Source organism: Primulina tabacum, chromosome 8, assembly GCF_025594145.1.
Source record: "Primulina tabacum isolate GXHZ01 chromosome 8, ASM2559414v2, whole genome shotgun sequence".
Classification (NCBI taxonomy): Eukaryota; Viridiplantae; Streptophyta; class Magnoliopsida; order Lamiales; family Gesneriaceae; genus Primulina; species Primulina tabacum.
This window is the reverse complement of record NC_134557.1, coordinates 35,198,659-35,307,882: the sequence shown is the minus strand read 5'-3', so window position 1 is coordinate 35,307,882 and position 109,224 is coordinate 35,198,659. Positions and strand designations below refer to the sequence as shown.

Below are 109,224 nucleotides of genomic sequence, written 5' to 3'. Positions count from 1 at the left end.
TGAAATTTTTAAAGAAAAATATTTTTAACAGGTTTGGGACACAAAGAGCAATCATTAGTGATGGTGGCACCGATTTTTGCAATAAACTATTTGAAAAACTCTTGAGCAAATACGGTGTCACACACAAGATCTCTACCCCATATCACCCCCAAACGAGTGGTCAAGTGGAAGTGTCGAACCGAGAGATAAAGCGAATTTTGAAGAAAGTTGTAGGTGTCAGTCGGAAAAACTGGTCAGTGAGATTAGATGATGCGCTTTGGGCATATAGGACTACTTTTAAAACACCTATAGGCACTACACCATATAGGTTGTTGTTTGGTAAAGCATGTCATTTACCTGTAGAGTTGGAGCATTGAGCATACTGGGCCACAAAAGCATTGAACTTTAATTTTACTGACGCAGGTGAACGACGTCTGCTGCAACTGGATCATTTAGAGGAATTCTGGAACCTGGCATATGATCTTGCACTGTCATACAAGGAGAAGACGAAGAAGGCCCATGACAAGCGGATCATCGAGAGGGAATTCAAGGAAGGTGACAATGTTCTACTCTACAACTCCCGGTTGCGACTGTTTCCTGGAAAATTGAAGTCACGATGGTCTGGACCATTCGTGATTTCTAAAGTATACCCGTCGGGAGCCGTGGAACTGCACAATGGGAAGGATGGGACATTCACGGTCAATGCACAGCGAGTGAAGCACTACATGGGTGGCATAATTGAGCCACAACTTGGAATCACCCGGTTCCAAGACAATTCAAACTGAGACCGGCCGACAGTCTAGCTCTCGATTGTAAATTGAGAACTACTTTTCTTTCCCTTCTCTTGCATTTAATTTAATTTTTTCTTTCTTGTCAGTATGTTTTATTTTCTTTTGTTTTTTTATATAAAAAAACGAAAATTTCAGAGAGCTCGGCGCTCGAGCGGTAATTATATTACCGCTCGAGCGCGAATACTTGCCCCAAAAAAAAAAAAAAAATTTTCCCGAGAACTCGGCGCTCGAGCCGTATTTATTTTAATACCGCTCGAGCGCGCCTGCAGATAAAGGCGCGGAATCTCTTTCCCCTTTTCCATTCTGCGAAAATTTCTTCTCCAAATCCCTAACTCTACCTCCTCTCATCCCCTTTTCGATTTTCTTGTGCAGGAGCTTCAATCCCTATTCAAATCCTCGGCAAGGTGGAACAATCTTCTCAGGGAAACAAGAATCTTCATCACTCCGGTCATCTTCCCCGGTTCATACACCATCTCCGTCACCACTATGGCACCAAAGAAATTGAAAGGTACCTCCGGTTCTTCTTCTTCCTCCTCGTTTGATAGAACCCGCTTTGTGAATGCGGCGGCTAGAGATAGATATGATCCTGCTAAAATACACAAAAACCCCATTGCCGAAAGGGGATTTCGTCGTCTATTCGAGGATAGACACTTGGACACTCTTGGGGATTTGGAGAAACGAGGATGGGTTAAATTTGGCGAGCAACCTAAGGCGGCAGTGGTGTCTGTAGTTAGGGAATTTTATGCGAATGCCGATGAACGAACAGATGGTAGGGCATTTGTTAGAGGAAAGCTTGTGTCGTTCGATTCATTCACGATTAACGCCCTATTAGAAACGGCCGACATTGACGACTCCGAATTCGAGGCATTAGTTGCTGATCCTAATTACTCGATGATCATTGAGACTCCGTGCCTTCCTGGGGCAACCAGGAAACCATTAGGGGGACCCCCGAGCTGCTTCGATGAAAAATATTTGCGAGCCGACATTGCCTTGTGGTATCTATTTTTGGCCAGAAGAATGATACCAGTGTCCCACAAGAGTGAAGTGCAGAAAGAACGGGCAGTGGTACTTTTTGCGTTATCTCAGGACTACGCCATTAACGTGGGCAAGCTATTATACTCTCAAATTATGATGAGCATACATAACAGCCACAGCGGCCTATTTTTCCCTAACATCATATCCGAATTGTGTGCCCAGGCGGGAGTTATTTTCCGGGACGATGAGGAGTGGCTACAACCCATGAAGCCTATTTATGTGGACGACTGGCGGCGGAAAAGGGCGAAACGACAGATAGACTTCCCCAATCAGGAGGAGGAAGTAGGAGGTTCAAGCGCCGCCGCCCCTCAACGCCCACAGCCCCGCAGGCGCACCCAGAATGACAAAATTGACAAGACCATTGCCTTCATGGCTCATCAGGAGCAGGTCAACGCCAATGTCGCGACCCATCTTGCCCACCTCGACTCCATGATGCGTACTATGCTCCTCCACGGGGGCGTATCTCCAGGGGCCATACCACCACTTCCGCCGTTTGTTCCTCCCTACCAGTTTCAGTATGACTACCTTCCGCAAGGGGATGCCACCGGAGTGCCACCACCGGAACACGATGAGGATGAGCTCTGATCAGGGGAGTTTACTGTTTCCCCTTTCTTTTCTTTTCTTTTCTTTTTTCTACTGTATTATTTTTATTTTCGGATTATTGTTCGTTCGGTCATTTATTTTGCATTTGTTGTTGTGTTTGCATTCATGTTTGCATTTGTGTTCTTCGTCTTTTGTGCAATGGGGACATTGCACAGCTTTAGTATGAGGGGGTCGTTTTTCGTATTTGTTGTCTTGCGTATTTGTCTTGCATGAGTGTCAGTTGATGGTGAAATTAGACAATTGGTAGCCAGTGATGATTTTGGGCTAAATGAACTGCATGTTGCTTAGTTTTATCACTCGTTATGAATCCCCCGGTATATTGAATTTTGTTTATGCACACATAGTGAATTTTAATAGTGGTGTCGATGATAGTTAAGTTCAAAATAATCTGTGAGGGGAACTGGAGAAACATTAGATGCGAGTGAAACTTGAATGAATACCTGTTGAAATGAGTGACTAACCAGTAGCATAAACTCAAGTAGAAAATCAAACGTATTCCTCAAATATCATTCACCCCAATCGTGCATAGGACCTAAAAAAAAATCCATCCCTAGGCCAGATAAATAAAAATACCCTATATCCAAAGCCTAGGGAGTACGCATGAGAAAACTATGCACCAAAAAAAATGAAATAATAAAGGGGATGTAAGGTGAGGGGGAGCCAAAAAGGGATGAAATCCTATCCCAAGGCTAAAAAGATGGAGATGTAACGCGTTAAGGAATGTCAGAGAAAATTTCTGACAAGTGCATAGTGAAAATGATCTACGTACTCCACATCTTTCTAAACCACTTGAGCACGTTGGCTATTGACTCCCTACATTTTGTTGTTCAACTATGAAACTCTACCACTGTATGTATTTACTGGTTGGTCCCAAATAGAAACAGGACTCAGAAAAGAGAAACTTGCGTTGACTGGTTGATTCGGCGACCCACATGATTTGCGAATAAAATTGTCTGAAACACAAGCTAGAAAAATCCAATGCATACACGACCACACCTTTTGGAAAAATACAATTTTGTTGTGATGTTCTGAAAGGGGTAGTAATGTATGTTGTGATTTGACTAAGTGGATGTGGTTCACAAACCCGCTGAGGTAGGAGATGACAGTTTTCTATTTCACCATCAGTTTAGTTACTTTAATACTCTCCCTTTTCTGTTTGTTTCATGTTTTAATTGTAGTCTGTAACCTATTTTGCTTGAGGGCAAGCAAAAGGTTAGTATGAGGGGGTTGATAGGTGTGGTTTTTACGTGTTTTATTGCATTAGTTTGTGTGTGTTTGCATTGTGCATGTGTACATTTCGTTCACATTTTGTTCGTTTTAGAGTAAGCATATGCATTTGATCATTTCTCACTTGTGCGTGACGAATTTGCAGGAAAAATGGCCGGAAAACTAAAATCGGAGACAAGTGCCAAGCTAAGAAGATAATGTGCAGAAGAGGAGGCGCTCGGGCGGTGAAATTGTACCGCATGGGCGCGAGAGAAATCACGCAAAGAGCTAAGTCCAGAGAGGTCGGCGCTCGAGCGGTAGTTTTCTACCGCTCGGGCGCGAGAAGTGATCCAAGAAGAGAAAAGTTACAGAAGATGTGGCGCTCGAGCGGTAATTCTTTACCGCCCGAGCGCGAGAAGCCGCATTCCCCAAGTGCTTTACAGAGAGTGTGGCGTCGCGCGGTAATATTCTACCACCCGAGCGCCACTTATTTTTGGGAAGATTTCTTGTCCGATTCCCTACCTTGTTTTGGAGGAGAGGATGATATGGAAAGGGGAGGAGGACGTTTTTGAGGAGATGGAGACATAATTTCAGAGCCGCCACAAGCTTTGGAGATTCTTTGCGCCAGAAGTTGAAGATTTGAAGATTTTCGGGCGTCGTCTTTGCGATTTTCGTCACGCCTAGTATTTCTGATCTAGTTTCTATTCTTTAAACTTTGTTTGGTTTAGTTTTAATATGAACTCGAGTAGCTAAACTTTTAATATTTGTTGGGATTTAAGGGGATCCTATCCCGAACTTTGATCTAATTAATTTATATTTCGATTGTTGCGTTATTCTTGATTATACTACTGTTTTATCGTGTTGTTAGAGCGTAGCTAACTTTAACAACGTTTTTATATTGCGAGTGAGTTCGAGAGAATAACTTGTGATAGGAACGAGTAGTATAATCCGTGGATCTACAATTTACATAGACATATGAAATTGGATACGCGCCGATAGTCATAGTCCTAAGGGTCGAAAACTAGGGGATTTCACAAATCGACATGCAATTCACTCTTGATAAATAATTAAAGACATTTAATTACTTCATTGAGTAGAATTAGTTTGGCATAAGCTCGAGAGAGTGTGTTCAATTGAATAGGAAATCCTGTCGGAAGTATATAATCAATATCGAACGAATTAATTTATTAACGAGGGATAGGTGAACCGAAATTCCCAACAAATTCATTTCTCATTGAATTTTACTCAACCATTTTAGACATTATATTTCATTACTTGATTTTGAATAATTTTATTTGCATGTTTATTTGCTTAGAGTAGTAATAAAACAACCAATCAATTTTCCTTGCTAAAGATTTAATAACTGAAAATAATAATTGTCAAACACAGTCTTCAGTGGAACGATACTCGTACTTCGGTACATTATACTATTATTTGACATCGTGCACTTGCGATAAATTTTGAGCATACAAAACCATATTTTAATTGAGGATTCCACAGTGCAAGTTTTGCTTGATCAGAATACAACACCAAATACGATGGACAAATTAATAGAACTCATTTTATTATTATTTTACTACTATTTTTTATTTTAGTGATGCAGATGATGACACTTTCGACATATAGTGATACAGCTGACAAAAAACACAAGTATATCCAATTTTGTCTATAATGACAAAAGAAATTCTAGATTGCCTTGTTTCAACGATTGCAGTGGAGCAAGCTTTTAGTATAAGAGGAAATACATTAGATGATAGACGCTCTAGCTTAAGGCCAGAAAATTTGAAAGTCCAATTATTGAGATCAAATTAAAGTTTAGAAGGGTGAATAAACTTGTGGCACCCCAAATCTCACCACGTAATCATACAACATGTGACGTCATATGCATAAAAAATTTCTTTTCAACGACGTAATAATATAATGCATATACGATAAAATAGTGCAATCATCACACTATCTACATCAGTGCAACAGAAACAGTATAATAAATACATACACACAACTCAAATAAGACAATAAACTATACTGTCTCTATCTACTATCAACTACAGGACTGTTTGACTAGACACATCTAGTCCTTCACCTCTATCATGTCTCACGGCATAATCCTGTAACCTGTCCAACAGAAACAGCCCCCAAAAGGTGAGCATACACAACAATCATCATCGTAATACATAACAGTTATATTAACAACAACATAAGATATAACTGAAATGATAACATAAATACTCCATTTGCCGTTTCTGGACAATCAGCCATCAACAACATCACACTGCAACAATAATATCGACGATACGTCGCACCCCAACTCTGGAGACAGCAATATCGTCGAATGAACAACAACATCGACGATACGTCGCACCCCAACACCGGTGACAGCAATATCGTCGAATGAATAACATCAACGATACGTCGCACCCCAACTCCAGCGACAACAATATCGTTGAACGAACAACATTAACGTGATCTCCCAACAACGACATCCAACAACATCAACAATAATAAACAACAACATATATAATATCAAATCACCCAGTTCCAGTGATTTATCATCGTTTAACGCAATAATATTCATCAATACTAAATAATAACAACATGTGCTCGTACGTCAACACATACCTGATAATCGAGTATATATAAAATCTGGCTATTTCTTTAATCCCGAAGCGTGTGATGTATCTAAATAATACAACAACAATATCAGATTAGGCATGCCTATCGGTTCCACCGGACCAGTTCCTACCGGTTCTGGGTCCGGTGAGTTTGGAACCGGTCCGAACCGGCTATGAACCGGTTCCAAACCGGTTCCGGTTCCAAGTTGAAATACTTGGAACCAATCCAAACCAAAACCGGTTCGGCTTCTAATAAACTGGTTTTGGTTCGGGTCAAACCGGTTCCGAACTCTAATTTATTATATTTTACTATATAATTAAAATTAGTAAAATGTACAATTTTTTATTTAGTATTTTGATTGCAAATAATTGTGATTACATAAAAAAATTTTAACAGAATAACTTAAACATTTATTTTTACAATTGAACATCTAAAATTCATTACGATTTATTAAAATATATTTTGAATATTCTTGATCTTTGTCGGAACTTGAGCTTTGGAATTCGTCGATCGCGCCAGAGGTCCTATTTTTTTTCTGCTGCAAACCAATCTTGTAGGCACGTTAGCATGGAAAGTGTTTCTGGCTTTAAATTAGTTCTTTGGTCACTAATGATCCTTCCACATACTGAAAATGCTGATTCGTAAGCAACACTTGAACTTTGAATGGGTATGAAATCTCTTGCAATTGCAGATAACACTGGATAAAGTTTAGAATTTACTTTCCACCAATCAAGAACATCGAAATTATCCGTAGTCTCAATATATTGACTTAGATAAATTTGGATCTTATTGTAATTGGTTGTTGTCACCGATTTTCCTTTGAACTTTTGTCGTTTCAAACTTTGAAAGAAGTTCAGTGCTCCACTTTTGCTCTTATATGTCGGCATCTCCTCCGGCTGCGCACTCGGTTCATCACATTGTTCACTAGCATACAAATCAAACAATTCTTGGAGAAAATGCATGTTTGATTTCTTTTGGTCGTCAACATTCTTCGCAAGAAATTTAGCATAATATTCAAAAAACACGTCTAATCCTCCTTGATTTTGAGTAGGATCAAGTAATGTTTCTAAACCATGCACAATTGGGATAGTTTCCCAATATTTTAAAAATTTGTTTTCCATATTTGAAACAAAATCATGCATAACAGAATCATCGCGATATTCAATAAATTTATAAAACATATTGAAAAGCAAAGGTAGAAACATGGTTGAAGTAGGGTAGTTAATGCCAGAAAATTTTTCGGTTGCTTCTTTAAAAATTTCTAACAAAGAAACATATTTACTCAAAATATTCCAATCATCGTCAGTTAGCATTAAAGATTGTGTTGTAATATTATTATAATATGGAGTAACTAAATCTTGAAAACGTAATAAAGTATGAAGCAAGTGATATAAAAAATTCCATATAGTTTCAATAGGAAGAGGAAATTTTTTAAATTTAATTCCGATTGATTCGACTAGTGTTTTTCAAGTCACGTACATATCTTCTTTCACGTAATAATTTTCCACATAATTTGAATTTTTCTATTACAGTGGACATTTGCTCATCGCAGGCACATTTAACACATAAATTGATAATATGACACACACATCTAACATGAAGCAAATTACCTTCTAAAATTGGTTTTAGTGAATCTTTAAGATATTTAATTGCAAGAGTATTGGCACTCGCATTATCTAACGTTATCGACATTATTTTATTTTGTATGCCATAAATCTTAACAACATTTAAAACATATCTAGCTATAGTGTATGCGTTGTGAAACGATTCTAAATGATCTAGTGCTAAAATTCTTTTTTGCATTGTCCAAGTTTCGTCAATCCAATGACATGTAACAAAAAGATATGATTCATATTTTAAATTAGTCCAAATATCAGTTGTCAAATTAACTCTACAAGAAATATTTGAAAGATGCGATTTTAGTGTTTCTTTATATTCTTTGTAAATATCAAAACAATATTTCTTAAGTGTGTGCCTAGAAATATTGTGAAAACCAGGTTGAATAGTACTAGTAAATTCAACAAAACCTTCTTGTTCAGCTATTATAAAAGGTTGACAACATTTGGTAACAAACTTTACGATGGCTTTCCGAGAAATTTCTTTTGTAATTGTAAAAGCTTTACCACTAAAAGGATTAATTTGTGTTGTATTGGTTCCCTACCGAATGGTTGTAGCGTATCAGGGTCAAGTTTATATACCTTAACTAAATGTTTTTTCAAAGTATCCGGTACCACCGGAACCACCACCCGTTTTGTAAGAATATCTCGTTTTGCAAATTTTACAAACGGCAAAAGAGTTATTCGTACCTTGTTGTTCAATATCAAAGTGATCTCAAACTTTGCTTCGCTTTGCACGGGCTGTCGTCGTGCTCGTTGACATTGTGTTGCTTGCTCGAGTAGACGATGGCGTCCCTATATCTTTGTTGGGGAGTTCCATGGCTTCTTCATCCTCGTGGCCAGGTTCGACTTCATCAAAGTCGGGGATGTAGCCAAAATGTTCACCAAAGTCGGGAGCGTATTCGCCACCACCACGACGGTTTGAAGATGACGCCATTGAAATTCGAATTATTTATTTGAGTAAATTGCGAAATAATAAATAAATAACAATAAAAATAATACGGATTATAGATAAAATTATAACATAATTATTGAATATATTTGGAGAAATGATAGCAAAGAAATATATTGATTGTAGGGAAATGAGAAGTTGAGAGAAAATTGATATGTGAAATATAAAAAATGACTTGTATTTATAGATGATTTTGAGGGTTAAAAAAATTGCAGTTTGGCCCCCAATTTTGAAAAAAAAAATTGGCACATCATATCATAAAAAAAATTGGCACATCATAAAAAAATTGCAGTTGCAGCCTTTAGGCCAATGGTTGCATTTGCAACCGTTGGCCCAAAGGTCTTTTTTTATTTTTTATTTTTTAAAAATTCGGTTACCAACCGGAACCGGAACAGGTTGAACCGGTTCAGAAAATTCTGAACCGGTTCAACCCACAAATTAACGGATTGTACATGGTTTCGGGTCTTGTTCTCACATACCGGATCCGGTTCCGGCCCGAACCGGTCCGTTAAGCATGCCTATATCATATCATTATCGCCGTATCAACACAATCATAACAGTCTCAATATACAACATCAAATAGCCCAACAACAATTAATTCAACAAAATATAAAACTCGATTATAAATTCGTATTGTTCAACAATTTAATATTCTGGTATATTTAATTCACAATACTACCATCAAATACACCCTAATTAATTAACTTCAAATAATAGGTTATTTTACACCATTCGTCAAATTACGAAAACTTTATATCAACGTGTAGCCTATACTTCGTAGACTCCGAATATATAATTAGAATTAATAACAACTGACAAACAACTCTCCAATCTCAATCCAACGATTAAAAATCCCTAATTATAATAAATTAGGAATAATTCAAAATAAAACCACTATAATCTTCTCTACTTCGTTAAAATCATACACTATTCAACAATCTTCAATTTCATTATGATTTAACAATTTATCAGATTTATTTCAGAAATCGACGAATTTCAAAAATCACCAAAACTATTAAATTTATACCTCAAATCGAAGACCTCGTGTCAACGATCCCAGAACTTTAATCGGTTCGTCGATTGGATAAACCGATAAGTCGCAATATCGAAAAGAAATTTTAAAAATGTATATCCTTTTCCTTCTCCTCTCTGCGAGCTTCTCTATTGCCTTTCGTCACTTGAGTTCGGTGGAATTGAATGGATTCCACCGACTCAACTCATTTTCTTTTTTTATTTTTTTAATATTATATTATATTATAAATAATATAATATAATATAATATATAATATTTAACACACCGGTATATCTCTTTGGACCAGTCAAACGATCAAATTTTTCAAAACTCAAAACATGGAACTTCTACATCTTTGAATTTTCTACGTTATATCCAAATTTCAAATCATTTGGACTTCATATAACCAAAATATGTCATATTTCATTCTTTAAAAATCATTAATTATTTAGTAATCTCACATTACTAAATCAACAACTTGTAATATTTACTTCATGACATTATATTTCTACCCCCCTTAAATGAATTTCGACTCCGAAATTAATCAACAACAGTAATAACATACATAAGTAAAGATACGTCATACCATCAGAATAAGTAGGGGTAGAGCTCCCTCATATGCCGCTCTGTTTCCTAAGTGGCCTCTTCGACACCTCTATGCCCCCACTGAACCTTCACCATCGGTATAAGCTTACTATGAAACATCCGATCAGATCGATCCAAAATACAAACCGGTATCTCAACATAAGACATATCAGGATCTAACTGAACCTCAGAAATATCCAACACATGTGGAGGATCCGGCTCATACTTCCGCAACATCGACACATGAAACACATCATAAATACCAGATAAAGATGGAGGTAGAGCCAATCGATAAGCCAAAGTGCCTATCCACTGCAATATCTCATACGGGCCAACATATCTTGGTGCCAACTTTCCTTTCATACCAAATCGTATTGTGCCACGGAAAGGATAAACTTTCAAAAATACTCGATCGCCATGCTGAAACTCTAAGGGTATTCGTCTTTTTTTGGCATAGGCGGCCTGTCTATCTTGAGCTGCTTTCAATCGTTGCTGCATCAACTTTACTTTATCTTCCATCTTATGAATCATATCAGGACCGGTAACTGCAGATTGATCAACATCATCCCAGTATAACAGAGATCTACAACGTCTCCCATACAATGCCTCAAATGGAGCCATCTGAATACTACTCTGATAACTATTGTTATACACAAACTCCACTAATGGAATAGATGACTGCCAAACAGATTTAAAATCCAGAACATAAGCACGCAACATATCCTCTAGCGTCTGAATAGTACGCTCAGTCTGACCATCTCTCTGTGGATGATAAGTCGTACTCAATCTCAACTCTGTCCCCATCGCAGTCTGCAATCCTTCCCAAAAATGAGAAGTAAATCGAGGATCTCTATCAGAAATAATAGACACTGGAATCCCATGCAACCGTACAATCTCTCGTATATACAACTGTGCCATCGTCAAGTACGTACTACTCATACTATAGGGTATAAAATGTGCAACTTTCGTCAATTGATCAACAATCACCCATATAGCATCAATAGTTCCAGTGCTTCTTGGCAAATGAGTCACAAAATCCATCGATATGTGCTCCCATTTCCAAGTCGGTACTTCTAAACTCCTCAATTCACCTCCTGACCTTCTCCTCTCAGCTTTGATTTGTTGACAATTGAGACATCGACGTACAAAATCAATCACATCACGTTTCATTCCCTTCCACCAAAACTAAGAGCGTAGATCCTTATACATCCTCTTGCCACCAGGGTGGATAGAATATCGACTACAATGTGCACGCCGCAACAGGCCTTGGCGCAACTCAGGTATATCAGGAACTACCCATCTATCATTCATCCTCAAACTGCCATCATCAGCCACTCTAAAACGAGTATCTTGTTTCTGAGAAACTAACTCCTTCCATCGCCGAACTCTCTCATATGTCATCTGTGCATCACGAATACAACCATATATATCAGGTTCAGCTAATAAGGTAGATACCTGGATAGGAGTCGTCGAGATATCAAAATCATGTCCCAAGGAACAACAAGACATCATCATAGCTGATAAATGACTCACATCCTCTGCAGTACAGCTCACTTTACGACTCAATTCATCAGTTGTAAGATTAGTTCGACCAGGATGATATTCAATCTCACAGTCATAATCCTTTAACAGATCTAACCACCGTCTCTGTCTCATATTCAACTCTGTCCGTGTAAACAAAAATCTCAAACTCTTATGATCCGTATAAATCGTAAACGAGGTACCATAAAAATAATGTCGCCATATCTTCAAAGCAAAAATAATGGCTGCCAACTCCAAGTCATGCACATGGTACCTTGTTTCGTGTGGTTTCAGCTGTCTCGAGGCATATGCCACAACATGTCGATCCTACATCAAAACACATCCTAAACCATGTAATGATGCGTCAGTATAAACAACAAACTTCTCGTTTTCTGTAGGAATTGATAGCACCGGTGCAGTCGTCAGTCGGTGCTTCAACTCATGAAAACTCATCTCACATGCTTCAGACCACTGAAATCGCACACCTTTCTGAGTCAACTGTGTCAAAGGTCTAGCAATCTTTGAAAATCCCTCGATAAATCGACGATAATAACCTGCTAAACCCAAGAAACTACGAATCTCTGGTACAGATGTAGGTGCAGACCACTGTAACACGGCTTCGACCTTCGTTGGATCAACAAAAATCTCATCTCTCGATATAACATGACCCAAAAAGACCACTCGATCCAACAAAAACTCACACTTACTGAGTTTGGCATACAACTGTCTATCTCGCAGTACCTGTAATACTGAACGTAAATGACATGCATGCTCAGCCTCATTCCTGGAATATATCAATATATCATCAATAAACACAATAAAAAACCGATCGAGATAAGGCTGAAATACCCTATTCATCAAACTCATAAACACAGCTGGAGCATTCGTCAACCCAAACGGCATAACCAAAAACTCATAATGTCAATATCTGGTCCTGAATGCTGTCTTCTGAATAATCCTCCTCTCTAACTCGTATTTGATGATATCCTGACCTCAAATCAATCTTCGAATACACAGAGGTTCCCTGCAAGTGATCAAACAAATCATCAATATGAGAGAGGGGATATTTATTCTTAATCGTTACCTTATTCAGCTGTCGATAATCAATACAAAGCCGCATCGTTCCATCTTTCTTTCTCACAAATAAGACTGGTGCACCCCAAGGTGATACACTAGGGCTAATGTATCCCTTGTCCAGCAAGTCCTGCAACTGGGCTTTCAACTCTCTCAACTCTGCTGGTGCAATTCTGTAAGGAGTACGAGAAATAGGGGAAGTACCTGGCATTAACTCAATCCCAAACTCTACCTCACGGGCTGGTGGGAAGCCTGGAATCTCCCCAGGAAATACATCGGACAAACTCAGCAACTACATGTATCTCCTCTATTCCCACCTCCTTCTTCTTTTCTGTCACATCTACATCATAAATAAGATAACCCTCATGTCCATGCTCCAATAACCGAGACATCCGGATACAGATACCAACGGAACACGGGGACGAGAACCCTTTCATATAATGTCCAACGCTCTTTCTCATCTGTATAAAAATATACTACCTGCTGATAATAATCAATAGTCGCACAATATCTCCTTAGCATATTAATTCCCACGATACAATCAAAATCAGTCATCTCCAAAATAATCATATCATATCTCAGCTCGTAGCCCTCATAAGAAATAATACATCTGATATCATAGATACAACTGATATATCAACTCCAGAGAGTGTCGAAACAGAAAGAGGCATAGACAATGGAGACGCGCGCATATGATGCTCAACCACAAACCTCTTCGATATAAAAGTATGTGAGGCACCAGTATCAATAAGAATATAAGCAAGATAATAACATAAATAACACTTACCCGCTATCATCTCCTCTCGTGCCTCCTCTGCCTGCTCTCGTGTCAAAGCATACACCTGTGCCTGAGGCGGACCAGCTCCTTGCATACGTGGCTGTCCTCCAGAAGGTCCTGGTGTAAACTGCTGAGACTGTCGTCCTCCTCTCCATGAGGATCTACCTCTATCACTCCTGGACTCTTGTTGTCCCTCACGACTAGGACACTTCCTCGCTATATGGCCCACACCACCACACTCAAAATAGGTGATCTCGATCTGTGTACACTCTCTCATCAGATGAGATCCCCCACAACGAAAACATCTCACTGCTCTGGACTCCCCTCTCTGTCCCTGAACAGACTGAGAACTGCCCCCACGACTCTCAACACGTCGTGAATCAAATCGACGCTTCCCAGATGATGCTGAAGAAGAAGATGAACCCTTCTGATATTTAAAAGACTGTCCATGTGGTCGCAATGACTCTCTAGTTGGCTCTGATAATCGTCCCTGAGCCCCATACTCCTGCATAACTAACTCAGTCATCTCAGCCCTCGTCACTGCATCCTCAAATGATACCGGGTTGTTTGACTGCACACGATCAAATAACTCTAACTTCAACCATCTCAAGAAATGCCTCATCTTAGCATGAACATTTGTAGCAACATGTGGCACATATTTCAACAATGCAGAATATCGAGTCTCATACTCAGCAACAAACATACTGCCCTGTCTCAAATCCTCGAATTATCTCTCTTTCTTCTGTCTGGCTGCTATAGAAAAATATTTATCAAGAAAACGAGATCAGAACACATCCCATTCAACAGTACGGCCATGTGCTCTCAATTCGGCCTCAGTCGTCTACCACCACAATAGTACATTCCTCGAAAGCTGAAATGTAGCCAATCATAACCAAGCAGACCTAGCACACGGGGCGGTCACAAATATCTGCTATATCCTCTCAATCCACTCCTCTGCTCGCTCACCAGTCTCAGAACTATCAAATATCGGTGGAAGATAACTGCTGAAGTGTGCCAAAGTCAACTCACCAGGCAACAAAGGATGATCTGCAGGTGCCTGTCCCATAGGAGGAGGTGGCAATGGATTCATCTGTCCAAACCCACTGTCAACCTCGTCTGTTTCCTCGTGTGGATGTACCTGTTCTCTAGCTGCCATCACTGAAATCACATTGTTAATCATAATATTTAACAATTACAATCCAGTAATCATCATCACACCTTTCGCACGAAAGCACACACAACTAAAGAACAATCAAACATACCAAGAAGTCATCAAAAACAAATCACATGCACAGACACACGCAGATAATATCGCCATCCAACTCCCTCATCACAAACCCAACTCCTAACCATCCCAGACATCTAACATATGCTCTGCTACCACCAAATGTGGCGCCCCAAACCTCGCCACGTAATCATACAACATGTGACGTCATATGCATAAAAATTTTCTTTTCAACGACGTAATAATATAATGCATATACGACAAAATAGTGCAATCATCACACTATCTACATTAGTGCAACAGAAACAGTATAATAAATACATACACACAACTCAAATAAGACAATAAACTATACTGTCTCTATCTACTATCAACTACATGACTATTTGACTAGACACATCTAGTCCTTCACCCCTATCATGTCTCACGGCATAATCCTGTAACCTGTCCAACAGAAACAGCCCCCAAAATGGGAGCATACACAACAATCATAATCGTAATACATAACAGTTATATTAACAACAACATAAGATATAACTGAAATGATAACATAAATACCCCATTTGCCGTTTCTGGACAATCAGCCATCAACAACATCACACTGCAACAATAATATCGACGATACGTCGCACCCCAACACCGGCGACAGCAATATCGTCGAACGAATAACAACATCGACGATACGTCTCACCCCAACACCGGCGACAGCAATATCGTTGAACGAATAACATCAACGATACGTCGCACCCCAACTCCGGTGAATCGTTGAACGAACAACATTAACGTGATCTCCCAACAACGACATCCAACAACATCAACAATAATAAACAACAACAGATATAATATCAAATCACCCAATTCCAGTGATTTATCATCGTTTAACGCAATAGTATTCATCAATACTAAATAATAACAACATATGCTCGTACGTCAACACGTACCTGATAATCGAGTATATATAAAATCTTGCTATTTCTTTAATCCCGAAGCGTGCGATGTATCTAAATAATTCAACAACAATATCAGATCATTGTCACCGTATCAACACAATCATAACAGTCTCAATATACAACAACAAATAGCCCAACAACAATTAATTTGACAAAATATAAAACTCGATTATAAATTCGTATTGTTCAACAATTTAATATTCTGGTGTATTTAATTCACAATACTACCATCAAATACACCCTAATTAATTAACTTCAAATAATAGGTTATTTTACAACATTAGTCAAATTACGAAAACTTTATATCAACGTGTAGCCTATACTTCATAGACTCCGAATATATAATCAGAATTAATAACAACTGACAAACAACTCTCCAATCTCAATCCAAAGATTAAAAATCCCTAATTATAATAAATTAGGAATAATTCAAAATAACACCACTATAATATTCTCTACTTCGTTAAAATCATACACTATTCAACAATCTTAAATTTCAGTATGATTTAACAATTTATCAGCTTTATTTCAGAAATCGACGAATTTCAAAAATACCAAAACTATTAAATTTATACCTCAAATCGAAGACCTCGTGTCAACGATCCCAGAACTGAAATCGGTTCGTCGATTGGATAAACCGATAAGTCGCAATATCGAAAAGAAAATTTAAAAATGTATATTCTTTTCCTTCTCCTCTCTGCGAGCTTCTCTGTTGCCTTTCGTCACTTGAATTCGGTGGAATTGAATGAATTCCACCGACTCAACTCATTTTCTTTTTTCTTAATGTAATATAATATATAATATTTAACATTTTAACACCGGTATATCTCTTTGGACCACTCAAATGACCAAATTTTCCAAAACTCAAAACATGGAACTTCTACATTTTTGAGTTTTCTACGTTATATCCAAATTTCAAATCATTTGGACTTCAAATGACCAAAATATGTCATATTTCATTCTTTAAAAATCATTAATTATTTAGTAATATCACATTACTAAATCAACAACTTGTAATATTTACTTCAGGTATTAGAAAACTCTATTTAAATTTTTTTACTTTAAATCCTTATTAACAGTTTTCAGGCTGTCAAGAAGTATTTTTGAACGACTAAACTTGATGGACCACTAAAAAATGTAAGTTCGGAAACGATTCAACGTGACTAGTGATGAACTATATTTGACAGTTTAACAAAAAACGACTTGAAAAAAAAATTTGCAATAATATTAATTGCGTAATGAAATAACACAAGTATTTTTATTGATGTTCGGAGAAAAAACTCATGCATCACCTCTTCTTCCACTTATAAAGGTTTCCACTAAAAGACTTTGATTTTACAATGTCTTGTAACAATCCACTTCAATTAGGATTTATCACTTCCTAACTGAACTCTTAGTGATCACTTTACAACTCTAGATATTTAAGAACCAGTGGTTCACCAGACAATAAATACAAAACTCAATGGTCTGGCTTGACGGTTTGAGTTGGATAGATATCACAAAATGATCATTGGATGATCTGATGTATTCTGATAAACGTATATTAAGTGAATAATAAATTTTTGATCAATTAGAAGTGCACAAAAATCTTGTGATAATGCGGATTGTAAATTGCCTGAATTCCAGGGGATTCTTTGAGTTTGCATCAAGATATTTATAGTTTGGAGGCTTCAATGGTCGAATATGCTTTTCCAATTATTACTTGTACTAATTCTCGACAAACCGGACTTGTCTTTATCAGCATTGTACACTGTAATAAATGCCACTAAATGTCCTCTTTGCTTTATCTTCTTCTATATCTTAGCTTCTAAAAAGTAGTTTGATTTAAGTCACTTTGAGCAACAATCTCACATCTGGAGTTGATAATATTTTGTTGATGAAACTGGTAGTCTCTGAGAGGTTGGAAATAACGTATCTTCATTGATTTGCACAATTCTGATCGGTGGTGGGAGAAAAACGAATTGTATTTAATACAGAGAAGTGACACCCTAACTCTAGCATGCACGTGATGTCACTTAACCATGACAACCTCTTTAATAACATATTGAGAATCATAATGATTCATAAAGGGTAATAGAAATAACTTATATCAAGTATAAGAACATGGGGATGACCGGACATTAATTACAATTCTCCCTCCTTAAAAATTTCACCCCAACATTTGGCTAAATAAATAAATAAATAATGATATCATCGGCGTTATCCAGGTTTCATTTTCCTAGATGGAACTTTATACTGAATTATTTACCACATGACCTTAACAATGTGAATAACCTTATTGTTAAACTTTTATGGTCTAGTATCATGACATAAGCTTTTAAATCCTTAATCGTTAATAGGAAACATATTTTTATGATTACCTCTTAAATTCATAGTATCCACATCCGAATGATATTATTGCGTATTCTGATAAAATTTATCAATCTTACTACCATTAATTGATTAACTCTACATGTAGAAGTTTGGAATACACTCAATGCTATTATTCTCCAATAATTTTAAATCATTAATCAACTTCAACACAAAATATAGTTCCACTGATTCTATTGTAAGTGCAATAACAATGCATCTCAAAATCTGAAATAACTCATTCCTATGATAAATTTTTACCTTCCCCTCAAGTCGTGAGTCTAGGGCTCTAACATATAAAATTTTAATTATTGATTTTCTCTTTCAATCATATGTTTTCTTAAAGATCATGTTAAAATTCTAAAATCTAGAATTGGGATGTCCATACTTTCATAACTATAGTAATCTTCAAACTATAATTCTTTTCTATCTTTCAAATGATAATTTCATTGGTGACTTTATGCTATTAGGACTTTTGTTTTCTTATATAACCAGTACCACCACATAGCTGTTATACATGAACATTTTAAAATGATTTCATAGTTCATGACTTAGTCTTTGAAAAACTTAAAAATATCAATTAAAGATTTATCATTTTAACTAACTTTCATAACAGGAAACTTACAGACTGTGTGGAGAAACTTATCGAGTAATTTTACAGTATGTAAGTGAGCACTTATCTTGAATACCTGGTTCTATGATTACAGAAGAGTTGGGGTTAGTCTCTTCCTTGGTCATGGTGAAAATATGACCATAAACTTTCCCAAATGCTCTGGGATATTCTTTGGCTAAATGTTATGTGCCCTTGCATCTAAAACACCTATTGCAACCTCTCAAACATTCCCACGGGTGTGATTTGCCACACTTGGTATACCGTAGTCTTGCTGCTCCAGTCAATGATACATGTGCTCTTGGGTGTTGTTTTCGTTCAAATCTCTTATCATATTGTTCGTCATTTACCTTCACTTTTTGTGGGGATAGGTTACAACATTCATTCACCACTCATGACGAACTATCCTCTTTCTCATTTACTTTTCGCTTAGGAAGCATGGTCGTACAAGATCTTATTAAAAAAAACACTTTCAAAACATATATATACATTTAAACAATTATTTCATGTCATGAGGAAAATGCAGGAACATACATACCAGGTTTGCCGAAACCTGATGGAGTAGTATGCCTTTTACTGGTCTCGTAGGAATGTTGCCTAGGCACTACCACTTAACGTGCCCTAACTCTATCATCCACATGATGTCATTTAATTGTGGCAACCTCTTTAATAACATATTAAGAATCATAATGAATCATAATAAGGATAATAAAAATTCCACATATCGAATATATGAACATAGGGACAACCGACATTACAAGAGCGGTCAGAATATAGATGATCTGCACTTGGTGATGAATAAAGTATTGGGTGATATCAAATATTTTAGGTGTCAAGGAGTTAGCAATATTAACGCCCAAACAAGAGAGTGATAACAATGAATGCTTATGAAGAGTATGAGTCTCAACGTGAGGGGGATAACAAGGGTGATAATTATAAGACTCCAGAGTAGGAGGACCATGTTGAGGGATATGAAGCAGGTTGTAGGTGAAGAGCCAGTGACTAGGCGTATCATGAGTGCCCAAGTCAAAGAGGAGGAAGACTAATCAAAGGGAGAACTTGTTCTATACTAAGTATTTTGCGAATGAAAAGGTTTGCAATTTATTATAGATGGAGGGAGTTGTATTAATGTGCCTAGTAGTGAGATGGTGGAGAATTTGGTTTACCTACATTGAAACAACCTCAACCATATATGCCACACTTGTTGAATGATTTTGCGGAGGTGAAAGAAAATAATTTTTTTTTCGTTTTTGATTGGGAAGTACGTGGAAGAGGTGTTTTGTGTGATGTCGTGACGATGCGTGCTTGCCATATTTTGTTGGGAAGACATTGAGCAATATGATAGAATAGTGACACATGATTGTTTCAAGTATAAGTACTCGTTTGTTCTATAGAAAGAGCCTATTGTATTACTTAATTTGTCCCCAAAGTATATATTGGAGGAACAATTAAAGAAAAGAAAAAGAGATGAGACCAAAAAATAGAGCGAACAAAAAAGTGAGATGACCTTCGAAAAAAGAGAGATGGTCGAATGAATAAGTTATCGAAAGAGTGAGATGATCGTAGAATAGAAAAAAAAGGTAAAATAAAGAGGCCAAAGAAAAAACATATATGACCCAAAAGAGCGAGTTGAAACAACTTTTGCATACATATGACCCATTTGTGTTAATTCTTTATGAGGAGGTTCTCCTAAACATAAGTGATATAGTCGGATCCCTATCGAGCATGATTGTTTCACTTTTGCAGGAATTTGATGATGTATTTCTGGAAGAGTTACCACAAAGACTACCTACCTTTTAGAGGGGTTTAATACAAAATTGATTTGGTGCCCGAGATTGCGTTGCCGAACCAACCAGCATATAAGAGCAACCAAGAGGAGTCTAGAAAATTTCAACGATAGGTAAATGAGCTTTTAGATAGATGGTATGTGCATGAGTCCATATCACCTTGTGTTGTACCTGTTTTATTAGTTACTAAGAAGGATGGATCATGAGGTATGTGCGTTGATTGCATATCTATCGATAACATAAGCATCAAGTATATGTATCTCATATCTAGGCTAGATGATATGTTAGATGAATTACATGTCTCAAGCATTTTAACAAAAGTGATCTTAAGAGTGCTTATCATCAAATTAGCATTTTTAAAACTAAGTAAGAGTTGTATGAGTGAATGATCATGCATTTTGGCTTAATTAATGCTCCTAACATCTTTATGAGATTGATGAACCATGTTTGCATGCACATATCGGAAAATTTGTTGTGGTAAACTTTGATGATATCCTAGTGTATATCAAAATCTCTGATGAATATGTTGAACATCTGAAACTTGTACTAATAACACTTAGGCCATAAACATTTTTATGTTAATTTAAAGAAGTATGATTTTGGTACAAGTAAACTTGTTTTCCTTAGTTTTGTTGTGAGTTCAAAAGGTATATAAGTTGATAAGTGCTATTCGAGATTAACCAACGCCTACTGTTATTGGTCAAGTTTGAAGCTTTCATTGTCTTGCAAGCTTCTACAAGAGGTTTGTAAAAGATTTTAGCATTCTAGTGGCACCAATGATGGTGGTGATAAAGAAGAATGCCCCATTCTATTGGGGCAAGGAGCAAGAGAAGTCATTTAATAGTATTAAGAAAAAATTTATTAATACTCATTTACTTGTTTTTTCTGACTTTAATAATACCTTTGAAATTGAACATGATGTTTCATGTATAGGTATCCTCTTGATGCAAGAAAGACCACCTGTGATGTACTTTAGTGAGAATCTCAATGGAGCAGCATTGAACTACCCAACATATGACAATGAATTGTATGTGTTGGTAAGGGCTCTTGAGACATGACAACACTACTTTAGGCCTGATGAATTTTGATTCATACGGATCATGAATCTCAAAAGCACATTAAGGGACAACGGGAACAAGAAGCATGTCAAGTGGGTGATGTTCGTAGACATTCTCATACTTGATCAAATATAAATTAGGTGACTGACGCATTATCATGAAGGTACGTACTATTATTCACCTTAGAAACAAAAATCTCGAGGTTTAAGCATGCGAAGGAATTATATGTGACCGATTAGGACTTTAAGAATATATTTGAAACATGTATGCATGATCCACATGATAAATTCTATTTGCATAATGGTTTCTTGTTTAGAGAGGATAGATTGTGCATTCCTAGATCATCAATTCGCGAATTACTTGTTAGGGAGGCACATGCGGGAGGCTTAATGAGACACTTTGGTGTGACTAAGACGTTGAATGCTTTGCATAAACATTTTTATTGATCACATATAAAGCGTGATGTTGAGTGTGTGTGTGAAAAGTACATAACTTATAGACAAGCTAAATCTAGGGGACAACCATATGGACTGTATACTTCACTTCTCGTTCCTAATGAACTTGGGTTGACATTTCTATGGACTTTGTTTTGATATGCTAGAACTAAGATGGAAATGGACTCTATATTTGTTATTGTGGATAAGTTTTCTAATACGACTCATTTTATTGCTTGTTATAAAACCAACAAAGCGGCTAACATCGCATATTTGTTTTTTAGAGAATTCGTTAGGTTGTATGGTTTGCCTAAGACGATTGTGTTTGATCGTGATGTCAAGTTTTTGAGTTATTTCTGGAAAAATTTGTGGGCTGAACTTGACACAAAATTGTTGTTTTCTACCACTTATTATCCTCAAACGGATAGACAAACTGAAGTTGTTAATATGACTTTAGGAACTCTATTGCATGCTATCCTAAAAAAATTTAAAAAATTGGGAAGAATGTTTGTCATTTGTTGAATTTGCTTATAATAGTTACATGCATTCTACTTCAAATTCTTTGTCGTTTGAGATTGTTTATGGTTTTAATCTGTTAACTCCTTTGGATTTAATGTTTTTGCCAATGAGTGAAAGGTTAAACATGGATAATAAGAAAAATGCGAAGTTTGTTCATTGCTTGCATGAGAATGTCAATGCAAATATTGATAAGAAGGACTTGAAATAAACCAAGAAAGTTAATAAGGGGGAAAAAGTGATTTTCGAACCAAGAGATGGGTGTGGTTTTATTTGAGGAAGGAAAGATTTTCAGAGAAGCGACGTTCAAAACTCTTACCAAGGGATGATGGTCCATTCCAAGTGCTAGAGAAGACCAACGACAATGCATACTGATTGGACTTTAAGGTGAGTATAATATAAGTTCAACTTTTAATGTTAATACTCTCTCGTTGTTTGATGTAGGAGATGATCAAGGTTTGAGGACAAATCATTTTCAAGAAGGCGAGGATGATGCGATCATGAAAGATCAAGCTCAAAAAAGAGTATGAGATCCGCGAGAGTTGCTGGAAAGACCTATAATGAGAGGACGAAGCAAGAAGTTTAAAGAAACACTTCAAAGACTCATGGTGATCTACCAAGAAGGGCCTACAAACATGATGTCAAGGTTAGAAGGGTTTGGGGAGCATGGAAACAAAGTTGGAGATTATTGCAATATCATTCAAGTACTAAAGGATCAAGAGTATAGTAGTAACCATGCACACACTCATTCTGAGCATGCACCTGCGAGCGCAACGCACAAAGGTGACACTAGGGCAGTACAGGGCAGGCACCAGCGTGCCTCCTGCCATACAACATGAAAAATCACAGTAGCCCACGTGCACACGCGCGAATCCGGTGAGCACCCACACACATTGACATGCAGAAAAAGATTTATTTCCAATATTATAGTCCAAATTATTTAGGGAACATTAAGATTGTTATCTTTTGGTTTTGTAAACATATATGGACGAAGTTTTGATATTATCATACAAATTATTGGAGTTTATTCGTGTTTTGTTGAGTTTCTATCTCAAAACAAAAAACATTTTGTTTTTGTTTTTAAAAAATCAAAATTATCAAAGATTCAATTTTTGTAGCGTTTATCAATTGTTTTCACACAGATTGTCAAAGACAAGTTATTTGAAACTTCGCCTGATATTCAATTTATAAAGATAAATTATAGCTTGAAATATCAAAAACATAAATTTATTTGAAATAAAATTGATGACATGGTCGATGTCTCCAACTTTATTCTATAATGATGTATATAGAAGTTTTGATGAATTTGAAATTCGGATTCCAACTTATTGCTAGTTGTGGCCGATAGCCTTTTGTGATAAAGTGGTCATATTAAACCACTAGTTAAATAAATAATTATGGGCATTGTTATTGGCATCATAGAGTGTTTTTTAGCGTATTTGAGAACACATTTGCCACTAGGATCTAGTAGGACTCTTTTCTTCGTATTGCTCCATCAATTCCAATAAGCAGAGCCAAGGAGCGGGTGAGTGCGATAATTCTCCCTCAATTTTTAAATTTCATTGACTAGAAGTTTAAAAATAATTTTTTTTTCACTTTCTCTCGTAATATTTTCTCCTGGCCCCCTAAAATTTTTGAATTTTTTTTTTGCCCTCAAGCTCCTTTTAACTGGCTCCATCTCTGATTCTAACATATATTGACCGATAGGCGAGCGAAAGCACGAGTCATCCGAGCTATTATCCCTCCAACCACATCCTAAATGCTTTTACATGCTGCAACACATAACACCTGCAATCGATTCTCATTAACTTTACATTTTTACCCCGCTCTCCTCCAAAAATTATCATTTACTGCTATAATATTTAAAATTTTCACTACAAAGAAAAATAAGAAAAGATAATATCGCATCATCAATTGTTTGTAAAGAGACTTAAATATCACCTCAGACAAACAAGAATCGATATCTTTCTACGTACATTTGAAATACTTACATTTTGTCAATTTTCTGCAAAAATAAGGCAAACTCAGAACTACACTAATCTTAACTAAGCAAACCATGTTGTACCCCGAAACATTTCATGTTAGAGTGTCTCTCATAGGTTTTGGTCTAGTCTCGTACAACGTCTGTCTTTATTATCGATGAAGTAAATGGCATAAGGTCACCTTAATATTATGTTATAAAAATAAATAAAAATCTTTTAAATTTTTTATTATTTTATTTATTTAAAAAACCTTAAGCGCCTAAAATCTCCTCTCCATGCCTCGTTTTCCCCGTTAATTAATTTCTCCACCCTCTTCCATTACCCATTTATCTCGTCTTCCCTGCGTAATCGGGAATTCCAACCGCATCGTTTTCGATCTACCCAGTCGGCTCAAGCTATCCATCTTGCGTTCCTCGAGGTACGATGCGGTTTTCAATGTTTTCGATCTGTTTTTTTTTTCGTGGAATATCTGAATTTTGCTCTTCATTTTTCGCTAATCTGCTTAATTCATATGTCTGACCGTTGATTTGGTGCGGGTATGGCTATTTTATTATTTTTGTTGTTTTATTTTTAAAATTTCTCGAACTAAAAAGCTTTCCCTCGTTGAGGGATAATATGTATTTTTTTTATTTTTTATTTTACTTTGAAGCAAGATAATATGTATTTTTCGTTCTCTAGATGTTGTACATAAAATCAAGATATTTCATATTGAGGTAATGCCCGATTTTATCTTCCCCGATCTCATCTTAATCCACTGAACTCAGTTTGACTGTCGTTTTGTTTTCTTGATTTATTAACCTAGCATGTTCTGCCTATTTCAAAATTTTTTGGTGTTTATTTATGAGGGTTCGGAAGAACTTGCTTTTTTATTGCAATAATTGACCTGTAAATGGATTCCATGTTGGTATCTCTTTCTGGTTTTATAACTTGGCTTTTTTTATGTAATTTGTGTGGATTTAATGGTGAATACGATAATAAGTTATATGCATTGATTGTCTTGCTAAAACGCTGTGTACATTAATAGCCCAGTTCCCCCCTCGCATTTTTTTCTTTTTCATTTTGTTGTATTTTTGTAGTTGGTTAAGCTTTATATTACTGATTTACTTGCTTGATTTTTATCTTTTGTGTTGGATTTTTTTTTATCTGAATAAACGAATGCAATTGGAGTTTGGATTATCGAGGTTCAAGTTCGTGAAAAATTATTGTTTGTGGGATTAATTTTTTAATTTAGTGATTTTGGATAGGGTTATTGCTGCATACTGCCGAGGTTGAGTGCAGCAATTGGTGATAAATGAAGCAAATGTGTGCGGCTTGTTGATGTGATTTATGAGCCAAAAGCATTTATTCTGTTTTCTTCCTCGCTAAACTGATGGATGTTATTATTTCTTTTATTTTTTTGATTACTTATCTATGGCACCAAGATTATGTAGAAATATTTTTTTTAATCATGAACATCCATTTCATTGAGAATTCAACAGATCATTAGTTACAGGATGTTGTAAAATCTTAGAAATAGCATCCAAAAAGACTAAATTACATCCCATATTAAGGCATCTACGGGCGAGATCATGTACGGCAAAGTTTGCATTCCTTGGACAATGATGTAAAGTAGCTTGTGGTGCACTATGGCAGCTTCTTCGAATGGTCTCTGCAATAGAATCGTCATCCAAGAACAGAGTTTTCTGACTCGTGTGAATGACAGAGAGAGCGGCTGTTTTCAAAATCCAATTTGGCCAGCCAGATTTGATAGCCTTTTCCACTCCCGCCTTTACCGCAATAAATTCCGCCACATGAGGTGAAAAGAAGCCTTTGAAACATCTTCCTTCTGTAAAAATAACACGACCAAGAGAGTCTCTCCCCACTAAGCAAACACCAAAATGATTCATTGATTCACTTGCCTCTGCGTCAACATTCACTTTAAGAACTCTGCTTGGAGGTGGTTTCCAAAAAGTGGACGGGGCTGGGTGCTGATTAGAATTCACTGGATCTTGAGGAAGAAGATGGTATTTTTCTCCCACTCTATCAGTGTGCGCAACCATATCACCACTCGACTCCTGGACACCTTTGAAAACCAACCTATTTTGTCCATTCCAAAAGCTCCAGTTAACGAGAACAAATTTGCGAAGTTCATCGAACTTCCCATAATCAACAATGTGGCTGAATAAGTTTGCAAAATGGCCACCTTGAAAATTCATGAGAACAGGCCACATTGAAGTCATCTTTCATACCTTCCTGGCTCGCTTGCATTACCAGAAAATGTGGGAAATATTTTCTGTATGTGAGAAACACCAAGGGAACTATGGGTCCACATTTATACCATGCCCAATCAGATTAGCTTGAGTAGGCAGCACATTAAAAATGACTCTCTAAAGATGGATCTTGAGTCTTGGCCTTGTTGGGAATCCGCAATTTCAATAACTTCTGAGGCCCATTAGATAGTCCACAAACTCGTCCGCTACTGCCAGATTGATCACTTTCTCGTGCAAGAAAGTATCCAGGTTTTATAGTGTATTCCCCTTGGAAGTGTAATGCCAAATAAGTTAGTCATTTCTGTCTCGAAAAGCAACTGCAATTTTCTAACTTCTGCTACATCCGCTTCCCATATTGAATGTTCCGCTATATCCCAATTCCAATCCCCAAAATTATTCATTAGATCACTAACCATGAGATTGGCCTGATTTGGAGTAAGAACCATGATTGGTTTGAAAAGCTTTGATCTTGTCAACCATGGATCTTTAAATACAATTACATTCGAACCATTAAATATCCTCTATCGAATCCCTTTAGCCTACAAATCTCGTCCCCACATTATATGCCAAACATAGAAGGATTTTGTCCAATCTTCGTATTCAAAAAATTATGTAGTGGGATGTATTTTGCCTTATAGATCCTAGCTGCTAAAGAATCTGGATTTGTAAGAATGTGCCAGGCTTGTTTGGCTAACAAAGATTGATTAAATGATATAAAATCACGAAGTCCCATCCCACCCTGTAATTTAGGACAACAATGCAATTCCCATCTCTGCAATGAAGTCTTCTCTCCTCTCCACGTGCCCCACATCAATGGTTAACTATCATGCTCCGTAGTCGATGGCAAAGAACAATAGGGAGTCTGAATAAGCTCATGCTGTATGCGGGAATAGCTTGAGCTACAGCTTTGATAAGGATTTAACGGCCTCCAATCAAGAACATCTGACTCTTCCAGCCCTTTAATTAACGTCCTACTCTTTCCTTTACTCAATAAAAATTTCTTTGTAACTACTGCCTGTAAATGCGGGGAGCCGCAAGTAAGCTTCACACGACACATTGCGATGCATACCCAATATAGAGAATGCCAGATTCTGCCAATCTGTTGTTGTGTTGGGGCTAAATGTTATTCTGGATTTATTTAAATTTATTAATTGGCCTGAGACAGCTTCATAACTTTGGAGAATTTCGCAAAGAGTTTCACACGCTTGATCAAAATGCCCGAATAGTAGACTATCATCAGCAAAGAAAAAGTGTGTTACTGATGGGACATTTCTGTGGCAACTAATATCTCTCAATTCCCTCATATTAACTCGGTTTTTAATGAGTGATGAGAAACCTTGGGCACATAGTAAGAACAGATATGGAGACAACGGACAACCCCGTCTGAGCCCCCTTGTTGGTCTGAAAAGAGGGAATGAATGCTCGTTAATTAGAATTGAGAAGCTTGTAACATAAAATCCAGAATGCGATCAATCCATTGATTAGAGAAGCCGAGTCTCGACGTAATAGCGGCTAAAAAATCCCATTCCACCAGGTCATAGGCTTTGTTCATGTCTAGTTTACCTGCCACGAGTCCCTTGCAGCCACAAGTTTTCCTCTTCAGTGTGTTAACATTCAAAGGCCACCATCATATTGTCAATGATGAGTCGGCCTGGGATAAATGCACTTTGCTCTAAATCAGTAAGATCTTGAAGGCGAGGCTTGAGTCTGTTAGCTGCAACCATTTTTACCCCCACATTGCATAGACTTATAGGCCGATAATCTGTAGTAGATCGAGGGTTTTTAACTTTTGAGATAAGGACCAAGTATTGTTCAAACCTCCAATAGACATCTCTCTTAAGAGTCTTCAAGCAAATTGAAGAGATTTGTCACCCATCATTGACCAATTTTCCTGATAGAATCCAGCATGGAAGCCATCCGAAACTTGCGCTTTCCATGGGGCCATCCCAAATAATGCACTACAGACCTCATCAGAAGTAAAAGGTGCATCCGGCTGGGTCCGCATAGAGTCCGAAAGTCGCACTTCCAGTCCAGAAAGTGCCCGTTCAATCACATCAAAAGAGGGACTGGAAGTGGTAAAAATGCTTGTGAAATGCTGCATACATGTTGCACTCACCTCCTGAGCATTAGTGATCCTCTCATTATTAACTGACATTATCCCTTTAATAAAAAATTTCCGTCAGCTGGTTGGAGCTTTGTGGTGGAAAAATTTCGTGTTTTTGCAAGCAAGTCAATCAGCTCAGGAGCGCTGCTTCCAATTAAGACGATCGAGTTGTGTTTCCATACTTTGGAGGTCCAGCATATTTTCTTAGGTAACTGGTATTCAATCCGAATGGGAAATACGGGCCTGGGTAGTCCGAATTCTCTTGGGTAAGTGACTAAAAGTGTTTTGTCCCCATGTTTTCAAATGTTATACATACACTGCCAATTTATTCATCAAGTCTTTTGATGTATGTGATGGAGATGAAGCAATAGAGGACCATCTTTCCACCAAATTTTGTTTGGAGTTACTGTCAGAACGAAAAGGTTCGAATTTGAAGTAGCGGATGGGAGTGTGTTCTGAGAAAATAGTTTGTGTTGCAGGATGGAGTTCAAGTTGCATCGTTCGATGATCTGAGTCATCATAATCCATATGGGTCACTCAAGCGTCACAGAACAATTTTTCCAGGCTGATGTTACTAGAAAACAATCCAAGTGATCCTGGATCTTATGGGAAGGATGCTTTTTGTTTGTTCATGTGAAAGGTGGACCTTCATAGCCTAAATCCATCAGGCTGCATTGATCAGTTACCTCCCCGAATGAGGTCATGGATGAGTACCCTCGGTCAAACCCACCTGATTTTTCCTAAAAATGGGCGATCTCATTAAAATTTCCTCCTATAATCCAAGGTAATGAATACATGGAATGAAGTCTCCAAAGCAATTCCATGAGAGATGTCTAACTTCGAGTAGAATGGCCATAAAACCCTGTAAAGTGCCATGTACCCCCATGTTAGTCAGTAATAACGGTATCAATATGATCCGGACCGTAACTTCGCAAGACATAGAAATGTTTTTAAGTATTTGTTGCTTATTTTCTATAATGGAGATTCCACATACATGTAGGTATGTTCCATTATTTGTTTGATTTCCAAAATTTGGCGTATGGAAGTGATATAAGGTGACAAATTTGTCTGCTTGGAGAAAGTCCTTTCTTTTGGCTTATTTCTCAACTACAATATAAATATAAATTATGGATATGATTTTTTTTTTGGCGCAGTGTCGTTTAGTACTTCTTGTTTTGCACATATGAAGTTAATTTAATTGTCAAGTTTGGTTTCTCTATAAGTTTGACGTCTTTTAATGTCTATAGTTTGTACCCATCCTTTTCTAACTTCCCACCCACGTCATTGTATCCTATGCGCTGGGATAATATATCTCCCTCTTGCATCCCCAAATGTCGCATCAGTTTTGCTTTTGTTGTAAGTATTGCTATTTCGTGTATTTTGTTGTTTATTATTAGTATTTGCCAAATTGCTTGATTCAAGATTGGGTATTACTTTAACGTAGTATCACCTTGAGTTTTGAAGCGCTGTATATTTGCTTAACTGGTTATATATCTATCAAGCATACCATTTTTTGCTCCAATAACATACAAGTTCTTTTTCTTCCAAATAATTAATTTTACGATTATTATTTGGATTTAAAAAAATTTAATCCTTATTTTTGGTTTCATGATTAAATTCTTTCGGGTTTGGTGTTTTTAACACCTTAGAATTTCAAATATGGGTTCTTAAAAATTTTAATCCTTCATTTTTTAGGTTTCTCCCAAATTATCAACCTTACTTAATTGGTTTCGGTATATTCACCAGTGGGATTATATTTTTATCTCCAAAAGTTATATGAATATGCGCGCACTGCAGTTGTAAACTTGGAACTTTTGAATTAATCATTGCTTAGTCATTTAAGTGAATTCAGTAATAACCAATTCATACTATCGCATCTATTCTACTCCATTCATTTACATTGAAAAGTCTTTGTTTTACCAGTACTGAGATTAATTGTCGTTGGTCTTCGAAATATTCAAACCATTGTTGCTTGCGGATAAGGACCAGCTCGAATCTGGATGTGCTATTTTCATGCACAATAAGGTATTCTTTGTTGTTTGGCTGTATAAATTAGAATTTTGAACTATGGATTTGGAAAAGCAGAGGTTAGTTGGAATTGTTATCAGGTTTGTGCTTGAATTGCGATAACTTGAGTTTTGGGTAGAAGTTTTGAGTGCTGAGATTTTGGTGGCCTACATCTCAAAGTAAGGAGTAAATATCTATAATATTTAACAAGGTGAAAGAGGAGGAAGCGGGGTTGAAACTTTCATGACAATTTACTTTTGCTGAATGGAATACTCAATACCAATAGGGGGATATTTTGGGTTCCTTCCTCCTATCAGCGAGAAGGTGTTTGTTCAAATGAACTTAGTTGATATGTGTTTCGTCCATTTCCATTAACATGCTCTTTTTTTTTTACGATTGTAGGTAGGTGTAAGCTAGCAGTATTGCCTAAGTTTACCAGCTATCAAGTATCTTTTTTTTCAATCAATGGAATATCTTCATTATAGTTGATTTTACATTCATCATTTGGTTGCATAGTGCAATAGGATGTCTGGTTTACAGCTCCTTGCTTTATATTGATTTGATTATCGTCTTCATGGTAAATGTTTCAACCAAATTCTATGATGGGTTTTCTTATCTGAATTTCCATCCTACGGCTTAACTATTCGAGGTCCAAAAATTGCACAAGTTAAGCTTGGGTCCTTTTTTTCTCCAACCTGGGAAATATCATGATGCGTGATGAGTTGGGTTTTTTCAGCCTTCCTAAAGACGATGTAGCAATTAAAAACACATAAAAATCAGTTTCAAGATGGGCAATGTCTATATCTTGGTCCATTTGTGATTGCTAACTGGGTTAGTATTTTGGATAACGGTTATTGGAACATAGATTCAAGTTCAACAAAACTTAATATAATTTAATTATACATAAATTAAATGAAACTTGATAAAAGTTAGCATAAAATATATTTCAATTGTCCTTTCTTTACTTCGTCGAACGTGTTATTTCAATTTTTATATTCCATGAGTTGGGATTTGAGAAAATATTCGATTGGATTTGTAATTTGGGCACAACTAAGGCAAATGAAGAACAATAGTTCGCAACAAGCGTTGCCAATCCTCCAATCGAGCAGTCTAGCCAACCCTTGCTTGCGTGCCTTGATGAAGTAAGGCTTGAGAGCCCTCTTGATTAATAGTGTAGATCCCTTTCAGTTGATTAACGATCAATTGAGAATCTCTATAGACTGTAGGAAGAGTAGATTGATTAGCGGGAATTGGAGATTGCTCGTTCGCTAAAGTCATGTCTGAGTGCCCGTTTTACCAGTTCCCCAATCCTCACTCCTAGTGTCCCCTCCACTCCCCTCCCCACCTCTTATCTTTTTTTGGCTTCACATTTGTAGTTGGTTAAACTTTGTATTACTAATTTAGTAATTTACTTGCTTGACTTTTCCTTTTTCTACTTTGTTTTTTTTTGGCAGTACATAATTTTTTATCTGCTTTAGCGAACACAATTAGAATTTGGATAATTGAGGTTCAATTCAATCGTGAAATATTTGTGTTTGCAAGGTTAATTTTGGAATTTAGTGATGTCTGATAGTGTTATTCCTGCATAGTGTGAAGGTTGAATGCAATATCAGTGATGGATGAAGTAAATGTGCTTGGATAATTGACATGATTAATGAGACAAAAACATTTCTTCTCTTTTTCTTGGAGGCTCTACTGGTCAACGTCAATATTTCTTTTATATTTTTGGTTCTTTGATTACTTGGCACAAATATCACGTGGATATCTTTTTAATTATTTTGTTGTGGTATTATTTTCGTAGTGGAGTTTTATTAACCAAGCAGAGATGTTCCCTATATTGATTTGATTTTCTCAACTCTATATTTATGGGTCTGAAATTTTTATTCCGATTGGGGCAGTATTCTTCGTTATTTAAGTGGTATTGCACATAACAAGCAAATTTAATTTTAATGTTTGCTTTCACTATGAGTTTGATGTCCTTTAATAATCAATTGTCTATAGTTTGTAATTTATATTGCATGTTTTGGTGCCTAGACGATGTAAGAAATAGGTTTCCTGTATCAGATTTGTATCTGATAGTAAAATAGTATTAAAAGTTTACATTTTGTCTAGGATAAAAAAATATTTTGTTAAGCATATGCCCCATTTATTTGTAGAGCATAACAAAATCAAACAGTTAAAAAATAAAAATATGTTGCATACATAAAATAATTAACATTTATGTATCACGTGCCACATACAACGCATGTGCAAGGATGAATAGTTATATATTAAGTATGTTAATGTTACTTTCAATTTAATGTAATTTAATTTTGTCAATTATTAAATACAAAACAAAACATAAGTAATTGAGAGGGAGAAGTTTTTGTTGACACACAGTGGGACTCAGTAATGTCAGACGAGGAAGAAACGGAATCCCAGCTCAGTGACGACCAGAAAATTGAGATAGCTAAATGGTTTCTCCTCAATTCTCCCGCCGGAGAAATCCAATACGTAGCCAAGGGTATGCTTATGTATATACATCCAACATTTGGAATTTCTGCTTTATTTTATTATCATGTTGAATGTGCAGATATTCAGGCAGTTTTGAAGAACGAGAGATTGTATAGTAAGGCGGCGGCGGAGGCGTTTCCACTGTACAACAAAGCTCACATGATCTGCCTCGAATTTCCAGACAGAAGCGGTGAGGTAAAGTGAATGCTGTCACAACTTTCTTCTCGTTAATTTCTATGAACTTGAGTTAATTTTGAAGAATTGCTGCGGTAATTAAGGTGTGGTGAATGAGTTGATTTCGTTTGCTGAACTTAGATGTTCTTGTTTTGCATGCTGGCGGAATAACTTTTTTTGCTCGAAGTAGAATCAATCAAATGTGTTTTATATGTTACAATGCGCTTATAGAAGGTGATATTAAATGTGTGAATTGGGTTCAGTAAATTTATGTGGTTTCGTAGAGCATTGAGGACTATTTCTGTAAAATTCCATCCACCATAGTGGTGGTGAAGATTTCGTATTGGTTATGAATAAAGCGGATTATTAATGTAGGTCACTTCAGTAAGATGGTGCTTGCAGTATTTCGGATGGTTTATAGTATCATTGCATGGAAATAGATAGGAATCGGGACATGGGCTTTCAATAATGATGGCATTGTCATATATATAAATAAATAATGGTGGAAAGTAGTGGTATAAGTTTTTTTATGAACGAATTGCTCCTCTCCATCTTGTTTTGGGGGTGTTTCAATATTCTGGAAGGAGTTACCTGTCCAGAACAAGCTTCTCAAGAATTTATACAGATGTTAAGAGTTATTGTAGCTTCCTAACAGAGTATGACAGTAGTTTTATACTGTGAAACGTGTCAATTGTGCTTGAAATATATTGAATTTGTTATGGTGCAATTTCGATGCGGTCAGCAAATGTTATTTCTTTAATCTCGGTTGCCTTCTCTTTAATGTTTGTAGGTACTTCTGACATCATTTAGCGAGATTGACGAAAATGAATATCTTGATCCTAGGACTGCTGAGGTTGCAATAGTTGATCACGTGAAACAGGTGAGTTGGGTTTTCGTTACTAATTTCTTATCACTTGCAGAATTTTTATTATTTTGGATTTTTTACCAAGCTTTTAAATGTTCTCTTTTTGTTATAGACTGTTAGATCAGGCATTCAGCCTCTTTAGCATCATGGATATGAAACTAATTTTTGGCATGGAGGGGTTTTGCTTTATCTATCGTTATAGGATTTGAAGTTGAACTCCAGTTTTTAACCTTTGTGACAAAAAAGTAAATAAGTAATGAAAAAACTACATATTTCCTAACTAAATGATTTGCACTTTGGTTCAACTAGGTTGATGAGTTGTTATATGTTGATGTTTTGACATACTGGGGTGTTGGGTATAAATCTTCTTGCATTATGGGGTGATGACATCTTGAGCTATGAGTCTGGAGGAAGAAAGATGCATCTGAAAATACCCCTATGGAGCAGGAATGATTGGGATGTTGAAATATCTTGTATCCTGAAAAATTGATAGCAATAGCCTTTGCCAGTTATTAGTAGGCTTGCTAACCATCATAGACTTGGTTTAAACTAATCTCCATTGTGAAATAAATCAAACTTAAATGCATGTTACTTAATAGAAATCTAGGGCATTTAAATATGCTGACTGTTCCGAAATATTTTAATGATATAACTTATGTTGATTCAGGTTTGTGAAGATACACGACCTGCAAATGATAAAGAGCTTCCTTCGCCATATATTGAGGAATATCGGTAATGCTTTAGAATTCAGTGTTAAAATTGCTTATCTACTGCAGATAGCAAAATTTTGCAAATGAAGGTTACTATGTCTGAATTGAAAATGAAATGTAATTCCTGAATGTACATATATTTAGTTTTCGGGTTGGATAGTTGGAAGGCTGATCTAGTAAGTAAAGCACTGTGAGTTGGCTGGTCAATTTTTTTTGAAAAGATACCCACAGACTTAGGCTGTCACTTTTGTTTGGTCCAGAGGTATGGCCACAACAAACCAGCACACAGATCTTTCCATCCTGAAATCTACAAGTGTTAAAGCTTCTGTTGGTTAATAACAATTGAATCTAAACACATTGAAAAAAATCATTTATATGACATGTTTGTTCAAGATTAAAGTGCAGTAAGAATGTTATGGTTGGTGTAGCACTCTTACCCGAGCAACTACTTAACATACTAATAAGTATGCAAAATTTAAACTTGATAACAACAATTTAACAGCGAAAACCAAATACTTAAACTTCTTACAACCCAAACGAAAACTAAATAGTAATATCAGTCTTCAACGTTAATACAACTATATCGAAATATAATCCTGCACAAGAATACGAGAAACCAAATAAAACCTCCACCGGATCACCATCGAAAACCCAACTTCTCTAGCCACTCCCCTGGTTGTCCAAACCGTCCAACCTAAGACCTGTGCCGTGGAATGGGGTGCCCAAGATGAAAACAACGACGTGTGCGACAATCACCCGATACGAGAATGTTCGAGTATACAAACTGACAAACTGAGTGTGTAGTATCTGATCTACCCTAGTCATGTTTTGGCTCTTACACTCATCATCAAGACGTGGACCTACAATGTCCAAGGTCATCCGTGGGTCCGAGCTCTCGATGCCCAACCGTCCACAATACAGAACAGAGTTGACCGGCCCCAATAAACAAGGTATGTCTCAAAAGATATTAGGTCCAACGTGATATGTAATGCATAGTATGCTAAAACAATAAAACATGTATCATGCAACAGATAAATATGCAGCATATAAGCATTGTTATGAAAGGCGAGCGCCTGGCTGCGCTAGGCGACAGGCGCAGCCAAAGGCACCTGTTGCGCCTGGGTTATGACCCTGGGGCAAGCCATTAAACAGGCGCGCGCCTGAGGTGCGCCTCGGCCCAGGCGCGCCGCGGCAGAAAGGCGCGCGCCTGTGCGCTTTTGTGTTATACGCTGCAATTAACTATATATAACTCAAGCCCATAAAATTTAAAGCCCAATAACAAATAAAAGCCCTTTTTAATGTTTTAAAAAAGCCCTACAATCTGATGTGCGTTATTTTTCTTACCGTTCTTTCAAATTCTTTCTGGACTGTGCAGCAGTGGCCTTTCTCTACGCTGAAACTCTCTACGTCTCTGTATCCTTAACGTAATTCTGTTCTTTTTGTGCCTACTGCCTTGTGGATTACAAAGTCTCTACGTCTGTATCCTTCACCTAATTCTGTTCTTTTTGTGCCTTCACCTATTTCTGTTCTTTTTGTGCCTTGGGGAGGATGAAGATGAATTTGATGATTTAGATTTTTGAAGTTTTTTGGTTAATATATTATGATGCACTTACGACTTACTAATGAATTTTAGATGATTGGAGTTTGTTTTTTTTGCTATGATTTATGGTATATTATCTACTAATGAATTTTTATTTATATTATTTTTTTATCTTTGTCAAAGTATTTAATTTAAATCGTATAAAATATTTTATATATGTTGAATTTTAAAATTTGTGTCATATGCACCTTACTTCGATAAAGCGTGCGCTTCGCCTCGCGCCTCAGGCCTCAAGACACCCTAGCGCGCCTTGCGCCCCAAATAACTATGCATATAAGGGTGTATACTATGCTTTGATATCTCAGTCAGTGCATCACGTATCTCACTAAAACAATCTGATAGAAAGTTTATTCGTCTGAACCTAGACAATACTAACATAATGAAATCACTATCAAGTCAGATCCTGAATTACCAAACATGCTTCAAAGTTCTTCTTAATGATCCTTAAATCACTATTTAAGGATTTAGGATTATACTTGCGTCCGTCATCAGCCCGTTGACGATGTCTCGATCTGCGTGTCTCGGTTCACCACCCCTTCTCGAGTCGACACTAGCTCCGAAGCTTCTCGACGCTAAAATACCCTAGAAACTGGTTAGAAAATCTAAGGTATATGGCTAGAACTCGAGAGAAGTAGTTGAGCTTCTATTTATAGGCTGCATCCAGACTAGTTCAGAAGATTCGAAATCAATCTTATCTATCGCGTGTTATATTCTCATTCGTCTAGTTGGATTTATCGGGATCATGTAATCTGAAGTAGATTGGTTGACCATTTTAAATTTGGTGGATTCCAACATGTTGATTCCGAATTATCAATTCGTTTAATTAACAAATCTTTAATCATATTTTAATTAGTACTTCATTCTAAAAAGGATTCGAATCATGTAAGTTGGTTTATTTCTTTTCCCAACCTTGGTTTCTTTTTCTGTTTGAAATAATTCTGCATCCTAGGAGTATATTTTCCGCTCATTTTGTTTCTCTTGCAATTGTTGAACTCTTTCTTGGTAGGTGTGCATTGGATGCAGAAATTAGCAAGTATGTTAGTGAAGCATACCCGAAAGGAGTTTGTTCTGTATATTGTACTGATGGCAAAGCTGTAGAAGAACAGGGCTTGGATTTTGAACTTGTTGTGGTAATTTCTGCAGCTAGACACAGCCCTCAGAATTTCTGGTATGCTTGAAGTCCGTCGAAAGTCCAGAAGCATTGTCTTATTTCTGTGGTTTTAGTTCATCATCATGTGTTTGATGTATGTGTTTTCAGAAGGAAACTTTAAAGAGTTATACTTGATATATATATCTTCTAATTAAACAATTTATACTTTGTTTCCGGTGTCATAATCGAAGCAGTATTTCAGTAGTAATATTTTAAAGTCTTTTGATTTTGAAAAGCTAAAATCATGCTTATCGAGAAGAAGTATGCATAAATGTAGCCGAGATATCGATGCTCATGATAATGCAGAAAAGATTAATCGGTTTAGACCTATAATGAAGAAGTTATGACAGAAGTGAAAGCAAACTGATCATATGTTATTTATCCGTAGAACAGAGAATGGATGGAATCTATTCTTGTTATGTATGCAAACAACATAGTGATCATATGTTATTTCTCTGAAGAACAGATAAAGGAAATAATCTATTCTTGTTGTGTATGCAAACAACATAGTGATTACGGGAGATCATGGAATGGGAATTAAGAGGCTAAAGAAAGTACTCCAAGCATAAGTCGAAGTCCAGATCTAAATGTCTTCAAACATTTCTGGGAATCGATAGTATGAGAAGTTTCAGATGAATTTAGATCGCACAAAGGAAGTGTAGTTGACAAGGAATGAGGAAGTTTGGTTGTAGTGTGCCAGTGATTGGAAATAAATTGAAAAATGAAAACATGGCTGGGAATTGGTATACATGTTACTCCAAGACCACATATGGTACGATCATTGTCAGTTAATTAATGCATGCTCCAATAAAAGATGTCAGGAAGTCGTACAAGTTGAGGGGTATCTTAGGGAATGTTCAGTAAGTGGCCTCTAGTTCGAAAGAACAGTAGGTGAGTTACTCGAGTATAGTGTTATATATGTGGATGCAGTTTGGATGCTAGAGCTGTGGAACAATTCTACAACCAGTTACTATCCAATGTCTGGAGAATGTGGTTACTTAAAGAAGAGAGAAACAATCTGTAGTTCCTGGAATCAGTGTTGAGATTGGATACTAAGGATAGCTCGAGGAGCATTGAAACTCATATGGCTGTAAATCTTGATGAAGACATATACAAAACTTGTACATCTCCTGTGAAATTGCTCAATGGCATCAAGTTTATCATTAGAATTGCAAGAAATTAAATTCAACATGATGCGATTAATAATCTATATTTCCTTGTATCATATCCCTGCCAAATCATGACTGTTGATGTTCTAACTTAGGCCTCACCAATCCTGGATTAGGTGGATTTTTGGACAAGTTGGGATTGATTGATGTGTATTCAACAACTGAATGGAGATGTAGTAAACAAGAAAGAAATCTCGATATCAGTGGGATTGGCATAAATCTAGAGAAATCACGAATTGCTTGCACTAAGATTTGTCAAACATCCTCCTCTTTCTAGCTCAATATGTTTTTCTTAATTTGTCCCCCTTTATTTGATAGAACAGCATTGTAATATTACGTGAGAAGGTAGATTGTTTTTCCTGTATAAGCGATCCCATGGGAGCACAACCCTTGAGAGTTCCTGTTTCTTGAGAGAATTTTTGTTACATAACCATGTCTGCTGTTCTTTTTAGCAATGGAAGTTGGCGGTCAACATGGATAATTGAATTTAAGGACGAGCCACAAATTGTGGAAGTGAGAGGTATATTGCAGGTAGTTTTTGTCATGTTATTTATTGATGTTCTTGTAAAATCTGTTTTGTGCACGTTGTTTCCACCATATTTTTTACTTGGCTAAAAAGGAAAAAAATAAAGGAGTGTATTTGTATCGTCTAGGTGGGGGCCCACTACTTTGAAGAGGGAAATGTCCAATTAGATACAAAGCAGGAATGCAAGGATTCCACAATATTTCAGGTAATGCTTACATTGTAATTGTACCGGGCTTCTCTGTTAGGTTGGGTTGGTTGAAGTACCTACTGCTGTGTCGTGTACTTTGCGGCCTCGGTTCATAGTATGTCATTTTGGTTCATTCACGTAGGTGTGGCTGACAATTATAGTTTTGGTGATTGCATTATTGGTATGGACAGTAACTTAGACAGTTTGGATGAGCAAGTGCCAAAAGCTCTAGGTTTCATGGAATCAATTTTTTATTATTTTGCAGTAGTTTTTTATTAGTGGTGAGTCTAAAGCAAGGTCTTGATCATGAGGTCGATGTCATTGTTTAATTTGTTATTTTCTTTAAATTTCTTGACGTGAAATGGATTTTTTGAAGTAATACAAAAGAATTTCGTAACAGTATTTTTGTTTACTTGCCTTTGATATGCGAGTCAAAATACTCTCATAATATACTTTATTGTACAGTTTGGGTCCCCTTTTGGTTTCAATCTTAGCAGAGGATTTCACAGTGGTCAGGAATTAGGATATAAAAATCTATTTTGATTTTATATGCATCAATATCTTGGAAGGTGAGGAGGAAATGCATCATATGAGGAGGCTTTGTTTTCTTAATTTAATGCCGATGGTTTTGCAGGATATAACAATAGGCTAACAACATGTGTTAATTTTGCAGGCACCTGATGATTGTACAGTTTCCTTAACTAACATTATTCGTCACCATGAGACAGAGTATCTGAATTCCCTCCAGGTCACCTCTTTCATTTTGAATAAAATCATTTGTGTTCGAAATTCTCCTGCTGATGTGATTTTATTGGCAGATGTCTTATTCAAACTTGTCAGACGCCACTTTTAAGGTACGCTAACATCATGATTGCATCGCCTTTGTAGAATTAGGAACAAAAGTACTCTAAAATTTATCAAACATAGTGATAAATTAACTTCTTTTCTTCACATGCACGCACAGAGGAGTGTTGAACCCATGGCCTAGAACATGGTGAAAATTACACGAGCTTTAGATGCTAATGTGATTAGAAATTGAGTTTGCTAATACAAATTTTTTCCTCAAGCAAAGTTTAGACTCTGATAGTTCAACCCCATTATTTTTCATTTCTCTAGCCCATCATCTATTGAAGACTGTATGCGTGTGAATTATTACTGTTTGCTCCCAGTAAATTAATTTTGCTAGTAATAGTCAGTGTTATGTCAGATAATTGTGATGAGCAATGACGGACCCAATGGTGGAGATCATTCTCCATTATTGAAAGGAAATTAATTTTTATGTGCAATTTTTAAATAATGCAAGTCTTTGGCTCCTAAAGTCATGGAAATCCAACCCCAAATACTCGGTCAGCTCCTCTATCATCGAGTTTATTATCAACAATTCCCATATTTTGGGTTAATTTCATAGTTTTTGGAAAAAAGTCGTGTGGACAAATATTGCCTTCATCATCCAGAACTGAAGCTTTTTTGTACTGCTCCAATGCTGTGTAGGACCTTCGGAGAAAGCTTCCAGTGACGCGTACGCTTTTTCCATGGCATAACACCTTGCAGTTCAGCCTGACTAGAGATATGCAGAAGAGCTTGGGATTGGAAGGTAGTAAATGATTCTACAAGGTGATGAATGTGTATTATCTTCAAAATTTTGTGTGTATCGTGTCCGATTTTTTTTCTTCCCTCTTTCCCATTTTGTAATATACCTCCTTACAACATATATACATGCCGCTTTGTTTCTTGTTGAATGTCTCCCGCTTTGTTTGATCGTTTCATTTGTTCACTCGTTCTTTGATAAGGTACTTTGTTAAAGTTGAACAAGTTTAGAGAGGTTGAAATATTGTAGATTCTGTTAAAAATAAAAATTTACGGTAAAAAGTAATTCACAAAATATATCAAACTATACACTATAAAATTTTTTCTCTATTCAATTGTAATTTTCTTTACAAATTGAGAGACCTATTTATAGAATTTCTTTGGAAATAATCCAAAAATAAATACATCATTACATTCATCATCACACACTAATTTTCAATATTTACAATTCTTATTTTTCAACATTCAATAATTCTTTATTTTCAACACTCTCACTTGTGATGATGCTCATGATATAATGATTGTCTTCATTACGTGTTTCTATACTGTTTCGTTAAAAATCTTACTAAGAAAAACTCATTGGGATAAAAACCATAGTAACGGAAAAATATTGTAGTTATGTAAATTCCCCTTCATGTTAACACAAACGATTCTTCACAAATTTCGTAGATTGCGCATCCCAATGTTATATATATATTTTTTGAATATTGTCGTAGGAAGTGTCTTTGTGAAGAAATTTGATGAGTTTTTACTTGATTGAATGTAACGAATATCAATATCTTTATTTTTATCAAGTTCTTGGGTGAATTCAAAGAACTTAAGCGGAATATGTTTAGTTCTGTCACTTTTTATGTATCTCTCTTTTATTTGAGCAACACATGCAATATTATCTTCGTTTAGTATCACATGCTTCTTGTCAAATGATAATTCGCATGAGATTTGGATATATTTGGTCATTGATTTTAGCCACACACATTCATGACTTGCATCATGTAGTGCAATAATCTCGGCATGATTTGATAGTTGTTACTAGTGTTTGTTTCTGTGAACACCAAGAAATTACAGTGCCTCTACGAGTAAATACATATCCGGTTTGGGAACGTGCCTTGTGTGATCAGATAAGTACCCAGCATCAGGATAACCAATTTTGAATACAAAAGTCTCAAGTCTGTTGTTCCTCGTATATAACGGAATATATGTTTAATTCCGTTCCAGTGTCTCTTTGTTGGATATGAGCTAAATCTTGCCAATAAATTTACACCAAAATATATATCAAGTCTTGTACAATTTGCAAAATAGATAAGGGCACCGATAGCATTTAGATATAGTACTTCTGGACCAAGAATAATTTCATTATCTTCACATGGACGGAATGAATCATTTTCTATGTTTAGTGATCTAACAACCATTGGAGTACTTAAAGGATTTGATTTGTCCTTATTAAAACGTTTAAGAACATTTTCTGTATAATTTGACTGATTAACAAATATTTCACATTTTATGTGTTCAATTTGCAAACCCAGACAATACTTTGTTTTTCCAAGGTCCTTCATTTCAAATTCTTCTTTCAAGTACGACTCAACTTCTTGAATTTCTTTATTCATTCCAATGATGTATAAATCATCAACATATATAACAATAATTACACATACGGGTGTTGTTTTCTTAATGAAAACGCAAGGGCATATTGAATTGTTTACATATCTCTTTTTCATTAAGTGTTCACTTAGTCGATTATACCATATTCGACCCGGTTGCTTTAACTCATATAACGATTTTTGCAATTTAACAAAATAACATTATCTGTTTTTGAACTTTGTGCTTCAGACATCTTAAATCCTTCAGGGATTTTCATATATTACTATCGAGTGATCCGTATAAATAAGTTGTGACAACATCCATAAGACACATTTCTAAATTTTCAGATATCGTCAAACTAATCAAATACCGAAATGTAATTACATCTATAACAGGAGAATACGTTTCTTCATAATCAATTCCAGATCTTTGAGAAAAACCTTGTGCAACAAGTCTAGCTTTATATCTTACTATTTCATTTTTCTCATTTCGCTTTCGAATAAAAACCTATTTGTACCCAACAGGTTTTACACCTTCAGGTGTAAAGAGTATATATGTCCAAAAAGTTATGTTTATTTAGCGAATCGAATTCAACCTGGATGACATCTTTCCATTTTATCCAGTCATGTCGATTTTTACATTCACCAAAGGATTTTGGTTCATTATCTTCATTGTCATTTATGATTTCAAATGCCACATTGTAAGAAAATATCTCATCAATTTCTTTTATATCTTTTCAGTTCCATATTTTTCCACTATTAATATAATTGATAGAGATTTCACGATTTTCATCAGTTTGTGTTTTTAACAGAACCTTTTCATCATCATGTATTTCTATAGGAATATCATACTCTATTTTTTTATCGTGTTTCTCTATGTTTTTTTCTTTTTCGTGGATTTTTATCCTTGAAACCGATTTGTCTTCCATGCTTCAAGCGTTTAATGACATCATGAGTGTCTTCAATTTGTTACTTTGGAATTTCAATTCGAGCAGAGACATTTACAACATGTATATATGATTTAGTTACCTCTTTTGTGTCTGCAAATTCATTTGATATTTGATTTGCTATTCTTTTCAAATGCACAATTTGTTGTACATCTTTTTCACATTGTTTAGTTCTTGGATCCAGATACAACAATGATGATATATACCATGTAATTTCCATTTCGATATGTTTATTTTCTCTTCCTAACATTGAGAAGATTTCCTCATTAAAATGACAATCAGCAAAACGTGCTGTAAACACGTCGCCTGTCTGAGGCTCAAGATATCGAATGATTGATGGGCTATCATAACCAACGTAAATTTCAATTTTTCTTTGAGGTCCCATTTTTGTTCGTTGAGGCGGTGAAATAGACACATATACCATACATCCAAAAATTCTCAGATGAGAAATATCTGCTTCTTTACGAAATGCAAGCTGCAATGGGAAGTATTTATGATATGTACTTGGTCTGATGCGAATTAATGCAACAACATGTAAAATTGTATGTCCCCATATAGAAACATGGAGTTTTGTTTTCATAATCATTGGTCTAGCAATCAGTTGTAGACGTTTAATCAATGATTCAGCTAATCCATTTTGTGTATGTACATGAGCAACATGATGCTCAGCAGTGATTCACATTGACATACAATAATCATCGAAAGTCTGGGAAGTAAATTCACCAGCATTATCAAGTCTAATTTTCTTGATTGTATGATCAGGAAATTGATTCCACAATTTATTATTTGAGCAAGTAATCTTGCAAATGCCACATTTCGGGTTGATAATAAACATACATGTGACCATCTGCTGGAGGCATCGATCAATACCATAAAATATCTAAATGGTCCACATGGTGGATGAATTGGTCCACAAATATCACCCTGAATACATTTAAGAAACATGGGTGATTCAGTTTAGATTTTAGCTGGTGATGGTCTTATAATAAGTTTTCCAAGAGAACATGCTTTGCATTGAAACTTATTATTTTGAAAGATCTTCAGGTCTTTCAGCGGATGATCATGTGTATTTTCTATAATTCTTCGCATCATTGTTGAACTAGGATGTTCTAATCGATCATGCCAATTAATCAGCATTGAAGAATTATCAACTACCATGTTTGATTCAAATAAAATTATATATATAATGCAACCTAGTAGGGGAGCATTGGTAGTTTTTCAACTACGTATTTCTTTCCTGATTTATGTGTGGTAAGACACATATATTTCTTATTTCTTTCATTTATTGTCTGAGTATCATACTCATGGGAATATATGTCATTAAAACTCAACAAATTTTTTTTCGGTTGTGGTGAATACAAAGCATCATTTATCAGAAATTTTGTACCATTAGGTAACAAAAATGTTCTTTACCACAACCTTTTATCAAGTCTACAAGACCTGATATTGTATTTACCATTGTTTTTGTTGGTTTTAATTCCAAGAAATATTTTTTATCTCGTAGAATAGTGTGTGTTGTACACTATCAGGTATGCAAACTTCCATGGGATTAGTTCCTTGTTTAGCTTTGTTCATAGCAGTTTCCATATTTGAATTCAAAAAAAAATTATGCAATGAAAAAAATTACTGATAATACATATGTAATTTATTGAAAAATATAAGGCATATCATAATTATACAAATAAAACATTATCATTTGAGTACATGAAAAATAAATTATTTTACATTTAGATTCCACCAATATATTGTTCATTTTCAGAAAAATCGTTGAGAAAATCTGCAGCATCAATATTTTTCATTTCTATTCCACCAGTATATTGATCATTTTGAGAGAAATCATTCAAAAAATCTGCAGCATCAAAATGAGTTGAATACTCAAACGATCACTGCGTTTAGTGAAGTTGGTCTCTTTTTCTTTCTCCTTTATCGATTCTTTATAGAGCTTGCAAAGGTGCTTGAGGGCTCGACAAATACGAGACCAATGTCCTGGAGTGCCGCATCTAAAACAAGAAATTTCGACTCGTTTTGAGTGATTTTCATTAGCACTCATGTTCTCATTATGTCTTTTCAGTGGGTGGTTCGTGACGCTCTTTTGAGATGAATTATAGAAGTAACTATCTCGATTGTTTTCAAAATCACGGCCGCGGCCGCGATAACGACCGCGACCACTTCCACGTCCACGACCAAGACCTCGACCTCGACCAACACCTTGTCTTTGACTTTGATTTTGGTTTCCAGGGTTAAATTCATTTTTACTTACAACATTTACTTCTGGAAATGCTGTTTATCCAGTTGGTCGGGACTGGTGATTTCTCATTAGTAGCTCGTTGTTCTTTTCCACCACAAGAAAACAGGCGATAAGTTCAGAATATCTCGCAAATTCATGCACTCTATATTGCTGCTGTAGAGTTATATTTGATGCGTGAAACATAGAAAATGTTCTTCAAGCATTTCCAATTTCGTAACCTCATGTCCACAAAATTTTAATTGCGAGATTATTCGATACATCGCCGAATTGTAATCACTGACTTTCTTAAAATCTTGGAATCTTAACATATTTCATTCATCACGGGCGGTCAGAAGTATAACTTCCCTTATATGTTCAAATCTCTCCTTTAATCCTTTCCACGGAGCTATGAAATCTTTTTCGGTGACAATATCACATTTTAAACCTTCATCAAGATGTCGACGTAAAAATATTATAGTTTTTGTTTTTTCTTGTGATGAAGAGATATCATTTTCTTTAATGGTCTCGCTTAGACCCAATGACTCAAGATGCATTTCTACATCGAGAGTCCATGACATATAATTTTTTCCCGTAATGTCGAGTGCAACAAATTCGAGTTTTGCCAAGTTTGACATGGTGATACTAGAAAAATAACAATTCATTTTATTAGTTAAGTTCTATATCTATTAATATGACAATAAAAAGTAACGGATAAATTATTAATACAATCATTCTTAAAAATAAAGAAAAAAGCGATGCAGATATTTTTCGATAAATACAAGACTAGTGGGTATAATAACCAAAATAATTATACAAAAAATCTTGAAAGAATCATCATCTTTTTCTTCGAAAATCTTGATGTGGAAAATTTTTAGGTAGGAAAAGTAAATTTGGAGTGATTGAATGTATTTGTGAAGTTATATTTATATGGTAAAAACTAGCTGTTTATTACCGTTTATGACCGTTATAAAATCTTTAAAAAATAAATGTATGTATATGTAAATTTTATGGCAATAATATGATGTATATAATGTTAATCATTTTTAAATAATTATGTATATCATATCACAATATTATAATGAGGTGTCATAGACTCCTTTTATATAATAATGTGATATTATACATATATATATATATATATATATATATATACATATAATTATTATATAACACAATAAAAATATATAAACAGGGAAATAATCACATAATTTTATTTTAATGAGGTGTCATAGACTCCTTTTATATAATAACATGATATTATTCAAATATAAATATACAAGAAATAAACAGTAACACAATAAAATTATATAAGCATTATAATCACATCACGTTATTATAATGAGGTGTCATACACTCCTTTTATATAATACATTATATTATACATTAAGTATATATACAATAAAAATAAATTAACAGTAAAGTAAATACTCTTATTTTTTAATATTGTTACATTTTTATTGTGTTTTCGAGCTTGGAAAAATACGGAGAACCGAACCTTCGAATATCGCGCTGATAACGTGTTAAAAGTAAAAATTTACGGTAAAAAGTAAAAATCTCAAACTCACAAAATATATCAAACTACATACTTTATTAAAAAATTTCTCTACTCAATTGTGATTTTCTTCACAAATTGAGAGACCTATTTATAGAATTTTTTTGAAAATAATTCAAAAATAAATACATCATTACATACATCATCACATATTAATTTTCAATATTTACGACTCTTATTTTCAAAATTCAAATATTTTAACTCTTATTTTTCAACCTTCAATAATTCTTTATTTTCAACAGATTCTATATTTGTCTTGCACTTGTTGATATAATAAACCTTATTGTTTCGTAAAATCACATTATTTGAAATTCACATATCAGAAAAAACATACGCGTCAAACTTTCGACAAAGTTGTTATAAAATAATCACATATTTAATAAAATATTACATGATTTTTTTTATTTGACTGTTTGAAAATGAATCAGCACAATAAATTGTAGTTGTAAAATCTATTCAAATGTTTTGAACTGACAATTAAGTCTATTTATTTTTTTTTGGCATGTTTATCCTCAAATTAAATTAATCATTCATTTTGTATGCTTTTATATTTATTTTATTATCATGATAAATTGGAATCTTTTCCACATTAAAGGGGCAAGTTCGCCTATTAAAATAAATGATTAAAAGAATAATTTAATTTTGAACCTCGGAAAATCTTGTCTCATTATACACATAAAATGCTGCACTTAGTTTTGCAGATCTCTTTCCTCGCACTCTACAAACTCATTTTAAAATAGAGTTTGAAGGAATTCTTAGCGAAGTTAACTTTTATATATATTAATTTTTTTCATATATATATTGTTTTTTTCAGTTTTTAACAATCCATTTTCCTTAATAATTGATCTGTACACACACACAAACACACCAGATATAAACACAATGAAAGCTAAATTTCAGTATGGGATACGTGACAAAAAAGTTCTCTGTGCATCTACACGACAAGGACAGATACTCGACCTGGATCCCATCTGCTTGGATCCTTGGTTAACACCGACCCCAGTAATTTACTTAAATTTTTAGCAAAATTTGAACCTAATTGAGTTTAAATCTCTTCCACATAAAATAATAAGAAACTATACTAGCAATCATGAAACATCATGCAGTTCGCATTCTCAATTATGCCTGAGCATTCATGTTTCTCCAGTTCATTCTAACTTTGATAATGGGAGAATCAGACAACATATTTTAGAACCAAGAAACAAATATACACATTCAACTGCAAAATGTGAACTTTTTGCAATTTTTCCCATCTCTTTAAAGCTATGGATGCCGCTGCAATATGAGCTTTTCACCCCAAAAATGATCAGTGTGCGTTTTCGTGCTTTCTTGAGAAGCTTTGAACTCTAGCCAAGTAAATATGTACCTTTCGATCTGCACATTTGCAGAATCGAATTGATGCAGTTTTAAGCTGCGCTCTTGACCAACTCGTACTTCTCGTGCACCCAAGGGAGAGGGAAGGGGCAAACTCAACAAGTATGATTTGAACATCGAGCTAGGCAGAACTTCGTCGTTCTGTAATTTTCAGGGCTGCATATGTACAAAGTTTTTGGTTAACTTTTTGAAAGGGAGCTACAAGCTGATGGCGGGTAATGGATCTAACAAGCCTTCCGACAAGCCTTTCACTGAGTTGTCCCCTTCCTGTCACAAACAATAAAATGATAAGAGACTGGACAAATATGTCTGACACATCTGTATCTTTTCTGGGTTGGACTTGTGAATTAATGGGGAGACAACATAAATAAAAGGGTACATTTTCCGGATTCATGGGAAGACAACAAATAGGCTACACCTTTGCCAATAACTTGAGTGAATTGGATATACATGCAGCTCTATTGGCCCCTAAATGATATCGCAGGAAAAAGAGGCAAGGTCGATAAAAAAGATAAAAAGAGAGAAGATCAACGGTGACAATAAAAATAGTACTGAATCAAACAATTTAACCACATGTTAATTATAGAATTTGAAATTGTATTTGAGCTTGATTTAAATTTTAGAGGGATGGAACTCATCTGAACTTAATCGGCCCAAACAAGTGTCAAGCTCAAGCCAAGATTCAAATACCAAGGAAATATAAAGGGCGTGCAGTGTTGAATAATTATGGCAAGGAACTATATTCTAACAAGAGTTTGAAGATCAACCTTGACCACAAAATGTTACGACATGAGAACGGAAAAAATAAGAAAACTTACTCTTGTATCAGTAGAATTTTTTTGGCTTGAAATTTCTTCACATGCACTATTAGAACAAAGAACTTTTGCCCCACATCCAGGAGCACCTAACATGCCCACAGCTTCTTCGTCAACCAATACAATTTCTGTATTTTCTTTTCCAGATTTTGCATCTGGAACCTGTAAAATAAAAAAAAACAATGATTTGAAGGGAGACCCCCCTTGTGTACATCCAATGAAAAAAGGTAAGCAATTCCAGAAAGCCCGTAACAAGACTTCATGCAGGGACGCATAAAAGCTCAGTAGCAACTTTCGATAAAGTCTGCTTTATTGGAAATAAGGGTTGTCATTTTGTAAAATAAGACTGGAAAATGTGATACTCAGAAAGCATTAAATCACAGCATCAAGCAGATCAAGGGTTAGCAACAGCAGGAGTTTACGGTCCATGTTTCCGGTATACATGGCCTTGGGTCGAACGGAAGCAACTGCTATAACAAAAATAAATCCAGCATACCTCAAACATAGCTTCAGTAAGAATATATTCTAATATGGTTCTCAAACCGCGTGCACCAGTGCCTTTCGATATTGCTTTTTTTGCAATCAAGCTCAGAGCATTTTCTGTGAAATGTAAATGGGCCTGCGAATATTCAATAACCAGTGAAAATATATAAGAGCATTCCATACTCGATCTAGAATAATGCTCCAGAAGGATAAGTAGAATAATATCATCTGAATTATATAGATAATGAACTTACGTTGTTCATGTCAAACATCCTCTTGTATTGCTTACATAGAGCATTTTTTGGCTTGGTAAGCACCTAGAGAACCAATTAATATCAGAAAAACATAAATACATAAGGTGTCAATAGTCAATACAACTTCAGAGAATTAAAAGTTTGAGCGTTCGGAGAACATGGGAACATGAGGAAAAAGCCCTGGCCTCCTCGCCGGCTTAAGTTTCTGGAATTAGTTTTTTCTTTTTTGGCCCTAGGATGACAGAAATTATATAACATTACACCTTCAGTAACTAAGATTTTGGGTTAGAGGTTTAAATAAATGACGGTGAAGTAAAATTAAAAATCTTGTGGAAACATATTTAAGAAAACGTCGGTTTACATTACAAATAGAAAACAGAACTAAAGGTTAGAGAAGCTTAATAAAATAGATTTGGAGACAAATGGAAAGTTTCTAATAAAACTACTCAAGAAAACTACAATCAATACATGGGAGGAGCTGGGAAATTATTTTAGAGCTTCAAGGAATGGACCAGTGAGATGGTGGGAGTGGGGGAGGTAGAGTTTAAAAAAAAGGCATTGAAAGATCCAAGCCAACGAAAAAATCCACACAGGACCTGGACTGATCCACGAAAAAAATAATTTATTTCAGAGTTATGTTCGCGTCAACATTCATAAATTAGAAATGAATGACTCCGAGAAGCTGACAGTCTTCAATCTTATAACCTAATTTTTTAACAAAGCAGTGTGGAAAATGAGCTAGGTACTCCTGCTCTTTCCATTTCACCTCTTTAGTTTACAGCTTGGATTTCATTATATTTTAATATAAATACAGCTTCGGATTCTCCAATACAGCTACTCAGGCAGAAGTGTACGTCGTTTTGCGAAATGACAAAAATAGGTCAGACGAAAGGTTCAAGGGAAACATTATGCACACTTGTACAAGTTGCTTTTCATCCAAAGCTGATAAGCTCACTACAACAGGAAACCTCCCCACAAATTCAGGTATAAGACCATATGCAGCCAGATCACCACTATCTACCTGCAATAAGTGCAATCTCCAGTATAATCTCAGGCTGATAGAAATTAAAAGAGGTGAGAAAATATTTTGAAAATTATGAAATTTTAACAGGAACCAAAATGTTCAGATTGACGAAGTAGAGCTTTACATTTTCCAATAGACATGAGGTTGCAGCAGTATGCAACCCACCAAGTCTCATATTAGCACGAACAGGTGCTCCAAAACCAATAGAAGAATCTTGTCGTCTGGTGCAAAAACAGTAAATGAATGCAAAACTCAACATATGACATTCAATCACAAGCTTAGAACAAACAGAACTACCTCTCAGAAATGGTCTTTTCAAGACCAACAAAAGCTCCACCGCATATGAAGAGGATATCTTTTGTGTCTATCTGTGGCAGTGATACGGAAAGAGTCAGCTTTAGAAATAAATACCCAGTTGAAAAATGAGCACAAGGCCCGATCCATAGTTTAACCTCTTACAAGACATAGAAGGACAATTTGTTGAAATAACACTCAGTTGAAAAATGAGCATCCGACTGTATTCATTAATTTGACCTCTCTCATTCACATATAAAAAAATTACAGTAGCATTCACAGATCATTAAATCTTTATCTGCAAATGCAACTCATCAGTAGCTTGAAAAGGAAAAATGGAAAAGCATGCCAGTTGACCCTTTATACAAAAAGTACAAAATGTTTTCACACGTCTAAAGACTTGGAGGTCAATGAGGGTACTTAAATTGTTTAGTATGAATACAAGGGCCAATTTATCTGCTAACAAGTCTATATTTAGAAATCAATGAGTCGAACTTAGTTCTGTCTGCAACTCAGTGACTAAAATACTATTTCTTATTCCATTACCATATTAGAAAGAGCTGAAAAAGGAACCATAGGCATAGCCGATGAAATTTCACTATTCTGTGATACCTGAATGCTGTCACCATGAGAACTCTTCGGCGATCTATGGTCGGGAACACTTACAATCTAGAAACAAAAAGAAATCATCATTTTTTTTCTATCCATAAGGCAGTCATTCTGAGATAAAATCACAGTAAAATAGTTGATACACAAATTACTCACAGTTCCCTCCAGCATTTTCAGCAACGCTTGCTGAACACCCTCTCCAGATACATCTCTACCTATGTTTAAGCTCTCAGCCTGCACAGAGCTTCCAAAGAGAACATTTATTATGAAACAATAATACTTCTCAAATTTCAACAATATTTCTTTCTAAACATCTGCCATACCTTCTTAGTTATCTTGTCAATTTCATCAAGGTACACAATTCCATGTTGAGCTGCCTCTACATCAAAATCAGCAACCTGAAAAGAATACCCAGGGAAACAATGATATTTTACTGGGGGTTTAAAGAAGGAAAGAAAAAACAGATTAAATATGCTTGAAATCAATGGACTTGAAACTAATCACAAATAAATTTTAATTTATACATAAAGAACAAAGAATCTAACTAGTCTACTTTTTAATTTTCCATTTTCTTTTATTTTTATTTTATTTTTGCTTTAGGTTCTTTATTTCTTAGCGCCTGTATAGGGAAGGACAAGAAAAAATGCAGAAAAAAATCGAACAGAAAATACAATATTCAATGAGATTGGGGAAAGACAGGAACATACAAGTAAGCCATATCCTTCACCGCTAGTAACATCCCTTTCCAAGCCTTCCCCCTTCTTGGACATAAAAACAACACAACTACACTTACATTCAAGAACCTTTTTTTTTTTTGAGGTCATACTTACTCCATCATGCCATTGCTTTTTTAACTTTGGAGCAATAAGCATAAATTGACAAAATACAAATTCAAGGATCTTAAGTTTCTAACCCATAAAGTCCAAATGAGACACAAACTCAATGATCATACCATAAGTAATTTGTACAGTATGGATTCCACATCTTCCCCAACATAACCAGCCTGGATAGAATAACAGTGAAAAAATGAATAGAATTTAGCCACAGTGACTGGTTTATATCCATAGGAAAGTGAGAATAGTCAGAGAAGCACGCTTAACATGTCATACCACAGAGTTTATAACCAAAACAAATTACTAAACTATATCAAAACCTACCTGCGTTAATGTTGTGGCATCCGCAATAACAAAAGGCACATTCACAACCCGAGCTAGTACTTTTGCAAGCAATGTCTTTCCTGTTCATTCAATCAAGGAGGGATACACAATATCATAATACTTCAGCATAATTTGGTTTCACTCAGTTGCTTGGTCGATGGACTTCAATGCTTTGCATCATACCTGAGCCAGTGGGACCAATCAATAACACGTTGCTCTTCTCCAACTCAACAAAATCATTACTGCAACTATCAAGTTCCTTCTCACATTCAAGGGATTCCGCACCTGCCCTGATTTTAAAGCAAAAGAATTGATCATCATCTTGTTTCAATATGAATGGATTCTTATGGTCTAGAAAAAAAGAAAAGTTTGCATATATTCAATGACCCAGTTAGGGGTGCTGGGCAGCCACCATACCCTTCCCCCTTCTTCGTGAGCTTTTTATAAATACAAATTTTAAATAATCAGTGCTCTGCATGTAGAATATAGATAATTTTATAGCTCAATCATCAGCCTCTATCAAGTCAATATGATTCATTTATAGATTCTAGTATGTAATCATTACTTGATATGGTTAATATAAGGCATGAATATAGCAGAAACAGGTGATAAATGTCATGGTGTTAATAATGCAAATTTTCTACAAAGACCCCTAAGTAGAACATGATCCTATCCAAAAACTTGAGGCAAAAGTCAAAGTGGATTTAGTAATAGGAAAAATAATCAGCAATTCAAAGCAAATAAAAATAAAATGGTTTTAAATTAAGTAAATTGTTTTATGTAGAGTGTTTATGTTCTCGTGATATCTTTCACCTCTCACAATACAAGAAAGGAAGTATCAAGAGATATCTCTCTATAGGTAGGACAATACATCGAAAAAAATTAAAGTATAAAAACTGTTCATCCAAAGAGCAGCTAGCATGCCATATTTCTCTTTTTTTGACAACTTACTATCTTATGTGCTCATCATTTACATAGAAAGTAGACACAAAGATGCATCACTCACCATGGCACTGAGGTGTGATATACTCTTTTGTAGTGGTTATACACAGCCACCGACAGCACCTGCAAAATAGTAAAACCAACTAAGGAGAAGCTTAAAGTGTTATAAGTCACTCTTGACATTTACTATACATCAGCCAATTTCATTTAAGGAAGAATCAAAAGGTAATTTACAAAATACCGAGCCATTAAGAAAACAAAAACAGAACAATAAAACTAAAACCACAAATGAATTTTATCTAAGCTGTAGGCAACATGTTAATATGAATATCTAAATGGCTGAGCAAGTAATACAAATTTAAATGTTAACATAAATTTCACTCTTCCAATGTCAAAATGAACCTGAGAGAATAAGATAATGATCTTCACTAGTCAAATGAAGTGAAAATAACTTTTTCCTAGCTAAAATCATGCAAGAAGAGTTTAAAATTTGTGCAAGGAAAGTGTTAGCTTTTACTAAGACAGAAGAATGAATTCCGAAATTCGTAACATTTTTTTCGACTCAGCTTAGTATAATCACTAATAATCAAACAGCATCACAGTGATTAGTTGTCATTATGAAAAGGCATCATAATTACTCAGAGGTACCACGAAACTAAAACAAGTATAATCACTAATAATCAAACAGCATCACAGTGATTAGTTGTCATTATGAAAAAGGCATTATAATTACTCAGAGGTACCACGAAACTAATCAAGTCACGTTAGAATTTCCATTCACGAGTTTTATTTACAAACTCAAGACTCAAACTCCCACCTTTTTTGCCCTCTCCTGCCCTATAACATACTCATTGAGCACTTTGCATATTCCCTTAGGCGTGGGTAACTCTTTCTCGACTTTCAGGGCTTCCACCTCTGCCATAAACTCGACTCCTTCTCGTCCCTCTGAACTCTTCTCCACATTACACTCACCGTCACCATTATCACTAACACTCTTCTCAGCATTTTCAGTACCACTATAAGACCTTAACTTCTCCCAAATCTTAACCCCATTCTTCCCAGATTTCCCCCCACCATTCCCAAAATTCCCTTCCATATCCCTGAAATTCTCCCTCCCACCCCTAACTCTCCCGATCTCAACAAAAGTCCCCTGCAAAGGCTCCAACTTAAACGGTCTAAAGTAAAACGCCGTCCGGCAGTTGTAACACATGTTAACGGCTTGGTAAATCCCCACCTCGCAAGCGGTGATGGAGAGGGGACGATTGGAGAAAATAACAGTCATGGGTTTGGAGCAGCGGGGGCAATCGACCTCAGCTTTAATGTGATCATAGTTGTCGGAGCTGCCGTCCCACTTGTGTCTCTCCTGGAACCCTAGTCTAGCTGACTTGTACGTGGGTTTAAGCAGTGGGGTTTGGTGAAATTGGAAGAGTCGAGCAAGCTGTTGAGGTTTGACGGCGGAAGAGTGGATATATGAGAATGGACGTGAGGAGATGGCGGCGCCCAAGGCGGTAACGTGGCGGAGCTTGGACTTGGAGAACCGGAATATTGCAGACATTTTTTGGCGACAAAATTGTACAAATGGAACTGCCGTGAGAGCGACTCAGCTAGACTATGATCACAATTTCGCCCTTGCTCCAAATTTTAGTTGAGTTAATATAATCTTTCGGATATTGAAAGAACAAATGCTCAATAAATCTTATGCCAATAGTTAAATGTGTATTCGATTTTTAGATTAGGTTTAATATGAAACGATCTCACGAATCTTTATCTGAGACAGGCCAATTCTACCGATATTCACAATAAAAAGTAATATTCTCAGCATAAAAAGTAATATTTTTTCATTGTTGACCCAAATAAGATATATGTTTCACAAAATACGACTCATGAGACCGTTTCACACAAATTTTTGTCCGATTTTTATCAGATTATTTTTTTTTCCATTTTTGACTTACTCAAAAATTGTTTCTGCATTCTCTTGACTCACATGTTTTTTCGTATAAAATTCATTACAAAACATTGAAAAATTAGAACAAATATATGATATTGCAGAACTAAATGTTTTATATCTGATATTAATATATGCTTTTTGAGTACCTAAACATGTATAACAAATTTTGATATTAATGACACGTCTTTTCGGATGAAGATTCGGTTCAAAACCTTGAAAATTTAGTATCAATATATTATATTTGAGTGCTAAATGCTTCAAATCTGACATTGATATATGATTTTTGAGTACCCAACATGTATGACAGATTTTGGTATTTATGACATATGTTTTTTTGGGTAAAAATTTGTACAAAACATTAAATATATGATATTTCAGTATAAATTTTTCCAGATCGGGTACTAATATATGATATTTGAGCACACAAATAAGTGTAGTAAGTATGAAATGAATATAGTTGTTTCACTTTTATCTTTTATACAAAATCTAAAACAATTTGTTCTGAAATATCATATATATGTTTCAAATTTTCAATGTTTTGTATCGAATTTAATCCGAAAAAATAATTGTGGGCCCAACGAGTGCATAACACATTTTATATATGAATCAGAATTTGCAGAAAAAGTTTCGATCTCACAAAGACTGAACTCACATTAACTATATTGTTAGAGATTTAAAGGCAAATCTCCCATATTAAAAAGACTGAAAAATTTAAACTATTGTTTTAAAGTAGGTCTCCTGTGAGCCGGTCTCGAGAATCTTTATCTGTGATACGGGTCAATCCTATCGATATTTACAATAAAAAGTAATACTCTCAGCATAAAAAGTAATATTTTTTCATGGATGACCCAAATAAAATATCTGTCTCACAAAATATGACTCGTGAGACCGTCTCACACAAATTTTTATCATTGTTTCAATAGTATAATGTTTTTTCACTTTAAAATTTATGATGGTCTATATATATTTTTTAGGTTTTAGGCACTGTTCGGTGCAAATGTTAGAATTGCCCATTTCTTCTACATAATAATTTCTCCCACGTTAATTGTTTGAATCGAGTTTTAAAATATTTGAATTAGAAATAGTTATATCATTCATATATATATCCATTTATTATCATCATATTATAGATCTTACCAACTCATCACGTGGTTCAATCGTCTCTGTGTGAATGATGTGATTATAAAAATATATCGTTATTCTTCATTAGTCATACAATAAACAACTAGTATATGTTTTTTATTCATTAATTTTAGTATGGTCTTTATTATATGATTAAATTTATATATTATAAATACTAACAACTCAAGCACACGATGATTCGTTTGAATAGATTTTTAACCTGATTAATTATTTTTAAAACATTTAAGTTATTAAATATAATTAACAAATTGTTTAGTTGATTTAAAATTTACTAAAAACAAGTTCTTATGATAATTTTTATTGAATGAGTGGGGATTTTTGTTCCTCCACTAAAATAATCAAGATAGTTACTCTAAAAATTATTATACAGTACTGATTGGTCTCGATCGAACAAGTCTACTTGATGGTTTATCAACTAGGGACAAGTTTAGATACTATAATTACCATAAAAATGCCTTTTATGATTACAATTAAGAATGTGATCACAATTTACTTATATCATAGTAATCTCGAAATATTTATCTAAATAAAAATATTTTTACATAAATAAATTAAGAATGTCATTAGTTGATAAGAAGGTATTCCGAATTTCATAACTATGAGTTGGCTTGTCGGGTATGAGATCTAATAATATAGATAGACTTAGATATATGATTTTAAGTTAGGTGATTTAGATTTTGAGAGTTTCACCAGTTATGAGATGTAACTCTCAAAATCTCTTTCATAATTAGGAGCTTCGTTTGTTTATTATACTCACAACCGTCGCTAAAGTCACAGTTACTATCATATTGCGATGATTTTTTTTCCAAAAATCGACGGTTTTGAGTAGAAAAATCGTCGTTAAATTAGCCACGATTTTTCAAAAAGCGTCGCTAATTTAATTAGCATAGAAATCATTATGAAGTATGATTGAAACTTGTGCTTATGAAGTCGTTTTTTGTGGATAATAATTTTTCAACTTGAATCAACGATAATTTATTTTCTTTAGAATTTTAGCTATTTTATACTCGTTTTAGCAAGGGGTGAGTTTTGGTATAATTTAATATAACTAGCTCTTATTCTAGACTGTTTATGGGAAAAATATTCGGGTATACATACTTTTGATCATTTATCAACCAGTGTTTAGCACAATCCTAAGTCTAGGGCCGACCTTCTATGAGGCCAAGGAGTTCATTGCCTCAAGGCCCGATCTTGGAAAAGGCCCAACTTCTATATTTTGAGTTTGTGGCCTACCGAAAGAAAAAAATTGGTCCAATATTAAATAAAAAAATTAACTTAAATAATTTTTTTGTTTATGATTTATCAAACTCGATATTTTCTTCAAGTTCGGCTTGACCAATTTAAACAATATCAAGAGACTTTGGGGTATTTATTGAGTTTGGAGAAGTTAAAGAGTTAGTCATTTAACTAGCTCGTGCAATATTGTATATAACTTAAACAATTTTTGAATATTTTACAATATTTGAAAAAACTGAATAATTTATTTTCAAATAATTGTATTGTTTATAAGATATTTTTTAATCATACAAATAACAGACTTTTAAGTATAAATAAACTTATTGAAGTTGAAGTTAATAAAGATTTATCTTCGATCAATAATATCACAAGATAAACTAAATGAGCTAGTTATATTGTTGATTGACAAAGAAATGATCTGAAAACTAGATTATACAAATTTGATATATATTTTTTCCTATAAAAGAGCTAGATCAGTATTATGTAATTATTTCAAATATTCATTGACTTGTTTTTTTTATGTAATATATTGTTTTGATATACCTATGTATTATTTATTGTATTTATTATTTTCTAACTGAATTTTTGCATTATTTAATTATCATAACAAGAGGACCCGTTTTTAAATTTTCGCTTCAGAGCCGATCGAACACAGGTACGGCTCTGCCTAAGTCATGTCGATAAATCCATTTTTTTCCCATCAAAGTCATCCTTCCCCCTTTGTGGGATTGTTTTCAAATTCTCAATAGTACTCTTGATCATGCATGCAAATTTACACATACCTACGGGAACGGAGCCACCTCAAAGACAACTTTGGCTGAAAAATAAAACAAAATTTGTTAGTAGAGATGCAGCCTGGAATGAATTTCTTTAGTGTAGGCCAGGTTATTTTGAGCCATCACTGTAGAGGCAAGAGTCTTCTGCTTCATTATTCCCTCCCTCACTCTTTCTTCATCAATTCTTAAATTTGCACCGATTTAGATAATTGTTTGAAACTCTTGTTTAAATTAGGACACATTTATATCAATTTCATTAATTGCAACCCTACATTTTCTTCAAAATTCATTAATTTAATTTAGTTTCATTAATATACAAAATTGGACTAAAGTTCCATTACTCGTGAATTACAATTTCTATGATTCAAAATATGTCTCTCTCTCGAATTGCAGCATAGAATGAAAAAAGACAATTAGGTGTGTCACGTGTTTTCTGTCTTGATACCCCATGGATGGACCCACTATCTCTGGCCCATCCCAAGCCCAAATGGAAGACAGGTCCATCAAGGGCTCATGTATTCTCCTATAAATATCAGGTTCGGATGTATAACTCAGGGACTCACTATATTGTTTTTCAGCAGCACCCTTAGCTGCTCTTCACTCATATCCTCAGTCACTGACTTGAGCATCGGAAGGGACGACGTCAGGACACTCTCCTAGCCCCCTTCTAACGGTCTTCTTTGTGATTTCAGGCTCAGGACAATTTCAAAGCCCTGCGTCTGTACTTGTGACACTTGCCGGAATCGGACCCTAAATTTCCCGTGAGTATCACGATTTTGGAATGAACAAGTTGTAGTTTGACACCGACCAGTCACTTTGCAAAAATGTTTGCGCCTAATTGAACCGTTGGATCGATCTGGATTTTGGATATATTGCTCAAAACACGTGTAGGTGTATTCTGAACGATGGAGATCAGATTTGAAAATGTAAAACTATGAGCCAAACCTTCTGAAATTGTGCAGAATATTTGGTACTCGAAAATTGCAACTTTTGGAGAGAACTTTTGATGTTGTTTTGGTGTGATTTTCATTCATTCTTTTGCCACTATTTATAGGCACCAATATGACTTTAGGTCTTCCCCCTCCATGCCAAAGGTTGCATGGTTTGAATGAGTTTTAATTTATGGTGACTTTAGGTCTTCCCTCTCCATGCCAAAGGTTGCATGGTTTGAATAGGGACTTTAGGTATTCCCCCTCTGTGCCAAAAGTTGTATTGTTTGAATGGGTTTTAATTCATGGCTTTGTGTAGCTAATTGTGTAGATAGTTCAACGCCCCCAAAAGCTCTTCAGAAAGAAAGGGGTGTGCTGGGCGAGCGTGGTAGTGGTTGAGCGAGCAAGAGACGTGCTGGCCGAGTAGAGGGCAGGGCGAGCGTGCAGGCGTGCAAGGCGAGGGGTGACCGTGCATGTGTCTTGGGCGAGGCGAGCATGCGAGGCGCTCTGGCGCTGGGCGCGGGGGCGCAAGGCGAGGAGTGAGCGTGCAAGGCGAGCGACGAGCGGCGAGGGTGTAACGCCCCGAAAATTCTAAAGTCCACGCGAACCACATGCATACGAGTGATTAAATTCTTTGTGTATTTTTATTAAATGTTTTAATTGCATTAATTAATTTTGTTGTGCATATTTACATGTTTAAAATATATTTTCTACATGGTTGCATTAAAATGTATTTTTAAAGGTTATTCGAGTTGCGATCGAGGAACGGAAACCGAGGGCTGAAAAACGGAAAATGTTTTTATTAAATAATTGTTTTTAATTATTTAAAATATGAGTGTTGTTTTTCATTATTTTTGAAAATAAGAGGTTTGAGGTGATTTTATACGACGGGACGTAATTTTTATCACTGTTGGTTTTTCAACAAAAATACGAACTTTTTAGCAAACCGGCTATTTAATTTACAAACTATTTTTACCCAAAATTTTGATAATTAAGATTAATGAGCTTAATTTAGGGGTTTAATAGGCCTAAAGCCTAGTTAGTATTTAATTAAGCTATATATAATATATGATTAGCACCCCAAAACCGTACAACTCTCATAACTCACACCCCACACTCATTAAAGATTCAGAAACTCTCCCCCACCCCAACACACGACACACACATCTACAATAATTGAGGGGAAAAATCGAGAAGCTCAAGGGAATTCAAAGCCAAGGTCTTGCTCCGTTCTTCGACGTCGTCAACGATTTTTCGTGCGTATAAAACGCAAAGACACGCCATAGTCTCCTTTTACTCATCATCACACCATAGTAATTGTTTATGCATAATTTTTAAGAAAAAACATAGCACACAAGTTGAAATTTTCGTAACCACATGTTTGTGTGCTTTAAACTTATTTTATTTGATTCCAAAATCATGTTTTTATGTGTTTAAAAGGTCTGCCATGATTAGGACATGATTAAGCATGGGTTTACACAAGTTTTAGGGTCATAAAAATCAACCAAATACGCTGCAACAGGGAGAGAACACAAGCTGGGAGCAAATTCTGTCATGGTGTTTGTAGGCTCGGTTTTCATGTCTTGATGGCTTGGCTTGGTTAGGGCTTGGGTCCAGGGCGAGCTAGGGTCTGTTATGGGTCAAGGGAAGAGTCCTAGCCACGCTAGGACTCGAGACCATGGGCAGGGGAGGAGTCCTAGCAAGCTAGGACTCCACCCGAGAGAGATAGCAAAGGAGCTGCGCATGTTTCAGCAATTGTGCAGGGTTTGTGGCTCGGCCAGGGGGCTTGGGCTGGACTAGGTTAGGTCCTTAGGGTCCTAGAAGGGTGCTTGAAGGGATGGTTCAAGGGTTGGCTCGGTGGTTGGGGGCCCTAGCAGCAAAAACGTGGGAAACATGAGTTGAAGCATCAAGGTGATGCGCAGGTTTCAGAAGCTGGTGCAGGGACAAGGGGCTCGGCCAGGGGGATTGGGCTGGGCTAGGCTAGGTCCTTAGGGTCCTATAAGGGTGCTAAAGGGGATGGTTCCGGGCCTGGGTCGGTTGGCTTGGTCCTAGCAACAGAAACGTAGGGTCCATGTTCATGTGGGTTTTCACGGCTGCTGCTTGCACCTACTGGTGTAGCTTTGGTTTCAGGGGCTGGGGTCGAGTCCTTAGGTTCTAAGGGTCCGGTAGGGTCCATAGGGGTTCTGGGTCAAGGTTGGCTCAAGAGGGTTCGAGCTTGGCTCAGGGAAAAACGAGTTTGGCTCAAGGGTGCCTAGGTGTGTTTTTGGGGCTGTTTCTGCAGCTCATGTGTTGCTTCGTTTTTGATCTTAGGTTCAGGTCTAATGGGTCCTAATGGTTCAGGAGGGTGCCTAGGTGGTTTGGCTAGGTTTTGGTTCAAGGCGGCTCGGGCGTGGCTCGAGTAAATTAGGAGATGGCTCGGTGTGTTCGATAAAGGGTAAAAAACAAAAATAATAAAGCTAAAATTGAATCCATGGGTCCACGGGGGTGGCTCATGACTTGGAAGGGTAGAATAAATCATAAAAAGGTTATGTTAAAAATTTGGGATCAAAATAACGAGTTTTGGATTTATTCGAGATTTAATCGCCGCACGAAACGCTAATTAACGAGTTAATTGAAAAGCCTAGTTTTATACCTTATAAAATTATGAAAAATTAGGTTTAAGCTTAAATAATTATTATGAGTCTAAAATTTTAATTTGGGTATTTTATATTAAGGTTTGGTTTAATTCGGGATTAAAACGCATTAATACGTCACATTTAAAGATTAATTTAAAAGTCATCGAATTAAGCTAAATAAAAATATGAGAAAATTCATGTAGGCTTAAATAATTATTTGGGACATATTAGAGTCAATGGAATTAAGAAAATGTCAAAAACGAGAAATTTTACGTCTAGGGGTAAAACAGTCATTTTACACCTAGAAATTAGTAAACGTCATGGCAGTGTCCTGAAGGCTGTTTTATATGCTAACATGATTATTTTAAATGTTTATGGATGCTTTTATGATTTCATATGCCAAAATGTTATTTTAAAATGATTATGGAATTTTATACGTTTATGGATTTTTATGTCAAAATGTTTATTTTAAATGTTTACGATTTAATATGTTAAAATGTTGATTTTAAACGTTTATGAATTTTTATGATTTAAAATGTTAAAATGTTCATTTTAAATGTGTATTGATTTTTATGATGAAACGATAACGTTAAAAGACATGTTACATGCTTGGTTTAAAATGAAAAATGTTATATGCATGATTTTTATTAAGTGATGATAAAATGTTGAAGGATGTGAAAGGATTGTGACTAACACGATGATATGTTGGAGATATCGTGAGGGTTATGGTCCTAGTGGGAGCCCGACGATCGTATTTCCTTGGATACCGATATGAACACGTTTACGATGATATGTTAATACGTAAGGCCAGGGCCCAGTTGACCGGTGAGAGTGTTGCTGGTGTCTCCCGCCGCCCAGTACTGTGGTTACATGTAGATGGATCCATCGCCTAACATGTATATGAAAGTCACAATCAACGATCTGAATTCAACAAACACGAACATGAATATGAATATGAATATGATGATATGAATATGTTGACATGAATATGGATACAAATATGAATATGTTTATGTTACATGAAAAGGTCTATGAAAATATTTATGCGCAAGATTATGAAAACGTTTTTATTTAAAGTTTTATGCATCATGAAAATGTTTACGAAAATGTTTAAGTTTATGCATCCTCATGAAAATGATATTTTAAGTACAAATATTTTTCACTATTATATGTTAACTGTATTACGTATTACTTGTTATCAAGGATATGATGTGTTGAGTCTTTAGACTCACTAGGTGTGATTGATGCATGTGATTATGATAATATGTTAATGGAGGTCTTGATGGTTGATCTGACTGGACTGGAGGTGCACATAACCCGAGGACCGACGCTAGTTTTCCGCACTAGTTATGATTTATGTTTTTAAGTAATGTTAAAGATGTTTTTACGACTTTTATTTATGTTATGAGAGATTTTTGAGAGGTTATAGTATGAGCTATACTTTTCAACTAATGTTTTTGGGTGGATAAAATAGTTTGTTGTTTTACTTTTAAAATGATTTCAAAATATTTTATGATTCGACCGAATGCTATGTGAGGTTTGGAAAAAAAAAATTCTAGTACTTTTTAAGAAAACGGATAAGCAGACGTTTCAGGGGGCGAGGGCTAGGCGGCGTAGGGCGAGAGCTGGGTTGTGTTGGGCGAGCGGCGAAGGCTCAGCGGCGTGGGGGGCGAGGGGAGAAGGGCGAGAGCAGGGCTACAGGGGGCAAGCAACGAGGCTGGTGCAGGGCGAGGGCGAGGTTGGCAGGGGCGAGCAGGTGAATGTGCGGGCAAGGGCGAGCTGGCGTGAGAGCGTGTGTGCGGGCGAGCGCGATGCGCTAGGACGAGCACTCGTGCAGGGCGTGGTACGCGCTGGGGCGAGCGCCAAGCGAAGGGCAAGGAGGAGAGCAGGCGAGTGTGCAGGCGTGCAAGGTGAGGGGCGAGCGTGCATGTGTCTGAGGAGAGGCAAGCGTGCGAGGTGCTCGGGCGCGGGGCGCAAGGCGAGGAGTGAGCCTGCGAGGCACTCTGGCGCTAGGCTAGGGAGTGCAAGGCGAGCGGCGAGTAGCGAGGGGGCGAGGGCTAGGCGGCGTAGGGCGAGAGCTTGGTTGCGTGGGGCGAGCAGCGAAGCCTCAGCGGCGAGGGGAGAAAGGCGAGGGCAGGGCTGCAGAGGGCAAGCAGCGAGGCTGGTGCAGGGCGAGGGCGAGGGCGAGGGCTCGGTTGGCGAGGTGCGAGCCAGCGTACGGGCGAGTTGATGTATGAGAGAGAGCGAGGAATTGTGGGGGAGAAGTGATAATGAACAAGGAAAGAATGCACAACTCGCGCCCGGTGAACCGGGGACAACACAATTAATCGAACTTCGAACCTATGATTCAGTTCGACTCGAGATGGGGAGACTGGTGATACCCCATGGATGGGCCCACTACCCCTGGTCCATCCCAAGCCTAAATGGAAGACAGGCTCATCAAGGGCCCAGGTATTCTCCTATAAATATCAGGTTCGGGTGTATAACTCAGGGACTCACTATATTGTTTTTCAGCAGCATCCTTAGCTGCTCTTCACTCATATCCTCAGTCACTGACTTGAGCGTCGGAGGGGCGACGCCAGGACACCCTCCTGGCCCCCTTCTAACGGTCTTCTTTGTGATTTCAGGCTCAAGACAATTTCAAAGCCCAGCGTCTGTACTAGTGACACTTGCCGGAATCGGACCCTAAATTTTCCGTGAGTATCACGTCTTATAAATTTAAGATAACTTTGTACAAGTTAATTATGTATTTATTAATAGGTTGGTTGTTAGGATCGGAGACGAATAATGCGACTGGTCTTGATAGGGTTAGATATACAAGATCTGATTTCTCAACTCTTAAAAGAGGTCGGACCACAGATATTGCAGAAAACGGTCCGAAGGTTTTTGTGATACTTTTTATACTCAAATATTAACAAGGTCACAAAATAAATAAGTGCAGTAAAAAATATTAGCAATTTGGCATTTTACAAGCGCGAGAAAAAAGGTCAATGACACCAAAAGTAACAGTCTCTGATCTATGTCTTTTTAGGAAAACATTCTGATCTTCTAATATCTTGTTTGTAGTGAATGATCAAATATCACATTTTCTGATAAAGTAGGTCGTGTTTGTAGTGAATGATCAGATATCACATTTTCTGATAAAATTCAGTCAGTTTCTTGTAAAATGTATGTCTTGAATCTGAAGATATCTTACTTAACTATTTTCAAATATTCTTTTATAGAGTGAACGGTTGAGTGGTCTTATGGCACATATTTATAAGCTCGAGTGGTCTAATAGATCAAGTAAGATGCTAAGGCTGAAACAGTTGGATAGCTTTGTATCTTGAGACCGATTAAACGACTTCTTCTGAATCTTCAATAAAGCAGTCGAGTATCTGTAATACATGAAAAGACAACTTGATCTAGTACAAAAATCATTGTTTGTTATCACCAAAATTAAGGGATATAACAATTTTCTCATTTTTGGTGATGACAAAACTTAAGTCCCAAACACATAATACGCTTTTACGAAAAAGGAATTTCACTGAGATAATGAATTTCATTATTACAATATATAAGGAAGGCGGTAAAACCTAATACACCTACGTGCATGAAAGTAAAACTTATACTACCGAGCTTCCTCTACCTCCTGATCTGCCACCTCTCTTAGGTTGATCTTTTTTATTTTATTTTCTTCGTTAGCCGCTTTTCTTATAGCTTCATCATGTCTATGTATGGCCTTTTCCTTCCTTCGTTGTTCTTTCTCCTTTTGGGAATCACTCGTTTTAAAATGATCAACATTTCTTGTAGTTGAGTGCCCAAGGGTAGCCTGAAGACCGTCGATGAAAACCCCAAGTCTTTGTTCAGCTTGAGTTAATTGTCTTGACAATGTGACTATTGCATCGTTGGTGTTCTTCTTTGAAGATTTGAATTCATCCATGCAGAATTTGATGTATTATTCTAGTTTAGACATATTCCGCATCATATCTTGCCGAAGATCAGAAATACCAACACCGGAGGCTATCAGACAAGCATCAAAGTCGACCATGAGGTTGCAGACGACCTTCTCAAGATGAGAATTGACCTCTGCAAAATGTGCATCGACCTCAATTTGATCATTGGTTTGCGATGGTCCAGCTTCATTATCATCTGGTTCCAACCAATCATCTTCATCATCGGTGTCCATCTCCACATTTTACATGTCATCGGCTGCAGTGGTGCCCTCGCGATTAGGAAGAATGGGAGAGGCATCTCGTGGAATATCAAACTCGACCGGTGGAAGATAAGGAACAAAAGAGTCTTCTTGTTCAGCGGTTGACTGAGGAAGGTGGGGACTTCAGAACTGCTTCTTCAAAAAATTTCTCAGGATATGCACTTTTGGAACTGGTTTCTTGTTTAACGTCCATACGAGTGGACCGATCATGTTAGGATCGGTTAAAGTAGTTGAAGTGTTTAGAAGGGGGGTTGAATAATTACTTAGGATTTTTGTAATCTTTTCTGAAATGTGAGAACTGATCCTAGAATCTTGTTTGTCTATATAGATCAGTCAACTGAGAGTAGTGTGGAATAACACTGAAATATAGATTGAATACTTGGTGTAAACTGAAATGAACACAATAAATTTTTTTGGATGTTCAGAAACTTCAAATGCTCCTAACCCCTTCTATCACGAAGATATGACTTCATTAAAAGACAAAGATATATTACAACTGATTGTAATAATATACTTCAGTTGGCCTTACACACTCAAAACTGAAACTCTTAGTACATTTATAAACTGAAAGATGCTCTAACTGGTAGCCTGAATGCTACAGATAAATACAATGAAAGTAGAGCTTGAGTGTGCGATCTGTAAACTGAAGATATACTCGTGAAATGTATCGCAATTGTTTGAAGGTTGTAGTTTGATTGCTTCGTGTGTGTTTACTTGTTTTTAGTCAACAACTTTCTTCAACTGACTCAATCAGTTATATATAATCTTCGATATCAATGGTCGTATTGAATGCATTTAATGATCATTTAATGAAAAATATACATTGAATCATTGTGTAGTGTAACTTTATCTGACAGTGGTACGAAATATTCAAACTGTTCTGTTCTGATACAACTGTTCTGCTTTTGTACAACCTGTCAGTCTATCTGCTGATACTTCAACTGATGACTTGACCAACTGATTAGAAGTCAACTGATCAGCCGACCAGTTCAGCTGGGAATTATCAGTTGTAGATGGTGTCCTATCAGTTACGAATACTTCAGTTTGATAACATTTTTCCAGATTAGTTCAACTGGAATTTCAGTTACGATTATCCGAAGGATTAATTTTTCGAACTCTGAAATCTATAATATTTCAACATGTCATCAAGGAGATCAAAGTTCATCGTAATCTTCACCATATCATCTATTGAGGTTAGAGGGACCTCAGGTAGTGGTGTATCCATACCAACAGTAGAATAGAAAGGACCTGTTTCAGGGTTATTTGGGATAGGAGAAGAGAAAAGTACCTATGGATGGGGTCGCACACCGGTCGGATTGATGTCAGTGGTTGTCTTTAGGTAAATGGTAGAAGAGGGTTCTTTGACCGCCGGTTGCTCAGCATCAACCGATGGTCCAGTGTCGTCATGTGACCGGGTAAAGACAAAAATATTTTGGGTAAAGGTTTCAACCATTTTGCCCGCTATTCTTCTTCTTAATCTTCTTCCTCCTTACCCATCTCATTAAACGTGGCAAAGCCTCTCTGGTGTAAACCTCAAAAGTTTTGGCCAAAAGTTGCTTGGGCATCTCGAAGTCCCTTCTCTTTGCCTGAATCTTTGATGTGATTGTGGAAGGAACAACATCTTTAGAGATGCAAATGCCAGCCACCAGTCGAGTGGGTTAGACCTCTGGGACTAGCTCTGGTTGAGCTTCTGCAGATAGATTCTCATGAACTTGATTTTATTTTTCTTCGGCTTCTTAACTCCCTTGACAGCTTTGGGTCCTCAGCATCCAACTGTTTTGATGCAACGATTGGAGTCTTAGAGAAAACTTTCTTGAGTGAAACATTCTCAGAGTTGTACTCATCATCGATCTCATTGTAGGTCATCTTTCTATTCATCGGTGCCATAGCCGATGTATTTTCTTCTTTTAGCCTCTTGATCGACACTTCTCTTGATATTCAATGATTCAGTGACAGTGAGAGTAATATTTTTCAGAAACTCAGTGACAAATACAACATTAATCCATTTTTTGGAGGCTCAGTAATGGCAAATGTGACCTTCATCAAGCCAAGAAAGCAGCAAATTTGTAGTGCGAACCTTTCAGATTGACCATTTCCCATGGTCATTTCATAGAGGGTACCAAACAAAATTTCAGACTTGTTGACACCGAGCTTAGAAGAAATCATCACCATGTAGTGTAATTTCTCCTGTATTATTTTGTCATAAGCCTCAGCTTTGGCCAGTGGGGCTTTAGCCACGATGTTGGCCAAAAAGTGGAGCTCGATCTTTAGATCAAGCTTCTATGCCAAAATTGTGACAGGCTACTCGCTAGGGAGAACTCGACACGCCAGATATCATCGTTTCCATTTGGAAGGTCGGAGATTTTTTCCAAACCAGTGGTAGGAAACTCCAGCGTGTTCCTGAAAAATTATTGGGAAATGATGTAATTGGTTTATTTGATAATGCAAATGATGTCACCGTGCTCAATCCGAGCAAATGAAAGAGTTGCTTGACATCGGGTAGGTTGAAGACAGAGGTGCAAGTGAGAAACTTCCTCAGACCGAAAGCTTCGAGCATTTCCAGAACTGAAAAAATGGACTCATTCTTCATGGAGAAAAGGTCTTCGAAGTTGATGGCAAGATAGGTCTTCTAAATCGAAATATTTGAAGAAATACTAGGATCAAGTGAAATCACGGAAGGTTATTGAGAGAAGAAATCTGAAAGCCATCTAAAATTACTTTTTATAGTGTTGCGTCATTCTGGCCATCAACGGAATCCTTGAACCGGTTCGGAACCATTCCTTCCACTAGCGGTTCAGGTTACCTTGGAATAAGTACCTATTCGGGACCGGTGGATCCGGAACCGGTCAAAACGAAACATTTGATCCATTAAGCATCTCTAAGCATGATGATGTCAAATAAGGGGAAACATATCCTAAGAACCTGTAGGAAGAAAATAATAAGGAAGAAAATTCTAAATATGAAGATGCCAAGAAAGTTGAAGAGAGAAGAAGACAAGATGAGGAAGACAGAAGAAAGAGAGGTGGTGACAATGACATCGGTGTTCCAAGTTTTAGGATATAGATTTTTTTTAATGTAGGTGTAATAGGTTTAAATTTTTCATGTACTTGTAACAATGTTATTATATTTACTCAATGAAGTACGTTTTCTTTAAATTATCTCTTATATTTAATTGTTTTTCAATGTAACAATTGTCCTTGGTCTTGAAACTTGGTTTTGTCAGCATAATTATTGGTTCGACAAATACCTAAATTTTGGCAATGACAAAAATAACATCGAACTATTTCAGAAACACCTATTATTCGCATGTAATTAAAGGACTATAGCCGCTGGACAAGTCAAGTTGATCATAGTTCTATAAGAAGCTCAAGTTGCATACATCATCAGAAGATCATCACTCGAATATGTTTTTAATCGAACCATTTTATCGAATAAATGTTCAGAGTTTGAATGTTCAACTCTGACTACACTCCAACCGATTACACATTTGTAGATCAAGATGGATCTAACAACTCATTCTATTAAATGCTATCAGATAAAGTGTCAAGCATAATATCCTATCAACTCCCGATTGACATGAATGTTTCCTAAAATATCAAGAATCAATCAATTTTTCAGAAGCTAATAGTATCGATGATGTGATATTGTACACGTCAGTATTATTTGTGCTCCACATAAGCAACGCATCGCTGTCACGTCAGAAAATAATTAAAATTAAAAAAAATGGATTTGACAATATATAGAAGCTAAAAAAAAAAAGTAAAACAAGACCAAAAAGCTAATTGTTCATAATAATGATAATAATAATAGCAGTAGCATAAAAATTATAGATGATATATATTTTGAGATAAGAGCATTATTATAATATTAATATCTCTTTCACGCGTCACATGCATATCTACATATCTAAAAGAGAGAATATTGTGTTTTTGGCCAGTTTGTTACAAGTACCGGTTGCTCCTATTACACGTGGATCACATGCACCTCTCCACATATACACTGACAGCCACCTCCACAGGGATATCACATGCCTGTTACTTGAGTGTCCGGTAGCCGTAGCGACCCAAGGGCAGCAAAGAACGTTGGCTTGCTCTGCTCTCGACTGCCATCTTCTCGTTTCAACCCTTGTGTGCGGCGCTCCCCCTTACTTGCGTGGGAAAGCTCCTACTGCGTTAGTTATTTTCCTCTTGTTTTTGTTCTGCTTTCCCCAATTTTCTTCATTATCGGGTGCACCGCTCTTGTTAGGGCTTCCCGATTTCTTGAGGTTCTTTGTTTTTATTATTATGGCTGTAGGTGCAATTGGTTTTAATTTACCATCTTTGTGGCCACAATTACTATGAAGTGAATACTTTTTCTTTGATTTGGTTGCTACCACCATGTTTTCCATTTAAATGGTTTTTAGTCATTAATTGTCATGGAATTAAGGGAAGCTGACTATCATGGCTTATTTTGAATAAAAGGTCTCTCATGTCTTTCATAATCAATCCAAATACAAAAGAAGAAAGAGATCCCTACAGAATTCCAACAAAGCAAAATATGTGAATGTCATTGTATTGGCTTTTCCAAGGATGTCAACCAGGAGATTCCTTGGTGTTTCATTATTCTGGCCATGGTTCAAGACAAAGGAACTACAATGGAGATGAAGTTGATGGATATGATGAAACCTTGTGTCCTCTTGACTTTGAAACACAGGGTATGATTGTAGATGATGAGATTAATGCATCTATTGTGAGATCTCTACCTCACGGTGTTAAGCTTCATGCAATAATAGATGCGTATCATAGCGGAACAGTTCTTGATTTACCGTTTCTATGCCGGATGAATAGGTAGGCTTAAAACACCTTTTATTTACATTTTCAAGAGTGACATAATCCTGTATTTTTATCATGTCTGATTAGAAGTAGGTGGTGGAATCACAACTGGTATCTCATAAAATTTTAAGAATAAATGGTGCCAAATTGAGATATAACATGATACTGATTGTCATCTGCCAAATATGTTAGACAAGTGTGGTGCTTAAGTTTTCAATAAATTCAATTCTCTTTCAATGTTATCTATGTTTGTTTTACCCTCATTTCCCTCTCTACAGACAGCAACTAATCATCCCCATGTTTAGCTTTAGATATAATACTGCATGGGTTCATGGGTTTTAATTCTCAATCTATTATGTGGCCAAGCCCATTATTTCTCTAGATTAGGCTACTGACATAGGAACCACTAAAGTGGGAAAACAAACTGTGGGCACTTAGTTCCTAGACCTGGAATGTTTTCGGTGTTTTATATAAATGGGATCAATGGAATAAGTATGCTAATCGAGGTTGAACTAGGTTGTTCTTCAGTCACTTACATGGTAGGGTAATGTTATGCTCTCGTTGATCTTGTTTGGTATCCATTAGTTACTCATGTCAATTGAGCTGCACCGTATAGTAATCCATTCACTTATTCGGTAGCTGTTTTCTGTGTAAAACTGAACCTTGGTAATGACCAGTCTGTTCCTCACTTTCACAAGTTAGTCATCCAAGAAAAATCATGTTTGAAGAAAATATCAATGCCTTCACCACTTAAGGTGATGAGATTCTATGATCAGTGTTACAGTGACCATCTCATTATTATTTAGGAATCATTCCTTGAAGGGTCATTACCATGACATAAAATGGAAGTTATCTGTTGTTTGATCAAAATGTCAAGCAATGGTTTTAAGCTTCTAAACTTTAAGAAAGATGTTTGGAGGCTGGTGTTTCCATTGATTTATAGAATAAGGATTCTCGAAACTTTTCGATTGCTTTCATGGTGGGATTTAATCATGTAGACTCAAAATAATGACGACTCTCATATCCTTGAAAAGTAGTACTAAATTGTCATGTGGGTATGTCTGTCATTAGTATTCCTCTCTTGGTACTTGTGCCAAAAAAATGGTTTTCTTTTTGCTGTATTAAATATTATGGTTTGCTACTTATATCAAAGCAGGAGTGGCCAATATGCGTGGGAGGACCATTGTCCTCGATCAGGTGTGTGGAAAAGAACAAATGGTGGTGAGGTAATTTTTTTGTGGTTGTGATGATGATCAAACCTCAGCTGATACCTCTGTAAGTTAAGAATGTTGATAGGAACATTAAAATATTATGTTATGAAACAAGAAACTTGTTAAGGTATTATTTTCCTTCTATCTTTCGATTAGGCTCTATCAAAAATCACTTCAACAGGTGCCATGACCTTCTATTTTATAGGGATCTTATTTTCCACAAAATTCGAGCTGTTCTTGGCTTTGGAATGTAAAATTTTCTTCTCTGCTCTTATATTATTGAAGAACTTTGTCATTTTTCTTGACTATTGAACTATGGAGTTGATATCCCGTGGGCCCCTAGGACCGGATTACATCTTGGGGGGCCCGGATTACATCTTGGAGGCGAGGGCCCAAATGGAAGACAAGTCCATCAAAAGTCCAGGTATCTACCCTTGGCTCATCCCTAGCCCAAATGGAAGACAAGCACATCAAGGGCCCATGTATTCTACTATAAATACCAGGTTTGAGTGTTTAGTTGAAAAAATTCAATATATTGTTTTCAGCAGCACCCTTAGCTGCTCCCCCCATATATCCTCAGTCACTGACTTGAGCGTCGGAGGGGTTACGCCAGGACACCCTCCTGGCCCCCTCCTAACGGTCTTCTTTTTGATTTCAGGCTCAGGGTAATCTTAAAGCCCACGTCTGAACTAGTGATGCTCGTTGGGATCAGACCCTAAATTTCCCGCGAGTATCACTTGGCGCCGTCTGTGGGAAGATTTGAGTTGAGACGTAGAGATGGTAGGGAGAGAGGGAGTAGAAGAGCTACCTCATCATCATCGCGTCCTCAGAGGTGACTTGAACAGTTTCATGCTGAGGCAAGGCAGGAACAATCCCATCAGGAGGCGAGAACAGAACAACCTCGTCAAGAGAACAGGGTCGAGCAACCCTGTCCTAATGAAAATGTGAGGAACTTGACCCTGGAGCAATTGGGTCAATTTATCACTCGGACCGTGGATGAGGCTATGAAGAGGAACCAAGAATTTACGTTCGTTGAAGAGCAGGCCACTCGCCAGGAGCGAGAGGAAAATGCTGAGGGGCACCAGAGCAGGGTTGAAGAGACACAGCCCCACCAAAGTGGGGAGATTGGTGAAATGAGAGAAATGTGGAAGGAAATACAGATGTTGAGGCAGCAGTTGGGAAGCAGAGCGCCGGCACCCAAGAGAGGAAGTCCCTTTTCACTGGCCATTTTAGAGGAAGGACTTCCTCCAAATTTTCGACAGTCGAATGTGGGAGAGTACGATGGACATACTGACCCCGAGGAACACTCGGGGAGATTTGAGAATGCGGCCCTGTTACATCAATATTCAGATGGGGTCAGGTGCAGGGTATTTCTGGGCACATTGGTGAGGTCAGCCCAGCAATGGTTTAACACCTTGCAGCCCAACTCCATACGATCTTTCGAGGATTTTTCCGCTGCTTTCTTGCACATATTCGTTAGCAGCAAAAAACACCAAAAAAACTATTTGAGCCTGTTTGTGGTGAAACAACAAGAAGCTGAAACTTTGCGAGAGTTTGTCCAGCGTTTCAACAACGCAAGCGTTGGAGATACCAGCGGCCACTCCTGACATCATGATAAGTGTCTTTACCCAAGGACTTAGAGGAGGAGAGTTCTTTAAATCATTAGTGAAGAAACCCTCATCAAGTTATGATGATCTATTATCTCGGGCGGAAAAATATGTAAATCTTGAAGATGCCCAGCGGCATAAGAGGATGGAGCAGCGGCCTGGGGGAAGCAGAGCTGAGGGAGCAGAAAGAGGAGGTAGGAAGAGAGGCGCGGGCGAGAGGGAGGATGATAAGGCCAGGGGCAGAGGACAATTCTCATCCCATGTTTTTCTAGATGGGAGTCGTGACAAGGTGATGGAAGTGAGGGAGCCCGAGAGAAGGTGGGAGAAGTAGCAAAGGGTTGAGTGCAGTGCTGAATTGCCTTCGCGGGATAGACAAGAAAGATCCTCATCCAGGAGTCGACAGAGGTCTTGCTCATCCCCTAAGCGTGGTCAAGGCCCTCCATGGATAAATCAGAGGATCGGGGAGCAGAGAAGGGAAGGTAGAGGTCAAGATGTCCCTCAGGAGCCCGTCGAGCCGAGAAGGGGAATGAACGAGGATAACCACCCTACAAGAGGAATGATTCATATGATCTCGGGGGGTGCTACTGATGGAGACTCTGGGCGAGCTCGGAAGGCACATGGGAGAAGGTTGGAGAACTTTGAGATATCTAAGGGTGAAGACTTACCACAAGATCCCATCATCAGCTTTGGACCGGAAGACCTCCGAGGCATTGTGACTACACATAACGATGCATTGGTGGTGACGTCCACCATTGCCCAGTATGATGTGGCGAGGATATTTATTGATAATGGAAGCTCCGTAAACGTCTTGTTCAAGAGCACTTTGGATCAGATGAAGGTGGAAGGATTTGAGTTCGAACCGATCTCTACTCCTCTATATGGGTTTGCAGGACATGCCATCCCGCCGCGGGGGCAGATTGTTCTCCCTCTATCTTTGGGACATGAACCTCGGCGAGTAACAAAGATGATAACATTTACCGTGGTGGACACCCCATCCGCTTATAATGGAATTCTGGGGCGGCCAGCCTTAAAGGATTTAAGAGCTGTAACTTCCACCTATCATCAGAAATTGAAGTTTCGTGTCGGGAAGGGAGTTGGAGTCTTGTGCGGGGACCAAAAATCCGCGCGTTGATGTTATGAGGTGATAGTGATGGAGGAGGGGAAAAGAGCGCGTGTGGAGCTTAACATGATTAGGAAAGGAAGAAGTGGGTAACTTCGTCCTGTGGAGGTACAAGAGGAGCAGAGATGAAAGTTGGAGAATGCGCCGGGCAAGGCTCTAAAGAGGCTCGGGAACGCTTACCACCTTAGAGAATATTAATCTTGACTTGAATTTTGCTGTATCTTGTTTCTAAATTTGTCTTATGTTATCAGTTGAAATTTAATAAAGCCAAATTCTTCTTTTCAATTTATGAATGTTGGTGTATTATGAAAGCGAGAAAATTTTATTTCCTGCTAAGGCATCGCCTAGCAGAGGAGCAGAGTTGGGGAGGAGAAAAATTTTATTTTCCTGCTAAGGCATCGCCTAGCAGAGGAGCAGAGTTGGGGAGGAGAAAAATTTTATTTTCCTGCTAAGGCATCGCCTAGCAAAGGAGCAGAGTTGGGGATGAGAAAAATTTTATTTTCCTGCTAAGGCGTCGCTTAGCAGAGGAGTTAGAGGGTGAGGGTGGAGAATCTTTATTTTCCTGCTAAGGCATCGCCTATGTGGGGACCCAGTGAGAACAAATCCCAGTATAAAACATGTATACATGCATGTCATGCAAATAAATACACAATCATAATACATGAATTAGTAATACATGAATCAAATGTAAATACAGATAACACTCTTCGACTCTTGTTCTTTAACTCGACTCATATCTAAGTCTAGGGATCTCGATGTGAATAAAACGTAACAATCTCCCACCTACTCTTTCAATCGGGGTGGCGGTACGTCTTATTCCCGGACTTCGGTCCTCTCTGTATCGAATATCTACAATAGGAGTCGATCTTTTCCTACGTACGTCGATATCACCGAACATCCGGTATCTTGGCATATCTGCCAATGACTCACCTATCTCATGTGCATTGCTATACTCCATAAACAAGGCATAACCATATCAAATTATAAACATTCTAGTATGTGTTTTTGGGAAACTCAAATTAGATCTAATTCGAGTTGTGTCTTCTCGAATCAACATTGAATTATACCTTTCGTTGTTCAGTCTTTGTCGATGTCGAAATCTCGATGTTGAAGCTTGTCAAGACCAATCTGAAATGACATATTCAAGATGCATTCTATCAATCTCTAACTCAAATCAATACCTGTACTTATCAATATTCCATTTCCGGTACATTTTGACGGCATAACGGCGTAATCTCGCGATACCGGTCAACTCAAACATCAAAATTAATAACAATAACTCATATTCCTCATCATAAACACAATCTACCATGCTGAAATCTGCATATACTTCACTCAAGACATGCTGGAAATTGAACAAAATCGCATATCATATCCGTTCTTCGATCCAATTACGAATATAGGTTCACAATAATCATAAAAACACATAATAGAAATCAAAATCTGATTTCTCCCAACATCTCAACTTCAAAACATGCTGAAATGTAGCAATACTTACATCCTTTGATAGCTTGTAACAAGAGGAACAAGAATATGAATTCGGATCGAAAATCGGATGGATGGATTTTTTTTGCACAATCACTTCTCTACAATGACATGAAATTTAAGGACATTATTCCATGAAGGTTTCGGTGGTTTCTCTGCTGTTGAAGTATGAGAGAATGAATCAAGATACATGTTAAATGGTGTCCAAGACATGTGTCAACTTAAAATTCATGCTGGACTTCTCGCGCATATGCGCGCCCTCAGGTCGCGCATGTGCGCGAGAAGTTCTGTCCCGGCACATTGGCACGTCAGCCCCTCGCGCATATGCGCGCCTTATCTCGCGCATATGCGCGAGGTCTTCTGGACACCTCGCGCATAGGCGCGCATTTCTCCGCGCATGTGCGCCACATGTTCTGCCTTTACACTTATTTTCTATATTTTCTCGTCTTTTCCGGTCCGATACAATGCGTCTATAATCACCTCCGTTATCAACAAATCATTTCCGATTATAATAACCAAATTCTCGGGCCTTACATTTCTCCCCCCCTAAGATATGATTTCGTCCTCGAAATCACGGGCAATTAAATCATATCAATAAGAAGGTATAATAAAACTATATAGAAAACTCACATCAGCGGAATAGCTCTGGGAACCTCTGTCTCATATCTGATTCCGTCTCCCAGGTAGCTTATTCGATGCCATGACGACTCCACTGAATCTTCACCAATGGAATAGTCTTCGTCCTGAGTTGTTTGTTCTTCCGATCAATAATCTGAATCGGCTGATCAAAATAGCTCAAAGTCTCATCGAGTTCAGCTTCATCAGGCTGAAGAATATGAGAAGTATCTGGCAGATATTTCCGTAGCATCGACACATGAAAGACATCATGTATCCCAGATAGCGAAGGAGGAAGAGCAAGTCGATATGCACGATCACCAATCTTCTCAAGAATTTCGTATGGACCGATGTATCTAGGAGACAATTTCACACGTTTGCCAAATCTGACAAAAATACTCTGTCTCCCTGTTCAAATACTAACGGTCGACGATGTACATTCGCATACTTGGCTTGTCTATCTTGCGCCGTCTTCATTCTTTTCTGGATCAGTTTTACTTTTTCAGTCATTTCACCAATCATATCAGGCCCAAGTTCTGGTACTTCAGATATATCATCCCAATACCGAGGGGATCTGCACTTCTTGCCATATAATGCTTCAAACGGTGCCATCTCGATGCTCGTCTGATAGCTGTTGTTGTACGAGAATTCACAAAGTGGTAATGAATCTTGCCAACTAGTGCCAAAATCTAACACTACAGCTCTCCGCATATCCTCCAGTGTCTGGATAGTCCGCTCTGACTGTCCATCGGTCTGAGGATAATATGCAGTACTCAGGTGCAATGTCGTACCCAAAGCCTGCTATAAACTGTGCCAGAAATGTGAAGTAAATCGGGGATCACGATCTGATACGATATATTTCGGCACACCATGCAATCTGACCACCTCTCTGACATATATCTATGCCATCTGATCATGTCGGTACGTCATTCTGTACGGAATAAAGCATGCTGATTTGGTCAATCTGTCAATTACGACCCAAATCGCATCACAGCCACGGGATGATCGTGGTAACTTCGTAACAAAATCCATGGTAATGTGATCTCATTTCCATTCGAGAATAGATAAGCTCTGAAGTAATCCTCCGGGTTTCTTCCTCTCAGCCTTCACCTGTTGGCAATTCAGGCACTTAGATACAAACTCTGCAATGTTTGATTTCATTTGTTTCCACCAAAACTGTATCTTCAGATCGTTGTACATCTTTCTGCCACCAGGATGAATACTGAACCGACTACAGTGTGCTTCTAATAAAATCTGTTGTTTCAAATCTGAAACATCTGGCACTACAAGACGGTTATTCACATACAAAACATGATCATGTACCTGATACTCTGACTGATGTCCTGCTCTGACCATCTCAATTGACTTCTGAACCTTCTGATCATTTTTCTGTGCTTCTTTAATGCGAACAATCAAATCTGGTTCCATTTGAATCGTAGCAAGTCGCAATGGTCTACTATCTGTATCAAATGCTAATCCAGACAAACATCAATCTTCAATCAAATTTGAAATACCTATCGTCGATAAGGGTAGAGCACATACCTTTCGACTCAAGGCATCGGCTGCTGCATTAGACTTCCCTGGATAGTACTTGATTTCACAATCGAAATCCTTCAACAAATCGAGCCATCTACGCTGTCTCATATTCAATTCTGACTGCGAAAACAGGTATTTCAAGCTCTTGTGATCCGAGTAAATTTCAAATTTCTTGCCGTAGAGATAGTGTCGCCATATCTTTAGTGCAAACACAATGGCCGCCAATCAAGATCATGAATTGGGTAACGAGTCTCGTGTGGCTTCAACTGTCTCGAGGCATATGCAATCACATGTCCTCGCTGCATAAGAATACATCCTAGCCCTCTGTGAGATGCATCACAATATACAACGAAACCACCAGTACCTGAAGGGATAGTCAACACTGGAGCACTGGTTAATCTTTTCTTCAACTCCAGGAAGCTAGATTCACAAGCCTCCGACCACACAAACGGAGCATTCTTCTGAGTTAGCTGTGTAATCGGCTTTGTAATACTGGAAAAATCTCTGATAAATCGCCGGTAATAGCCTGCTAGACCCATGAAATTGCGAATCTCTGGCACTGATGTCGGTCTCGGCCAAGAAATCACTGCCTCAACCTTACTGGGATCAATAGATATACCATCTCCGGATATAATATGCCCCAGTAATACAACCTGTCTCAACCAAAACTCGCATTTCGACAGTTTAGCATATAATTTCTCAGCCCTCAAAATTCCCAACACCGTTCTCAAATGCTCAGCATGATCAGTCCTATTCTTTGAATATATCAGAATGTTATCAATAAATATAATCACAAAATCGTCAAGGTACTTATGGAAGATACGGTTCATCAGGCCCATAAATACAGCTGGAGCATTCGTTAAACCAAATGGCATGACAATAAATTCATAATGTCCATACCTGGTTCTAAATGCTGTCTTCGGTATATCAGAATCTTGGACCCTCAGCTGGTGATACCCAGATCTCAGATCGATCTTGGAATATATAGAAGAACCTTGCAACTGATCAAATAAATCGTCGATACGAGGCAATGGGTATTTGTTCTTTACCGTTTCTTTATTCAGTTGTCGATAATAGATGCAAAGTCTCATCGAACCATCCTTCTTCCGGACAAACAGTACCGGAGCACCCCAAGGAGACACAATCGGTCTAATGTAGACCTTGGCCAATAAATCTTCGAGTTGTTCCTTCAATTCTTTCAATTCAATGGGTGCCATTCTATAGGGAGTTCGAGATATAGGAACGGTACCTGGTAGGAGATCGATACTGAAATCTACCTCTCGGACTGGAGGTAACCTTGGAATCTCATCTGGGAATACATCCACAAACTCGCATACCACCGGCAGATCTGCCAATGCTGGACTCGATTTCAGTAGATCTACTGAATATATAAGGAACCCCTCTGCTTCTTTCTGCAACAATCGACTCATAGATAACACAGATATCAAGGGAATCCGAGCTCTGAAACCCTTACCGTAGAATTTCCACTCATTAGCCATCTCTTTTCTGAATCTGACAATCTTCTGGAAACAATCTACAGTGGCTCTGTACTTGGTTAACATATCGATACCGACAATACAATAAAAATCAGACAACCTAAGCACAACACAGTCTAATTCAATCTCATTACCCTCAAACTGTAGCATGCAATGTCTAACCGATGTCACTTATATCAAACCACTCCCCGAAGGAGAAGAAATAGACACTACGACAGATAGTGACTCGACAGGTAAAGCATGCATTAATGCAAAGCGCTCAGAAATGAAGGTATGAGATGCACCCGTATCAATCAATACATAAGCAGGATAACCGCAAAGAAAACAGTTACCTGCTATCACATCGTCTGGTGCATCTTGGGCCTGCTCTTCTGTCAGTGCAAATACTCGAGCCTGCTGTCTGGGAGGTTGGCTCAAAATCTGGCTCCCTCCTGGCCTCGACTGGGACTGTGCAGGTGGCGGCTGGAAGGAATGGACAGATGATGCTTGCCTCTCAGGCTGAGGTACTGATGCAGACGATCCTGCACCCTGAGATCGCTGTGACCCTCTCTGTGGACAGACTCTGGCCAAATGTCCTTGCTGTTTGCAGATATTGCATCGCCCAACCACTCCCTGACACTGATCTGTAGGATGTCCGCCTCCACAAGTACTGCAATACACCCCTGTATAATCTGAACTCTGGCCAGGACCCCTCTGTCGTGACCCACCTGAGCTTGATGAACTGCTACCCGACTTCTTGAACTGTTTTCCTCGGGCTTTCAGTTGATCTTTCTGGCCACTGCTACTACCACCACTCTCAAATCTAGGAGGAGGTTGAAATGAGTGCTGTGGTGGTCTCGGAATCGGAGCAGCATGCGAAAGTCCTCGTTGCTTAATCAGTCCCGCTTCCGCTCCCTTGGCTCGGTTCAAGGCATCTGCAAAGTTGTTTGGTCTGCCGGTATTCACTAGGGTAAAGATATCAGGATTTAAGCCATTGATAAACTGATCTGCAATGGCCTCGTCTTTCTCTGCAACGTGAAGAGCAAATCGGAGCAATGTCGAAAACTTTGCCACATATTCTTCGATGTTCAGCTGTCCCTGTCTCAGATTGGCAAACTCGGCACCTTTATCCTTTCGGTATGACACAGGAAAGAAGCGTTGATAGAACTCTGCTTTAAAAACTTTCCAAGTGATCTCGGTGCCACGATGCTCCAACGCTCTCTTTGTGGTAAACCACCAATTCTTCACGACTTCATGCAGTTGATGGCCAATTAACTTCACTCGTCGCTCATCGGTATAATCAAGAGACTCAAATAAAATCTCGATGTCATCTAATCGGCTTTTGCACTCAATAGCGCTCTCAGTACCTTTCAGTGTCGGCGGTTTAAAGGATTGAAACCGTTTCAGTAGTGTCTCCATCGGTGTTGCAGTAACATCCATCCGATCATTAGAAGTACTGCCCTGTTCTGGTATCAGACGCACATGCCCTGCTGCTCTTCGAGGAGGCATATCTGATTATCAAACGGATTAGTACACAATCTATACAATATGTCTCAGTCCTCCTCTGATCCAAAATCGGTTCTGATTCATTTTATTCTTAATACATGTCGCAATCAATCTGATAAACAAGTAAACATGTATTACTGCAAGAAACATGCTTTCATATATAACATATGTAAATCAACATACAATTAATAGCATGCTAGCATCATCAAAGCAAGGAAGACGACTTGATCTACCCCGCTCATTCACTTCTATTCCAGTCTACAGAACCTACTGCTCTGATACCACCTGTTGTGGGAACCCGGGCTCTAACTCAATTGTCTTTGGGATTAATTGGATCTTTGCTAGAAAATGTGGGTCAAAATTTTGCTTTTAATATCAAAAACAATTGTATATAAATCATACACAAATAATACCTCTATTTTATTTCATCAAAAGCAATTACATGTCTTCTTCCATTACATATTTATACAAACTAGTGTTTACAACAAACTACATCTCAAATGTAAAACTACTAGTTCATCTCTCACGCTCGAAATCACCACGCTATCCAATCTCAGTCACGCTCTCTTTGACCATGATCATGTCCCACCTGTTGTCATGCACACATACAGATACAACAACAGCCGGATACTCCGGTGAGAACAAATCTCAGTATAAAACATGTATACATGCATGTCATGCAAATAAATACACAATCATAATACATGAATCAATAATACATGAATCAAATGTAAATACAGATAACACTCTTCGACTCTTGTTCTTTAACTCGACTCATATCTAAGTCTAGGGATCCCGATGTGAAAAAAACGTAACAATCTCCCACCTACTCTCCCAATCGGGGTGGCGGTACGTCTTATTCCCGGACTTCGGTCCTCTCTGTATCGAATATCTACAATAGGAGTCGATCTTTTCCTACGTACGTCGATATCACCGAACATCCGGTATCTTGGCATATCTGCCAACGACTCACCTATCTCATGTACATTGCTATACTCTATAAACAAGGCATAACCATATCAAATTATAAACATTCTAGTATGTGATTTTGGGAAACTCAAATTAGATCTAATTCGAGTTGTGTCTTCCCGAATCAACATTGAATTATACCTTTCGTTGTTCAGTCTTTGTCGATGTCGAAATCTCGATGTTGAAGCTTGTCAAGACCAATCTGAAATGACATATTCAAGATGCATTCTATCAATCTCTAACTCAAATCAATACCTGTACTTATCAATATTCCATTTCCGGTATATTTTGACGGCATAACGGCGTAATCTCGCGATACCGGTCAACTCAAACATCAAAATTAATAACAATAACTCATATTTCTCATCATAAACACAATCTACCATTCTGAAATCTGCATATACTTCACTCAAGACATGCTGGAAATTGAACAAAATCGCATATCATATCCGTTCTTCGATCCAATTACGAATATAGGTTCACAATAATCATAAGAACACATAATAGAAATCAAAATCTGATTTCTCCCAACATCTCAACTTCAAAACATGCTGAAATGTAGCAATACTTACATCCTTTGATAGCTTGTAACAAGAGGAACAAGAATAAGAATTCGGATCGAAAATTGGATGGTTGGATTTTTTTTGCACAATCACTTCTCTACAATGACATGAAGTTTAAGGACATTATTCCATGAAGGTTTCGGTGGTTTCTCTGCTGTTGAAGTATGAGAGAATGAATCAAGATACATGTTAAATGGTGTCCAAGACATGTGTCAACTTAAAATTCATGCTGGACTTCTCGCGCATATGCGCGCCCTCAGGTCGCGCATGTGCGCGAGAAGTTCTGTCCCGGCACATTGGCACGTCAGCCCCTCGCGCATATGCGCGCCTTATCTCGCGCATATGCGCGAGGTCTTCTGGACACCTCGCGCATAGGCGCGCATTTCTCCGCGCATGTGCGCCACATGTTCTGCCTTTACACTTATTTTCTATATTTTCTCGTCTTTTCCGGTCCGATACAATGCGTCTATAATCACCTCCATTATCAACAAATAATTTCCGATTATAATAACCAAATTCTCGGGCCTGACATAGCAGAGGAATTAGAGGGTGACGAGGTAAAATCTTTATTTTTCTGCTAAGGCGTCGCCTAGCAGAGGAGTTAGAGGGTGAGGATGGAGATTTTTTATTTTCCTGCTAAGGCCTCGCCTAGCAGAGGAGCTAGAGAGTGACGAGATGAAATTTTTATTTTCCTGCTAAGACGTCGCCTAACAGAAGAGTTAGAGGGTGAGGGTGAAGAATCTTTATTTTCCTGCTAAGGCATCGCCTAGCAGAGGAGTTAGAGGGGTGATGAGGTGAAATCTTTATTTTCCTGCTAAGACGTCACCTAGCAGAGGAGTTAAAGAGTGAGGGTGGAGAGTTTTTATTTTCCTGCTAAGGCGTCGCCTAGCAGAGGAGCTAGAGAGTGACGAGGTGAAATTTTAATTTTCCTGCTAAGGCGTCGCCTAGCAGGGGAGTTAGAGGGTGAGGGTGGAGAGTTTTTATTTTCCTGCTAAGGTGTCGCCTAGGAGAGGAGCTAGAGAGTGACGAGGTGAAATTTTTATTTTCCTGCTAAGGCGTCGCCTAGCAGAGGAGTTAGAGGGTGAGGGTGGAGAATCTTTATTTACCTGCTAAGGCGTCACCTAGCAGAGGAGTTAGAGGGTGACGAGGTGAAAACTTTATTTTTCTGCTAAGGCGTCGCCTAGCAGAGGAGTTAGAGGGTGAGGGTGGAGAATTTTTATTTTCCTGCTAAGGCGTCTCCTAGCAGAGGAGTTAGAGTGTGACGAGGTGAAATCTTTATTTTCCTGCTAAGGCGTCGCCTAGGAGAGGAGTTAGAGGGTGAGGGTGGAGAATCTTTATTTTCCTGCTAAGGCGTCGCTTAGCAGATGAGTTAGAGGGTGAGGATGGAGAATTTTTATTTTCCTGCTAAGGCGTCGCCTAGCAGAGGAGTTAGAGGGTGACGAGGTGAAATCTTTATTTTCCTGCTAAGGCGTTGCCTATAAATTTTTATTTTATTGCTAAGGTGTTGCCTAGCAGAGGAGTTAGAGGGTGACGAGGTGAAATCTTTATTTTCCTGCTAAGGCGTTGCCTAGCAGAGGAGTTAGAGGGTAAAGGCGGAGAATTTTTATTTTCCTGCTAAGGCATCGCCTAGCAGAGGAGCAGAGTTTGAGAAAATTAAATTTTTCCTGCTAAGACATCGCCTAGCAGAGGAGCAGAGTTTGGCCGGAGAAAAATTAAATTTTCCTGCTAAGGCATTGCCTAGCAGAGGAGTAGAGTGAAGGAGGAGAATTATATAAAAATTTTCCTACTAAGGCATCGCCTAGTAGAGGAGCAGAGTTTGGGAGGAGAAAAATTTATTTGATTTGTCGATAACGAAAAATGTTTACCGCTATGAAAAATTACGGGGATCGACCTGCCCGATCAGGTCGCGGGGATCGACCTGCCCGGTCAGGTCGTGGGGGTTTGGGGGCAACGCCCCCCAAAAGATCTTCAGGAACCAAGGGCTGCGGGCGAAGGGAGAGTGCGAGGAGATGTGCTGGGCGAGTGTTGGGCAAGCGTGGCAAGGGCGAGGGTCGAGCTGGCATTGGGCGAGCGTGGAGAGCGCTGGGCGAGCGTCGGGTGAGCGTGGCAGGGGTGCTGGGGAGTGCTTGGCGAGCCTCGGGCGAGCGTGGCAGAGGAGCTGGGCGAACCTCGGGCGAGATTGGCAGAGGCGCGTCGGGCGAGCGTGACGTGCGCGCTCGTGCAGGGCGAGTGTGACGTGCGCGCTGGGGCGAGCTGACGGAGGCGGGGCGAGCGTACTCGGGCGAGGTGCTAGGGCATGCGCACGGTGGCAGGTGGTGCGCGGTCGAGCGTGAGATGGCAGGTGCGAGCTGACGCAGGCGGGGCGAGCGTACTCGGGCGAGGTGCTCGGGCATGCGCACGGTGGCAGGCGGTGCGCGGTCGAGCGTGAGATGGCAGGTGCGAACAGGGAGGCGGAAGGCGAGGCTGCTGTGCGAGCGGGCTGGAAGTGGGGACGGGCGCTAGGGCTGCGCGGTGGCAAGATGGCACGCTGGGGGCTGAAAGCTGTTGGCAAGGCGTGCGGTGAGGAGGGCGAGCATGCGAGGGCGTGCGCGCGGTAGCAGACGGCGAGCAGGCGATGGCAGTGGCGAGAAGGGAGGCGGAAGGCTGGGCGCTACGCTCAGCGAGGACCTGCGTGAGGACGCGTGGGCGAGTAGGCGGTGCGAGGAGGGGCGGTGGACGAGGCAGGGACGTGTGACGAGCGTTCTAAGGGTGATGGCGCAGGTGCGAGAGGGCTAGGTCGTGAGGCGAGTGTATGTGGGAGCATGCGGTTGCTAGACGATGGAGAGCTGCAGGATTACGATTTTTGATTTTGCTTCCTATTTTCGGAGACTGACGAGCGGCTGGAAGAAAATTCACAACTCGCACCGGTAAACCGAGAACGAACCAATTAATCGAACTTTGAACCTACGATTCAGTTCGAGTCAGGAGGGGAAGACTGGTGATATCCCGTGGGCCCCTAGGCCCGGATTACATCTTGGGGGGCCCGGATTACATCTTGGAGGCGAGGGCCTAAATGGAAGACAAGTCCATCAAAAGTCCAGGTATCTACCCTTGGCTCATCCCTAGCCCAAATGGAAGACAAGCCCATCAAGGGCCAGATATTATCCTATAAATATTAGGTTTGAGTGTTCAGTTGAAAAAATTCAATATATTGTTTTCAGCAGCACCCTTAGCTGCTCCCCCCATATATCCTCAGTCACTGACTTGAGCGTCGGAGGGGCTACGCCAGGACACCATCCTGGCCCCCTCCTAACGGTCTTCTTCTTGATTTCAGGCTCTGGGTAATCTTAAAGCCCACGTCTGAACTAGTGACGCTCGTTGGGATCGGACCCTAAATTTTCTGTGAGTATCAGGAGTTAAAGTGACTTTACAGACCAAAATTTGTGCACCTATTGATTGTTTAATAACTAATATATTTAAGTTAAAGTTACATCTATAAATTCACTGGTGTCAACAACATCATTAAATGTAACACCATTACAATTAATACCAAAATATGGCTACTTTATTTTCGAACTTGTAATAATTTTTTTATGAAGTAGATCTTTCATTATATTTAAAATAAAGCAATACATTATATTCAATTTGCAACATGTTATTAAATTTCTCCTATATGAACACTAATTCAGTTTTTTTCTAACCACTTTCACTTTTTATAAATTACTTGTTTTTCATATTTTCTCCTTTATCAAACACAATGTCAATTTGTAATAATAATCGTTTGAATACGAATACAAAAGAACACAAAAAAAATACTTTGCTCACAAATATTAACACATATTTAATAACTCTGAAAAAAATATAATACTCATATGTTATACTATACACCTGGGTAAGATACCTCAAGAATTGAGGTGCCCATACTTAGTATATGTAAACATGATAATAATTTTTTTATTTTTAAATTATGATTTTTTTTTATTATGAGTGATATATTCATTAAAATTTTAAAATATGAATAAAAATGAATAAATACTAACTATTTTTACAATATATAACATATGTAACTTATATATAAGTAAAATAGGTTTATTATTTTTTTCCTAAAAAAATTGTGTGTTTTGATACATATCATGAAAAATATGACACCGAAATATCAAAACTAATTACTCTAAATTCCTCATGTTTTATAATAAAAATATTATCCCTTTGCACGTGATGCCATGTACATATTATATTTTTGTGTTAAATATTTTTTTTGTGAAAAAATTAGATATTACATTAAAATTAAAACATTTAAAATGATTTTGCACAATAATTTTTTATATTATGGATGATATGATCATTTAAAAATTAAAAAATATAGATAAATATAAAAAAATATTTATTAGAATATTATATATAAATGATATATTTTTTTTCAAAAAACATACATAATACCAAAATTTGTTACTGCAAGTCTTCAAATTTAATACTATAATATATAAGTATATATATATTTGCAAATCAAACATTGATAAAGTTGGTTTTTTTAGTATGAATATTTTTTAAATTATGAAATTATCTTTTATCTTACTAAACAAATCAATTTACTACTCTCATCTAAAAAAAATTATATCATTATTTTTTTAAAAAAAAAGCATTTTATAGAAAATAATTTTACAAATTATAACATAATAATTTTAAAAAATTCAATATACAAATTATTCGTAATATAAAAATTAAATAATAATTATTTAATAAAAAATAAACTATAAAAAAGTTACAATATTAAAATTAAATAAAAATATTTATCTCACAAAAAGTCAAAAATGCCGAGTAAGGATTTCCTTACGATAATTTTACAAAAGGATATCTCCAAATATAGGCCACGTGTCCGCGTTAGCTCCCTCTCTCCTCCGATTCAAAAGTGGCCCCTCTTCCTATATCTCCTATAATTCTCCTCCCCACACCACCTGCGGCTCTCTCTATCTCCACAGGGGAAGAGAGGCGGAGGAAGAGGGAGAAAGCCGCCGCAGAAACAACAATTTGGTTTTTCCCGACGAAATGAAGCTCAAGAACCCCTCAAGTTCGGCTTCCCGGACCCTGACCTCATCGGAGACGCGCCTTCTGGTCCGGGAGACGCTTCGTATTAGCGCCAACCTAGCGTCGGCGCCTCCGCAGTCTCCGGTTCCAGAGAAGACGCTGGTTCATGATTCTGGATTTGGAAGAGTCTCGGAGGATCAGTTTGTGGATTCGAGCTTGCGGATGATTTGCAGCGAGGAGATTGATGGTCGACGGTGGAATTATTTCGCTGAGAGTAGTGGTGGGAGGAGTAATGGCGCTAAGAAATTGAAGAAGAATTCTATTCGCGCAGTCTCCTTGAACAGTCCCAAGGCTCCCGTTGATGTCAGTATTCTTTTTTTTTTTTTCCAAATAATATTTCCCATTTATTAGCAGGGTGAATGTGCGAACATTAGTGTAGGCACAGTTAGAATCAGTTTTCAACTAGTGCATTTATTGCTTCAATACAATCGAGTTTTTCTGCTTGTAAATCGGCAATTGACCAAGAATTTCATATGATTTTACCCAAAAAAGTGCTACCTTCCAAGTTTTTTGATGACTGGGTGGAGGCTAAGTCATGTGTTTTTATGATTAATTATGTATTTTTTAAAATTTATAAGCTAGTTCCGAAGCTATCCGATGGAAACTTGGTAGTGTGTGTGCAGCGGACCAAAAAATTTCAGTTCAGTTTTTTGAGGGAAAAGTATCGCTCGTTCAATAAATGGTTTTTAAAATAATGATTATGATAATATCCCACTTCTTGCTTTCAATTCGTAGCGAGGAACTGTTCATATGTGATGATGTGAATTGTAGTTAATTGCCCTTTCAGTCATAGTTGTTTATTTAAATTGTATGTCTTAACATTAGAGAGTGAAATGAAACAAAGCAGTAGTAAACATGAATACATGTGCATGAATTTGTGTGGGATCTCATGCTGCATATGCTCACTGACCTAGGCACGCAAATTAAAAGTTGGCAAAATAATCTAGAAATAGAAATCAGAATGAAAGAATTTCTATCATCAATTTTATTGTATTGTCTATGTGGTCTAGGAGTTGATGGCATTTATAAGGTCCTATGTTGTCCCGGAAGGTTTTCCTGAAAGTGTCACGCCTTCTTATGTTCCATACATGACGTGGAGAGCCTTAAAGGTACTTGTTCTAGAGTATTTACAGCACTAACACAACACAAGTAACTATCAGCGGCTTCTAATATTTACCACGTATAGTTATATCCCATCTGATCCAACATAAGGATAGTACTTTTTGTCTTTATTATAGCATTTCTTTGGTGGAGCTATGGGTGTTTTCACAACACAAACGCTCTTAAGTTCTCTTGGAGTATCCAGAAATAAATCTGCACCTGGTGCTGTAGCTATTAACTGGATTCTCAAGGTATGTATGAGAAATGGCTTGAGTTTGTTTATTTTCACAACCATTTCATTGTCTATTTCTTATTTTATTTTGTGGAGGATTAATTGATTGATGTGAAGTTGTTGAGTTATTTAAATGGTCACAGTGACTGGTAGATTTGTCTTCAAATTGCTCACGCACGTCTCACATAATGGCCTGATCAATAAGACATTCTCATGATGTATTTAAATGTGACAGTGTAGGGTAGTGATGGTCAAGAGTCAGACGGAATAGTTTGCGAAGGCTATAATTTTGATAGTAACTTGGATTTTTTATGTCCTGTTTCTTGTACATGCATGAAGTGTTGAAACTTTGAGAGGAAGAGATCTCAAATTCAGAAAGGAAAAGAAAATAGAAATGTAAAAAAGTTGATAAAGTAAATCAAAAAATTGGTCTTCCAAGGTGTGGGTTTGATGCTTGATCCTGTCTTGCTTGTTGACCCTTTGAACCTCTTTTTGTTTCATAATTATTTTATTATTCAGTCTGTATAGGAACACCCATTAATCTATTCTCTTCATCATTCTCTCTGCATTTTAATGTACTCATTAATTTGTAAATTTAACAGTTGGTTAGTATTTGTTATTTTCTACTCTCTTGGATGATATTGATCTGGATTTGTGAACCTTGGGTACAAGTTTTGTATCAGGTTTTTGTTCAAGAGTTCTTTTTTTCAAACTTTGAAGTGTTGGGCAATGAATTTCCCATTTTTCCCCCTATCCTCAAGTTTTTAAAGCGTTCTTTCCTTGTATCCATGTGTCATAACTAATCCCACAAAAAGTGTGATCATACTTTACTTTCCACTGCATTATTTTTTTGGGTAATTTCATATGGACTTTCTATAGTTATTTAATCATCAAAATAGTACAAGCTTTGGTCACGAAATAGTTAGAATCGGCTGCATAGAATATGTCTCATAGATGGATAAGAAATATCTCAAAAGTTATTGAACTATTTTTTTGTGGTTGGAAAATCGTTTGAAGTACTGTAGTTCATGTTGTATGACTAATTGCAGGATGGAGCTGGACGGATTGGAAAGATGCTTTTTGCTCGGCAGGGAAAGAAATTTGATTATGATTTAAAGCAGGTATTGGGTTGCATAATTTTTAGGTTAAAACCGGTGAACTGTATTGGTAGTGCCTATGTGTGAAATTTTATATTTCATTCAGCTTAGGTTTGCCGGTGATCTTCTTGTGGAGTTGGGAGCCGGTGTAGAATTAATAACTGCTGCTGTCCCCCATCTATTTCTTCCTTTGGCTTGTGCTGCCAATGTAGCTAAGGTAAGGTACTGTCACTTTTTGGCCTGTTAACCCGTTCAACGTGGTGAAATATATCAAAATTAATTTTATATATCCATCTTGATAGCAAAATTAGTTTCATATATCCATCTTGGTTTGCTTATAGAATGTTGGTGCTGTGACATCAACTTCAACTAGAACACCAATTTACAAAGCCTTTGCTAGAGGAGAGAATATCGGAGATGTGACTGCCAAGGGAGAATGTGTTGGAAATGTATCTGATCTGGTATGCTTTTCCAACTGAGATAATATTAAGCGCACTCTTATGTTAACTATGAAATTAGAAGTCATACCACGGAGCACACTGGTTTTGAAACTGATGGGCAATTATGTGATCTAAAGTTGCATGCATTTTTATCAGTAAACTGCATGTTCTAAGAGGATTTGTGAGCTGCCCTTGTTTCCCTATATCTAAGTCTCTATAGGGTAACATATTGAATTAAGATCTGGCTATCGGGACAGTCTATAACTTGTTAAACTCATTTGCTTGATGTTGCCGAAGATTTTTTTAGCAAATCAAGTTGTTTGATTGAGTAGTTTTGCATATCAGAACGGGTAAGATCCTTTCAGTTGATCAATACTGTCACAAGGGCTTGAACTGGGAGTTGAGTTGCAGATATTTAGCGGCTAATTTGTTTCTTCGATCCACTGTGCTCCATTGTATCTAAACCTCCTCACCCATCAGTTAGTAAAACCAAAATTTCTGTGTCAAAATGTTGGTGGGGAATTTTGCCATGCCATTTGACAGAGACGGTCTTTGGGAATGCTGGATGTGTTGGGCACGAAGCTTGGTAGATTTTAACCATTTTAGCTTGTTGCATTTTAGAGCACTTGTTGGCTTATAGTTGAACTAACTCCGAATTCTCTTGTGAAGCTTGGAACTGGATTGAGCATAATGATTGCTAAAAGAAATCCATCCCTGATTGCCACATTTGGGTTGCTCTCGTGTGGCTATGTCATGAGTTCGTATCAAGAGGTTAGCTAATGAAAATACGTAACACTTTTCTCCTTTCAGTTTTAATTACTCTGTTTTCGTACTCCTTCAAATGTTGATTGAAACTATGCGTGTGTTTATCCTTTCAGGTGAAATCTATTGTGTTGCACACACTAAATCGTGCAAGGTTCACAGTGGCAGTAGAAACTTTCCTGAAGACAGGTAGGATTGAAGTACATGAGTTCTTCCCTCTCATCTTTGTACCTGATTTATTTTCTGTAGATTTATGTATTTTAGCCCATTCGAAGTTTTATACCTAAGACTTGTGTCCTCCAAATGCTCTTTTTGTTTGATGATGTAAGCGGGGTTGATTTTACCAGTTCAAAGTTCTCATCATTCTGTCGGTTCTTATAGTTCACTAAATTAATGCAGTTTTCTTTTCATATTTTGTTAAAAATGATCAATTTGTGTAATTTATGCGTTCAAATCTATGCAGCATATAAAATGATGTAGTGATTATATCTGTTACTGAATATCTATTATTTTATGTTGTCTATTTCTCTCCTCACTAATTGTTACCATTCGAAAGGTTGATAATTTGCGAGCCTCATTTTTCAGGACAAGTTCCAACTTTGGAAGAGGGAAATTCAATGGAAAATATTTTCAGTTTCCCATGGAAGAGACACAGACCTATTGTTCTGGGTACTTGCCTAGACATATCTCTCTACTTCTTTTTCTCTGTGTGTGTGTGTGCTTGTACTCACACATCTATGTCCTCATTTCATGCTTTTCTTCTGATTATGTTGCACCATAAAATGCACGAATGTAAAGATTGCCTGATGGTTTATTTAAAATTTTCAGGGCAACGATTTAAGGAAGCATTCCAAGACCCTAATGCATATATTGCATTGAAGCCTATTTTTGAGGTGTGTTATTTTTAAGGGGAAAAATATATATAGTTTATTAGGCTCCATTTTCTCCAGTTTCTGCATGTTCAAATGCAAATGCTTTGCTTATGCATGCATGTATTTCCTGTCACTACTTAATGACATTTTTGCAAATTAAATCTTCTTGATAACAGAAAGAGCAATATATTGTAACTTATAATGTTTCTAAGGGCAATATATATGCCTTGTTCAAGAACGGAGCGAAGTCTGATGATATGTTGAAAGCGGCTTTTCACGTAAGCTTTCGACCTTTCGACCTGATGATCTTATACTCATTACTGCTGTTGGTGTTTCTCACTATCTTGAGCAATTACAGGCTCATGTGCTTCTTCACATCATTCGCTCTAACAACCAGAACCAAATGTCCCGTACAAACCGAGAGCATGATCTTTCTGCAGCACTACCAATAGTGGCTGATCCTCAATCTCATGTTATTGAATCATACAAGATGGTATCAGCCTTATATGAGCCTTTCAAAAACAAAGCTAAGGATCAGGTAATTGGAGATCTGCGTATTTTTCTCTCAACTCTTACTAGTTGAATGTTTAAACCTAAGTCGATGAGATTATTTGCGAAGAAGGATATATACATTCAGCTTCACTGTGTCATTCTCTTGCAAATTCTCAGATGAAGTTGTTATGATGCTTTGATATTTCTGTTAGGGGAAGTGAGGGAAAGAGAAAAAGTTGTTCTGATTGACTGTCCTATAGCTATATAGCTGCATAGGTTAACATGAACATCGCCTAAATGAACTGGATTTGTTCCTCAAATTTAATAAAAACCAAGGGACTGTGATAAGTTTAAAAAATTAGATATGTTGTATTAGAAGATTGAAGATTCAGGGCCTGAATCCTTGATGGTGTTCCTGACACTTTCAAGGCCAACTTTGATGGTACTTGAACACTATTATTACATGAAGGGCCGACTAATCATCTCCGCAAGATTTTCGTAAATCCCTGATTTCCAACTAGCACTTGGAAAATGCATGATGAATCCCCGTGGATCTTGTTAACCTAAACTGGATCTTGTTAACCTAAACTCATTGGAAAATTCTCGAGTACTGTGTAATGTCTTCAAATTTCAACTGCCATTCTAACTTATTGGTTTCAGATCAAGTATAGTTGCAGAATCTTTCAAATTTATTCTATGCAGATTGCAGATGCCATTATATTTATATTCTTAACGATCTGGCATTCACAGGGATGGGTGATGTCTGAATCGCTACTCAATCCTGGGCGGGCACGGTTATGTGAATTGGCCAGTTAAGATTCACATAGGTAGAACTTGCAAAATATTGGGATCACTTCCGATATCTGGTGTGCTCGTTATCTATGAACCGTCTTTGTCGAGTGTGTTACAAATCGCAGAATGCAACACAAGCAGATAAGGTATTTTTTTGTTACAAACTGGAAACTACTCGTGCTAAAGTCTTTCATGGCGGAGTCTGGAAGCTATGGTAACAAAATGGATGGTGAAAGAGAGATTAGGTTATTTTCTGCGCCTGTCCTCTTTTCTTGTTTATACAGTAATGTATATCTACTTTTTAAGGCTTTATTTCCTGGCTATTGATTTGCCGTGAATCTAGTAAAAACCTTTCTCTCTGAAGTAATATTTTTGGATTTATTATTAACTTGTTCCTTAATTAGGAATATAAGAGAGTCGAGTTGTGTATGCAATTCATCCAAAAATATAAGGTATGTATGCAATGTAAGAAATTTAATGATATTTGTAGATTTTAAAAATCACAAAAACTCACGTGAGACGGTCTCACGGGTCAATTTTGTGAAACGGATATTCTATATGGGTCACCCACGAAAAAATATTACTTTTTTATGTCAAATATATTAATTTTTATTGTAAATATGAACATGATTGATCCGTCTCACGAATAAAGATCCGTGAGACCGTCTTATGAAAGACCTACTCTTTAAAAATATAAAGATATCCAATCGAACTTTTGAATATTTTGTAGAAGTATGGTGGTGTTTAAAATAGATTTTCATATCTATACTATCTTATTAAGTTTGAGATACTTAGAGTAACTAACTTTGGTGTCATGGTCTGTTTTAGTAATTATATATTAATAAAATGTTAAAATTTTAATGTAAGTTATACTGTGGTTTAGTGGATAGAGTTGTTGTTTCTTTGAGTTTAGGTTATAGGTTTAATTCTCACTGAGGTTATTTTTTTATTCTTTTTTTTTCATTTTATTTTTTAATTTATATATAAAAATTACAGTGTAGTCCCTCATTATTTCTTATAATTATATTTTGATCCTCATTTAAATGTAAATCAAATGAATTATACAAAATATTATACAAGCACGTAACGCGTGCGTCGGTGCACTAGTAGTTATAAAAAATAAGTGATTTTAACACTGATTTTTTAAAATTCTAAAAAGTCTAGATGTATTCAACTTTCAATAGATTTTTAATAACTTCATTGAATTCATTTACTTATATATATTAAAGGTTAAGATACAATTAGAAATTGTCAAAAATTATTTTTTGTTCAACCCAAAAATTGAGATTGATTGTTAAAACTTCTTACTCATATACATGCTCTTTTTTTATCTCGCATCACATCACTTATCTTTTCATATCATTTATCTTTATTACTATCTAATTTTTAAAAAGTATATTTGTATACATTTTCTTTTATCATTTTTTTATTTTAATATAAAAAATAACTAACTTAATTCTTAATAGTTGAATAGTGGAATCAAACATGATATAAAAATAAAATAAAAATTAAGATTTTAAGATATAGTTCATAAAAAAAATTATGATATAACTGATAAAAAAATAATGTTAATTAAGATTTTAAAATATAGTTCATAAAAAAATTATGATATAACTGATAAAAAAATAATGTTTTTTTTGTTGTTTAAAAATTACATTTTATTTCTTTATCTTATGATTTTTAATTTTGAAATTCTAAAAGGTTTATAAAATTAGAATATGAATTTTTTAATAAATTATCACACTATGTATAAGAAAATCATAAAATTTTATTGGCGCATAGAATTGAAAATAATAGTAATATTTATAATAAATAAAATATAAAAAATTTACTAACTTAATTTATTTATTAATATAAATTTCAAAAATGTTTTAAACTGAATATGTTATTTATGTCAATTAATTATTAATTTTAAAAAATTAATAAAAAATAATTTTTATAATCAGGTAAAAAATATAGAGAATTCTATAAAATTTTTTTTACAAAATTCTTTAAAAATCTAGCAAAAAATCTACAAGAATTCACAAGAATATGTTTTTAAATAAGTGAGATTATGCAAAAATCAATAAAAATCTATCAAATCTACAAAAATTTATCATTTTAAAAAATAATTAATTAAAATAATTAAAACTTTAAATTGAATATCCTCCACAAAACGAATTAACTAAATCCAAATGCAGAGAGGACCACAAGCCCGATCAGCCAGCAGAGACCAACACAAGCTTCATATCATAATCATGTGGGCCCATTTTGCTAATACATGTGATCTCGTTGAAATGGATGAGCCGGGTAAGGAGCTCCAACGGATCAAACCAACAATTTATAGCGTTAAGGAATTTTGAGTGAAGATAATGGCTGAGATTAACACCTGCAAACAAGAAAGTAACTCGTGAATGGGCGTCGAGGGGTGTCCGACGTGGCCACTCCGATCCTTAAGTCAGCAGGTTGAAGATGAACACAAGCAATACTTGAGAAAAAAATATGTATAATGCTTAGAGTTCAAAGATTTCAGAATACTTTAAATGGGATTCATACCTGCTATTTATAGTAGAGGAATGGGTAGTTACCTCGATTTCCGTGCCATCTACTAAGTCGGTTTACCAAACTAGCTTCTGATGACTTCTCGGACACTCCAAACCCAAGTTGTTCTGACAGATTGGATTGCCTGTATCAATCGCACTTGAGTATGGTTCATTTCTCGAGGTAATGCAGTTCTCGAGGTGGCCCAAGTGGTGATGTACCTGAGAACTCTGCCCGAGAAGGCGAGAAACGCCCGGATGGCTCCGTGAGGGCCCGAGCTATTTGGCAAAGAGCTCGGGTAAAGCCAAAATGCTCGGGAAGAGAAGACTTGCCCGGGTCTTTAGGAAACCTATCATACACATGGGTCATAATCTTGGCTATCCAAGTAACAAACCGGGTTAATGTTGACCCGGATTCTAATGGGGGTATCACCACCCATCCCTAAAATAGTCAGGCTAGAGCTTGACTCGCTGTCCCGATCAGTCATATTTGTCGTTTTGTCCTCTCAGGAAGTCCAAGAAGTATCATTATGACGCATGCATGAGTATTGGCACCGCCGAAAATTGTTCGTATTTCGAGGTAATAATGAGCCTGCCTCCTCGATATCCGTACATGTCTTTTCATCTGCCCAATACAAATTCCAAAGTTCATCCTAATCGTTCATGTGCTCATAGATTAAAGGCTACGATTGGCTCTCTCTTCCTATATATAATAGGTCACATATTTCCCCATCATACCAGCAAATTATAATCTGAGAAGGACAATGGCATGTTCAAGTAATTCGAAGGCTCCCGATATGGCAGCAGAGTTTATGAACGCAGCTTTTGAGAAGCGAAAAGTTGAACTGGAAGATGAAGTCTTCCAAAAGATCCTCAATTTCTGGGAGGAGTTGCAAGGATTGCAGTTCCCATACGAATGTGGAGAAGCTACCACTCCTCGGCTGGTGGCAAAGCTTGAGAAATATCGGGAACGCTTGCACATTTCCGATACCGTAAATCTTTTTGAGGACGACTATGTCCTCCAGCTAATGCTTTACAAGGAGAAGAAGATACTGCAGAACATTGCCGATTCTGATAGCTTTATGAAGGCGTTCACTGGCAGCTCTGTAAAGAGCTTGATGGTCAAGTGGATGGCTTCTGTAGAGGAAAAGTACTTAAATGTAATTTGTAAAAATTCTCTCAAATGAATAAAAAGTTGCTTTGGTTTATATCTTTTTATTTCTTGATAAATGACCCAATGAAATCATTTGAAGATAAATAACCGATGACGAACCAACCGAAATGCCATGATTTATTGGTCCCCGAGCTCAAAGATAAAATACTGTGAACTCCCATCTCCCGGGTTATTAAATCATGTACCGGGGCCTCAAACCTCCCGGGCTACAAAATAAGGTGCCGGGGTCTCAAACTTCCCGGGATATGATATGGTATCATAATGATGCACGAATCAGCATTAACTTCCCGCCGAAAAACGTTTCATATTCCGAGGTAATTATGATCTCGTGTCATCGATACTTGTGTGCGCCCCTTCGACTACCCGGTACAATTTACAAGGCGTGTCCTGATCGTCCACGTGTGTTTAAATCAACGGTTGTGATTAACTCTCCTCCTGAATAAATGGGAAAATATTTTGATTGGTTCGAAACCTTCCGAATTCTTCCATATTGAATGCCACTTGCCTATAAATAAGATGGTAGAGATGAAAGGTGATCATTAATTCAATATGTCGAGTTCAAGAGATTCCACTGTTTGCAGCAGCACACACGTCCTAGTGACCAACGAAATGCGTCCTCATCTAGAGGAACTAAAGAAGACGATTGAAGAGTTCATATGGGTGAAGGTCATGTCCACCTGGTATAAGATTCAAGACCTGAATTATACATACCGGAATGGCTTGGCTACTACTCGCGCTCAAAGAGCTAGAGCGAGGAAGTATAAGCGAAATTTTGTAGTAGATCGAGTTACAGATCTGGCTACCGATCCGGTTCTGTTACACGCGATGCTATGGCAAGAATATCATCAGCTGGACAAGATCTTAACTGCTGAGTCCTTCATCAATCTTTGGATTCATGAATTAACTGATTGGATAACCGTGTGGCAAGCTTCTGTAGCTTCGATAATGAATAATATAACAGCTCGTCGATTTTTCCTTTAATGAAATTTTTATTGACGTACTTTGCTTCCTTATTCTTCTGTGAATGAATCAATGTAAATTGCATAATATATAATCATCCCTAAATGAAATTTCAATGCCCGGACCTAATTTATTCTGAACTTGAAATGAAGCGCCGGGGTCTCGTGTCTCCCGGGCTTTGAATAAAATGCCGGGGCCTCGAATCTCCCGGGCTTACGATAAGATGCCGGGGCCTCAAACCTCTCGGATTATAAAATAAGATGCCGGGATCTTGGGTAACCCAAAGGGTGTCATGATAACGCGTGCCTTTTTACTCAACGGTCAGGAACGTTTTCGCATTTCGAGGAGCCGATAGGTCTGACATTTCAATAATTGCGCGTCCTTTCATATACCCGCACAATTTCCCAGATTTAGATCAACCGTCCGATTTGATTCAAATCAACGGCGCAGATTAATTCCCTCCCTTTATAAGTATTGGCGGCCCTATTTCTCAAAAACCACTTTCAAAATCAAATCTTCGGTGAAGCTATTGCAAAATTTTTCCTCGAAGCTGCTTTGCGCTAACCACCTACTTCCGGCGATCTTTTATCACTTTCCTCCTCAAAACTTGTTAGTTTCTCTTTCGAGCTATGTCCAATTCTACTTCTTCTACCTCTGGAGCTAATGTGCGAGGATCTCCTAGCGATGAGTCCGCCGCACCGCGCTCTGACTCCCCTCCGTCTCCGCCCCGCCATTCTATTACCCAGACCTTAAAATCCTTCCCAACCAAACCCTCTTCTTCAAAACCCTCATCCTCGGGCACTTCCCGAGCTCCTGGAAAGGACAAGGGTAAGGGAAAAGCTCGGGTCTTTGACCATCCTTCTAATGAGGTCCCGGGGGTTCCTTGGTTTGCCTCAATGAGCAGTGCTTTGCGCTCGGGGGCGGATGAGAAACTCCGGTCTTTGTGGACTATTCCTTCCTCTTTTTCTATTTTAGTGCCCGGTCCTTCTGATAGGGCTAATAACCCCCCTACCGGGTATACCACCTTCTTTCGGGACCAAATTCGGAATGGTCTCCGATTTCCCGTCCACCCTTTTTATATTGAGGTCGCCAAGTTTTTCGGCGTACCAGTTAATCAATTCCATCCTAATTCCTTCAGGATTATGACCTCGGCCTATGTCCTTTTTAAGATGCATAATTACCTCATCACTCCCCTTATTCTCCACTATTTCTTTTCTTTCCAGCTTGGGGACAATGCTTTTTCCCTGACTGCCCAGCTAAATGCCCGATTCCTTGATGACATCCCTTCCTCTCAAAAGGGATGGAAAGGAAAATTTTTCTATATTCAACTCCCGGGTCCTCTTCCCTGCCTGACCGGGTTTCTTCGATCCCTTCCCCAACAACCTACCCTTCCCTCGTCCTATAAACTCGAGGAGCCCTTCCTTGTTAGTAAAACTTGGTGGAGAGGCAGAAGTACTCCTCTTCCGTTCTTATCTCAGATGAGAACCTAATTACCTACGGGTTGAGTGCCCATGCTGAGGACCCTTTGGACAGGGTGATTGACGAGGTTGCAGTCTCGGGCGCTCAACCCGGTAATTTGCGATATCCTGGTCCTGTTTTGAGAGTTTTATATTACTACTTGTGCTGAGATTTCTTCTTACTTTTGTGCAGATAACCCAAAAATGCAGGAGGCCTTCGCCAAAAAATGGGCGGCTGAAAAGGCGGCCAAAGAGAAGAAAATGGCAGCCCGGAAAAGCTGCCCTTGAGCAGAAACTAGCCGAGGAGGCGATGGCCCCTGTGCACTGAGTTAGATCGGGTTGAGGCCCAACAAGAAGAGGTGGCCCAGGAAGCATCCCAAGAGGACCTTGAGGACCACGTCCTTCTGACCCAGAGGAAGCGAAAGGCTATCACCAGCCCGGAGCAAACTTTGGCCGAGGACAGTTTGGAGGTGGGTCAAAACTCCTCTCTTGTGACCCAGTCAAACACCCCTCCCCTCCCACGATCTGAGCAACATCCTCCTCTCCTTGGGTTCGAGCAACAAACCCTTCAACAACCTCCTCTCTTCGAGCAGCCTCCCCGAATGAATATTCTTGAAGAGGGGTCTTCACCACGGGGGATGAAGATTCTCAAACAGCTTCTCACTCCTGACAAGGAGGCTCGTTTGAAGAATGCTAGTGCTTCTGCCAAAATTTTTGAGGGCTCAAACAAGCTCTTGTCGGTAATTTTTTATTAGTCCCTATAACCTTTTCTTACTCCGATCACCGTCGATTCTTATCGACCTTGTTTTTGGACAGGCCGCTCACTTGTTGATTTCCGCTTTTGAGGCGGTTGGAAGTAGTGCTACTATCTCTAGTAAGCGAGCCCGGTCTTTCCAAGATGCTCAGGAGAGGCTGCGAGAGGAGCTAGCCCGGGCTCGAGCCACCCATGAGAAGAAGTGGCTAAGATGCGCTCAGCTCTGGACAAGGCTCAAGAGGAGATTGCTGAAGGCCTTATCCGAGAGGAACGTCTGCAGGGTTCTCTATCTGTTTCAGAATCGAGTCTTCATGCCGTTTCCGAACAGGTAGAGTTGCAGATGCATAGGGCTGAGAGAGCTGAAAATGCCCTGGCCCGGGCTGAATACGATAAGGACAAGTGGCAGGCTTCCTTCCTCCACTCTCCTGAGTTTAAGAAGGCCGTGGTGGACAAGGCCTACCCTCTTTTTCAAACCGGTTTTGAGAAATGCCGGGAACAATTTGAGGAAGCCGGACTCCTACCCCAAGATAAGGAAAATTTTTCGAATTTTGGTCTGGCCATTGCATCCCTTCCCAAGGATGGTGAGGAGGAGAAGGAGACGACACAAGAAGAGCAACCCGGGCTTGAACATGTAGATATAGACTAGGACTTGTACTTTTATTTTTCTCTTTTTATTTGCTTCTGTCTGTAACTTTCAGGCCTTCAGGCTTTTATTAATGCAATATTCCTTTTCTTCTAACACCCCTGTATTTCTCTAACACGTGATCATCGTCCTATCTTTACAATAAACGAGATATATGATAGGTCACCAGAAATTTATAAGCGTCAAGGACTTGATTGGTAATTTCTCGTGAGTATCCGGGCTTCAAGTCCATATAAGATAACAGGATGCTTATATCTTCACAGACAAACGTGATGTCATGATTTCAAAGAGAATAATCCCGGGTTTCAGAATGATCGAGATGTGGTTCCGGGAGCCACGGGTGTAGTGCCCTGGGCTTTTTAAGAACCAAGGTACGGAGCCTTAGGCCGGGGAGCATGTCTCGGGACTTGTGAATGGTCGAGGTGTGGTTCCACGAGCCAGGGTGTAGTGCCCTGGGCTTTTTAAGAACCAAGGTGTGGAGCCTTGGGCCGGGGAAGCATGTCCCGGGACTTGTTAATGGTCGAGGTGTGGTTCCCCGAGCCAGGGTGTAGTAGCCCTGGGCTTTTTAAGAACCAAGGTGCGGAGCCTTGGGCCGGGGAGCATGTCTCGGGACTTGTGAATGGTCGAGGTGTGGTTCCCCGAGCCAGGGTGTAGTGCCCTAGGCTTTTTAAGAACCAAGGTGCGGAGCCTTGGGCCGGGGAGCATGTCCCGGGACTTGTGAATGGTCGAGGTGTGGTTTCCTCGAGCCAGGGTGTAGTGCCCTGGGCTTTTTAAGAACCAATGTGCGGAGCCTTGGGCCGGGGAGCATGTTCCGGTACTTGTGAATGGTCGAGGTGTGGTTCCTCGAGCCAGGGTGTAGTGCCCTGGGCTTTTTAAGAACCAATGTGCGGAGCCTTGGGCCGGGGAGCATGTCCCGGGACTTGTGAATGGTCGAGGTGTGGTTCCCCGAGCCAGGGTGTAGTGCCCTGGGATTTTTAAGAACCAAGGTGCGGAGCCTTGGGCCGGGGAGCATGTCCCGGGACTTAATAGTAGGAGTATTAAGAACACGCTCTGAGAAAATATATCTTTCATTTATTTCTTCCATCAAATAATTACATCCGTCATGCATAGTACTGCTTTAAATTAAATACATTCCAGGGTCTTTTAAGAGAGTGTCCTTGCGTATCTTTCAGTTAAAAAGATCCCGAGCTGACTCTCCGTGTGATTTTGTAAGGCCCTTCCCACCGAGCTTCCAGCTTCCCAACATCCCCACCAGGGTTGACTTTCTTCATGACTAGATCCCCCACCTGGAAGTCACGGATGCGGACCTTATTGTTATATGATTTCATGACCCGACTTCGATATGCTTCCATTCGAATGAAAGCTCGATCTCTTTTTTCTTCGACCAAATCCAACTCCATAGCCCGGGTTTGATCATTGTTGTCCGGGTAAGATTCTACCCGGGAAGAGGTTTGCCTGATCTCAACGGGGAGGACTGCTTCAGAACCATATACCAAGTTAAAAGGAGTTTCTTGAGTAGGTGCCCGAGGGGTAGTTCTGTAAGCCCAGAGAACACTGGGTAATTCTTCAACCCAATCTTTTCCTTTGCCTTGCAGCCTTGTCTTTAGTGCTTGTACAATAATTCTATTGACAATTTCTGTCTGGCCATTAGATTGAGGATATGCAACAGCGGTAAAAGATTGGGTGATCTTCATTTCTCTGCACCATGACGTAATTCCTTTGCCCTGGAACTGTCTCCCATTGCCCGAGATCAGTCTTCTGGGCACTCCAAACCGGCACACAATGTTCTTCCACAAGAATTTCAATACCTCCTGCTCAGTAATTTTTGCCAAGGGCTCAGCCTCTACCCATTTGGAAAAGTAATCAACAGCCACTAATAATAATTTTTTCTGAGCCCGGGCAATTGGGAATGGACCCACGATATCCATGCCCCATTGATCAAAGGGGCAAGACGCTCAGATAGGCTTCATGAGAGTGGACGGGCTGTGTTTAAAATTTGAGTGATGCTGGCAACCTTCACAAGATTGGACCACCCGAGCAGAATCTTGATTTAAGGTTGGCCACCAGAAACCGGCAAGCATCGTTTTTTCGAGCCAAAGCCATTCCTCCGAGGTGCTCGGCACAACAACCTTCATGAATTTCTTAGAGACATAATCCACCTCCTTCTCATTTAAGCATTTTAAAAAAAGTCCCTGGAATGATCTCCTGTATAAGATAATATTTAAGATAACAAACCTGGAAGCTAGTCTCTTATTTTTCTGAGCTCGGGCTCTGTCTTCGGGTAGTTCATTATTTACCATAAACTTGATCAGAGGTGTCATCCAGGAGTCCTCTGGCTCTGGTAACATTTCTTCCTCAGTAGAAAGGATTAAACGGGAAACACGCAAGACCTCCGGGTATTTACCTCTGACAAAGAAGCATCCATTTTGGCCAGAGTATCTGCCTCACTATTCTCTTCCCGGGGTATTTTTTCAATACCCCAATCAGCAAAAACTTCTGCTCGGGCTTTGACGAGCTGTAAATATTTTAGCATCCTGTCATCCTTAGCCTCATATATGCCCTTTATTTGTTGAGTGATGAGTTGTGAATCGGAATATAGAATAATCCGGGAAGCTCCGACTTCCCGGGCAGCTTGAATACCAGCCAGGACATCCTCGTACTCAGCCTCATTGTTGGTTACCCGGGAGTCAATTATAAGTGCTAGTTTAATCTTTTCTCCTGGGGGAGATATTATCACAACCCCTACTCCGCACCCGGCAAGGCTAGACATCCACGAATACTCTCCATACATCCTCTTCATCGGGTTGGACCATCTCGGATAAAAAATCTGACAAAGCTTGTGCTTTGATGGCCACCCGAGGTTTGTACTTAATGTCATACTTCCCCCAACTCTACTGTCCACTTGACCATACGCCCGGACACCTCAGAGTGAGTCATGATCCTGCCAAGAGGACTATTGGTAAGAACAACTATTTGATGTGACAGGAAATAAGGCCTTAGCTTCCGGGCAGTCATGACCAAGGCAAGAACAATCTTCTCTACTTCACTGTACCGGAGCCCGGGTCCTCTTAGAGCATGACTGACATAATAAATAGGCTTTTGATCGGAGCCCTCTTTTTTTTATCAAAACCGAGCTGACAGCATACTCTGTGGTAGACAAATAAACATATAATTTATCCTCGGGTTCCGGCTTTACCAATACAGGGAGTTCTGCCAGATGAATCTTCAAGTCTTGGAAGGTCTGTTCACATTTATCATCCCATCCAAATTGCTAGGCCTTCCTCAAGACTTGAAAGAAAGGATAACTCCGATGCGCTGACCGGGAAATAAATCGAGACAGGGAAGCAATCCTCCCGATCAACTTCTGCACTTCCTTGACAGATCGGGGAGATGGCATGCATAGCACAGACTTAACTTTTTCCTGATTCATCTCGATCCCCCGATCTGTCACTATGAATCCCAAGAATTTGCCACTCTTTACGCCAAAAATACACTTGGCAGGGTTGAGCTTGATCCCGTACTGCATGAGAGTGGCAAAAGTTTCTTCCAAATCACCAATAAAGTTGCCACTTCCCGGGTTTTGCCCAGAATATCATCCACATAGACTTCCACATTCCGCCCCAACTGCTTCTCGAAGACTTTGTTCATCAGACGCTGGTAAGTTGCCCCTGCATTCTTCAACCCGAAAGGCATTACAATATAACAAAATGTACCTCCTGAGGTGATGAAGCTGGCTTTATCTTGATCACTCTTGGCCAGGGGGATTTGATGATATCCCTGGTACTGCATCCACGAAGCTTAGCAATTCGAAACCCGATGTGGAATCCACCAGTTGATCAATGCGGGGCAGAGGATAATGATCTTTGGGGCAGGCTTTATTAAGATCGCGGAAATCTACACACATGCGCCACTTCCCAGTGGACTTGGGCACCAAGACCACATTTGAGAGCCATGAAGGGAATTGAATCTCTCGAATGTGGCCAGCTTTCATGAGCTCTTTTACTTGTTCATCAATAACTTTGTCCTTCTCAGGACCAAAGTGTCTTTTTTTTTGCTTCACCGGGTGAGATCCCGGGAGAATGTTCAATTGGCGCTCCGCTATTAGGGAGAAATCCCTGTCAACTCCTGTTGGGACCAAGGCAAACACATGAATATTAGTTTTTAAACAGTCAACCAGACTAACCCGGGTGGATATGCTGAGATCCCGAGCAACCCGAATTTGTTGACCTGGTCCGATTTCTACCACTTTCTGCTCCTCTTCTGCCACAAAGTGCACCTCTCCTCTTTCCATTACTCCTCCTTTCCAATCCATCCACCCTTGCCTTCTTCCCTTCCCTCCTCGTTTTGCTCTGATCAGCCCAGATTGCCTCCACATAGCATTTCCGAGAAGATGGCTGATCTCCCCGAACTTCTCCTACCCGGGCTCCCACCGGAAACTTTATTTTTTGGTGGTAGGTGGATGCTATAGCTTTGAGCTCGTTCATAGCCGGCCTCCCCAGAATGATGTTATAAGATGATGGGGAATCCACCACAGTGAAAGAAGTCATCACTGTCTTCTTGAGATCTTGAGAACCCAGGGTTAATGGCAAAACAATCTCCCCCTCCGGGTAAACCACATGGCTAGCAAAACCAAAGAGAGCAGTTTCCACAGCTTCCAAGTGATAGCCCTGCAAATCCATCTGCATAAAGGCATCTTTAAAAATTACATTTACAGAACTGCCCGAGTCCACGAAGACTCGTAAAATATCATAATTTGCCACTCGGGCTTGATCACTAGGGCATCGTTGTGGGGCAGATTCACCCCTCTCAAATCTTCCGGGCCAAAACTGATGACCGCTTCACTTCTTCTCGCTCCATCCACCTCCAAACACTCCTTCCTACTTCTCGAATTCCTTGCCCGGTTGGAGTTTCCATCAGTAGAGCCTCCTAATATCATTTTAATCAATCCCGTGGCAGGGGGCAAGCTCTTTTTTCCCTCGGGTTCAGGCTCCCTTCTTCTACTGGGCTCAATCCTCGGAATATTCCTCAGACTTCCTCATCGGGCGCTGGATCCTGGTTTCCGATATGTCCAAGGTGGCATTCTCGGCCTCTGACTATTGTTGCTGGGTCCCGGGATGGAAGGTGAGACATAGTTCCCCTTCATTGCTTTGCAGTCTTCGTGTTATGGTGGCACACTTTGTGAAAAAGAGCAAAATCCGTTCTTCTCTGGCCGGGAGAACTGATGATCCAGGGCCAAATCTCTACTGCACTCCTGCACTTCCCTTTCCCAGGCAATTTTCTAAGGCACGTAATTAGAAAAGTGCCCTGTATTGCCTCTCTTCTGTCCCCTCTCCTCGGGCTTAGACACCCGGTCTCCTCTTTCCTTCCTCACCACTTCCCTCTTCTGTTTCTGGGCCTCCTCCATATTGATGTACTTTTCTGCTCGTGACAACAGATCCTCGAAATCCCCAGGCACCTTCTTGGTTAGTGACTTAAAGAATTCACCCTCTCTCAAAACCTGGGTGAATGCCGTAGTCTTTGTTTCAGCGGCACAGGTAGGGACGTCTAAGGACCACTCTGTTGAACCTTCTTATATAGGCCCTTAAATTCTCTTCTGGGCTCTGCCTAACTTCAAAAAGACTAAAAGCAATCTTTTTGTACTTTTTACTGCTGCTGAAATGGTGTAAAAACACCTTCTGAAAGCCTTCAAAAGAACTGATACTTTGGGAAGTCAAGCCCTTGAACCAGCTCTGAGCTGAATCCACCAGCATTGCAAGGAACACCTTACACTTGATTCGATTAGTGTAACAGTGCAACATGGCCATATTTTCAAACCTGGCTAGGTGCTCCTCCGGGTCGGCATTGCCATCATAGTCTTTTACCTTTGCAGATTTGAAATTTCCGGGAAGAGGTTCCCGGACAATGATATCAGTAAACTGGCATCCTCTCGGGAATGCCCGGGCAACGCTCCGTCTTTCCAACTGTCCTTCCAGGACCTTCATCTTCTGCCTTAATTCCAACAACTCCTCTGCCACGGTAGGAGATTTGGACCCGGCGCTGGATTCCTCGTCTTCTCCTGCCATCTCATTCTCCCTCCTCCCCTGCTTCTGCTCCTGCTCCTGTTCCTGCTCCTGCTCCTGCTCATGTCCCTATTTATCCCCGGGTGGTGTAACAGGATGAGAGACTTCTTTTCTGGCCATAGCTTGCACGATGGCATCGGCCATCATTTTCTTTGACTCTTCAGGGGTCATGGTAATGAGGTTTGGTCCGGTGTTATTAGCACCAGCTTGTCTTGAAGTCTGTCTCCATCACCCTGGGCGTGAGAATTATCCTGGTTGGTTCTTCTCGTACGAGCCATATCAACGTCTCGAACTCAGTATTTTCCCACAGACAG

General features: G+C 38.0%; 4 protein-coding genes and 1 pseudogene across 6 annotated transcripts; 3 read left to right on the top strand and 2 right to left on the bottom strand.

Moving 5' to 3' along the window:
- Nucleotides 1–24,940: 24,940 nt before the first annotated feature.
- LOC142553961 (F-actin-capping protein subunit alpha) lies at nucleotides 24,941–41,642 on the top strand. Of its 3 annotated transcripts, XM_075664530.1 has the most exons (12): nucleotides 24,945–25,094; nucleotides 30,953–31,054; nucleotides 33,416–33,539; nucleotides 33,609–33,724; nucleotides 34,494–34,583; nucleotides 35,236–35,300; nucleotides 37,885–38,046; nucleotides 39,650–39,728; nucleotides 39,851–39,928; nucleotides 40,584–40,658; nucleotides 40,729–40,764; nucleotides 41,402–41,642. In XM_075664530.1, exons 2-12 carry the CDS (start codon nucleotides 31,043–31,045, stop codon nucleotides 41,513–41,515), a joined length of 951 nt encoding a protein of 316 aa, XP_075520645.1. In that variant the 5' UTR covers nucleotides 24,945–25,094; nucleotides 30,953–31,042; the 3' UTR covers nucleotides 41,516–41,642. The 3 variants fall into 3 exon arrangements, with proteins under 3 accessions (XP_075520648.1, XP_075520647.1, XP_075520645.1); XM_075664533.1 differs by lacking the exon at nucleotides 30,953–31,054 and having other exon boundaries at nucleotides 24,941–25,094; nucleotides 33,426–33,539; XM_075664532.1 differs by lacking the exon at nucleotides 30,953–31,054 and having other exon boundaries at nucleotides 24,941–25,094.
- LOC142554704 (uncharacterized) lies at nucleotides 26,137–26,895 on the bottom strand. Its single transcript, XM_075665374.1, has one exon. It carries the CDS (start codon nucleotides 26,893–26,895, stop codon nucleotides 26,137–26,139), a length of 759 nt encoding a protein of 252 aa, XP_075521489.1.
- Nucleotides 41,643–48,787: 7,145 nt separating the features above from the next.
- On the bottom strand, nucleotides 48,788–56,394 carry LOC142553960 (CLP protease regulatory subunit CLPX2, mitochondrial). Its single transcript, XM_075664529.1, has 15 exons — nucleotides 55,570–56,394; nucleotides 54,817–54,875; nucleotides 53,994–54,100; nucleotides 53,811–53,890; nucleotides 53,606–53,656; nucleotides 52,977–53,051; nucleotides 52,810–52,887; nucleotides 52,657–52,713; nucleotides 52,048–52,118; nucleotides 51,875–51,971; nucleotides 51,643–51,747; nucleotides 50,727–50,789; nucleotides 50,486–50,608; nucleotides 49,993–50,151; nucleotides 48,788–49,441 (listed from the first exon to the last, which is right to left on the bottom strand). Exons 1-15 carry the CDS (start codon nucleotides 56,305–56,307, stop codon nucleotides 49,373–49,375), a joined length of 1,932 nt encoding a protein of 643 aa, XP_075520644.1. The 5' UTR covers nucleotides 56,308–56,394; the 3' UTR covers nucleotides 48,788–49,372.
- Nucleotides 56,395–71,572: 15,178 nt separating this feature from the next.
- On the top strand, nucleotides 71,573–73,928 carry LOC142553959 (metacaspase-1-like; annotated as a pseudogene).
- A 15,468-nt stretch (nucleotides 73,929–89,396) lies between these two features.
- LOC142553958 (protein root UVB sensitive 6-like) lies at nucleotides 89,397–95,707 on the top strand. Its single transcript, XM_075664528.1, has 13 exons — nucleotides 89,397–89,859; nucleotides 90,567–90,665; nucleotides 90,795–90,908; nucleotides 91,939–92,010; nucleotides 92,093–92,203; nucleotides 92,328–92,447; nucleotides 93,096–93,197; nucleotides 93,305–93,377; nucleotides 93,774–93,857; nucleotides 94,017–94,081; nucleotides 94,237–94,338; nucleotides 94,419–94,598; nucleotides 95,303–95,707. The coding sequence occupies exons 1-13, from the start codon at nucleotides 89,518–89,520 to the stop codon at nucleotides 95,366–95,368; spliced, it is 1,530 nt and encodes a 509-aa protein (XP_075520643.1). The 5' UTR covers nucleotides 89,397–89,517; the 3' UTR covers nucleotides 95,369–95,707.
- Nucleotides 95,708–109,224: the final 13,517 nt, after the last annotated feature.

Coding starts and splice junctions, on each gene's coding strand:
- LOC142553960 (XM_075664529.1), bottom strand. CDS start 56,307: ATGTCTGCAATATTCCGGTTCTCCAAGTCCAAGCTCCGCCACGTTACC. Junction 54,876..55,569: donor GGCAGGAGAGGGCAAAAAAG/GTGGGAGTTTGA, acceptor ACTATTTTGCAG/GTGCTGTCGGTGGCTGTGTA. Junction 52,119..52,656: donor CTCATGGTGACAGCATTCAG/GTATCACAGAAT, acceptor TCACTGCCACAG/ATAGACACAAAAGATATCCT.
- LOC142553958 (XM_075664528.1), top strand. CDS start 89,518: ATGAAGCTCAAGAACCCCTCAAGTTCGGCTTCCCGGACCCTGACCTCA. Junction 89,860..90,566: donor GTCCCAAGGCTCCCGTTGAT/GTCAGTATTCTT, acceptor TATGTGGTCTAG/GAGTTGATGGCATTTATAAG. Junction 94,082..94,236: donor CATTGAAGCCTATTTTTGAG/GTGTGTTATTTT, acceptor TCTTGATAACAG/AAAGAGCAATATATTGTAAC.
- LOC142554704 (XM_075665374.1), bottom strand. CDS start 26,895: ATGACTTCAATGTGGCCTGTTCTCATGAATTTTCAAGGTGGCCATTTT.
- LOC142553961 (XM_075664530.1), top strand. Junction 33,540..33,608: donor AATCCAATACGTAGCCAAGG/GTATGCTTATGT, acceptor TTGAATGTGCAG/ATATTCAGGCAGTTTTGAAG. Junction 33,725..34,493: donor TTCCAGACAGAAGCGGTGAG/GTAAAGTGAATG, acceptor TAATGTTTGTAG/GTACTTCTGACATCATTTAG.